At 50.8% G+C, this 138,489-nt stretch overlaps 9 protein-coding genes across 20 annotated transcripts in view; 6 read left to right on the top strand and 3 right to left on the bottom strand.

Annotated features, from left to right (window-relative positions):
• Positions 1–128, top strand: part of LMNA (lamin A/C) — a gene marked incomplete at its 5' end in the record, with an annotated part of 19,194 nt that extends 19,066 nt beyond the window's left edge. For both annotated transcript variants that reach the window (XM_084243062.1, XM_084243065.1), the window contains one exon: positions 1–128. This exon is cut by the window's left edge and continues 156 nt beyond it.
• Positions 129–15,883: 15,755 nt separating this feature from the next.
• SEMA4A (semaphorin 4A) lies at positions 15,884–33,047 on the top strand. Its single transcript, XM_084243644.1, has 14 exons — positions 15,884–16,051; positions 18,330–18,490; positions 19,401–19,463; positions 19,702–19,800; positions 20,024–20,129; positions 20,889–21,005; positions 21,628–21,752; positions 21,922–22,082; positions 23,270–23,420; positions 29,640–29,820; positions 31,228–31,346; positions 31,443–31,600; positions 31,921–32,021; positions 32,416–33,047. Exons 1-14 carry the CDS (start codon positions 15,913–15,915, stop codon positions 33,006–33,008), a joined length of 2,274 nt encoding a protein of 757 aa, XP_084099770.1. The 5' UTR covers positions 15,884–15,912; the 3' UTR covers positions 33,009–33,047.
• Positions 33,048–41,870: 8,823 nt separating this feature from the next.
• SLC25A44 (solute carrier family 25 member 44) lies at positions 41,871–55,091 on the top strand (the record flags this gene model as incomplete). 3 transcript variants are annotated; one of them, XM_084242642.1, is made up of 3 exons in its annotated part: positions 41,871–42,504; positions 51,813–51,940; positions 54,900–55,091. In XM_084242642.1, 3 exons carry the CDS (start codon positions 41,880–41,882, stop codon positions 55,089–55,091), a joined length of 945 nt encoding a protein of 314 aa, XP_084098768.1. The 3 variants fall into 3 exon arrangements, with proteins under 3 accessions (XP_084098768.1, XP_084098767.1, XP_084098766.1); XM_084242641.1 differs by having other exon boundaries at positions 51,789–51,940; XM_084242640.1 differs by lacking the exon at positions 54,900–55,091 and having other exon boundaries at positions 41,880–42,504; positions 51,818–51,837.
• A 2,539-nt stretch (positions 55,092–57,630) lies between these two features.
• LOC311177527 (polyamine-modulated factor 1-like) lies at positions 57,631–81,067 on the top strand (the record flags this gene model as incomplete). Of its 5 annotated transcripts, none has more annotated exons than XM_084243640.1 (5): positions 57,631–57,791; positions 75,817–75,922; positions 77,262–77,359; positions 78,446–78,641; positions 80,527–81,067. In XM_084243640.1, 5 exons carry the CDS (start codon positions 57,631–57,633, stop codon positions 80,578–80,580), a joined length of 615 nt encoding a protein of 204 aa, XP_084099766.1. In that variant the 3' UTR covers positions 80,581–81,067. The 5 variants fall into 5 exon arrangements, with proteins under 5 accessions (XP_084099766.1, XP_084099765.1, XP_084099769.1 ...); XM_084243639.1 differs by having other exon boundaries at positions 77,259–77,359; XM_084243643.1 differs by lacking the exon at positions 77,262–77,359 and having other exon boundaries at positions 78,537–78,641.
• A 1,296-nt stretch (positions 81,068–82,363) lies between these two features.
• Positions 82,364–83,348, top strand: BGLAP (bone gamma-carboxyglutamate protein). Its single transcript, XM_084243494.1, has 4 exons — positions 82,364–82,474; positions 82,695–82,733; positions 82,908–82,977; positions 83,102–83,348. Exons 1-4 carry the CDS (start codon positions 82,411–82,413, stop codon positions 83,229–83,231), a joined length of 303 nt encoding a protein of 100 aa, XP_084099620.1. The 5' UTR covers positions 82,364–82,410; the 3' UTR covers positions 83,232–83,348.
• A 635-nt stretch (positions 83,349–83,983) lies between these two features.
• Positions 83,984–86,624, bottom strand: PAQR6 (progestin and adipoQ receptor family member 6; the record flags this gene model as incomplete). Of its 3 annotated transcripts, none has more annotated exons than XM_084243198.1 (7): positions 83,984–84,396; positions 84,702–84,852; positions 85,023–85,119; positions 85,502–85,628; positions 85,757–85,962; positions 86,088–86,215; positions 86,574–86,624. In XM_084243198.1, the coding sequence occupies 7 exons, from the start codon at positions 86,622–86,624 to the stop codon at positions 84,122–84,124; spliced, it is 1,035 nt and encodes a 344-aa protein (XP_084099324.1). In that variant the 3' UTR covers positions 83,984–84,121. The 3 variants fall into 3 exon arrangements, with proteins under 3 accessions (XP_084099324.1, XP_084099325.1, XP_084099326.1); XM_084243199.1 differs by having other exon boundaries at positions 86,583–86,624; XM_084243200.1 differs by lacking the exons at positions 85,502–85,628; positions 85,757–85,962.
• Positions 86,625–90,156: 3,532 nt separating this feature from the next.
• SMG5 (SMG5 nonsense mediated mRNA decay factor) lies at positions 90,157–119,008 on the bottom strand (the record flags this gene model as incomplete). Of its 3 annotated transcripts, XM_084242814.1 has the most annotated exons (22): positions 90,157–90,240; positions 90,357–90,495; positions 90,837–90,911; positions 91,767–91,857; positions 92,166–92,325; positions 92,668–92,727; positions 95,622–95,780; positions 97,174–97,349; positions 98,066–98,141; positions 99,225–99,400; positions 101,592–102,188; positions 102,341–102,478; positions 103,031–103,239; positions 103,640–103,708; positions 103,814–103,939; positions 108,185–108,263; positions 108,923–109,012; positions 109,921–110,010; positions 112,480–112,636; positions 114,127–114,250; positions 115,072–115,170; positions 118,935–119,008. In XM_084242814.1, the coding sequence occupies 22 exons, from the start codon at positions 119,006–119,008 to the stop codon at positions 90,157–90,159; spliced, it is 3,048 nt and encodes a 1,015-aa protein (XP_084098940.1). The 3 variants fall into 3 exon arrangements, with proteins under 3 accessions (XP_084098940.1, XP_084098942.1, XP_084098941.1); XM_084242816.1 differs by lacking the exon at positions 95,622–95,780; XM_084242815.1 differs by lacking the exon at positions 102,341–102,478.
• A 2,942-nt stretch (positions 119,009–121,950) lies between these two features.
• On the top strand, positions 121,951–126,159 carry TMEM79 (transmembrane protein 79; the record flags this gene model as incomplete). The annotated part of the gene is made up of 3 exons (XM_084242813.1): positions 121,951–122,710; positions 122,940–123,153; positions 125,949–126,159. The coding sequence occupies 3 exons, from the start codon at positions 121,951–121,953 to the stop codon at positions 126,157–126,159; spliced, it is 1,185 nt and encodes a 394-aa protein (XP_084098939.1).
• Positions 126,160–127,399: 1,240 nt separating this feature from the next.
• On the bottom strand, positions 127,400–130,169 carry GLMP (glycosylated lysosomal membrane protein; the record flags this gene model as incomplete). Its single annotated transcript, XM_084242639.1, has 5 exons — positions 127,400–127,579; positions 128,658–128,876; positions 128,996–129,187; positions 129,360–129,617; positions 130,104–130,169. The coding sequence occupies 5 exons, from the start codon at positions 130,167–130,169 to the stop codon at positions 127,400–127,402; spliced, it is 915 nt and encodes a 304-aa protein (XP_084098765.1).
• Positions 130,170–138,489: the final 8,320 nt, after the last annotated feature.

The raw sequence follows: 138,489 nt of genomic DNA, 5'->3' as shown, positions 1-138,489 counted from the left end.
GAGAGCCTACAAGGACCCCACCCAGAGGGGACGGGGAGAAAGGTAGGAAGCTGTGTGGCAGTGGTTTTTCGCAAACACTACAGAGCTCCTGCCTCCCCATTTCGCATCTGCACCTCTTCTCTCCTCCCTGTATCAATACACTAGTTGTTTCTATTCCTGACTGCTGTGGTCTCTTTATCGCCGGACGTCACCTTGTGTTCTGAGAGACACACACACGTACACATGTTTCACAGCCTTACCCCTGTCCCCAGGAGACAATAAGAAGCCCTCACAGCACCTCAGGTACACACCTGGGCACTCAGTGGTGGCTGACGGGAGAGGCTTTGTCGTAAGTGCTGCCCACCCACTTCTGGCCTCGCTCTTCATGAAAGCCTCTGGGAGAGGGGGAGCTCCAGAAGAAGGGTATTTCTTCCCTAACTCCTTCACCCAGCAGCACTTGTCAAGTGCCTTCTCCATGCTGGGACATGGACTCAGCGTGGACACCAAGTCAGGACGTGGACCCAGTCTGGGGGTCGTGATGTCTCAGGACCTGGGGCCAAGACATGGGGAGGAGGTTCATAGAAGCCATTGAGGGCCGCGGGAAGTGAGTAGGGCGACCTTGGATACAAGCAGCTCTAAGGGTCCCTTTGCGCCACACTCTGTTCTGTGTGTAGACAAGGGGTATGAGCGAGACCACACGTTCAGTGTCCTCAGTGAACTTACACTCCATGGGAATCAGGAAGCATGCAAAGCAGTGTGTCAAAGAGTGGGAGCCTCAGAGGGGGAGCAAGCTTAAACTTGGGCCATGGAGCGAAGACCAAGGGGATGGGCTCCACGTAGGGAAGACAGCCCCGTGTACATGCCGCAGCATCTCTGCACTATTATCTTCCCCCTCCTACTGTCTTGAGAGGTAGTTTTGTTTCTGGAAATGGGTTCTCGGAGTCAGCTTGCCAAAGGCCGCATGGCTAGTAGGTGGCAGAGACCTCAAGGAATCTGGCAGCAGACCCCCTGCTCCTCTAACATCCTCTCCCTCTAAACAGAACATGGTAATAGGAAATAAATGCACATTCCCAGGGATGGAGGAATTAAACCTGAAGTCTAAAGTCAATGAAAAAAAATTATCTGGGATTATGGGAAAACGGAAGTGGAAAAGCAACATTAATGAGAGGAGGGCAGGCTCTGAAGTCATGCTGGAATTTTTCCTCAACCCCATGGGTATCAGGTGCCTCTGAGAAATCCATGCCGAAAGGAAGGGGTTCCTAGGGCCTGAGGTGGGCACCTTGCTCGCGCCTCCCCTGAGCGAAGGCATCCGCGTGCGCTTCCCCGGCCGGGCACCTGGGGGCGTCGGAGCGCCACGTGCGGCGTCTGCGCTCCCGGGGGCGCGTCCTGCGCCGGCCTGAGCCGCACGGCTGAACCCTGCCGGGTGGCGTCACCCCTCAACCTAGGACTGGGGAATACCTGGACGAGTAGGCCGGGTCCCTGCCCCTGAGGGGGAATAAGTACGCCGCAGTGGTTGCGAGGTAGCCACGCGGGAGACCTGGTGGCCCGCGCTCCGCACACGTGGGTTCCTCACACGCTGCACCTAACTCTGCGTTCAGCAGACCTTTGACTGACAAAAAGTTGCTGTTGGAATACTCTACTGTAAAAAGAAGAAGGGTATTTGTAAAGAAGAAGGGTAAATGTAAAGGGTAAATGTAAATTTGTAAAGAAGAAGGGTATTTGTAAAGAAGAAGGGTAAATGTAAAGATTGGTGGGGGTTGAGGGGTGGCGGATGGCGGTGGGGGTGGGTGGGGGTGGTGAGATTTCAATTTCCCAGAAGCAGCACAGATGGATTTCTTTCCAGTGGTTTTCCCCCTGAGCGTATACTGGTAATTTGCATAGTTCAGATATCACTGTGGTTTGTTTTCAGTCTTTTCACAGTTAACATGCATAAACATTTCCCAGTGTAAAAGAACAAAAAATGGAAGAACCCCCCCCCAAATAAAAAGTCAAACACTTTTAAAATTCGACATCAGACAACTGACAATTCTGTATTTTAACCCTTAGACAGGTCCCTACAAATGAAGCTTTCCTTTGCTTTGCAAATGGAAAGAAAGGGTTTGTGAAAAGACTGATTCTTCCTTTTATTCATAATGTGAACATGCTCAATATTTGTCTTTGTCTTTCTCACCTGCTTTGCTACACATACTTCCCTCAGGCTCCTTCCATTTGGCTGTAAATGGTAACGTCACACCGTTCCTTATAGCTGAGTAGTGTTCCCTTGAATACAACATACCCCACAGCTTTATCCACTCTTCTATCAGTGGACACTATGAACACTTTTTAAGTTACATGGATCCTTTTTCTGTCTGTTCATATAAGTAATACTTGACCATTACAGAGAGGATAGAAAAAGAGAGGGAAAATAATCATCCCCTGTACTCCACTATTCAGCCATAACCACATTACCATGGGAGATCTTTGAGCTTTTATTTTTTTTCAACTTTCAAGTATACACATACACTGACAATTTTCTGCTGGCAGTTATAAATAATTATCCCGGAATATACATCTGTGTTTTTATTTCTTTACTTTTTATTTATTTATGCATACAAGAACTGTGTTGTAGGTCAGAGGTGCGGAGGGTGAGAGGATTCACCAGAGACGGTGGGGAGCACAACAGGTGGATCTACTGAAATACACTGCTGAGGGGAGCAGTGGGCAAGACAGGAGAGGTCTGCTGTGCCATGTGGGTCAGCTCCCTGGCTGGGGATGGAGCTTAGTCCTCAGTGGTGAAAGCGTTGTCGCACTGAGACTTAACCCCTGCGCCACCAGGGAGGCCCTGGAATATACATCTTTGTACACATCTCTGGGCATGTCCATGAAATAAATTCTAAGAACCCTACTGGTTGACTCAAAGGTATACACGTAATCAGGGCCATTGATAACATTGCCAGAGAAACTGGATTCTTAGTGTCACTTGCAGTAGAGTTCACTTTCCCCAAACTCCTCCAACACCACTGTTTTTATTTATTTTAATCTTTGCCAACTTTTAAACTTTGCCAACTAGGAAAACAATTATAGTTCTTGTGTCAAATTGCATTTCTTTGAAGTTGACTTTTTTTTTTAAGATTTTATTTATTTATTTATACAAGCACTGGGTACAGTCAGAAGTGCGGGAGGGCAGAACAGGCAGACCGAGAAATACACTGCTGAGGGGAGCAGCAGGCCAGACAGGAGAGGTCTGTCGCACCATGTGGGACCCTCGCCCGGTGGCCAGGGATCAAACAGGCCAGAGGCTGCGGGCAGCTTCGCAGCCCAGTGCTCAACCACTGCGCCACCAGGGGAGGCCCTGAAGTTGATTTTTTTTCATTCACGTGTGTTGGTTATCTGCGTTTCTTCTGGTGTGACTATTATGTTTCTATTCCTCTTGGGCTTTTAATTGGCAAGATTATCTCTTTCGTGTTGGTTCTTTTTTTTTTTTTAAGATTTTATTTATTTATTTATGCAAGCACTGGGTACAGTCAGAAGCGCGGGAGGGTGAGAGAATTCACCAGAGCCAGAGCGGGAAGCAGAGCAGGCAGAAGGACCGAAGGACACTGCTGAGGGGAGCAGCGGGCGGCAGGAGAGGTCTGCACGCCATGTGGGACCCTCCTCCGGTGGCCGGGGAGCAGCCGGGGATGGAACCGGCGTTGCAGAGGCTGCGGGCAGCTTCCCAACCCAGCGATCAACTGCTGCGCCACCGGGGAGGCCCACAAACATACTCTTTAATGACTGAATATACACAACACATCATTTAAACAATCCTCTGTGGGGCCTCCCTGGTAGAGCAAGGAGTTTAGCCCCGCACTGTGAAGCAATCCCCAGCCACTGCAGCACAAGTTTGATCCTCCTGCCGGCTGGCCAGGGAGCAGCCCACATGGCGCAGCAGACCTCTCCTGTCTTGCCCGCTGCTCCCCTCAGCAGTGTATTTAGGTCAGTCTGCCTGTTCTGTTCCCCACTCTGTCTCTGGTGAATCCTCTCACCCTCCTGCATCTCTGGCTTGTACCCCAGCTCTTGTGTGCATAAATAAATAAATCTTTAAAAAAAAATAAACAGTCTTCTCTGGACATTTAGATAAACTTTCAGTTTTAAAAATGCAGCAGTGGATGCCTTTTTGTTATAAATATTTCAGGAAATTTGTTAGCTGGTATCCTGATGTGTCTGCTGCTGACCGTTTCACTTCAAATTCATGACCCCCACCCCAGTACCACCTCCCTTGCTGCTGCTGCTGCTGCCCTAGCCCTGCTACCCCAGGTGACTGTTTCATACCCTCTCCTGTCTCTCCAAACTTCCCTCCCTGGATCTTAACTGCTGGCCTGCTTCCTTCTCATTCCCAAGACTGCTAGCCCAGTGGCCACTTCTCACTCCTCTTGTTCCTTTACCAGGTCTGTCACAGGTGTTCACTCTCCTGTTCTTGCTGACTCTTCCTCTTCTCCCTGACCTCTGACCCTGAGGGGTCCCTGCGCTCATTTCTCTTCACTGGGTCTCTAAGGGTCTACACAGGGGCCCTCAGAGACTTCCTCCATGCTCCTGGCCTCACTCCAAAGGTGCAATTTACACCTTCAGTTCATTGCCCTGAGTTCCAGACTGGGAATGCCCACTTGGGAGTCTAATGGCATCTCAGCTAACAGTGACAGTTAACTTTATAACTCAAAGTTAGCAGATATCAACTAATGTCCTGACTTCTCCCCATCTCCCCCAATATGCTCTGCCTGTAATCTTCCCTATCCTTCCTTCCCAGTTCCCCAGCCCTAGTACCCTGGAGTTCTTCCTTGGCTTCTTGTCCACTCATACTCCACAGTCAGGCCATTAGCAAATCCTGTCAGCTCCATCTTTAAAATATATCTGGAGCTGGTCTGATCACTCGTCTGGATTATGGCATTATTTCCTAACGGTCCCCTCCCCTTGCTCCATACATTTCATCCTCCACAAAGCAGCAGAGTAATCCTTTGACAGTTTGGCAACTCCTCTGCCTTCCCAGAACACTCATTGCAAAAGTCAAAGTTCTAACAATGGCGCACAAAGCCAGGCATGACAACCCTCCACCTCATTTCTCACCATTCGACCTCATGTTCACTCCATGAGAGCAGCTGTGGTCACCTCAGTGTTCCCAGAAGAGCACACACTTGCTACAGGACATTTGCACTAGTGGTTCCCGCTGCCTGGGCCTCTTTCCTGTCAAATAGCTTCATGCTGGTTCCCTCATGTTCTTCAAGTCTTTATTTACATGTCACACTACCCGGTAAAACCTTCCTTTACCAAGTTTTATAAAAGAATATCCTCCTCCCTCTCCTGAGCCCTGTCACTGCCAAGCCACTCTCCTACTTTATTTATTTTTAAAATATTTATTTATTTATTTATACAAGAACCAGGGTACAGGCCAGATTCGTGGGAGGGTAAAAGGATTCACTAGAGACAGAGCAGGAAACAGATCAGGCAGACTGACAAAACACACTGCTGAGGGGAGCAGCGGGTGTGACAGGAGAGGTCTGCCACTCCATGTGGGACCCTCGCTTGCCAGCTGGGATCGAACCTGCATTGCAGAGGCTGTGGACAGCTTCACAGCGCTGCGCTCAACTGCCTGCGCCACCAGGGGAGGCCCTGTTGTTATAATTGTTCTGTTTTATTATTAGTTATTAATTTCTTACTGTGCCTAATTTATAAATTAAACTTTCCCTGGGTATGTGAGTACAGGAAAATACAGAGTATTTATAGGGTTTGGGGAGGCCTCCCTGGTGGCACAAGGGATTAAGACAGGACTATGAAGCTATTCACAGCCACTGCAGCACAAGTTCAATCCCCAGCCAGGAAGCTACCCACATGGCACAGCAGACCTCTCCTGACTCAGCTGCCCTCCCCTCAGCAGTGTATTTCAGTTAGTCTGCCTGTTCTGTTCCCCACTCTGTCTCACCCCCCACATCTCTGGCCTGTACTCCAGTTCTTGTATGCATAAGTAAATCTTTATAGGGTTTGGTACTAGCTGTGGTCTTGGAGCATATGCCGTGGGGGTAGGGGGTACTGAACACAAATGAAATATGTTCAGTGGTGTTATGTGCCCACAGCTGGGCTGTGAAGCTGCCCGCAGCCTCAGCAGCGCCGGTTCGATCCCCGGCTGCCGGCATGGGTTCCATGGCTCGCAGACCTCTCCTGCAGCGCCCGCTGCTCCCCTCAGCAGTGTATTTCGTCAGTCTGCCTGTTCTGTTCCCCTCTCTGACTTTGGTGAATTCTCTCACCCTCCGCGCTTCTGACTATACCCAGTGCTTGTATAAATAAATAAATAAATAAATCTTAAAAAAAAACAATTATAACAACATAATGTAGAAAAAGTTACATGAATGTGGTATCACTCCCAAAATATCATATTATATGTAATATTTTTGGACTGTGATGGCTTGTGGGTAACTGAAACTGAGGTAAACAGAACCACTGATGGGGGGTGGGGAAAGTGACTGTATTTGCTCATTTTCTGTCTTCCATAACAGAATACATACACCTGAAGACAGGTACATTTTTCCATTTTACTCACTCTGAGTCCCCAGCACGAGGTGCCTGGAAATGTAGTAGGTACTTTTAAGTATTTGTAAATGCATAGATTCAGAAATGGAATTGCTCAGTATGATTCCTTTTGCAGAACTTGAGACTGAAAAGATTTTCACTTTCACCACCAGCGGGCAGGTTATTGATGTTAATTTTAAGTGAGGCACCTGGAACCCAGGGAGGAAAGATTTATCCCAAGTCACCCAACTTGCTGGTGATGGAGCCTTGGATTCCTGGCACCCAGAAAATGCTGCGGGAATACTGTGGGTGACTCTGGGAGGGCTTTACAGAAGAAGGGGTACTTTTGGTTGGGGGTGGACATGGAAAGAACCATTTTTTTTTTAAAGATTTATTTATTTATTTCATACAAGCACTGGGTACAGTCAGAAGGGCGGAGGGTGAGAGAATTCACCAGAGCCAGAGCGGGGAGCAGAGCAGGCAGAAGGACCGAGGTACACTGCTGAGGGGAGCAGTGGGTGGCAGGAGAGGTCTGCGCGTCATGCGGGACCCTTCTCTGGTGGCCGGGAGCAGCCGGGGATTGAACTGGCGCTGCAGAGGCTGCGGGCAACTTCGCAACCCAGCGTTCAACCATTGCACCACCGGGGAGGCCCGAAAGAACCATTCTTTTCAGCTCAAAACGAAAAGAAATACTGCTCCAGGTCAGGAGTGCTATACGAAATGACACTTGGAAGGGTGGATCCAGGTGGTTGGGGGGCTCCTTCAAGTTTTAAGTGATACCATGGGCACCAGAGAGCCAGGGGGTGTTTAGAGCAGAGGGATGTGATGACAAGTTTTCGGCAGGCTCACTGGCTGCTGTCTTTCAGTACACACGACTTTGTCCCTCTCCGTGTCTGTGAGTTGCTGTTGGCTGGTCCCTTTATAGCTAAGTCATTTCCTTTTCCATGTCCCAACCCTGACAGTCTACCAGGGAGGGGATGAGCCACAACCCTAAGTCTCTCAGCTTCCCCTGCACCTCCAACCCCTAGAGTGACTGTTAGGGGCTTGCCTCCCCTCCCCCTCCGGGCCAGGCCTCTGGCCCTTACAGTCCTTGGGCTGATTCTCTGTACTTAGTACCAGCCAGTGCCAGCTGGCAGCTCTCACCACAGACGGAGGTGGCCCAAATACGGATGGGGTAGAAGGGAGGAGGAAGTGGGCAGGGGCCCAAGGGGAATAGGGGCCAGGATCCGAGGAGGTGGTACTAAGAAGCTGGGTGGTCAACGTGGGAGTCGCATGGTATGAGGAAAAGGTTAGAATGAGGGGTATGGGAGTTTCCTGGAGAACAAGGTGTCAGGCCATTCACTCTGGCCGACCTGGTGCTGGCAAACCTAATCTCCCCACCACCCTCTTTCCTCCACATCCACCCCCTTAAGCTGTCCCTAACTAATTCATCTTGGGCCCTTTAAGAGCTTCCTGGGAACTGGGGCACTGGAGGGGGCTGGCAGGGCCCCCCTCCCCCTGCCATGCCTGCCTCTGCTCAGCTAACTGCTTGCACAGACCCTGCTGGAAGTCTCCTACGCCTGGGTTAGGGGCTCTACTGCTGGGCTAGGGGTAAGGCTTGAAAGTGATGGGGAGGGGGACCCGAGGTCCCTGGGGTGGGATGGGCGGGTGCACTTTCCTAGCACCCGGCCATGGTGTATCTGTGTGCCTGCTTGGGTGGATGCTTAGGGGCTGAAGGCTTAGGGGCCAAGGCTGGATGATCCTGGGACCTCAGACCGGGGGAGGGGCAGCTCCAGGATCTTGAGGGCAGGGCCTAGGGGGGCAGGATGCCTGGATCTCCTCAGGTTCCACTCCCCATCTCATTTTCCTGGGGCCCCTAATTGCTAAACTCCATCAGCCCTTCCTGCAATTAAAGACACAGGACCCTGATATCCCTTGTAGAGGAGGAAACTGAGGTTAGGCCAACCCTAAGAGGAATCTTGTGGCTGTGGCTGGGGAGCCGGAGGTTAGGCTGTAGAGAGGTTTCCTTCCTTCTCCAGCCCAGGCACTGGTCAAAGGGGACCAGGTGTCGAGTTCACCCCAGCACATTTCTGACTAGCTACAACCACCACCTGACACTGAGCCCCAGCCCCTCATCAGGACAACTCAGCTCCTTTCTGGAGGTTTCTGTTTCCACATGTCAAGACCCGGAGAGGCTCCCTGAATCCCAGCTGGGTCACTTGGGGGAGGGTGGAGCCTGAGAGGCCTATAGGCTCCCCTAATTGATGTCCTTGGGTTATTTCAGATGTAGCCCCTTCCAATTCTGTCACAGAGACTGGGTCCAACTCCCCTAAAAGAAAGGAGATGGGCATGAGGACCTAAGGACATCCTTCCCTCCATGCTGCTTTCTTCCTTCCTGTTGCAGGACTAGCTTGGTTTCTTCTAGTCCATCATTTCTTCCCCTCTTGCTATGTGTCCGATCCTGGAGGAGAAGATTCTCAATGAGTAGACCCCTCTGGGTCCTCAAGGTCTAGATGCTGAGGCCAGCAAGGATACAACATCAGGAAGTGTGGGGGAGGTGACAGCAGCTCCTCTCAGAGCCCACTTCTGCTTATGGCCTCCCAGCCCCACCCCAGAGGAAAACGCTCACCCTTCACTCCGCCCCAGAGCTAAAAGGGAGCTAAATTTGGCCTGTGAAACCCTCTGCCCCAGACCAGCGCCTGCATGCTCATTTCCTCTTGTTAAAAATACTAAGTCAAGAGATGAGCCAAACTCAGTCCCAGGTAGACTGGAAAGTCATTATCTGTGTGAATCAGAGAGGGCAAGAGCTCTATCCAAGATCATACAGCAAGTCACAGGCAGCTAGACCTAGAACTAGGCCTCTGGCTCACCATTACGTGGTGCCTGAAGTCAGTGTTGGAGATGTTGGGTTCAGAGAGTGGGGTCCTTGGGTTAACTCTGGGAAGTTACACCAGAGCTCCCCCTTCAGCCATGCATGGTGAGTTTTTCCACGAAACAGAAGCGTTAATTATATCCAAAAGGGCAGGTTCATTATTTTTAAAAAGGGAGAGAGGAATAAAGGACACTTGCATAGAGATAAGCGGGCCAAAAGAGCTGCTCTGAAAGGGACAAGTTTGCTAAAAGAGAGGCCTGCATAGGCACAGGCGGGCAGCCTTGCAGGAGCCCTGCCTCTGCTGCTTTGCAAAGAGAGGTCAAGAAGTAAAGCATCCACAGTCACCTGTGAGCAGGAGAGCTGCTGCCAGCGAGGATGGCAAGAATACCCGCGCAGGTATAGGTGTTGCCGCTGCCCCTCTCCAGTGCAGAGATTGCACTGATAGAGTCTTCTTCTCTTTGGGAGGGGCTCATTTCTTTGTGGAGCTAACTTGTTAACCTAATTATGTCTAAGGTGGGACTAAGTTGATTTCTAAGGACCAGTGATTCTCTACAATGACTTCCTTCTCCACATCTCACCTCTGGCCTGTGCCTTCTCGTTCTTTTGATAGCATCTGATACTTGCTATAGCAGTTGGCACCTAAGGATTTTTCATTTCTGTAGTTGGTTTAACGTCTATGCTAATCACTTCTACCCCCACCTCCAGCTTTGGGCCTTGTGTGGGCCAGGTTTCTGGTCATGTGGTGCCTCCTTTCCAAATTTCTTGCTCTTAACTTCCATCAGCGCCTTTTTCAGTCTTCTCACAAGCTGGGAGAGCCCAACCTTGGAGGGCACATTCCATTTTACTAATGAAGTTCAGGACCCAGCAGAGACAGGAGGGAGTTCTGGTGGTTGCTCAGAACCTTGGCTGGAAGGGAACCCATGACCCAGTTCTCGTGCCCCCATGGAGAACCTGCTTGCCTCTGCTTCTTGCACATGGGAAAGACTCCAGCTCAGGCTTGTCTTATTTATCTTTATCCCTATCTAGACGAGGCCTTTGGGAAGTCCTTTCTAAAGTCAGTCCTCCGTGCCTCTCCTTGACCACAAACCTCCCCCTCCTCCTGGTTCTCAGGAGGTTAGCCAAAGAAGCCAGGCAGCTAGCTGGGCAGGTAGCTCAAGAAGAAAGGGCAGAACCTGAAGCTGGCAGTGGAACTCTCTCCCCAGAAGTCAGGAGGGCTTCTGAGGCTTCTTGACAGAGACCTTGTCTCTTGGTTTATTTGCATAGGTGTTTGGGTGTTCTTTTGCCACCCCTTTGGCAAAGGGGTTTGCCTGGGGTCAAGTTGGCTGCCATGCAGATATAATCCCACCCGCCACACACACACACACACACACACACACACACACACACACACACACGCAGTTCCCAGGGAAGCGTGAACCCAGTGAAACTGACCACAAAGCGAAATTGGCCCCAGCTGACCCCTGAACCTGGCTGGGGGACAGCTGCATGCACTGCAGGGGCTTCCTGACAGTGGGCAGGGCCGCTGAGCAAGTGCTCCAGGGGCTGGTGTGCCTCCTCCCACCTCCCCCACATCTGGAGCCCCACCTCCTCTACACATGTGGATCCGGGCACCGCAGAAGGTGGGGCGCTGGGGGACACGGGTAGGAGGAGGAAGAATATGGGGAGATTCTAGTCCCTCCCACTTAGAGATGCGGTCGCCATGGTGACTGAGGACCAGTGAGGCGGGATGGAGTTGGGGGTGGGGGGCGGGGGTGTGGCAGGGACACGAAGGCACCGGCTGGGAGACCTACGCCAGGCATTCCGGAGGGAGGGAAACGCAGCGGCATCCCCAAGCTCCAGGTGAGGAAGAGAGATTGCTGACAGTTTAGAAGGAGGGGGCGGGCCATTGTCTGGCTCTGGCTCTGCCCTGAGAAGGGGGCAGACCGAGGGGTCGGGCCATTGTGTGTGATACTCAGACAGCCTTTCCGCACTAGGCAGACTGGAGGAGGAAACTGAGGGTAAGGGCTGGGGGTGGGCTGGGGGTGGGCTGGGAGGGTAGCGAGAAGTCTGGCAGACAGCGGGGGTGGTAAGAAGAGGGGGATGTTTGGGGACATCCCGAGTACCTTATGCAGAGTAGTCACTTGATAAATACAAGTTGATTTGACTTGCTTGTGATCCTGGAAGGAGAGCAACGGGAGGGGAGACAGGTGGGGGTGAGGAAGGGGAGCCAGGAAGCTGATGTCTCCAGGAATGTGCTCCTTTGAGGCTGCCGCTGAGGCTGGATGGAGTGGGCTTGGGGGCAACTGGACCTGCTGGGTCTTTCTTTGATGAAGGCAGGAGTCGCTTCTCTCCTGACTCTGGGAGCCCCTCCCTCGGTGAGGTCTCCTTGTTCTGGAAGGGTGCAGAAGAGGGTGCAGAGCCCTTGGGGGAACCATGGGGTAAGGGTAGGAAGCCTTATCTCCAGCTCCCCACCCACTTCCACCCCCATGTTAGTCTCTACCATGTGCCCAAATGAAAGCTTGGCAGGTTGGGACTGCTGTTGGATGTCTGTGGTCCAGAGGCCACAGATCTCTGGGGAAGGAATCTCAGGAAGAGCTGGGCCCTGCCAGGGAGTAAAGGGGGAAAGCTTTAACTCAGTATTGTTGTCAAGGTGGGGCTTCCCCAGGCTGGACTCCAGGGCTTGGGAGAAAGCAGCTGGGGAACCCCGGATGGGGCTCTGAAAGGCCACAGCCTTCACGGCCTGCTGGGTCTGAACACTTGGCCCCTGCCCACCACCCCTCCTGAACTTCAGACCCAGCCAAGACACTTCCCCTCTCGCCTTGTTTCCTCGTTTGTACAGTGGGGGAAGGGCAGCCCGGTGGCTCTGAGATGATTCCTCATCACTGTGGGCAGGACCTGCTACATCACTGTACCTGCTGCATCATCCGCGAGACCCAGAGCAAAGGAAAAATTGGGGCCCCATGTTCAAAACAGCAGCAGCAGGGCGCTAGACTGAGCGTGGGCCCTTCAGAGCCCGGCCCTATGTGGCTGCGCGGGTCCTGTGCCCACGGAGCCTGTAGCCTGGCTGGGGACTCGCCAGCTGCTGGGAGGGAGACGCTGCATGACTTTGGACCTGACTCCAGAGGTGCTGGTGCAAGAGGGAGGGAGCTGGGAGCTGGGGGGCAGGCTGCGTCTCTCCCTATCTGGCTCTTCCATGGAGCTGGACCAGGAGGCCCTTGTGGAGGCAAGGCTGATGTCTGTTCCTGAAGGCCATTCTTTGGGGAGTTACTAATCTCTCTTGAGACAAGAATCACCCCAGAGATGAAATTGTTTAGCCCTGAAGCTTGGCTTGCCAGCCCTTCCCCTCCCCCCACCCCCAGTAGCCTGCATCTGAGAGGCTGAGGGTGGGTTTCTGCACCAGGGCAGGAGAGAGGACTGTGGGAGACTGCAGCTCTTCAGAGGGATTAGCTTTTTGAATGAGGCAGGTCTGAATTTAAGTTGTGTTTTAACTGTCTAACCTTCTGGAGCCTCACTTTCCTTATCTGTGAAATGGAATTACCTATCTGTGAAAATTGCTGGGTAGACCTAAGCCTGATAATGCAAACTATTCATATTGGCTGGAGGGGACAGGGAAGGAGGCCTGGGCCAGGAGGAGAAGCCCTGGGTCTCTGGAGGAGGAGGAACTTGGGAATGGGCTTCAGGCTGGCAGGGTGGGGAAGAAAGGTCCTACCCTACGCCACCCTCAAAACTCCTCCCAGCGACCCAGATAAGCCAATCTCTCCAAGCCCAGAGGCCCAGGGGCAGGGCGGGTGCCCAGATGTCGGCTGGCAGTTGGGGAGACACTGCAGGTGGGGTCCTGGTGGAACTTCTTTACTGTGAGTCTGGAAGACCTTCTCTGGGCCGCTTGACCTGGCCTATGACGTCTCCTAAAAACCTGCAGCTTGCCTCCAGCAGGATCTGGGGGTCTTAGGCAGGTCACAGCTGTCCTGCTGTCCTCTGGAGTGGACCCCTCCAGGAAATGGAGGGAACATGGGAGCAGGAGAGAAGGCTCCATGGGCTGACAAGGAATTTTGATTAAGTAGCCTGGGCTGCACACGTGTCCTGTTGGCTGGTGCTGTGGAAGAAACATGGAGGTTGCACTACAGGAAGGACTTCCTGACCAAGGAATGTACATTTAAGAAGGAGGTGGATTATTTATTGAGGTCAGATTGGCCCTGGGATGTCTGTGCTCTTTAACCAGCCGTCAGCTGTCTGTGCTCTTTAACCAGCAGTCTCAGGCTGGGTGGGCAGGAAACTGCCCATTTTATAGGTCAGGAAGCCCTGGGTACTAGAGGCTTCATTAAGCCTGCATTATGAGGTTCCCTGGAGCCTTCAGGGAGGGTGAGCAGCCACCACTGGGGGTTGGGTACCTCAGAAGTATGTTCCAGAAGTCCAAGCTCAGATGGCAACTGTCCTGGGCCTCCTGTTGCCCTAAGAGTGACAGAGGTTAGATTACAGGAGGGACTTCCTTGGCAAGGCCATGGCGCAGAGCCTAATGCCATTGTTTTGGTTTATAAAGACTATGGCTTAGCTGAAAGTGGGAGGTTTGAAGGTTATACTGATGTCAGTTTGGAGAGATACTGGGTTCAGAGAGCCAGGTGCTTGGGTTACCTCTGAGGAAAGTTTCATCAGAGCTCCCCTTTCAGCAGCACGCAGCGAGTTTTCTCAGGCTCTCCATAAGGTAGAGACATTTAGTTATATCCGAAAGGGACAGACTTATAAAAATGGGAGGGGAAGTTAGGGATGCTTGCACAGACACAAGCGGGCAGAGAGCTGCTTCTGCAAGGGACAGGTTTGCTAGCTGGTCACAGGCAGGCAGCCTTGGGAGAGCTACCTCTGCTGCTTTACAAAGGGAGGTTGGTGAAGTGAAACACCTGCAGAGTCACAGGCAGGCAGGAGAACTGCTGCATCTTGTCAGAGCAGAAATTGCACAGATAGGCTTCTCTTTGGGAGAGGCTCGTCCCTTTGTGGGATTGTTAACTGCTGTTAAGTTAATTATTTTCAGGATTGGCTCCTGAGGATTTTTTTCTATATTGGGTTTGACTAGGTAGATTTGAAAGGACCAGTGATTTTTTCACAATGGCCCTCAATCTTTATAGCCCCGCCTCAGGTCTGCGCCTTTACTTTTCTATAGCTTGTTTAATGACTATGTTAATCATTTTTACCCTCACCTTCAGCTTCTTGTCTTGTGTGAGCCAGTTTCTGGTCTTGTGATACCTCCTTCCCAAATCTTCTACTTCTGGCCTCCATCATTACCAAGCAGGGACTTCCCAGAAGGTAGGAGTGAAGAGGCCCCACTTTGAGACTATGTGAAAAGAGGAGTGTAAAATAAAGTGTCACGTCTCCTCTGGGAAACCTCAAACAAAAGGACAATCACTGCGAGGTCAGTTCCACTAGAAGCGACATGATAGAGGGGCAGGGTAATGGCTGGAATAACCTAGGAACTTTCTGGCCTTTTAAGTCTTCTGGATGGAAGGACTCAAGGGGAGGGAAGTGAGAGAGGTGTGTCTCTTTTTATTCCCCTCCCAATCCACCAGCTTCCGCCCCAGCCAGGGATCTGTCACAACTGGAGAGGTGGAAAATCTGGTTTCCCTGGCCCAGAGCTTCCCTGCTGGCTTTGGCACTATGGGCACCTGGAGGGCCGCACTCCCAGCCCAGCCGGGCTGAGTGAGCCTTCCAACCTCCCGTGCCTTGCTGTCCCTGGTCCTCCCTGTCTTTTGGGATCTGGGCACCCTCTCCTTTCTCTTGGATGGCACCTCCACCCAGGAGTTTGGATACCTGGATTCCGCATGGTGGCTGGCTCAAGGGTATGTGACAGGTATTGGGGGTTGGTAGGTATGGGGATGATTATGCAGAGACAGAGCAGGACCACAGACACCAGGGATTGAGGGGGCAGCCTTAGAGGCCAAGGGACTGCCATCCTCTCCCTGCCCGGGGCCGTGGCCTGGGATGGCTGTCCTCTCATGGCCTCTCTGCAAGAAGAGGTACAGGCAGGCCTGAGCCAGAAGGACTCAGAAACTGGCTGGGCTAGGGAGGGAAGGGGTCAGAGCAGGCCAGCCAGACGTGTGTGGGGTCATCAGAGAGCAGGGATGAGCATGTGGCACCGGTGTCAACAGGAGCTTCAGGTCTGTGGAATCTGTATTTTGAGTACAGGGTTCTACTCCTCAGAAAGTCCCCTGGCCCGGGCCAGAGTGGTTCAAGCTCTGGGCTCTGGAAGGAGGAAAGACAAACAGTGGGTAGGAAGGACTGCCTGAGTTCAAGGTGAGGAAAGGTAGAGTGGAGCTATTGGTAACAAGCTCAGAAAGGCAGGATGGGGAAGAGCTGGGCAGCTCCCCAGATGGGCAAGTGAGGCAACAGGCTGAGGCCTGTGAGGGTGATGGAAGTGAGACTCTGGGCCCTCTGGAGAGGAAACTGCCACCTCCCCTAAAACCCGCGCCTCCCCCACCCCACACTTCTGCTGCCTGGGGCTCTGGGATTGGTCCTGAGGGGGGATGTGGTGAGGACTGCTCACCCAGAGTGCCCTGCTGCCTGTTTCCCCAGAGCCTTCTGGTGACAGCCTCTGGCTGAGCATGGCCCTCCCCACCCTGGGCCTGGACCCTTGGAGCCTCCTGGGGCTTTTCCTCTTCCAGCTGCTTCTGTTGCTGCTGCCGCCTACGAATGCCGGGGGTGGTGGACAGGAACCCATGCCCAGGGTCAAATACTATGCAGGTAAGTGTCTGATGGCCAGTCAGTGGAGCGTGGGGTTGGAGGGGGAGGAGGAAGGAGACGGAGACATGTGCCGAGGGAGGGGGAGAAAGCCAGAGAGCCAGAGACAGAAATTCACACTGATTTAGGAGGATGATGAAACCCACTCGGGGTGAAGATTGAGGAGAGGGAAGAGGGTCAGGGCACTGCTCCTTCTAGTTCTCCAAAGTCGGTGATTTTTCTTTCCCTCTTTAAATGTCACTGTCGTTAAACTGGGCACCTCAATCCCCAAATCCCTAACTGCTTTCACATCCTGAAGACCGAGGCCCATGCCAGAATGTCACCTGTGCACCTGGCGACCCAGGACACACCCCGCCCATGCCAATGACGCAGGTCACCCTAGGCCAACTGTGTCCTGTGCTGTGCACACTAGGAACATGAAGACTTAGGGTGGTCCCATAGGGGTACAGGCTCTGGAACCCTGTAGGCACAGTCTGGCTGGTTTCTTTTTTTTTTTTTTAAGATTTATTTATTTATGCATACAAGAACTGGGGTGCACGGGGTGAGAGGGTCCACCAGAGACAGAGTGGGGAGCAGAACAGGCAGACTGACTGAAATACACTGCGGAGGGGAGCAGCGGGTGAGACAGGAGAGGTCTGCTGCCCCACGTGGGTCACTTCCCTGGCTGGGGATCTAACTCTTGCTGCAGTGACTGCATATAGTTTCATAGTGTAGAGACTTAACCCCTTGCGCCACCAGGGAGTCACAACTGGCTGGTTTCTTACTGAGGTTGTGGAGGCTGTTAGTACTCTCACCTCCAGGGAGAGGATTCAGGGGAGGACAAGAACTCTATTGGAGTTATAAGGTCTCCTGGGCATGGCTGTGTCTTTAGCATCTTTCTGGGGCAATATGATAAAAGAAATGCATGTTGCCAGTTGATGGAGAGGCCACCTTGGTGTCTGATGCTTGTAATACTGATATAGAAAAGACTCGGCTTCTGCCCTCAGGGTGCTCACAGTACCCAGGGAAGTTAGAGGCGCAGTCCATCATGCTAGAGGGTGATCAGTATGGTAATCGAGAGGTTGATACCATTCTGGGGGAGCCTGACCTTCCACCCACACACCATTCACCATCTTCTTCTTCTTCTTCTTCTCCTCCTCCTCCTCCTCCTCCTCCTCCTCCTCCTCCTCCTCCTCCTCCTTCTTCTTCTTCTTCTTTTAAAAAAGATTTATTTATTTATGCATACAAGAGCTGGGGTACAGGCCAGAGTGTGAGGGGTGAGATGATTCAACAGATAGAGTGGGGAGCAGAACAGGCAGATTGACCAAAGCACACTGCTGAGGGGAGCAGTGGGTGAGCCAGGAGAGGTCTGCTGTGCCATGTGGGTAGCTCCCTGGTCAGGGATCAAACTCATGCTGCAGAAGCTGTGGATAGCTTCATAGGTTGCGTCTTAAACCCTTGCCCCACCAGGGAGGCCCCATCCTTTCTTCTTGGTCCTAAGATTCTCTGAGCCTCCAAAGGGTCCAGTTTGCTAGTCAGTCCCTTAACTAATGCAAAAGTGCCACTGTGCTCAGGAGAGAAGGTTCAAGGAGCTCTTTCCTCTTGTGCCAGTGAGACACACACACACACACACACACACACACACACACACACACACACACGAGGGGTAGAGAGGACCTAAGTGAACCCCCCACAACCAGCTCACCTCCCCTGCCTAGCTGATTTCCAGGTATGCCCACAGGGACTTCTGAAAAGAAGTGTTGCCTTTCTGTTCAACCTATCACAGTGATTCTAGTAGTGGAAATTTCCGGCAGTAGAGGGAGGGGGATGAAGTAGGGTGGATGTGTGAAACCTACAATCTTCAGCTCTTCTGACCCATAGTCCTGTCTATGTCTAGCTTTCTTATCTGTGGCTGCTGACACCTTCCTGTTCTGTCTGTCCTTGGTCAGTGAGGTCCAAGGTGTCCTCCCCCATGGGAGCCCCCAAAGTCCCATTGGAACTCCCCCCATTGGACACTTTATTTCCTGTCTCTTTGTCCCTTGGGTGCAGGCCATCCTCCCCCAGTCGCTGGCTGTCATTACCCTGTCTCTGCCTGCCTCGCCTCTACTGTGGGCTCAACACACAGAGTTCCTATGGCCGCCAGAGGGAGGGGCAGAGTGGGGAGCTGCTGATGAAGAGCAGGTCCAGCTGCCAAGGCCTGGAGAGTGCTCTGCCAACCCTTCCCCTCCCCCGTCTTATCTCAGAAATCAGCTGTCTACCCACCAGCCCTCATCACTCACCCCTTCTTACCACCTCCCAACAGGGGATGGACGCAGGGCTCTTAGCTTCTTCCACCAGAAGGGTCTCCGGGATTTTGACACTCTGCTCTTGAGTGGTGATGGAGGCACTCTCTACGTGGGGGCTCGAGAAGCCATTCTGGCCTTGGATATCCAGGATCCAGGGGTGCCAAGGCTGAAGAACATGGTGAGGAGGCCAGGGATGAAGGGCATGGGTGAGAGTGATGAGGGGGCCAGCAGCTGCCTGTGTCTGGGCTGCCTGTGCATGAAGAACAGTGCGACTTCTGTTATTTATATAACCAGCAATAATCAGCAATACTTGTTATATATACAGTCCTCCAGCAGACAAGAAATGTGATAGTGGCTTTGCTTTTCATTGGTAGATCATGAATACTGGTTGAATAATATTAATTGCTAAAACGGTTGATGTGGGAATCACTGACATATGAGAGAAACATTGACTCAAATTATGTCAATAATATGATATCCACCCACAGGCAGAAATCACTGAAGCTTCTGTGCTAAATTCTAGTCACCCTACTAATGGGAACAATGTGAGGGAGAAAGGGAGAGGGAAGTAGGGAACAATGACTTACCATCACCACGGTCTGTGTTTCTCCACCCATGGCTTCCGGACCTCCTGCTGAGATGGCACGCCAGTTAACAAGGCAGATTCTCTGAGGTGTGTCCCAGGAGTTGACATTTTAAACAATTTCCCCAGGAAACGTGTGGTTTGATGGCTCCTGCTCTGCAGGCCATGATTGCATTAGGTGCTTTATAAATGCTACCTATCCGTGTCCTCCAGGAGCCTGGGCAATTGACCAAGGTCACTGAGTCAGTAAGTGGCTGAGCCCAAATTCAGACTCAGATCTGTCTGATTCCATAGACCCGAGTTCTTCCAGGGAATTGTATCCTAAGGCAGGTCAGCATCATCACAGTAAATGGTCATAAATCCATGTTATTAAAGCCCACCAGTATGCTACTCGCCACCATGCCTGCTAGGGATTCACACCAGAGCCAAGAGGGGGTGGCTGTTCAAAGCTAGACCTGGAGACCTGATTTCCTTTCCTGTCCCCCACCCCAACTCTCCACTTCAGATACCCTGGCCAGCCAGTGACAAAAAAAAGACTGAATGTGCCTTTAAGAAGAAGAGCAATGAGGTAAGTGGGGGAGATGGCAAACTCTGGTGCCCCCAGACCATCCCTGGATGACCTCAGGTTGGGCAGGCAGCGGAGGACAATTGTTTGCGTGACTGCTGCCTGTCAAGTTCTGTAAAAATATACGGGGGCTGCCTTAGCAGAGCCCAGTCCTTCTTCCCTCTAGGAAATGATGGGCAGCCTCTGGGGCCTGGAGTTTGGAGCAAGTGTCCTGAAGGCCTGAGTTTTTTGTCTCCCTCAGACACAGTGCTTCAACTTTATTCGTGTCCTGGTCTCCTTCAACGCCACGCATCTCTACGCCTGCGGCACCTTTGCCTTCAGCCCTCTTTGTACCTTCATTGTGAGTTACCTGACACCCAGCTCGCAGGCCCCAACATCTCTCCTCACATCGATTCCCAGTCCACCCTCCATAGCTCTGGGAAATGTCCAGATGCAGGACCTCCATGAGCGTCCTGGCCCCAGACTGGTTTCCTCTATGTCCCTTTCCCTTCCTCCCTCACACCCCTCATGGCCCAGACATGAGATGCTGGCGTTCTGGCCCCCCAGCTTCTTCCCCCCTCTAGGAACTCCAAGATTCCAACCTGCTGCCCATCCTGGAGGACAAGGTCATGGATGGCAAAGGTCAAAGCCCCTTCGACCCTGCCCACAAGCACACAGCTGTCTTGACAGGTGAGTATCAGGTTCCTTGGTGCATCCCATATCTGCTTTCCCAGGTCACTCTGTGAAACATGGGGTCTGACAGTTTCCTGAAAGGCAGGGACAGAGGGAGGGGAAGCCAGGAGCCTCAGAGCACAAGATTAGAGGGACAACCAGGCACTCCAACCATCAACTCCTGCTGAAGTTGCTACAAAGGAGGTGGAGAGATACGGAGGCAGGAGGGTTCAGGAAGGGTCTCTGGCAGAGAAGAGGCCTGAGATCTGGTTGTTTGTTCAACAGATGTGCTCCCTACTTCTCCGGGGAGCAAGGAATCATGCAGGGAACTGTGGGGGTTACAAAGAAGAAATCTGACCCTGTGCCCTCCTGGACACAAACCTTTACAGACTTCTCACCCTGGCTTCCTGGAAGAGGGGGCCTTTTGAGGGTAACCTTGAAAGATGGTAGGAAAGCTATTCAGGAAGAAATGGGTAGGGCCTAAGGTGTGGAAGCAGAAAACACAGGCGCCTTTGGGAACGAGTGATTCTGGTGGCAAGTGGTTCCCCCTGTGTGTGAGGGAGTAGCCAGAGAAAGCCTGCAGAGTGCCAAAATGGCTGTTTATCGTGGGACGACCTAAACAGGGTGATCAGCATGGGGCTGTGAATTGGACTTTGGCACTCCACAGAAACATGTAGAACAAAAAGAGAAGCCAGAGACTGATGTGCACGCTGGCCCAGTCAGAGGGCCTGGGCACCCTCCAACTGATTAGGTCTCCCTCCCTCTCCTCTGACCCAGATGGGATGCTCTATTCTGGCACCATGAGCAACTTCCTGGGCAGTGAACCTATCCTGATGCGAACCCTGGGATCCCAGCCTGTGCTCAAGACCGACAATTTCCTCCGTTGGCTACAGTGTAAGCACCTGAACCCCTCCCAGCACAATTTGGCCTCCCTTCGTGCAGTCCTGGAGACCTGGCATTTGAAGTGCTGTTAATTCACTCAGCTCTCATTTGTTGAGGGTGCACTACATGCAGGGTACAGGGGGTACAGCCAGGAGCAAAGCATCCCGCCTCCTGAGCTTTCATCTCATATAAAGAAGCACCAATGGCCTCCCTGGTGGTGCAGGGTTTAAAGTCTCAGATCTGTTGCCAGCCACTGCAGCTTGAGTTTGATCCCCAGCCAGGGAGCTACCCACATGGCACAGCAGACCTCTTCTGCCGTGCCCGCGGCTCCCCTCAGTAGTGTACTTCAGTCAATCTGCCTGTTCCCCACTCCGTCTCTGGTGAATCCTCTTACTGGCCCACTCGCCCCACCTCTGACCTACACCCCAGTTCTTGTATGCATAAATAAATAGATCTTGGGAAAAAAGAAGCAACAGCACCACCACGAAGTGCCCCTCCCCCAGTGGCTACTCCTGGGACAGCTGTGGCACTCAGAGCAACCAATCTTTGGGCCTCCAGAGCCAACCCAAGGGTTTCAGGGAAATCAGGGTTATCAGGTGCCCAATCCCTAAGCCTCTCTTCCTCACTCCTGCAGCGGATGCCTCTTTCGTGGCAGCCATCCCTTCCACCGAGGTCGTCTACTTCTTTTTCGAGGAGACTGCCAGCGAATTTGAATTCTTTGAGAAGCTCCACACCTCTCGGGTGGCCAGAGTCTGCAAGGTGTGTGGCTCGGGTGGGCGCCGGCACTTGCCTTGTGGAGCCCATGGGGGAGGTGGTAGAGGTGGGGCTTAGAATCTAAGGCCCAATCGGAGCTGGGATAGAAGAGGCAAGGGGCGGGGATTGCGAGGCCAGAGGGCGCCCCCTGACTCAGTCTGGCCGCTCTCCCCAGAATGACGTGGGTGGCGAGAAGGTGCTGCAGAAGAAGTGGACTACTTTCTTGAAGGCCCAGCTGCTCTGCGCCCAGTCTGGACAACTGCCCTTCAACATCATCCGCCATGCCGTCTTACTGCCCTCCGATTCCCAGGTCTACGCAGTCTTCACCTCTCAGTGGTGAGCCGTAGGAACGTGGGGGCTGGACACCAGATGCGGGTCAGCACCTGTGTTTCCGAGTCTCCAAGGGACTAGGAACTGACCTGAGCCGAGCACATACCTCTCAGGAATTCGACCTACGTCCTTCATGTAGAGGGGAAAAATAAAACTCAGAGAGGTCCTTGTAGTTTGTATCTTGCCTAGTTACAAAAAGGAGGCATCTTACAGAAGACAAAAATTGAAGTAGGACCTCCCTGGTGGCACAGGGGTTTAATTCACAGTGCTATCAAGCTATGGCCAGCCACTGCGGCATGAGTTCCATTCTGGGCCAGGGAGGTGACCCACATGGTGGTGTAGACCTCTTGTGTCTCCCCCACTGCTCCCCTCAGCAGTGTATTTCAGTAGATCTGCCTGTTCTGCTCCCCACTCTGTCTCTGGTGAATCCTCTCCCCCGCCATCTCTGGCCTACACCGCAGTTCTTGTATGCATTAATAAATAAAAATAAATCTTTAAAAAAACAAAAATTAAAGTAAAATAAAACTGCCAGGGAAATGGGAATAAAAGGAGAATAACCAAGGGAGGGTCAGCACCTAACAAGTGGTTTATCATTGGATGCTGGTCTCAAATTTAGCTCTGCACTTCCTGATTAATAGAGCAAAGAGCTACCAACAGCATCACATAAAAATAAAGTCATTGCTTGGAAACTGGGAAAGGTTAACTATTTGCCTAAAGTTCCATAGCGTAAGTCTGGCCCCACAATGTCTGGGTACCGGCTCACAAGTGTCAGGTGCCAGGTAGACCTTTTGTTTCCTCAGACCATGACTGAAGGAATAAAAATCATTTTGTTGACCTTGATTGGTTCTCTGAGGACTGGTGCCCAGGCACCCAAAGGAAGAGGGTTTCCTGGTCTTACCAGGAGCTGGTTATACTGCCTCTCCCTTTGGTGTAGCCCAGCCTGAGAAGTACCAGAGCCAGCCACCCCAGAGTCTGAGCCCCAATTTATTCCCATTAAAGATAATTAAATTTCAGATCCTAAGTTGGGCCAGAGTTAGGGCCTATCTTAGTCCTTAGCCCTGGGGTGCTGGGAAAAGGAGAGGCAGCTGGTTGAACCCCCACACTCCTTTCCCCCTAGGGTTTTTCACAGAGGCTGGAGAGGGAACTTTCTGGTATAGCTGAGATCACAATGTCCCCTTCTTGGCTATCTCCAGGGAGAGCGGCGGGACCAGGAGCTCAGCTGTCTGTGCCTTCTCTCTTGAGGACATCAAGCGTGTCTTTGAGGGAAAATACAAGGAACTGAACAAAGAGACTTCACGTTGGACTACTTTTGGGTTTTCCGATATCGATCCCCGGCCAGGCAGCGTGAGTACCACCCCTCGCACTGAGCAAAGCCTAGGCAGACACAGACACACACATAATATACATGTAAAGAACCTATCATGATATGAAAAATGCCCAGTAAATGTTAGTGCTCTTCCCACCCCCTCCAACACACTAGTGTTGTCTGGTCAGATATACACCCGCTCCAGCTATCCATATTCCACAGGTGTCCAGCCGCCATCCTACACACAAATCAAACCCCCAATGCCCCAGCTAATTGCACTTCAAATACCTGGGTGTTGCTACTTCTTAATGTTTTATTTTCAGACAGTATCTTATCAATTCTCATTCTGAAGAGTGAGGATTTCACTGTGTTCCTGACTCCCACCTCCACCCAGAGACATGCTGGAGCTTGGGTTGCAGCAACTAGCAAGAACTGTTGGCATATCTCTTTCAAATTTGTGTTCAGTGACATTACACTGGGAGCTTGAAATCAACCCTGGTGAGAGTATACCATCTGGAAATTGGCCAGTACTACGGTTTTGCCCCTGGACCCCAAAACCCACCTCACAGCCACCTCCCAACACACCACTGCACCCACCCCTAATCTCCCAGCATCATTTCATTGTCATTTTGGTTAGATCAATATTTACATATTCACTGTTATTATAAACAACCGAGCAAGGTAGTAAACCATGATTAATTTTCCTTTTTGCATATTTTTTTCCCTGGGAGTAGTAATTACCATGTTTTTTTTGTTTGTTCGTTTGTGTTGTTTTTTAAGTGTTTATCTTTTTTTTAAATTTTTTTTTTAAAGATTTATTAATTTATGCATACAAGAGGTGAGGTACAGGCCAGAGGTGCAGGGGGTGGGGGTGAGAAGATTCACCAGAGAGAGTGGGGAAACAGGCAGGTCTACTGAAATACACTGCTGAGGGGAGCAGTGGACGAGACAGGAGAGGTCTGCTTCGCCATGTGGGTTAGCTCCCTGGCTGGCTGGGATCGAATTTGTGCTGCACAGGCTATGGATTGCTTCATAGTGCAGTGCTTAACCCCTTGCGCCACCAGGGAGGTTCCTCTAAATGCTTATCTTTAATTCAGCCCCAAACTCATCCTCAATTATATGAGTCTCTTCTCAAGACAGACCCCTTAGTTTTTCTAAGTTTCATCTTCCTAGAGAACCTTCCCTTGGGCCATGGTCTGGAGCACAGTTGTCATTCTGGAATCTCCCTTCCTTGTCATTCTGGGCATTCCCTCTGCCTCTTTCTTGTGACGAGCTTGTTTCCTGCATCCCCTGGCTTCCTCTTTTGTCTTTTACCTCATTTTATTGGCAGATGGAAAGGGATACATGGCTACATTTTCTTTGTGACTTTGAATGTCTGAAAAAGTACTCTTACTTTCACGTTTGATAGTTTGGCTAGGTATATCTTCCATGAAGATAGACTAGAATAATCTTCCATGAAGATTTGGAATAATCTTCCAGTGCCGTTGCTGAGAACTCCAAAGCTATTCTGATCCCTGATTTTCTCATCTTGTTGTACCATTTCTTTATCTCTGGTGGTTAAATTTCATGATGCTGTGGTTTATTTGGGCTCTTACTCACTTATTTGTACTGGGCACACAATTTGTCCCTTCACCATGCAAATTTAATTCTTTCAGTTCTAAGTTTTCCCAAGCTACTTCCTCCTCTGGTTTTTTTTTTTTTAAAGATTTATTTATTTATGCATACAAGAACTGGGGTACAGGCCAGAGGTGTGGGGGTGAGAGGATTCACCAGAGACAGAGTGGGTGCGCCACCAGCGAGACCCCTCTTTGCCTCAACAAATATTTTTTGAAGTCAAGTGCTACTCTTCTATGTACTGGAGATATAGCAGTGAACAAAACAGACAAAAGTTCCTTCCTTATGTAGTTGATATCCTAATGTTAGTATTTTCTCACTTCTTTCTGGATACCCTGTTCTTTTTTTTTTTTTTTAAAGATTTATTTATTTATTTATTTATACAAGCACTGGGTACAGTCAGAAGCGTGGGAGAGTGAGAGAATTCACCACAGCCAGAACAGGGAGCAGAACAGACAGACTGACGAAATACACTGCTGAGGGGAGCAGCGGGCGGCAGAGAGGTCTGCGTGCCATGTGGTACCCTCGCCCGGCGGCCGGGGATCGAACCGGCATGCAGAGGCTGCGGGCAGCTTCGCTACCCAGTGCTCAACCACTGCGCCACTGGGGAGGCCCGATACCCTGTTCTTTTTTTAGTATTTATTTTTATTTATTGATGCATACAAGAACTGGGGTGTAGGCCAGAAGTGTTGGAGGGGTGAGAGGATTCACCAGAGGCAGAGTAGGGAGCAGAACAGGCAGATTGAATGAAATACACTGCTGCGGGGAGCAGTAGGCAAGACAGGAGCAGCCTGCTGCACCATGTGGGTTGCTCCCTGGCTGGGGATCAAACTCATGCTGCAGTGGCTGCCAATAGCTTCGTAGTGCTGAGACTTAACCCCTTGTGCCACCAGGGAGGCCCCTGGATACCCTGTTCTGATCCTCTAACTTCTAAGTCTTTTCCAGTTTTCCAGATGTCTGGTTTTGTTTTATTTTCTCAAAGTGTCTCAACTTTATCTTCTTTCTGGTCCTTCTTTCAGATTTTACATTTCTGCCAAAATATTTAATTTCCTGGATTTTTTTTAAATTTTTGAACATATTTTTTTAAATATTCAATTATAGAGAATTTTAAACATAAATAAATATATAATGGAACTCCATATAGCCACCAGTTAGCTTCAAGTTAGAGCCAATCAAACTTGTTTTAAGGCCTCTCCTGTGGTGCAGCAGTTGAACGCTGGGCTGCAAAGCTCTGCAGCGCCGGTTCAATCCCCGGCCGCCGGGCAAGCGTCCCACATGGTGCGCAGACCTCTCCTTCCGCCCGCTGCTCCCCTCAGCAGTGTACTTTGTAAGTCTGCCTGCTCTGCTCTACCCTCTGGCTCTGGTGAATTCTCTCACCCTCCTGAGCTTCTGACTGTACCCAGTGCTTGAACAAACAAACAAACAAGACAACTTGTTTTATTTGTACCCCACCCACTCTGCCCTTATTATTTTGAAGCAAATTCTGAATAACATATCATTTCATCTATATTAGTTTCCTTTGGTTGTCACATACATTACCACAAACTTGGTGGTTTTAAAATAACAGAAATATGTTCCCTCACAGTTCTGGAGGCCAGGACTTTGAATCAAAGCATCAGCACCAGCAGAGCTGGTTCCTTCTGGAGACTGAGGCAGAATCCATTCCATGACCCTCTCCTACCTTCTGCTGGGCTGTTGGTCATCCTTGGCATTCCTTGGCTTAGAAACACACCATTCCAATCTTTGTCTCTGCCATCGCTTTGCTTTCTCTGTGTGTTTCCTCCACTTCTATAAGAAGTGTCCTTTTTATAGATAGGACAGTTGTCATTGGATTTCGAGCCCTCTGCAATCCAGAATGATCTCATTTCAGATCATTAATGATATCTAAAGAGACTCTTTTTGAAAATAAAGTCACATTCCCAGGTTTTAGATGTACATATCATTTCAGGGGCAGGGGGAAAATAATTCAACTCACTATATCATCCATAAATATTTTAGTATTTTCTCCAAAAGACATGGTTATAAAACAAATTCATAGCCATAGTATCATCATCACACCTAAAAACTGAATAATCTGCATGTAGTCTAATCTGCATTTGGTGTTTCATTCTAATTGTTTCATTAAAAAAACAATGTTTATTTGAATCAAGACCCAGATAAGATCTATCCATTTGGACTGGTTGTTCATTTAAGTCTCTTCTAATTTATGTGTTCCCTTTTCAGCTTCTTTTTTCTTTTGCAATTTATTTGTCATATAAAGTTTTTCTCAGTTTGGTTTACCTCTGTATATTCTGTAAATTGGCTGGACTTAATCAGATTGAAATTTGATTTTGGGCATAAGTCTACTTCATGGAGGTAGTTAGTGTGCTTTTCCTTCAGGACATGCAATATCTCACTTCCCTTTCTGTTTCACAATTACAGTAATAGCACTTATCTCTTCTAAGATAGTAATGATAGTTTGCTGTGAAGCTACCCTTTCTTTGAATCAATTCTGTTTCCTTTTAGGTTTTTGTTGTTTGTGTTGGTCTCTTCACGTTCATGGTTTTATATGCACATATCTGCTGATCCTTGGCTATCTAGTCATATTTAAGAATAGGGAACCATGAAGTTATTTGGAAACTACCTGTGGGTATGACTTGGCAAGTTGGGCTCCACAGTAACTTCACTGAGGAGTGTCTGATGGTGCTGTTTTGTTGGGGACCTTTGATGTCACTGTCTTTGTTTTTTTTTTTTCTTGGATTGTTCATCAGCTTTCCCAGAGTTGACTCTTCTAGTCTTCTGCTTGGAGAGAGGTGGTTTGGCTCCTAATGTCTAGAAGCATAGGGATGAAGATTGTGTGTACGGAGAATATCTTGAAGCTTCTGTGTTTACCTGCACCTGGCCCTCCTGTTGTCATGATAGGGTCCTTCCTCAACTATACCTGCTGCCGTCCATGCAGAGACCCTCTCTTTACCCTCTGTGTATGTTATAGGGCAGCCCTGATACAAAATGGGGTGCCTGACTGTGGGTCCTCACCCACGCGCTTAAAAGGACTTATTAATACTCTGCTGCAGGCACACGCAAAAGGTTAATAAAAGGTTTATTTACAAGGGAAATGAGGAAATGTACAGCTCAGGGAGAAAAATGGGAGACAAAGTTTTAAATGTGTCCTACCCGATCTGCCGATCTGGAATCCCAAATGGCACTCTGAGAGCTGGCCACGAGCCAGGAGCCATGAAGCCAGGAGGCGAGCGACAGAGCAAGAAAGCCCAAGGCCCACGTGTTTGGTTTTTTTATACCAACCCTGGCTGCTTAACTCCACCCTCAGGTCCCAGCCACCTTCCCTTTGGTGGTGACAGGATTTGTCTTTCCCAATGTCCTGATGGCTTTGGCCTGGGGTGGGGGTGGAGTCCACAAAGCCTGTGTGGGATTAGCTCAGGACATCCTTTCCCCCTAACATGTAGAGTAAAACCTCCAGTTTTGGTCATGGTTTCGAGGGTCAGTAACCAGCTCCATGGAGCTGGGAGAAGGTCTATCTGTTTCTTAAATTTTCAAATAATCTCTATCAGGTCCTCTTTTAACTCACTTGCAAAAGTGACTGGGGCAACTAGTTCATGAACTTTAGGAAATCTGCCTTATAAATGAGAGTGTTTTGGGCCCCCTGGGCTAGCTTAAGAAGATTCCTTTTTCTCCTGGTTTACTGTTTGTTCATTTGCTTTCCAAACTCCAGAATGCGGTGCTTTAGCTTCCTCTCCATGTAGATTTATCTTTTTTTTTTTTTAAAAAAATCTCTTTAGGGGAAAGTGAGAGTAAGTGCATACTCATTCTGGCATCAAAATGATACGTGGATGTCACTGCCTCACTTTACAGATGAGGAAATTGAGGTTTATAGCAGTAAAGTAAGTTGTCTGAGGGCATAGCTTGTTGGTGACCGGGGGGAGGAGGGGGCTGGTCTAAGGCAGCTCTTGGGTGTGAAGGATAAGGATCCTGACCGCAGATCAGGATACAGGTGTTCCAGAGCCACAGCATGCTCATATTGGCAGGGCCTTTACACAACAGCCGGTCCAACCCCCTCATTTTATGGGTGCCCAGAATGGAAAAAGGAGACTCTCAGAGTCGTGCCACAAGCTCATGCAAAACCATGATGAGAAACACTCCCTGCTACACCACTCCTTTTGGTGACAGCCTGCATTCAGTCGCTGACTTGGCAAGCATTTGTTGGGCACCAACTGTATGCCAGGTCCTGTGTTATGCGTGGGGCTACAGATAGGAGTAAAGCATGTGTCCTCACCCTGCTTCCTGCTGGCTTCCAGGCCTCCTTGATGCAGGTGGTGATGGCGAGGAAGGTGATAACAGCTCACAAGTGTTGAATACTTGACCAAGCACTGATCTAATGTCTTTCATGTATTAGTGCTTTTCATCCCCTCAGCAATCCTAGGATGAAGTGGTCATATGCCCCCTTCAATGTTCAGGAGCCTCAGGCACATGGAGGCTGGAGTCCAAAGCCAGGCAGCTTTAATTACCCTCCTGAGATGGGGGACTGCCATAAGGGAGGAAGGCAAAGGGTTTAGCAGAAGGGGCTGGGAGGGAGAGAGGAGGCGAGGGGTGAGCTCACTGGAAAGAAAAAGCTGACCTGACCTACCTGCTTTCCCTTTCCCCTTCAGTGCTCCGTGGGCCCCTCCTCTGACAGAGCGTTGACCTTCATGAAGGACCATTTCCTGATGGATGAGCAGGTGGTGGGGATACCCCTGCTGGTGAAGTCTGGTGTGGAGTACACACGACTTGCAGTGGAGACAGCCCAGAGCACTGATGGGCATGGCCATGTGGTCATGTACCTGGGCACCAGTGAGTACAGGGCTCCAGGACATCCTTGGGGCTGGAGCAGGGCCTGTGACTCAGGTTGAGTTCATTCAGTCACCCCTTTGTTTAACAAATGCTTGCTGAGTACCTGTTCTACACCCTGCTATGTTCTGAAAATACAGTGTGGGTACAAAGCATCCCAATCCCTTCCTCTTCCTCGCTCCCAGTCTGGTGGGAGAGAGCAGCACGGAGGTCTTTGGTGGCCTTAGCAAGAGCTGTTTATCCTGTAGAGGGAAGCCTTGTTGGGGGTGACAAGTGAGTAGGTATAGAGAAGCTGGAAGCAGAGAGTGTACCCATGACTCCTTGAGGATGCTTGGCTGTGAAGGGGGAGAGAGGAGGTGGGGGTTCCTGGAGGAGGGTGTGAGGTCCAAGCTGCATTCTTTCTTTAAAGATGAGACCGACTGTAAGGATCCAGTAGAGGGGGATGATGAAGAGATGGGCAGGTGAGGGGATCACTGGCAGGGAAGGTTGCAGAGGGAGCAGGAAAGCAGAGTGTAGGACACAGGTGAGGGATGGGCCTTGAGCAGAAGAGGGGGCACCTCTGCTGAGGTGGGAGGGAGGGTAAGGAAGGGGTAAGGTGGGAGTATACAGACTACTCGAGGGGGCAGGAAGCAGACGGAGTGCCTATGTGAAGGCTTTCTTGCGTTCTCATGAAGCAGGGGGTGCTCAAAGTCATGAGCTAAGACTGAGAGGTAGGAAGGAGGGAGGCTTGAGGGGTTGGATGCCATTCGTCATTGTGGAAAGAGGGGGAGAGGGTCTAGCTAAGATGGATGAACTTGAGCTGTAGCGGAAGGACCCACCAGCTTCCTTCACTTTCAGCACGTTACTGTAGCAGCCATCCATGTATTTGGAAATACAGTAAAGACCAGAACAGACAGAAATGTCAGTCCTTGTGGAGTGCATGGAGCAGACAATAAACATACCGACGGAGTCAGTGACGTAGTACCCTGAGATCAGGAAATGAAGTAGAGCAGCTGGAGAGTGGTCAGGAATGTCAGTTGGGGAGGTTGCTATTTTTAAAAGGGTGGTGGGGACACTCACTGAAGTGCGTTTTGAGTAGACACTTGATGGAGGTGAGGGAGGCTGGTGATGTGATTTCCTGCAGAAGTGCTCTCTGTCCACTGCCTTGTGTCCATAGAGAAAGTGGATTTCTGGACTCACCGTGGACACAGTTTTTCCAGGCAGTTGCAGAAGGTCAGGGATAAAGATTCTGAGCCATTTACAGGGGAGCTTATCTCAGTACAGAGAGGGAACGGTCTGGCTATTCTGTGTCCTGTGCACATTATACTTCAGAAAGAAGTTTCTAGAGCTGGGGAGGCCACTAGAGACAGAGAGGGCCACAAGTGGGGTCTGTGGTTGAGGTGAGACAATTTCCACTCTGTCTCTTCACAGCCACTGGGTCTCTCCACAAGGCTGTGGTGAGTGGGGACAGCGGTGCTCATCTGGTGGAAGAGATCCAGCTGTTTTCTGACCCTGAACCTGTTCGCAACCTGCAGCTGGCTCCCATCCAGGTGGGAATGCCTTCGGGGGGGGGGGGGGCAGCATGGGGCGCCAGGCCCTTACTGGGTGTGGTGGGGGCGTGCTGACACTTTCCCTGTCTGTTCCAGGGTGCAGTGTTTGCAGGCTTCTCAGGAGGCATTTGGAAGGTTCCCCGAGCTAACTGTAGTGTCTATGAGAGCTGTGTGGACTGTATCCTTGCCCGGGACCCCCACTGTGCCTGGGACCCTAAGTCCAGCATCTGCCGCCTCCTACCTACACAGATCCCGTGAGTGCCAGTCCTGGATGATCGCTGAAGCTGGCCCTTGAGGACCTTCTAACCCAGTTTCTGCCCCTGTTCTTCCTCTGTCCAGGGGTTACTGACAGTTGTCCCCAAGATTTCCTCTTCCTGTGGTGGGCTTCTCCAGGGATGGAGTTGTGCCAGGCAGCTTTGAAGCAGCTACGGCCACCTTGGGTTTCTGTGTTCTCCACTCTCTTCTCCCTTGCCCTCCACTGCCCACTTCCTTCCTCAGCACCCTTCCCTCTCTTCCTCCGCTCACCATTTTTTGTCTATTTCAACGGGTGATTTTTCTTTCCTTGCCTTCTCAGAAAGTCCTGGAGGCAGGACATGGAGCGCGGGAACCCAGACTGGGCATGTGCCAATGGCCCCATGGCCAGGAGCCAACCACCTCAGAGACGCCCCCAAATCAGTGAGTGTGAGACTGGGGAAGATGCAAAGCCTCCAGAAGACTTCTATCCGGGGCCGGGGGAGGGGGGCGTTTCTGCCTCAGTTTATCCCCTCACACCTGTCTGACTTGAGACCTGAACACGCTGAGTTGGGATGGATTTGGATGCTGGCTATATGGGGGTGGGAAAGGAATTCTAAGCTGGAACTAAGACTTAAAGAGGTAAAGTTGCTTTTGGTGTTCGAGTCAGGGGGGCTGGAGGTCAGTCAGGGGTCCAGACCTGAGATGAGGAAGCGGTCAGAGTTCTGTTTGGGAGTTGGAAGGAAAGTTGGGTCCAAATGTAAGGTAGACTCTCTCCTGCCTTCCTCTGCACCCCCCTCATGCCCTCCATCTTTTTGTCTTTTTCCTTCACCTACAGTTAAAGAAGTCCTGGCTGCCCCCAACTCCATCCTGGAGCTCCCCTGCCCCCACCCCTCAGCCCTGGCCTCTTACCGCTGGAGTCACGGCACAGCCGCCGTCCCGGGAGCCTCTTCCACTGTCTACAATGGCTCCCTCTTGCTCCTCCTCCGGGATGGGGTGGGGGGCCTCTATCAGTGCTGGGCCACAGAGAATGGCTTCTCATACCCCGTGGTCTCCTACTGGGTGGACAGCGAGGACCAGCCCCTGGCCCTGGATCCTGAACTGGCGGGCATTCCACGGGAGCGTGTGGAGGCCCCTCTGACCAGAGTGGGTGGTGGGGCCGCCCTGGCTGCCCAGCGGTCTTATTGGCCCCACTTCCTTACCGTTACTGTGCTCCTTGCCTTAGTGCTTTCAGGGGTTCTCATTCTCCTCCTCGCCTCCCCCTTGGGAGCCCTTCGAGCCCGGGGCAAGGTCCAGGGCTGTGACACACTGCCCCCTGGGGACAAGGCCCCACTGAGCAAGGAGAAGCACCTCCACCCCTGCAAGGAGCACAGGACCTCTGCCAACGCTGTGGATGCCGACAACAACCGTCTGGGCACCGAGGTGGCTTAAACTCTGGACACAGGCTGAGGCTGTGAGGTAGTGCAGGTGGGAGCAGCACAAAAAAAAAAACACCTTCCCACAAGAAGAGCTCTCCTGCCTCTGTGCCACCAAGACTTCACTCAGTGGGGTCTCCCACTGGACTCAGTGACTCTTCCACTGGATTCTCTCCTACCAAGCACACGGACTCTAACAGGGTTTCCCGGCCCTGGATCTAGGCCATGATAGAAGGACCTGCAGAGGATCCTTGGGTTCTGGTCATTCCAAGACCCTCCAGAAACATCTACTCCAGGAGACCCGACTGTTCCAGAACGCTGTGATAAGAAATACCAGACATCCAAAAAAACATATACCTGCCGCTTCTGGAGACTCCATCCCGAAAGCAACTGCTGCCTTGGAGACCAACATTCCCCTCTCCCAGGGATCTCAAGGGCTCTTCAGGGAGCTGCCCCTCCTGCTCTGGTTATCAGCAGTGGCCCTGACTCCAGGGCAGATGTCCCTGACTTTCCTTCTTGTTTCAGTTGGGGCAGGCTGGCTCCCTTCTGGCCTAGCTGGATGGCAGGCGTGGTCTGAGCCTTGTTCACTTCTTCACCCTGACTGACGTCATGCCCTCTCTCCACTCCCTTTTCCTTTGTTTTGGGATTCAAAAAGCTGCTTGTCACACAGTTTATTTTTTATTAAAAAGACAAAGTTGATGACTTGTTTCTATTTTGGGGGAGCAGAGTGCCCTAGCAGAGGGTTGGTAGGTGTAAGGGGAGGAGGCAATCTGAGGACATCAGCTTGGGGAAGGGCTAGTTTGTGAGATAATTCTCTGGCTTCTGCCCTACAGTTGCACCCTGAGCTCCAGCACCATAGTCCTTTCTTCAGCCCCAGCACTGTTAGGAGCTGTTGGGCCACACATCTCTCTTGTCCAACTTCACCTCCTGTCTGCTGGTCTGTGCCCTGTCCCCAATAGAGGTGTGCTAGGTGTTCTCAGGTGTGCTAGGTCCCTATAAAAAAAAAGGGGGGGGGCCTCCCCGGTGGCGCAGGCAGTTGAGCGCCTCACTGTGAAGCTGTCCGCAGCCTCTGCGGCATGGGTTTGATCCCGGCTGGCCGACGAGAATCCCACATGGCGAAGCAGACCTCTCCTGCCTCACCTGCTGCTCCCCTCACCAGTGTATTCCGTCTGTCTGCCTGTTCTGTTCCCCGCTCTGTCTCTGGTGGATCTTCTCACCCCCTGCACATCTGGCCTGTACCCCGGTTCTTGTATAAAAATAAATAAATCTTGGGCCTCCCCTGGTGGCGCAGCGGTTGAGCGCTGGGCTGCAAAGCTGCCCACAGCCTCTGCGGCACCGGTTCAATCCCCGGCCGCCGGCGAGGGTCCCACATGGCACGCAGACCTCTCCTGCCGCGCCAGCTGCTTCCCTCAGCAGTGTGTTTCGTCAGTCTGCTTGTTCTGTTCCCTGCTCCAGCTCTGGTGAATTCTCTTCACCCTCCTGCGCTTCTCACTGTACCCAGTGCTTATATAAATAAATAAATAAATCTTAAAAAAAAAAAAAAAGCAGCAGCCCTTTCAACCTGTCTCATCTACCCCCACTGGCTTCCTGTTACCATCAAACACCAAGATTGTCTGGCTGCCTCCCCCACCCATGTCTCCCTTACTCTTTTTTTTTTAAATTTATACACTAGCTGGGGTACAGGCCAGAGGCACGGGAGGGTGTGAGGGTTCACCAGAGACAGAGTGGGGAGCAGGACAGGCAGACAGACTAAAAGCACTGCTGAGAGGTCTGCCGCACCATGTGGGAATCTACTTGGCAGGCCAGGAAACAAACCTGCGCTGCAGAGGCTGCGGACAGCTTCACAGTGTTGCGCTCCACCCCCTGCGCTACCAAGGAGGCCCTCTTTTTTTTTTTTTAAGATTTATTTATTTATGCATACTCTTGTGTGGGTATGCAGGGGTGTATGCCAAAGGTGTGTGTGGGGGGGTGTGTATGAGAGGATTCACCAGAGACGGTGGGGAACAGAATAGGTGAATTGACTGAAATACACTGCTGAGGGGAGCAGTGGGTGAGTCAGGAGAGGTCTGCTGTGCCATATGGGTAGCTCCCTGGCCAGGGATTGAACTTGGTTGCTGCAATGGCTGCTGATAGCTTCAAAGTGCTGCATCTTAACCCCTTGTGCCACCAGAGATGCCCTTCCTTACTTTCTTTAATCCTCTGTGGTCTGGCTACTCCACCTCTGTTCAAATGACTCCAAGGTTACCCATAAACCCCCAACTGCTGAACTAGACCCTGACCTCTGTGTAACCTTCACACATGGGCCATCCTATTTTCACGCTTTTGCTGTGGCTTTTTCTTTTTTAAAAAAGATTTATTTATGCATACAAGAGCTGGGGTACAGGCCAGAGATGCAGGGGGCGGGGGATTAGAGGATTCACCAGAGACAGAGTGGGGAACAGAACAGGCAGACTGACCAAAGTACACAGCTGAGGGGAGCAGCGGGCGAGTCAGGAGAGGTCTGCTGCGCCATGTGGGTTGCTCCCTGGCCAGCCAGGGATTGAACTCGTGCTGCAGTGACTGTGGATAGCTTCATAGTGCTGATGCTTAATCCCTTGTGCCACCAGGGAGGCCCCCTGGCTTTCACTGTTAAGAGCACCCTTCCAGATTTCCTCTCTGTGAGTCCCCTAATCTCTGCCCTCCCCCCCTCAACCAGGCATCATCTGCCTGTGGAAAAGGCGCTGAATCAGGAGTGTGTTCCTTGGGCACTGGTCTACAGTTAGTACATCCAGACAGACTCTCCTGTGTGCACCTCAAAATCTGTACCTGGAATAAGGAATGCACAGCAAGCTCTCCTTGCTTTAAGCATTATAGATTCCTCTGGGTCAGTTTGTTATAGAGCAGCCCCGATATTGAACGGGTTCCTGGCTGTGGGTCCTCACCCGTGCGCTTAAAAGGGACTTATTAATACTCTACTACAGACACACACAAAAGGTTAATAAAAGGTTTATTTACAAGAGAAAAGGAAATAAGGAAAATGTACAACTCAGGGAGAAAATAGGGAAATAAAGTCTTTAACGCGTCCTACCCGATCCGACGACCTGGAAACCCAAAGTCACTCTCGGAGCTGGCCGGACCCTGCGAGCTGGTGGAGAGCCAAAATGGGGGACCCCTCCATAGCCCAGGTGTCTGGCTTTATACCAACCTGGCTGCTTAACCCCACCCTCAGGTCCCAGCCACCTTCCCTTTGGTGGTGATGGGATTTGGAGTTCCCGGTGTCTTTGGCTTTGGCCTGGGGTGGGGGTGGAGTGCACAAAGCCTGTATGGAATTAGCTTTAGGACATCCTTTTCCCCCTAACAAGTTGTACAAGTCCAGAGTTGAACTTTCCCCTGTGCTCCAGCCAGTACAAGGACAAGCTGTGGACGCATTTATTCAGGTGACCTGTTTGTCTTTTTGTGTTGAATTGTGAAATACTCTTTTGAAATGAACTGACTCACCACCTCAGGCCTCCCATGCCTTCCTTTAAATCTCTCCTCCTCTTCTTTCACATTTATGTACAGGCAAATAGTTATAGCGCTGGAAGAGACCCTAATTGTCATTTGGTCGACCTCCACTAATGTCCCCTACTCCTGCAGTTTTTTGAGCTCCTAAACTTCAAAATTGATGGTCTAACCTTAGTCTTTCCTGCTGCATATTGGTCTACTGTTTTAGCTTTCTCATCAAGAGATGAGAAAGGTTACCAAAAAATCACAAATTAGATTTGGGTTGAAGGATTCCAACAGACCGAAACACAAGGTGACCCACTTGGAAGAGAATCTTCGAGAACGCGGGGTCACGGCCATGCCCCGGCGAGCAAGGGCACGCACGTGCAGTAGAGCCGAGGGCACCGCTAAGCCAGGGTAGGCGTGGCTTCTGCCCGAATTGAAGATGTCCTCCGGGCCGCCCGCTCCCGCCGCCGGGCGGGGCGGGGCGGGGGAGACCGCGAAGGCCATTGGTGAAACTGTCCCCGGCTCGTCCCCGCCCCCGCAGAGGCAGGAATGACAGCGTCTCTTTCCGGTTCCGGCAGTGCCCGGAGCCGGGTCGAGATGGAGGAAGATGCGACCCGAGGCCCGGAGTCGCCGGGAACAGAGGCTAGCGTGGGGGCTGCAGCCTAGAGATCCGAACTTGGAGTTCGCCCCAGACGCGGCGGAACCGCCCTGATTTGAGAAGGTGAGAAAACACCGCCTTGCGGTGCGCGAGGACTGTGGTCTCTGAGGACCTGGACCTGTCAGAGAGGCAGCGGCTGTCCGCAGCCCGGCTGCGGTGCCGTGGGGGCCTGCCACGCAGTGTTGGGGCTGAAGGATGACTCCTGCGGGGCGTCTCCTCCCGTCGGAGGAGCAGGAGGTTGGCTGACAATGAAAGAAGCGTGGCGAGCGGCGTGGCCGAGCGGCGTGGCACAGAGGCTGCTGTGCTAGGGGCCCGGACTGAAGCTACAAAAAGGGGGTGTCACGTGGAGCAGGTGGAGAGGATTGTCATGTGGTGTCTGTGATACGGGATCACGTGGGTACCTGTAGAAGACCAAAGGAAAGATGAGTGGAAATCTCATCCTACGGGAGGGAAGGGATTATTTCCAAGGAGGAGCTGGGGAGGGGGCGGGGGGGGCGGGCATCGCCAGGGATACTTGCCTAAGGAAGGGCATATTTCATTTCGTGGGTGCGCATGTAAATATATTCACTGTTCATATGGTAGATATCTCCTTGCAGATGCGTAGTAGAAGCAGTAGGAGGAACAGAGGGTGGAAACAAAGAGTTTCTTTCCAGCTGAAAAGTGAGCACCAAACCCTAATCTTGTCAGAAGCTGTAGAAATTGATCTACTTTGATGATGGGGTGGTTGAAAGAGAAGATCTGAGTAAATCTAGTGATTATCACTGGGCTGAGTTCTGGTGACAAGTCAGGATCCACTGGGGGTTCCTAGTCTAGTCATAATGGGCCCAGCATAGCTTTTATCATTGTTACAATGCTCACAGTCTTTAAAGTAGTGTTTTCCAAACCCTGGCACATATACTAATCACTTGGAGATCTTGGTAAAATGTTGGCTGTGATTCAGCAGGTCTGGAGTGCATCCTGTAGTTCTGTATTCTTAAGGCTTCCCCGGGGATGCCCCATGCTGATGCCTGTGCACCACTCTGAACCGCAAGGATTTCAAGCAGTGCTATCCACCAGAGCTCTCTACGGTGATAGAAATGCTTTTCTCTCAACAAAATGCTGTTCACGTAGTAGTTCATATGATTTGTACCTCACTGTTAAATAGCTATGGCAGGCTTTATTAACTCTATTTCAAAGATGAGGAAACTGAATTTCAATTAAGTGACTTGGATCCAATCCTACTAGTAAGTAAAGGGAGTAGATCTCAAACGTGAACATCCTGACTACAAGTATTCTTTCCATTGTATGATCCTGCTTTCTCAGTGACACTACCTTCTCCTAAACCTTAATCTTATCTCCGAACCTACTGAAGAGTCTGATGTGATTTTTCTGGAACAGGGCAAGTGGAAGTGGAGAGGAGGTGTATCTGCCTGGGCCAGTTTGTCCCTTTCCACATCGAGGGTAGTGGGAGCTCCACCCCAATGTCTCACTTGATGACTTTGGGACACCCTGGGTCATCTGGCGGATCTCCATAAGAAGCCTTTCAACCTTTGTACCTGAGCAGTATTAGAAGATGGGAGAAAATTTAGAATTGGAGAAAATTTAGAATTGGAGCCATGCCCACAAATAAGGTTTGGGAAAGAACCATAGAGAAGTTGGGCTGGTTAAGCTGGGAGAAGGTAACTTTAGCTGAAGGAACTTTGCATGCTGGTGTGCAAGGAGAATTTGTGCTGAAATGACAATGTGTCTGTCCAGGCACTCAGCCTGGTTACTCCACAGCACACTGGGAAAGCAGAGGCAGCTCTTGGTCTCTCTGGATCAAAGCTGAGAGAAATCCCTGGGCATCTGCATAGCTAGGAGCTTATGTTTAACCTTTGGGTGACCAGCAGTCATGAGGGCATTAATCCTGCCTCCCACAGGTGGGAGTCACCTGGCTTTGGAACATGGAGTAGAAGGCATGGCAGAGTAGAGCAGATAGCCTGTCTCCACCTTTGACCAACTGCATGACCTTGGGCCTTTTCCCTCTTAACTCTCCATTTACTAATTAAGCAGAAATGTAACAGTACACAGACTAAGTGTAGGGATGACATGGGTCATGGGTAATAGGTATTCAATGAATCACAGTGTCTCTTTGTCTCAGTAGTAGTGTAGACATGACCTTGGAAGTCTGGGTGACAAATGCTCTGGGGCGGGGATGATGATGAAACCTTCACTTAAAGGGCCTCCAAATTGAGACTGGGGAGGAAAGGTGACTTGTGCCCTGTAGCAAGTGGCACCTCAGTGTTCCTAGAACACTGGTACCTAGAATCTCATTCTAGTCTCCATTTTGGCCAACACACTTCTCTCGTCACCTCCAAGCCATTGTTGTCTCCCTTCCACTGTCTGTTTTCCTCCTTCATTCAGACAAGGAAGGCTTGATGACATGTACATCATCTGAGTCTTCCCTCTGCCTACATGTACTCAGTTTGTACTGCAGGTAGCTCATACTTTGATGAAAGTGACACAGTCCAGCTTGGGGAATTCTGAAAAGAGCGCCTTGCATCCCCACTGACTTTGGTGGTAGACCAGAAACTATTAGAGCTACTTGGGACCTTTGGTTGGGGAAGGCAGTTGATTAGATGCTTGATAGGAGATATGCCAAGGCATTGGCATGGGGACTCCTTGTGTAGAAGATGTCAGGCTTCTGGCATTGTCTCTGGACATGGCTACCTCCTTTCCCAGCCCTTAGGGAGTTTTCTCAGCCCCTGACTGGGTGTTCTCTTCCTAGAATTTAAATTCTCACCTTCCCTTCTGACTGAAAATGTCCATTATCTTACATAAGAAACATTATATTGTTACTATATAGTATTTATGATGTCTTCTTACTTGGCAGTTCTTCAGTTGGAAGCTCCTGATTTTGTAATTATCACATTGGTAGGCTTATTAGTGTTGTTTGAAATTTTAGGCAGTAGATACACTAGACATTAGATGACATTATACATTAATTTGGGCCTCCTTGGTGGCCTAGAGGTTAAGTCTCAGCAGTATCATCTCTATGGACTGAGTTCAATCCCAGCCAGGGAGATAACCCACATGGCACAGCAGACCCCTCCTGTCTTACCCGCTGCTCCCCTCAGCAGTGTGTTTCAGTAGATCCTCCTGTTAATTTGTTTTTTAAAAGATTTATTGGGGCCTCCCCGGTGGTGCAGCGGTTGAGCGCTGGCTGCGAAGCTGCCTGCAGCCGCTGCAGCGCTGGTTTGATCCCCGGCTGCTGGCTAGGGTCCCATATGGTGCACAGACCTCTCCTGCCGTGCCCTCTGCTCCCCTCAGCGGTGTACTTTGTCTGTCTGCCTGTTCTGCTCCCCACTCTGGCTCTGGTGAATTCTCTCACCCTCCTGTGCTTCTGACTGTACCCCAGTACTTGTATAAATAAATAAATAAATCTTAAAAAAAAAAAGATTTATTTATTCATTCATACAAGAACTCTGGTACAGGCCAGAGGTATGGGAGGTGAGAGGATTCACTAGAGAGAATAGGGAACAGAACAGGCAGACTGACTGAAATACACTGCTGAGGGGAGCAGCAGGTGAGACAGGAGAGGTCTGTTACCTCCCTGGCCGGCCGGGGATTGAACCAGGGAGGCCCTAGATCTGCCTGTCCTATTCCCCCACTCTGTCTCTGGTGAATGCTCTCACCTCCTGTACCTCTGGCCTATACCCCAGTTCTTCTATGCAAAAATAAATAAAATCTTTGAAAAAACCCAAACAAACATATACATTAATTTGCCTTGGTTTCTTTATCTCTTTATCTTTGTATTTTATATCCATTTCCCAGAGGGCTACTATGTCTCTGGGTGTTTCTTAAAGGCAGTCTTCTCTATCACTTGAATCTCCCTTCATTATCTAGGCCTGGAGTTATGATTTATATTTTGGGGATTGAAAGGGGCTAAGTAAGTTCTCTGATAGTTCTCAAGGCTCTTCAGGGGCACTACTCAGCTCCCGGGGCGTTCTTTGCTTTCTCTGGAGTGAGTTATCTAATAACCAAAGAGGACTCTGACCTTTGACTTATTCTTAATTTTCTAACTCTTTTCATTGGCAGAAGAGGAGGTGGTAGTGGGAGGTGCCCTGGGGTATGAAAGCCCCACTTACCTTCTTCCCTACATTTTCTTCTGTGCCGGCTGGAGAATATACATGTAGTGAGTGTGGGTCAGGGGACCAGAGATAAAGTAAAGTGAAGCCATGATAGATGGTGACAGATGAGGAGGAAAGACCAAAGGTGGTGCCTTCTCTTCTATTCAGGAAAATAAAAATGGAGTGCTTCCCTTCAACCTGTAGGGATGGTTTAAACATAACTTAGTGACATTCCATTAGCCCAGTTAAAAGCCCCATATCCTGCCAACTGCTCAGTTTGTCTGGAGCATCCTGAGCTCTGCTCAGTGAACCAGGGAAGAAGAATGGGCCCTGCCACCAGGGCCCGGCAGAGGCAGCAGAAGACATGAACCTATAAGCTGGGGGTCAGGAGTTGAGGTGGGAATGGAGCCAAGGAATCACTCAGGTGAGGAAGGATTTCTAAGCAGGGGCCTGAGTGTAAGAAGAAGGGGCTGTGTTGTGATGTGTGAAGAGAGATTCAGGCATAGTTGGCAGTACCAGGCTGAGTGAAGTCTAAGCTTTGGGGAGGTGAGGCCCACCAAGAGGAAGCCTGAGAATGGGGTTTCAGAGCCTGGTCAGGAGAAGAAGGTTCCAAGTTCTGACCTCCTTCCTTACATCCCTCTACTCTGCTCAAGCCCCCAGGTCTGCAGGCACGATGGAGGACAAACGCAACATCCAGATCATTGAGTGGGAGCACCTGGACAAGAAGAAGTTCTATGTGTTTGGCGTGGCGATGACAATGATGATCCGCGTCAGCGTCTACCCATTCACCCTCATCCGCACTCGGTTGCAGGTTCAGAAGGGCAAGAGCCTCTACCATGGGACCTTTGATGCCTTCATCAAGATTCTGCGAGCAGACGGGGTAACCGGCCTCTACCGGGGGTTCCTGGTCAACACCTTCACCCTCATCTCTGGCCAATGCTACGTCACCACCTATGAGCTCACCCGGAAGTTTGTAGCTGACTATAGCCAGAGCAACACAGTCAAATCGCTGGTGGCTGGTGGCTCAGCCTCTCTCGTGGCTCAGAGCATCACAGTGCCCATCGATGTGGTCTCCCAGCACCTGATGATGCAGCGAAAGGGTGACAAAATGGGTCGTTTCCAAGTGCGTGGGAACACAGAGGGACGTGGGGTAATTGCCTTTGGCCAAACCAAGGATATCATCAGGCAGATCCTGCAGGCTGATGGGCTTCGAGGCTTCTATAGAGGTTACGTGGCTTCCCTGCTTACGTACATCCCAAACAGTGCTGTCTGGTGGCCCTTCTATCACTTCTACGCAGGTAAACAGGGGCCAGGGGAGTAGGGTGGAGGCTGGGTTTATGAGTGGGGTTGAGATACTATTCTCTCTGTGTTGGATGGCACATTGAATGGGAGCATGGGTCAACCATTCAGCCAAAGTTTGTTTCCAAATTCAAAGATGATTGATACCTGGTTCTTGCCATCGAGGAGCTCATAATAAAGTGAAGGGGGAAGTCACACAAAGTAGATGGCTATAGAGTGCCTCCCCGGTGGCGCAGTGGTTGAGCGCTGGGTTGTGAAGCTGCCCACAGCCTCTGCAGCACCGGTTCAATTCCCGGCTGCTCCCCGGCCACCAGAGGAGGGTCCCACATGGCGCACAGACCTCTCCTGCCGCCCGCTGCTGCCCTCAGCACTATACTTCGGTCCTTCTGCCTGTTCTGCTCCCTGCTCTGATGCTGGTGAATTCTCTCACCATCCCGCGCTTCTGACTATACCCAGTGCTTGTATAAATAAATAAAATAAATCTTTAAAAAAATAAAATAAAATAAAATAGAGGCACTTGTGGTTAGTTTATTTAAAAAAAAAAAAAAGTAGATGGCTATAGAAATAGAGGTTGTACTTGGTGCCGTGAGGGTTTGTGGAATACTGGCAGAGAACTGGAAGATGGGGAAAGAGACAATTCATAGGACTTTTGGGATTTGAAGATAAACTTGATGGAGCTTTTGAGTTGGGTGCCTTTCCTCAGCATTGTTAAATTCAAGATGTGATATAAACTTGGACCTCTACACTCCTATAATGCATTTTGTTATAAGACATTTTACTTTTTAAGTATTTTTTTTTTAATTTTTTTTTTTTTTATAGAGGCATGCTTTATTTAGTTTGTTTGTTTGTTTATACATGCACTGGGTACAGTCAGAAGCGCGGGAGGGTGAGAGAATTCACCAGAGCCAGAGCAGGGAGCAGAACAGGCAGAAGGACCGAAGTACACTGCTGAGGGGAGCAGCGGGCGGCAGGAGAGGTCTGCTCGCCATGTGGGACCCTCCTCCGGTGGTCGGGGAGCAGCCAGGGATTGAACTGGCGCCGCAGAGGCCGCGGGCAGCTTCGCAACCCAGCGCTCAACCACTGCGCCACCTGGGAGGCCCTAAGTATTTCTTAAAAATACTTAAAAACCTTGAGTCAAAAGGTTTTGAGAGCTGCAACAAGTGTACTGCAGATTTCCTTCTGAAAGGGCATATACATCACCAAGGGCAGGAGCTGTGTATTGGCTGCCCTGTGACATCCACAGCCTTGAGCAGTCTACACCTGCATCACCCCTGCTCCTGGCCCTTCACAGTGTGCATTTTGTCCCATCCCATCTGGAACTTTCCTGACCAAATTTTGTAACGACTTCCTAACCTATAATCATTACTTCTCTTGCTTTCCTATTTTTCTCCCCCTCCCCTCACCGGCCTCATTATGTTGTTTCCCAACATAAACATCCAATGTTAAAAAAAAAAAAAAAAAAAACTTTCCTAGGAAATGTAAGCATTTTCTCTGTTTTAGCCCTTTTCTCCTCATTTGATTTCATTTAAATTGTAGTTGTATGATTCTGATATATCCAAAATCTATTTCTGTTACAGACTAGAGCCTGCTCAGAGCTCTGGACAGACAGTCTGACTGCTAGTGCATGTGTTTACATTGGAGATTTTATTCAATTAACCATTCTTTACCCCAGACAAATGTTCCTTCTCATGTCAGTGCCTATGTCATTCTCCAAATCACTGAGACTGAAGTCTTGGAAATTGTGCTTGGCCACCCTCTCTTCCTTGTCCCACATCTTGACCCCCAGAGTGACTTTCCATTACCATTGCTTCCTAGAGACCGTGCCTCTGTTACCTCCTTCTGGAATGCATCAGCCTCAAGCTGTCCCCTCTATGTCTCTTCCTGCTACTCCTGCACACAGCTATAACAAAATCACTTTCTTTTCTTATTTTTTAAAAAATTTTTTTTAAAGATTTATTTATTTATACATACAAGCACTGGGATACAGGCCAGAGGTGCTGGAGGTGGGAGGGTTCACCAGAGACAGAGTGGGGAACAGAACAAGCAGATTGATTGAAATACACTGCTGAAGGCCTCCCCTGGTGGCGCAGGTGGTTGAGCACCGTCCTGTGAAGCTGTCTGCAGCCTCTGCAGTGAAGGTTCAATCCTGGCTGGCCGGCGATGGTCCCACATGGCTTAGCAGACCTCTCCTGTCATGCCTGCTCCTCCCCTCAGCAGCGTATTTCATCAGTCTGCCTGTTCTGTTCCCTGCTCTGTCTCTGGTGAATCCTCTCACCCTCCCGCGCATCTGGCCTGTACCTCGATTCTTGTATAAATAAATAAATCTTTAAAAAAAAAAAAAAAGAAATACACTGCTCAGGGGAGCAGCGGGCGAGTCAGGAGAGGTCAGAGGTCTGCTGCACCATTTGGGTTGCCCCCTGGCCGGGGATCGAAATTGGTGCTGCAGTGGCTGCGGATACTTTCATAGGTTGCGTCTTAATGCCTTGCGCCACCAGGGAGGCCCTCTTGGGTTTCTTTTAAGATTTATTTTAGGGCTTCTCCTGGTGGCGCAGCGGTTGAGCGCTGGGCTGTGAAGCTGCCTGCAGCCTCTGCAGCGCCGGTTTGATCCCCGGCTGCTCCCCGGCCACCTGACGGAGGGTCCCACATGGCGCGCAGACCTCTCCTGCCGCCCGCTGCTCCCCTCAGCAGTGTACTTCGGTCCTTCTGCCTGCTCTGCTCCCCGCTCTGGCTCTGGTGAATTCTCTCACCCACCCGCGCTTCTGACTATACCCAGTGCTTGTATAAATAAATAAATAAAATTTAAAAAATTAAAAAAAAAAAGATTTATTTATTTTTGCATACAAGAGCTGGGGTGTAGGCTAGAGGTGTTGGGGGGTTGGTGAGAGAATTCACCAGAGACAGAGTGGGGAGCAGAGCAGGCAAATCTACTGAAATACACTGCTGACGGGAGCAGCAGGCGAGACAGGAGACGTCTGCTGCGCCATGTGGGTTAGCTCTCTGGCCAGGATCAAACTCTGCGGATAGCTTCATAGTGCTGAGTCTTAACCCCTTGCGCCACCAGGGAGGCCCCTAACGGAATCACTTTCTAACCCTAGTTGTGATATTGAGTGGCTGCCCCTGCTAGCTGAGTAAAGTCCACATGCTTTGGCCTGATGTCATGCTCCCTTCACAGTGAAACCTGCTGCTTCACTGTGAATCACCTGTGCCATTGCCACGGTCCCCCAGCCAGGCGTCACCTCTGCCCCTCAGCTATGTTCCTGGCATCCCTCTGTCCCGGTGCCTTCTGGGTTCATTGAGCCCTGGTGAAATCATGGCTTACCTTAAAGTGCTCCTGTTGCTGCTTCTCCCAGGCTCTCCGTAGAGCCTTTAACTGGAGATCTTTCCCTCCTTTCCACCCAGTGACGAAGCTTACGTCTTTCATAAGGCAGGTAGAACATTTGCCTTGATGTCACTTGTTTGTGCCATATCTCTTCTACTAGTGGGAAGGTTCTTTAAAAAAAAAAATGCAGGGGACTCTTGGTGGCACAAGGGGTTAAGACGCAGCACTATGAAGCTATCAGCAGCTACTACAGCATGAGTTCGATCCCCGGCTGGACAGGGAGCTAGCCACGTGGTGCAGCAGAACTCTCCTGTCTCACCCGCTGCTCACCTCAGCAGTGTATTTCAGTCAGTCTGCTTGTTCTGCTGCCCACCCTGTCTCTGGTGAATCCTCTCACTCCTGAGCACCTCTGGCCTGTACCCCAGCTCTTGTATGCATACATAAATAAATCTTCAAAAAATGCATTTTTCCCCAGCTTTATTGAAATGTTATTGACTGGAGAGTTCTTGGAAGGGTCGAGGGGAGGAGCCTAACATTTATTGAATGCCCATGATGAGCCAGTCTCTGTGCCCAGACCTTGCATCTCCCTCATTATTTTGTTCTCACAACAACCCTATGATTTGTGTGTCCTCATAGGATATTTTCCCTGATGTACCAGTTTAGTTTTGTTCCCTTTTTATATGTTCTCATGAAACCACACAACAGTCTCCTACTAGGCTGCAGCTTCTGTGAGCACAGGGTCCTTGTCTGGTTATGTTCACTATTGTTCCTCCCAACTTGTGACTCAAGGTTTGGTAATTAGCAAGTGCTCAGTGGGTATTTGTTGTTGTTGTTTTTTTTTTTTTAAGATTTATTTATTTATTTATACAAGCACTGGATACAGTCAGAAGCGCGGAAGGGTGAGAGAATTCACGAGAGCCAGAGCGGGGAACGGAACAGGCAGACTGATGAAATACACTGCTGAGGGGAGCAGTGGGCGCGGCAGGAGAGGTCTGTCGCACCATGTGGGACCCTTGCTGGTGACCGGGGATCAAACCAGCGCTGCAGAGGCTGCGGGCAGCTTGGAAGCCCAGCGCTCAACTGCTGCGCCACAGGGGAGGCCCAGTATTTCTTATTTGAACGAGTAGATTGGCTCTTGTTACCCTTTTTTTTTTTTTTTTTTAGAATAAATGATTGTATTTTCCATTTTATTTTATTTATTTCCTTTCAAAGATCCATTCATCTATGCATACAAGAGCCTGGGGTACAGGCCAGAGGTGTGGATGGTGAGAGGATTCACCAGAGACAGAGTGGGGAACAGAACAGGCAGACTGACCGAAATAAACTGCTGAGGGGAGCAGCGGGCAAGTCAGGAGAGGTCTGCTGCACCATGTGGGTAGCTCCCTGTCTGGCCGGGGATCAAACTTGTGCTGCAGAGGCTGCGGACTGCTTCACAGTACATTATTCAACCCCCTGCGCCACCAGGGAGACCCTCTTATTACCCTTTTTGCTTAAAATCTGCTAATGCTGCTGGGGCCTTCTCGTGGCACAGGGGTTAAAGTCTCAGCACTCTCCGGGCCTCCCTGGTGGTGCAAGGGGCTAAGATGCAACCTATGAAGCTATCTGCAGCCACTGCATCATGAGTTCGATCCCCGGGCAGGGAGCTACCCACATGGCACAGCAGACCTCTCCTGACTCGCCCAATGCTCCCCTCAACAGTGTATTTCAGTCAATCTGCCTGTTCTGTTCCCCACTCTGTCTCTGGTGAATCCTCTCACCCCCCACACCTCTGTCCTGTACCCCAGCTCTTGTATGCATAAATAAATAAAACTTTTAAATAAATGAATGAATGAATGAATGAATGAATGAATAAATAAATAAACACAGCTCAATCCCCGGCCAGGGAGGTGACCCCCATGGTGCAGCAGACCTCTCCTGATCTGACTCGCCCACTGCTACCCTCAGCAGTGTATTTTGCTCAGTCTGCCTGTTTTGTTCTCCACTCTGTCTCTGGTGAATCCTCTTACCCTCCGGCACATCTGGCCTATACCCTGGTTCTTGTATGCATGGATAAATAAATCTTTTTTTTTTTAAAAAAAAATCTACTATTGTTGCCATCTAGACACTTAGAGTAAAATCTAATGCTTCCCACGGTCACTGTAGGTGTTCCTGTCTACTTCTCCAGCCCATCTCATGCTGCGCTCTCCTTCACTGCCTGGTCTTCCTCACTGCCTCTCTCTCAGTTCCAGACACATACCAAGTGCTTCTCCTGCGAGACCTTTGCAAATAATGTTCTTTCTGACTGGAATATCCTTTTGTGTGGCTGGGTACTTCTCCAGCTTCTGGCCTTAGCTTACACATTACCTTTGCAAAGACTACCCTTTTGGAAAGAGGGCTCTTTCTATTTTCTTTTTTTAGTCCCTTGTTTCCTTCATAGCACTTGTCATAATTTGAAATTATTATATCTATGACTTCCAGCTCTTTCATTTTAGATTTAAGTTCCATGAAGGTATTTTCCTGTCCATTTCTAAGTTTTTATGGCTAGTGTTTACCTGGCATCTGGTAAGCATTAAGTAAATATTCATTTGTATTACTTGTCCAAAGTCATTTAACCAGGAAGAACTTTTTACCAGGTCAGCCTGGGTTTATCTTCTGCCTTAATAAGCATTTGCTCAATGAATAGAGGAGAAGGAAAGACAAAGGGCTTTGTTCCCCACCCTCTTGCCTTTATTTTTTCGTTCTTCCCCTAAACCCCAGGAATTGGAGTCTGAGTCCTGCTGCCGATGGCAGGTCTGGGGGCAAGTGCAGACAGGCACATGAGGCTGGCAGTGCCAGTCTGGATGTTACCTGCTAGTGATTGCAAAATGCTTTCTGAGAAGAAACAAGACTCCCAATTCACTTTGTTTCTGTTTGTGTGCGGACCCTGGGGAAGAGGGTGATGGAAGCCGAGGGAGAGGTGCTCTGGCCAGGCTCAGGGAAACTGGAGACCTGCACTCTGCCCTGCCAGCGCCCACCTTCTACTTGTCCCCTACTCTTTAGTTTCCTGACCACAAACTGCCAAAATGAGAAGTCTGAAAACAAAATTCTTAAAGATATGGTGGCTGAGGGTCTCCCCGGTGGCGCAGCGGTTGAATGCTGGGTTGCGAAGCTGCCCGCAGCCTCTGTGGCGCCGGTTCGATCCCCGGCTGCTCCCCGGCCACCGGAGGAGGGTCCCGCATGGCGCACAGACCTCTCCTGCCGCCCACTGCTGCCCTCAGCAGTGTACTTCGGTCCTTCTGCCTGCTCTGCTCCCCGCTCTGGCTCTGGTGAATTCTCTCACCCTCCCACGCTTCTGACTGTACCCAGTGCTTGTAGAAATAAATAAATAAATCATAAAAAAAAAAAAAAGATATGGTGGCTGAATTGTAAAGCGAAAACTGAAGGACTCTGCGATGATAACCTGTTTTACATCCAGTCTCACTCACTGTGGCTTCAAGGCCCTCAGCGACTTACATCTTGGACCCTACCTGCTGCGCCTCCCTTCATTGGCTCTGCCCTGTATACTGACCTTGAAGACTCCAGGCATGCTCCTGCCTCAGGGCCTTTGATAGGATTTTTACCTTTGCTTGAAAAGCTCTCTCCACAGATCCATGTGGCTTGCACACACCTCCCTCAGATTTTATCTTCTTTTTTTTTTTAAAGATTTATTTATTTATGCATACAAGAGATAGAGTGGGGAGCAGAACAGGCAGACTGAGTGAAACACACTGCTGAGGGGAGCAGTGGGCAAGACTGAAGAGGTCTGCTGCGCCATGTGGGTTGCTCCCTGGCTGGCTGGGGATTGGACTTGTGCTGTAGAGGCTTTGGATTGCTTCATAGTGCAGTGCTTTAACCCCTTGTGCCACCAGGGAGGCCCCCAGATTTTATTTTCTTGAAGAGGACTTTCACAACTCTTTTTTTTTTTTAAGATTTATTTATTTATGCATACAAGAACTGGGGTATAGACCAAAGGTGTGGGGAGGGCGGGGAGAGGATTCACCAGAGACAGAGTGGGGAGCAGAACAGACAGATCTACTGAAATACACTGTTGAGGGGAGTGGCGGGCAAGACAGGAAAGGTCTGCTGTGGTCATCTCCCTGGCCGGGGATTGAACTCATGCTGCAGTGGTGGGTGATAGCTTCATAGTGCTGAGACTTAACCCCTTGCACACCATGGAGGCCCCACAACTCTTTTACGTAGTCACCTCCACCCTTGCTGTTCTCCTATCTTCCTTTCCTGCTTTATTTTTTTTTTTAAATAATGTACTTTATTTTTTTTTTAAGGTTTATTTTTATTTATTTATTTTATTGATTTATACAAGCACTGGGTACAGTCAGAAGCATGGAAGGGTGAGAGAATTCACCAGAGCCAGAGCAGGGAGCAGAGCAGGCAGAAGGACCGAAGTACACTGCTGAGGGGAGCAGCGGGCGGCAGGAGAGTTCTGCGCACCATGCGGGACCCTCCTCTGGTGGCGGGGGAGCAGTCGGGGATCGAACTGGCGCGAGCAGCTTCGCAACCCAGCGCTCAACCGCTGCGCCACCGGGGAGGCCCTCCTGCTTTATTTTTTTATAGTTTTTTTTTTTAATAGAGGCATGTTTTATTTATTTATTTATTATATTTGTTTGTTTTGTCCACACATGCACTGGGCACAGTCAGAAGCGCGGGAAGGCGAGAGAACCCACCAGAGCCAGAGTGGGGAGCAGAGCAGGCAGAAAGACCGAAGTACACTGCTGAGGGGAGCAGCGGGCGGCAGGAGAGGTCTGCGCGCCATGTGGGATCCCCCTCCGGTGGCCGGGGAGCAGCCGGCGATCGAACTGGCGCCTCAGAGGCCGGGGGCAGCCTCACAACCCAGCACTCAACCGCTGCGCCACCGGGGAGGCCCTCTCCTGCTTTATTTTTTATATCTAGTTACCATATATCACCTCCTGACATAGTCACACATTTTGTTTTTTGTTGTTTTTTTTTTTCAAAGATTTATTTATGCATACAAGAGCTGGGGTGTAAGCCAGAGGTGCGGGGGGTGAAAGACAGAGATAGTGGGGAGCAGAACAGGCAGTTCTACTGAAGTACACTGCTGAAGGGGCAGCAGGCGAGACAGAAAGGGCCTGCTTTGCCATGTGGATTACCTCCCTGGCCGGGATTGAACTTAGGCCATCAAGGTAATAGCACTGAGACGTAACCCCTAGACCACCAGGGAAGCCCTGTAATTTTTTTTTTTTTTTAATATTCACATGGTTCAGAAGTCAGTAGGTAGGAAAAGGGATGCACGGAAGCACCCACCTGCTGGAGTGGCCCAGTTCTTAATATGTCCTTAGACACATTGTGATAATAAGTGCACATGTAAGGAAAGAATTAAGTGTATGTTCTCTAGTTTGTGAGTTGAGAGGAGCAGAACACAGGCATAATAAGATTTTTACATCAGGATTTCTGTCAGATGAAAGCTGTCAGCAAGCTAAGTGATTTTGAAATCCCCTTCTCCAGAGCAATCTTGTCCTGTTCAAAATGGGTGATATGGTGGTGCAAGGGGTTAAGCACAGCACTGTGAAGCTGTCCACAGCCTCTGCAGCATGAGTTCGACTCCCCGCCGGCCAGGGAGCTACCCACATAGCACAGCAGACCTCTCCTGCCTCACCTGCTGCTCCCCTCAGCAGTGTATTTCAGTCAGTCTGCCTGTTCTGTTCTGTCTCTGGTGAATCCTCTCACCCTCCACACCGCTGGCCTGTACCCCAGTTCTTATATGCATAAATAAATAAATCTTTAAAAAAAAAAGTAGGTGATAATGTTGGAGATGATTTCTGGATGGGAGCTTAGATTTGTAATTTTTGTTGGTATAGATGGAAGCAGATGAAAGAGAAAACAGGGGCTGTGGGGCCTAAGGTGGTTAAGGAAGGAGGATTTGTTATCAGGGGGAAGGACAACTGGTAGAAACAACGTGAGGCCAGCCAGGGTGATACCTCATGTCTTGAGACAATGTCTTTCCTTTGATTCCAGAACAGCTCTCCCACCTCTGTCCTAAGGAGTGTCCTCACATTGTCTTTCAAGCCATCTCCGGGCCCTTGGCCGCAGCCACTGCTTCTATCCTCACCAATCCCATGGATGTGATCCGAACCCGAGTGCAGGTAAGAGCAGTTTCCTTCCCCACTTTCCTCTCAGATTAACCATCAGAAGTGTGATCTTTGGCCCCTCCCCCATGTCCCCATCCTTTTTGTGGCCCTGTAGTCCAGTTAACTTTGTCCTGGTCATCCAAGCTCCTTCTTGCAGTTACTGTTGCTGTTTACAGAAACCAGCAGGGCACTTGGGAGCACCTAGGATATTTCTCATCCTCTCTGCTACATTGCAGACCTCTACTTCTTTACTTGCCTGTGTCTCTAAGAATTCTTGCTAGTTCCTTCCAATCTTAATCCTATTAGCAGAGCCTGCCAGTCACCCTTTCCTTACCTGTAGGTTTGTGATTACTAGAAACATCTATTTCATTTAATTTCCCAAGTCTGTCTGGTTTCTCCACTAGGCTGTGGGATCTCTCAGACAATGAGAGTGACTGTCCTTAAATTGTGCTGTGTGGACTCAGCAAAAATACTAACTTGGGTGCTACTGTCCAGAAATTAAAGTCCCTGTCTTCAGTCAACTCAAGGACAGTTACACAGCACCTAGACCCAGGAGGTGGGCTCTGAATGATGATGTATAATATATAAGTGGTAGATTGTACTATCCGTGGGGGGGAGGGGGTCTTTGACATTTGATTTAGGCAGCTTAAGAGGAAAGGTTAGCAACAAGATGTCCAGGCCAGTGGGGTCATTGGGTTGTGATGAGGGCAGGGAAGGAAAATAACTTTTTTTAAAGATTTTATTTATTTTTGCATAGAAGAACTGGGGTATAGGCTAGAGGGGCAGGGGTGAGGGGATTCACCAGACAGAGTGGGGAGCAGAACAGGTTGATTTACTGAAATACACTGCAGAGGGAAGCAGCAGGTGACAGGAGAGGTCTGCTGTGCCATGTGTGGGTTAGCTCCCTGGCCAGGGATCAAACTAAGGCAGAAGCAGTCATAGCGCTGGAAACTTAACCCCTAGGCCACCAGGGAAGCCCAAGGAAAATAACTTTAACGAGTTGGAGGTGAGGTCAGATTCCCTGGTACCAGATGATAGGATGGGGTGGCTCATAAATCGTTATTTTTATCTCTAGAAAAGACCTGCCTCATTCCCTCCCCCCACCTCCATTTAAAAATGAATAAATTGACACCTGATTGGTTTGCAAATAATAAAACTCACAGGTTCTGTCCCTATTGTCTCCTGAGCCTTGTCTGGGTGTTCCAGCAGGAGATCCAAGGGGAAAGACAGGCCACTGTTTTGAGGCCCTCCGAAGCTAGAGGAGACAGAGTGCACGTGAGGAATGGAGGCGTGCTTGGAGAGCCTGGGCGGGGCTGTGGATGAGTGGGAGGGTTGGGGAGCAGAGGTGATGGGATGAGAGCATTGTGAAGGAGTGTGCTGAAGGGCACAGGGAGGCGTGGAGCACCGCAGTGAAGGCCACAGCGGATAGGAGAGGTATGATCAGGGAGTACATCGCCTGCATTGGCTGAGGGTCGGAGGGAACATCTCTAAAGGTGTACTTTGGTGGCAGGGAGTGTGGCAGGACTGTTGAGAGAGAAGAGCGGTGAGCTCTTACCTAGCAAAGCTTCCAGTATGATAAGGAAGAGAGGCCACAGGGTGCATGGGAGACAACAGGGTCAGAGGGGAGGCTCTAACTGGAGTTTCAGAGGGGTTGAGATAATTAGAATCAAAATCACTATTTGAGGGCCTCTCTGGTATTGCAAGGGGTTAAGTCTCATCATAATGAAGCTATCCACAGCCACTGCAGCATGTTTGATCCCCAGCCAGGGAGCTGACCCACATGGCACAGCTGACCTCTCCTGACTCGCCTACTGCTCCCCTCAGCAGTGTATTTTATTCAGTCTGCCTGTTCTGCTCCCCACTCTGTCTCTGGTAAATCCTCTAACCACCCGCCTTGGCCAATACACCTCTGGCTTATTCCCCAGATCTTGGATGCATAAATAAAAAAAAAAAAATCTTTTTTAAAAAAAAATCACAATTTGGGGGAGCTGTAGAAGACCTTAGAGATGGTTTAATCCAGCCTTCCCAAGACTCGTGCTATATGCTTACCTGCTGACAATAACAATAGCTGACATTTATTTATTTATTTAAGGTTTGTTAATTAATTAATTTATTTATTTATTTATTAAGGATTTATTTATTTATTTATACAAACACTGGGTACAGTCAGAAGCGCGGGAAGGTGAGAGAATTCACCAGAGCCAGAGCGGGGAACAGAGCAGGCAGAAGGACCGAAGTACACTGCTGAGGGGAGCAGTGGGAGGCAGGAGAGGTCTGCGCGCCATGTGGGACCCTCTTCCGGTGGCCGGGAGCAGCCGGGGATCGAACCGGCACTGCAGAGGCTAAGGGCAGCTTCGTAACCCAGCGCTCAACCGCTGCGCCACTGGGGAGGCCCTTAAGGTTTATTTTTTTAAATGCATATAAGAAATGGCATATAGGTTAGATAGATTAGAGGTACAGGGGCTGAAGTTTGAGAGGATTCACCAGAGACAGAGTAGGGGGCAGAACAGACAGATCTATTAAATATACTGCTGAGGGGAGCAGTGGACGAGACAGGAGAGGTCTACTGCACCATGTGGGTCACCTCCCTGGCCCTGGATCAAACTTGGGCAACAGTGGCTGCAGATAGCGCTGACTTTAACCCCTGAGCCACCAGGGAGGCCTCTATAGTTAACATTTATTCAATGCTTACTGTCTACTGGACACTCTTCTTATTCAAGAATATTCTTTTTTACTGGTCAGATGGCATTGGTCAATTATCACTGTTTTATATTTGAGGAAACTGAATGCAAAGAATTAAATAGACTGTGGACCAGAATTTAAACCTGGGCAGTGTGCACCAGAGTCCATCTGCAGTCACTGTGGTATACTGTCCCTCTGGCTGTTCCTTCCGACGCCAACCTAAGGCAGAGGGAGATCGCGCAGAGGGGCTCTAAGTGCGGGCCGCAGCCCTCCACTGTGCTGACTTTTCCAGGTTGAAGGCAAGAACTCCATCATCCTGACTTTCAGACAGCTGATGGCAGAAGAGGGTCCTTGGGGCCTCATGAAGGGCCTGTCAGCCAGAATCATCTCAGCGACGCCCTCCACCATTGTCATTGTGGTGGGCTACGAGAGCCTCAAGAAACTCAGCCTTCGACCTGAGCTGGTGGACTCAAGGCACTGGTAACAATGATAGGGAGAAGCCTGCTGCTTCCCAATACTACCTGGGTCAGGGGTGGAGTGGGGAGGAGAGAATCCTCTCCAAGTGCCCCCACCACTGACCTAGCCCTGTCCGGGGCAGGTGGCCTGTCTGGGACCGGGACAGAGACTTTGAACTGCTCTTATGGAAGAGGTTCCATACCTGGATTCCCTGCCTTCATTATTTTTAATTCTTTTGCCAAACTGGGCTCCTTCACTCAGTCCCTGTACTTAGTCCTGCCCTAAGGAAACCCACCCTCACTCCCAGTCCCACTCCACCTGCCCTCTTCACACTTCTGGCTTCTGCCTCCAGCTGTATCCCTCAGATCCTGAAAAGAGCTGTATATAGAGCTTGCTGACTACTGCTAGTTTTTCCTCTGGGGCTCCCAGCCTACTTTCCAAACAGCCCACCCTGCTTCATCTCTTAGGCTTGCTCATTTTTATTTTGGGACTGAAATGCCCATCAGACTACTATGCTTGTCCCTGCCACTGGAGGCAAGGTGCCAGACACTTTTGCATAGGGAATAAGAGAAGCATAAACTTCTGGTTCTCTGGAACACTAGTCTTCCTTTGGAGAGTTACTAGGTTGGGGAGAAATGTGGGTACTTTATTTTGTGGATTTTTTTAACACATGTGAATCAGGCTACTTGTCTTACTCCTGCTAAAATGCCAGTCCTGCAGTCAGAGCCCACCTGTCCCCCGTACATGTGGAAAACTGTAATATAGCTCTTCCCTCAATCCCTCTTCCCCGTCCCTTCCATTTTCCCTTTAGCCCTGGCAACCCCAGGACAATATAAGCTGTTAGTTTCCCCTGGCCCAGGTGATAAGAGTGGTAGGCACAGGCTGGCAGCACACTGGACATGGAGCACAGCCCTGAAAAGTCAGGTCAAGGGTAGTTGGATTGGAAAATGCCAAGAGAATATGTGCAACTCCCCAGGCCACAGCCTAGGCGAGGGCGTGGAGGTTCTCGGCCCAGCCACTTGACATACACAATCACTTGGACTCCTGGAAACATGTTGTTTCACAATAGGAATCCCTGAAATGTGGAACTGTCTGTGTTTTTCTTCTCCCCACTGTGAAGAGCCATCCCAGTCACGGTACCCTCTGGAGGGATGCTGGAAGAATAAAGAGCAGATCGGAAAGTCACCCAAGACCAAGACCACTGCATTTACCAGCCTGATACTGCCGAGATTATCTGTCAAAGCTCTCAGGAGTGAGATGATAAGAGCTCCTTCTTCCCATTCTCATCCTCCCTGCTACTCCCCACCTCCTCCTCCTCCAAGTGTGGGTCACAGGAGAGAGGTGCAGTAAATGGAATGAGAAGGGGCATGTCAAACTCTGCATTTCTACTTGAGACATTTGGCCTAGATGAGCCTTCAAACTTTATTGGTCCCACCCCTGGGAAAGGCCATGGTGCCAATTTGAAAGGTGCTAGCTACCCGACGCCTTGATGTTTCTTAAGGCGACCCCACATTCTGTCACCTGCCAGATCAGAAGCTGAAACACATGTTACTCTACCTTCACCACCCCGCTGCCTGTCTTGGTCCCTTATCTTTGAGGAGTATTTTCCCTTTAATTTATCTTGATTTTTAAATTCTATTTGTCCCTTGCATTTTAAGAGCCCTCCAATTTCTATTCACAAATGATCATCCAAAGATTGGACCCTTGGACCATTCTGAATCTTCCCTGCCCCTCAGTCATCCCTTAACCCTAAGAATCACGATATAATGGAAGCCAGGGGTCCCTCCTTCCTTGTTAAGCTTATCTAATGAGACTTTGGAGAACGATTTCTTCAGCTCCATACTTTCCCTTCCTAGAAGCTTGTCTAGTCCTTCCTCATAGTGGCGAAGAGGGTGAAGTGTCAGACCAGGAGCTAGTCCCCACCTCTCATGTGTTAGGGTTTTCTTCCCTTCCAGACTCCTTTCCTTCTGTTTTATTTTCTTGTACAGTATTAAATAGCCTCTCCCCTACCCCCTATACACAGTTTTAAAGGACGATGTGTAAATAATGAAAGGGACTCCTGACCCTTCCTTCCTATCTAATAGTTTAGGGAGTCGGCTTGGGTTTGATTAAAGTGTCTTGGCAGGGTTGGGGCAGTGGGCTTCCTTCTTCCCAGGACCTCAGATTGGACAGCTGGGAATTTGCGATGTATTGGCTCCAAGCCACAACAGGAAGAAACTTCTGGGAAGCCGGGCAGCCAGGGAAACCTGGAATTGTAGAGGGACAGGGGAATGAAAATGCAGCTGTAGTAAACATTTGATAAAGTGGACTCTTGTGAAAATTAACAGCAAACATTCACTACTGCACTATAAGAAGTCTTTGAAATGTAATTAAAAATTTTTATTGAGCCCTAAGCTTTGGCCTGCGCTCTTTTCGCCGGTGGGAGCGGCAGGTGCGCGCTGCAGAGCCGCCGGCCCGCCCTTTCCCTTCCCGCCGCGGGCTCGGTGACGGGCACTCCGCGGCGGCCAATCGCGGGCTCCGGGGGGCGGGCCGGCCGGGTCTCTCGGATTTGGCGGTTCGACTTCAACATGGCCGAAGCGAGCCGCGTCGACGTAGGTAACGAATGTGAGGGAAAAGGGCCTGAGGCCTCGTCCCAGGAATCTGTGCCCTGCAGCCCCGCCATTTCGAGGGTGAAGCTGCTGGACACCATGGTGGACACTTTTCTCCAGAAGCTGGTCGCCGCGGGGAGGTAAGGTGGAGGAAGCCAGTCCGCGGCAGCTCTGGCAGGGAGGCAACTCTCGCAGGAAGGCAACTCTCGCAGGAGGTGAAGGGGCGAGAAGAGGGGGGCTGTCCCGCGGGGGGCTGATTACGCGAGACCAGCGTGGCGGCCGGACGCACGCAGTCATGTGGGCCTCGGGCTGGCGGGTCATTGGCCGCGCTTAGGACAAGCCCTTCCCGGAAGTCACGTGGTGTTCGCCCGTCCCCGTAACCCGGGGGCGCCAGCAAGCCCAGTTACTGCTGAAACTCCAGGTGGCAGGAAAAACACAGGCTTTGGAATTAGCTCAGGGTTCAAATCCTGACGCAGCAGGGCGTGAGCCAGGCTTAACCGCTCAGTACCAGGGTTCCTCAAAAGAAAATGGCACAATGGCACCCTTTTCAACGGGGCGTTTTGATAATCGAATCAATAGTAGCTCCCCTGGCAAGACTGCCCATATGTTTTTATACAGGTTTCTCTTTTTTCAGTCTCCTTTTCCTAATAAACCTTTGCGTTTGAAAACCTTTTGCATTTGAAAATGTAAAACAAGAAATGAATAAATACGCTTAAGGTGCTTAGAACAGTGCCTGCCACATAGAAAGCATTGTGTTTTAGTTCTTTTTATGGAAATAATACCTTCTTTAACTGGGTAGTGTGATGACTGTTACCGTAGAAGCGCTTTCTGCCTTAATTTTTATTTTATTTTTAAGATTCATTTATGCATACAAGAGCTGGGGTGCAGGCCAGAGGGAGGAGTGTATGTGAGTGTGTGAGAGAGGATTCACCAGAGACAGAGTGGGCAGCAGAACAGGTGGATCCACTGAACGCTGCTGAGGGAAGCAGTGCAGGCGCGACAGGAGAGGTCTGCTGTGCCATGTGGGTCACCTCCCTGGCCTGCGAAATGGTACTGCAGTAGCTGCGGATAGGTTCATAGTGCTGACGCTTAATCCCTTGAACCAGCAGGGAGGCCCCTTAATTTTTTTTTTACATGAACAAATTGTAACAGTATTGGACACTTTAAAGGAACAGTTCTGCCCATGATCCCACCATCCCAGCACATTAATGCTGAAACTCTTAACAGCATTTCCAGGAAGTTGGTGTCTTGACCACAAGCTGATACCGAATATGCCCACAGTTTCCTTCAGTTTGAGGAAAAGGAAAGTGGTTTAATTTGTCGACAAATGAGGAGGGCAGCAGACTCATGTCTGAAAGACAACAGTCCTGCACTTTGGCAGAGTGCGGGGGTATTTATACAAAGGGAAAAAAGGGGGGAAGATGGGCAAGGGTCTGCAAAGGGGAGAGGGAAGGGGTCAGCGTGGAGCCGGGTGGATGCCAGCTTACTTTTTCCTTGGAATGCAAGAAGACTATCAAGCAAGGGGGGGATTGCAAGAAATATGGGAAAGACAAACTTGTTAATGCTAATCTGAGAGACTGGTCATAAAAAAGGCAAACTTGTCAAATAAGGGGGACATTGCAAGAGATGGGGGAAGACAAACTTGTTAATTCTTATCTGAGAGACCAGTCATTTGTAACTGCACCAAACCTCTCCTTCCAGCCCTCTCTCCTCCCCAGTTCTTTGACCTCATCAAGACTCCTGTTTTCTCCTAATCTGCTTTTTTTTTTTAAGATTTTATTTCTTTTTGCATAGAAGAGAGGGGGTGCAGGCCAGAAAAGTCGGGGGTGGGGAAACTGGGGGGGAGGTGAGAGGATTCACCAAAGACAGAGTGGGGAGCAGAACAGGCAGGTCTACTGAGATACACTGTTGAGGGAGCAGCAGGGGAGACAGGAGAGGTCTGCTGTGCCATGTGGGTGAGCTCCCTGGCTGGAGAGCTAACTCAGGCCTTAGCAGTGATAGCCCTGAGACTCAACCCCCAGGCCACCAAGGAGACCCCCCTTCTGGTTTTATTATTCAACCTGTCCTACACAGACACCTTAAGATCCATTTCCTCAGGCTTCCCTGCTGGCGCAAGGGGTTAAGAGGCAACCTGTGAAGCTGTCTGCAGCCACTGCAGTGCGAGTTCTATCCCTGACCAGGTTGCTACCCACATGGCGCAGCAGACCTCTCTTGACTCACCCGCTACTCCCCTCAGCAGTGTATTTCAGTCAGTCTGCCTGTTCTGTTTCCCACTCTGTCTCTGGTGAATCCTCTCACCCCACAACTCTGGCCTGCACCCCAGTTCTTGTATACATAAATAAATAAATCTTTTTTTTTTTTTTAAAGATCCATTTCCTCACCCTGATTCACTCAGCAGACATTTGAGTGTCTACTCTCTCGGGTGCTGGGGATGCTTTAAAGAAGACAAGATGCCTTGGAGCTTACATTTAATGCATAAACAAAATAATCACAGAACTTGGTAAGATAATGAATAAGTGATATGATCGCAACTTGGTGGAAAGGAAAGTACTACATAGCAAGGTTAGGAGAACCCCTTCTGAGGAAGTGATGTTGAGCTGAAATTTGAAGAATGATAAGGAACTGACTTTTTGAAGGAAGAACTAAGAGAAAATGTAGCCAAAGGAAACCACTTGTGCAAGGGCCTTGAAATGGTAAGAATAGCCTAGGAATTGGCAAAGGCCTTCTTGGCTACAACATAGTGATCAGTGGGAGAGTAAAAGCAGAGGAGGATGGACAGGCAGGTGATGACATTCTTACCATTTGACAAGTAATTTTGACATTGATAAAATAATTTATAATTATTTTTAAGGACCAGTCATGATACCATCATTATATGTCTAGGCAAGGTTCTCCTCCTTTGTCTTATTTTTTTTTTCCTACTACTTGTCCTCCTTTCTCCTTCTCTTAGTTTTCACTTTCTATTGCCTATATGTCCATTTATTAGTTTATTCAGTTGCATATATTTATTGACCATCTACAGTGTCCCAGGGGCTGTGCTAGGAGCTGGATATTCAGCAGTGATCAAGACAGAAAGGTCCCTGGCCTCCTGGAGTAGACATTCCAGTGCCATAAAAAAGACAGGGGCCTCCCTGGTGGCACAAGGGGTTAATTAAGCACAGCACTATGAAGCTATCTGCAGTCTCTGCAGCACGAGTTCAATCCCCTGGCTGGCCAGGGAGCTACCCACACGGCGCAGCAGACCTCTCCTGTCTCACCCGCTGCTCCCCTCAGCAGTGTATTTCAGTCAGTCTGCCTGTTCTGCTCCCCACTCTGTCTTTGGTGAATCCTCTCACCTCGCATACCTCTGACCTGTACCCCAGTTCTTGTATGCACAAATAAATAAATCTTAAAAAAAAAAAAAAACCACCAGGGGGCCTCCCTGTATTGCAAAGGGTTAATTGGCAGCCACTGCAGCAGGAGTTTGATCCCCAGCCAGGGAGCTGACCCATCAGCAGTGTATTTCAGTCAGTCCACCTGTTCTGTTCCCCATTCTATCTCTGATAAATCCTCTCACCCCGTGCACCTCTGGCCTATACCCCAGTTCTTATATGCATAAGTAAATAAATCTTTTTTTAAAAAATGATGAGATTAAAAAAACCACTCAGTGTGAAGGAATTGTGAGCAGTGAGGAGAGGGATCTGGGTCAACACAAGTGCAAAACAGTGACATATTAATATGTTTGTAACCTTCTAAAACAATGTTTTATATGTGTATGTTTCAAGTTTCTGTGAATGATAATTACGTTTCACATCTTTTTTCACTCAATACCATTTAAAAAAATCTCACCATGCACTATAACATGGTTCGGAGCTTCTCAGAGTTGCTTGTCATTTCATGGTCTGCATCCAGCACTTACCCGTTCTGCCTCGTGGACAGTTGGGTGTCTCTAACACCCTCTTCCACAAGTTATGCGAGGGTGGATATCCTTGTATGTCCCCTCCTGGACTTGTACTAGAATTTCTCTGACATCTGTATCAAAGAGGGATCAGAGAGGTTTCACACCTTCCTGTGTATTGTTAGATTGCTTTATGGAAAAGTTATTCCTGTCTCCCACATCCCTGGGCATCCACCATTCTAGCATTTGCCCCTCTGACAGGTGTGAAGGGGTATCTCATTATTGTTTTAACTTGCCTGCCCCGATTCCTCATCAGTTTGGAGATTTCCTCATATACTTGTTTTTTTTTTTTTTTTTTTTAAAGATTTATTTATTTAATTGTTTGTTTGTTTATACAAGCATTGGGTACAGTCAGAAGTGCAGAAGGGTGAGAGAATTCACCAGAGCCAGAGGGGAGAGCAGAGCAGGCAGATTTACTGAAACACACTGCTGAGGGGAGCAGCGGGCGGCAGGAGAGGTCTACGCGCCATGTGGGACCCTCGCTGGTGGCTGGGGATTGAACCGGTGCTGCAGAGGCTGCGGGCAGCTTCACAGCCCAGCGCTCAACCACTGCGCCACCAGGGGAGGCCCTCCTCATATACTTGTTAGTCATTTGACCGCAGCTTCTGTGAACTGCTTACTCATTTCCTTTTGTTCTTGTTTTCATGTTTTTTTTTTTAATTTTTAAAAAAGATTTATTTATTTATGCATACAAGAGCTGGGGTACAGGCCAGAGATGCGGGGGGTGAGAGGATTCACCAGAGACAGCGTGGGGAACAGAACAGGCGGACTGACTGAAATACACTGCTGAGGGGAGCAGCGGATGGGACAGGAGAGGTCTGCCTCGCCATGTGAGTTGCTCCCTGGCCGGCTGGGGATCGAACTCGTGCTGCAGAGGCTGCGGATTGCTTCATAGTGCGGTGCTTAACCCCTTACGCCACCAGGGAGGCCCTTAAGTTTTTTTAAATAGGGGTTTTTAGGGCTTCCCTGGTGGTGCAGGGGATTAAAGCACCACACTATGAAGCAATCCACAGCCTCGGCAGCATACATTCGATCCCGGGCCAGCCAGGGAGCAACTCACATGGCGAGGCAGGCCTCTCCTGTCCCATCCACTGCTCCCCTCAGCAGTGTATTTCAGTCAGTCCGCCTGTTCTATTCCCCCCTCTGTCTCTGTCTCTGTCTCTGATGAATCCTCTCACTCCCCCCCCCCCCGCATCTCTGGCCTATACCCCATCTCTTGTATGCATAAATAAATAAATCTTTAAAAAAAATAAATAAGGCCTCCCCTGGTGGCTCAGGCGGTTGAGCGCTGCACTGTGAAGCTGTCCGCAGCCTCTGCAGTGCCGGTTTGATCCCGGCCAGCCGGTGAAGGTCCTACATGGCGCGGCAGACCTCTTCTGTCACGCCAGCTGCTCCCCTCAGCAGTGTATTTCGTCAGTTTGCCTGTTCTGTTCCCTGCTATCTCTGGTGAATCCTATCACCCTCCCGCGCATCTGGCCTGTGCCCCGGTTCTTGTATAAATAAATAAATCTTTAAAAAAAAAAATAGGGGGCCTCCCCGGTGGCGCAGCGGTTGAGCGCTGGGTTGCGAAGCTGCCCACAGCCTCTGCAGCACTGGTTCGATTCCCGGCTGCTCCCCAGCCACCGGAGGAGGGTCCCACATGGCGCACAGACCTCTCCTGCCGCCCGCTGCTCCCCTCAGCAGTGTACTTCGGTCCTTCTGCCTGCTCTGCTCTCCGCTCTGGCTCTGGTGAATTCTCTCCCCCTCCCGCGCTTCTGACTGTACCCAGTGCATGTATAAACAAAATAAACAAATAAAATAAATAAATAAAACATGCCTCTATAAAATAAAAAAAAATAAAATAAAATAAAAAATACGGGTTTTTAATCTTGATTTGCTGGGATTCCAGTATAGTCTAAAGAGCAATCCTTTATCAGTTTTTATAAAGATTTATTTATTTATGCATACAAGAACTGGGGTACAAGCCAGAGATGTGAGGGTGAGAGGATTCACCAGAAACAGAGTGGGGAACAGAACAGGCAGACTGAAATACACTGCTGAGAGAGGAACGGTGGGCGAGTCAGGAGAGGTCTGCTGCGCCATGTGTGTCCCCTCCCTGGCCCGGGATGGAACTCATGCTGCTGTGGCTGCAGATTGCTTCGTAGTGCTGCATCTTAAATCCTTGCGCCACCAGGGAGGCCCCTTTATCAGCTTCAGATGAAAAAGGAAATATCCTTATTAGATGTTAACTCTGTTAATAATGTCCTTTGAGGAGCAGTAATCCAGGAGGAAAAGCATCCACATCCCCTATTAAATATAATTTTTATCTAATTATATTAAAGTTGCCGTTGACTAGTTGACATGTTATATTTTGTATTCATTTAAGATAACTACTAGTTTGACTTTGAGCTTTTATTTTTTGAATTTGGCTTTTTTTTTTTTTTTTTTAAGTCTAAAGCATTTTGTGTGTCCTAGAAAGCTTGTCAGCCCAAAGTCCTGTGGCTGGAGCGTCAGCCGTCTGGCAGGTAAGAGATGTGGTGCAGATGAGAGATGTGAATGGATGTGAGTAGAATGGATTAGAGGGCAACTCGAGGGAAAGGGGAACAGAACTGAGAAACATGTGACTCTTCAGGATGGTGTTTGGCCTGATGGGAAGAAACACTCCCCACTGAGAGTGGAGGGGTGGAGAAACAGGTCCCGGATTGAAATCATGATCTCTGGAGGGGTTCAGTTGGATCCATAAGGCAGCTGACACACTTCTCTTTCTGGCCACCTGAGCCCCCTTCCCTTCCAGCCTGGTAAAACCCCAAGTTTAGTAGTCTACACCCCTGTGCCCTGACATCCAGCCTGCTGAGCAGCTAGAGTCACCCACCGTGGTCTTAGGTGGCAGCTGGGGGCTGGGGGAGCTGCTGATCCTCATGGCCCAGCCAATTCTCTTCCCTTCTCCAGGGCAGCTGTTGAAAATGTTAATCTCTCTCTGGCCCATTTCCTGCTGCCCGACCCCCTCAGGGAATCATCCTAATACCTGGTTTGTAGAGAATATTGAGGCCACCAGGCAGGAGTTTCTCCGTCTATAAATTTGGCTGTATGCTGCAGGCTGCCTCCCCTTCAGTTGCCTTCCCTTTGTATCCTGGCTTTGGCTTCAGGTCTCTACATTCCAGGCTCTAGTTGTCCACGTCCGGTGGTGGTCTCAGCTTAGAGCAATTCACCGCCATTCCTTTAAGACTAGCCCTTTCCAGGTCATTAATATTCCTTGTTGCTAAATCCTGTGGATATTTTTTCATCTTTATCCTGTTTTCTCTCCCCGTAGCATTGGACTCTGAAAACCACTTCTCTGTCTTGAAAATTTCTCCATTGGTTCCCAACACTGTTCTCTGCTCCTCTACCTCACTGGCTGCCTCTTCTTGGGCTTCATCCACTGTCCCTAGCGCCGCTGGTGTAGTGGTATCATGCAAGATTCCCATCCACTGTCCCTTATCTGCGAGCATTACCTGTCCTAACTTCACCTCTGCACGTGAATGTTCACATTTGATACCTTGCTGTTGCCGAAAGCCCTTCAGTGGCTGTCCATTGCTCCTTGTCCAAGCCCCCTTACCAAACCCCCAGTTGTGTCTCCCTCCAACCATACTCGGTCATACTAGTTTCATTTCCTGGACTGTCAAGAGCTTTCCCTGCCATCGGGGCATTTGCATTTGCTACTTGCTCCCCCAGGAATGTTTTTTCTCCGTCTCTTCCCTGACCCTCTCTAAAGCCACAGTTATTTTTATTTTTTTTTAATAGAGGCATGTTTTATTTATTTATTTATTTGTTTGTTTGTTTCTTTGTTTATACATGCACTGGGTACAGTCAGAAGCGCGGGAGGGCGAGAGAATTCACCAGAGCCAGAGCAGGGAGCAGAGCAGGCAGAAGGACCAAAGTACACTGCTGAGGGGAGCAGCGGGCGGCAGGAGAGGTCTGCGCGCCATGTGGAACCCTCCTCCGGTGGCCGGGGAGCAGCCGGGGATCGAACCGGCGCCGCAGAGGTCGCCGGCAGCCTCGCTACCCAGCGTTCAACCGCTGTGCCACCGGGGAGGCCCAGCCACAGTTATTCTTTATCATGACACCTTGTTTTATTCCCTCGTGTCATAATTCTGCCGAGCAGCAGAAGTGGAGCTTCTGTGTGTAATTTTATTGTCTGCTTGCATGTTTGTTTGTCATCTGCCCCATATAAAATGTACAGTTCTCGAGGACAAGGTCTTCTCTGTCTTGTATGACACTCTCCTTGCTGCTTATCACAGTGCCTGGTACATAACAGACACTGAGAATGTAGGTTTGGAATGAATGAGGATTGCCAAGCTACATCACCTGAGCTTTGACCTTCCTCGCCAGCTCTCTACTACAAGCAATCAATGCTTAGTGTCCTACAGAACCATCAAGCTCAGTATGATAGAAATAGGATTTCACTATTTACCCACTTACTAGGCCAGAGATTTTGGAGTCCTTGTTCACCCCTTCTTGCTTCTCACGTCCAGTCAACCACCAAGCCTTTCTCCTCAACCTCCTCCTTTCCTGAACAACTCCTTTGATTTAGCCCCTCACCATCTCCCTGGATTGTTATACCAACCTCCAAGTTGGCCCTCCAGCCTTAGCCTGGCCCTTCCTGCAGTCTGTGGCTCAAATTTGAGCATGTCCTTCTGCTTAAAATGTTTAATTTGCTCAGGGTTGCTTCCAGAGTCAAACATAAGCTCCTTAGCACAGCGTCTGAGGCTGTTCACTCCTCTGCCTCGCCCACTCTAGCCAGGTCAGGGCTGTGGCTGTGGCTTGCACCTGCTTGCAAGTGCAGAGACACCATGCATGCAAGCTCTTTTGCAGCACGAGGCCACCCACTCATTCTACTTGCAGCTTCTCCCTGCTGGGCCATCCTTCCCCTCATTTGACTCAGAAGGAACAGTTAGTTCCACATAGAAAGGACTCATAAATGAGTATGAACACAGACTTTAAAGATGCATTAAAATATTGGGTTATGAAGGATTTTTGCTTGAAAAACAGAAAAAATATGTCATGACTTTTCCAACAACCTAAGACTTGACCCTCCCCTGAAGTCTTAGGTTAAAAGTCCTCAATCCCAAAGACCAGATACTCACACCTGAGTCTCTAAGTAGTAAACATTGATTTATTCACAAAGGGGTATTTTAGACTCTAGAATGATTTCCCCCACAACACAGCATATTTTTTTGATAAATATTACCTTAACTAGGAGGGCACAATATCTCATATAAATAGAGTGACTGGACAATGTCTGGCCTCACTGGGATCTCTGACGGGGCACACAGACTCAAGCCCCCTGGTCAGTCAGGGTGTTTCCCTTTGATCAGATCAGCTGAGGTACAGACTCCCTAGTCCCCGCTCTCAGGTTGCAGAACAGAAACCTGACCCTGCTGGGGCCTGTCATGTGCGACCTCTGCTTCGTCCTGAGAAAGTAAAGGGTTCTTTTCTGTCCTCACAGCCTCCTGCTTCTCAGCCATTCTGTTTAGCTAAAGTAAGCAGATGCGGCTCGCCCCTTTCTGCGCTTTGTCACGAATCAGACCCACCAAGAGAGCCAATGGGTTAGAGGTGTTGGTGGGACCCAGGTGGGTGACCACCGGCACTTATCAGAGGAAGTGGGATCTGCCACAGGATACCCCACTGCAGGGCCCATGTGATATCAGTCAGTCCAGAGGGGCGACGGGAGCAGGAGGAGATGGATAGGCACAGTGCTCGAGTTCTTGGCTGCTAGGGTGGCCAGTGCCTGCCTTGGTCTGGTCTTCCAGCCTGTATGTGCGGTGAGGAGTATGATTTCTGTAAATTACTTGATGCCCGTGTCCAACAGTGGCCAAGGGAAGAGCGCTAGCTGCAAACATGCATGAGCTAGTTTTAAACTAGTGGCAACGACTGTTGGTGTTCATAGGAAATGGTTCTTCACAGGAAAAGGAGTAGTTTATATACAAGCTGCTGACTAAACAGTACCTTGGAAATGTCCCCCCCTCTAAATGTGCGGGTGATACGTGCCACTGCAGTGATTCGTTTCTCTTGTATGGGGATGACTCATCACGCTGTGGTGTGGAACCTCAGCCCCTTGTGCTGATTCTCTCTTCGTGTTTCCAGGCCGCCTTCCTCCTGCCACCCCCGCTGTGTCAGCCGTCTGCTCTGCTCTGCTTCCTCCTGAGGCCCTCCTCATACAAAGCCTGAGGAGCTTTCCAAAGTGCAAATCTGATCGTATCCCACCTGCTAAAGCTGCTTTTGTAGCTACTCCTGTCAGACACAGTCTGGAGTCTGTGTGTCTGGCCCTGACCGATGTCCCCGCCCCACCACCCCACAGGCTGGGTGTCTTAGGGGACAGAGCACCTGGCCCAGAGCCAAGTGGCCCCACCGTGTCCCAGCTGGTGACCCCGGGCAAGCTGCTCTCTACCTGAGATTCTCAGCTGAAAAGTGGGGATGATGATACTAGAACCTGCCTCACAGAATCACTGTGAAGATGAAACATGTCTCCATAGATAGAGCACTTAGAACATCGCCTGGTGCTGAGCATTGTCAGGGAGCCTTTGGAGGTTTCACATCATCACAGACATGCCTGCACTGCAAGCTGTTCACAACTGCTTCGGCCTGCTGCTGCCTGCTGGCCCCTCCCACTTCTTTTCATTTTCAGATGGTGCTTCTTCCAGGGAGTCTTCCCTGAGCACCCTGTGAGGCCCTCCTGGCCAGCCATCCTCTTTTTCCTGGGGATTTATCTGTATAATTAAAAAAACAACAGTACCCCCTTTGAGGATGGGGATCATACTGTCTCATCTTTGAATTTGTACCACTGAGTTCTGCTGGCACAGGGTCAGTGCTCAGTGTTTGTCAGATGAATAAATTAATTTAATCACCCTGATAAGCATTTTTTACTTCATACTAATATCTCTCAAATAAGTTTCTTCTCTTCCTTTTTTTCCCCAAAAAATATATTGTAGTTGCAGATTCTCAATCCTAAATTCCTAGCAATTTCCAAAAAAATCTAAGCAATAAAAGGTTAAATTAGGTACCTTCCTGGTGGCGCAAGGGGTTAAGATGCAACCTATGAAGCAATCTGCAGCCATCATAGCACAAGTTCGATCCCTGGCCAGGGAGCAACCCACATGGGGCAGCAGACCTCTCCTGACTCACCCGCTGCTCCCCTCAACAGTGTATTCAGTCAATCTGCCTGTTCTGTTCCCCACTCTGTCTCTTGTGGATCCTCCCATCCCCCACACCTCTGGCCTGTATCCCAGTTCTTGTGTGCATAAATAAATAAATCCTAAAAAAGCCCAAAAAAAAGTTAAACTAGCCTGAGACCTAATAATTTAAAGGCATGATTAATTTTTTAAGTTTTTTTTTAAAGATTTATTTATTTATGCATACAAGAACTGGGGTATAGGCCAGAGGTGTGGAAGATGAGAGGATTCACCAGAGACTGTGGGGAGCAGAACAGGCAGATTGACCGAAGTACACTGCTGAGGGGAGCAGCAGGCGAGATAGGAGAGGTCTGCTGCACAATGTGGGTAGCTCTCTGGCTGGCCGGGGATCGAATTTGTGCTACAGTGGCTTCAGACAGCTTCACAGTGCTGCGCTTAACCCCTTGCACCACCAGGGAGGCCCAATTTTTAAGATTTTTAAAAATCATCAGTCACTGGCATCTTATTTTCATCAAGAAACATTTCTGGTTTTCCCCTCTTTTTTTGTCAGTCTTGGGTTGCCAGTGTGCATTGGATCAGAGAAATGTTCCTTCCTTCCTTCCCTTTCTTTCCTCTTTCTTCCATTCATCCATTCATGCATACAAGAGCTGGGGCACAGGTCAGAGGTGTGGGGGGTGAGAGGGCCCACCAGAGACAGAGTGGGGAACAGAACCTTTGCTGAGGCAGACTGACACTGAAATACACTGCTGAGGGAAGCAGCGGCAGAGACAAGGAGAGGTCTGCTGCGTCATGTGGGTTGCTCCCTGGCTGGCCGGGAATCGAACTCTGCTTCGGTGACTGCAGACAGCTTCACAGGTTGCGTCTTAACCCTTGCGCCACCAGGGAGGCCACCAGAGAAACCTTTCTTAATGAAACTGGGTAACTATACAGGTGGGTGTGGGAGGTGCAAAGCGCGAATTTCTGTCCCAACATTCCCCAGCTTCTATTTGTCTGCTCTGCCCACCATTATTCTTCTTATTCTTATTTTTTTTTAAATAGAGGCATGTTTTATTTATTTATTTATGTTTGTTTGTTTGTTTATACAAGCACTGGGTACAGTCAGAAGCTTGGGAGGGCGAGAGAATTCACCAGAGCCAGAGCGGGGAGCAGAGCAGGCAGAAGGACCAAAGTACACTGCTGAGGGGATCAGCGGGCTGCAGGAGAGGTCTGCGCGCCATGTGGGACCCTCCTCCGGTGGCCGAGGAGCAGCCGGGGATCAAACCGGCGCCGCAGAGGCCGCGGGCAGCTTCGCAACCCAGCGCTCAACCGCTGCGCCACCAGGGAGGACCGATTCTTCTTATTATTATTAATTTTAAAAGGACAGGTTATTAGGAAAAGGAAAGGAGAAGATGTTTGCACAGACATAAGCAGTCAGAAGGAGCTGCTGCTGCAGCTTCGCAAAGGGAAAAGTTTTGTGAAGAGAAACACCTGCCTAGTCACCCTCGGGCAGAGAGCTGCCTGCCCGCCATTCCTTTAGCAGGACCGAAGCGCTGGACCCCACGCGCCCTCTGGCGGCCTGTGTGTGAATTGTGTTCAGTTGTGCAGGGCAGGCCTTGCTGTGGACGGACGGACTAGCGTCTGCTGGTCTCTGCCCCTGTCCTGGTGACCTGCACAGCTCACTTGCACATGTAGCTGGCAGACCAACAAGCCTTGATTCTCGACTTAAATAAAGTTAAACTTAAGTGACAACTCAATTTACAGTAAATTTTTAGTGCAGTAAATGAAATGCCTTTTCAGTGAGTTCAAAAACAGTGGAGCATCTCAGATATCACATAATAAGTGTTTTGGAGAGAAAAAATAGCTTAAAATCAGCTAATACAGTCATCTCTGTTTAGAGACTCAGTAAATGTGGTTTCTAAAACCTCTTTTCATTGATGATAGATGTAGCCCTTCCGGGGGCTTTTCTCTGTAGTGGGGGCCACTTAGTTCTTTCTGCAGTGGGGTTGGTATCTGCACGTGCATTTGCAGCCAAGATGCACTCATCAAGTGCCTGTCTTCTTCAGGGAAAGAGATTCTCACCTTTGCTGAGCCAAGTTACTGACCTGTTCTTGATCTGACAGGTGTGAGAACTGTTCTGAGAATAGTAATAATAATCATAGTTGATGTGGAGCATTTTGATGTGCCCCACCTGTGCTTCATGCTTTATGTCTGTAACCTCGTTAAATCCTTGTAATAATGCTGTGAAGTGTACCTATTTGGTGTTCCCATTTGACTGAGACTCAAAGAGGTAAAGAAGTTGGCCAAGACCACTCAGTTGTTGGGCCTGTATGGTGACCTAGGGGTTAAGTCTCAGCACTATCACCAATACAGCCAGGGTTTGATCCCCAGCCAAGGAGCTACCCACATGGCACAACAGACCTCTCCTGTCTTACCTGCTGGTCTCCTCAGCAGTGTATATCAGTAGAGCTGCCTGCTCTGCTCCCCACTCTTTCTTTTTTTTTTTTTTTTTAAGATTTATTTATATTTATACAAGAGCTGGGGTATAGGCCAGAGGTGTGGCGGGGAGAGGATTCACCAGAGACAGAGCAGGAACAGAACAAGCAGATCAAGGGCCTCCCGTGGTGGTGCAGCGGTTGAGCGCTGGGCTACGAAGCTGCCTGCAGCCTCTGCAGCGCTGGTTCGATCCCCGACCACCGGTGAGGGTCCCACATGGTGCCACAGACCTCTCCTGCCATGCCCACTGCTCCCCTCAGCAATGTATTTTGTCAGTTTGCCTGTTCTGCTCCCCGCTCTGGCTCTGGTGAATTCTCTCACCCTCCTGTGCTTCTGACTGTACCCAGTGCTTGTATAAATAAATAAATAAATCTTTAAAAAAAAAAAAAAAAAAACCCCAAGCAGATCGACCGAAGTACACTGCTGAGGGGAGCAGTGGGCAAGTCAGGAAAATGCTGCGCCATGTGGGTTGCTCCCTGACCAACCAGGGATTAAACTCGTGCTGCAGAGGCTACAGACAGCTTCACAGTGTGTCTTAACCCCTTGTGCCACCAGGGAGGCCCACCCCAGTCTGTCTTTGGTGAATCCTTTCACCCCCGCACCTCTGACCTATGCCCCAGTTCTTTGAAAAATAAATAAAAGATCATTTCATTGATTGGTGGCAGAGATAGGATTTTAATGCAGGCAAAAGTACAGGCAGTGTGTCCCCAGAACTTAATAGCTGGGTGGCCCCAATGTACTCTTAGAAGGCCAAGGCTATTCCAGAAGGGGCAGAGGGGGGACTTGGCAGAGCGGCCATGTGGGATTCTATTAGCACCTACCCCCAGGGCCTTGGGGCAGGGAAGAAGAGGGCTGAGGGGACAATTCTGCAGCGTATCCTGTTATGGGCACCCTGGAGACCTGCTGACATTGTGATGGCACCACTGTCCACAAGGATATTGCAGCAGGGTGAGAAGATAAAATCAGCAGTTTCGATGGTTGTGAATGTTTCTAGAGTGCATCGCTCTTCCTGCTTGTGAATTTAGGGGAAACCCACAGTGGTATTCAAGCCATTGCCAAGTCTGTGTTGGTTCTCAGGGAAGGAGTCACAGGGGAAGGAACAACAGGAGGGGAAGCGGAAGAAGGGGTGTCAACACCCACAAACTTCTAGTTACGAGACAGGTAAGTCCTGAGGCTTGATGCATCGCCTGATGAACACTGCTGTGTGCTGTGCTGGGAAGTTGTTAGTGTAGTGGGGAGAAATGTCCAGGTGAGGCCAGAGGCGCTGGGATGAAAGAATCCACCTGAGACAGTGGAGAACAGAAAAGGTGGATTTATTGACATACACTACTAAGAGAAGCAGCAGACCAGATGAGAGGTCTGAGCCTTTCTTAAACTCTGTTTTCATGGGCTTTCTAACTTGGGGCACCAGTTTGCACTTGCTATCTGCATGTCTGGTCTTGGCCTTTGACATAGAAACATGTCCTGGCCTTTGCTTCTATAATCCTGGAGCTGGGCTGGCTTTTCCAGATGTGGTAGTTGGTCTGTGGCCTTGTCCCCAAGGCAGCCTTATCCATTCCCTCATCTCTCCGGCCTCCCAAACCAGCCTGCTGGGTCAGGAGTGGGGGGTTAGTTTTTAACCTTATTGAATGGTCCCCTGACAGTTAAGAGAGTAGATCCTTAGAATTGTCATCACAAGAAAAAGACTTTTTATTTGTATCTATATGAATTGATGGATGTTACATAAACTTCCTGTGGCGATCATCTTAGTGTGGTCATATCTGCTGTCTGCCTTACCCTCACCCTGTGCTGTGCAGCAGCCACCCCCGGGCAGGGGGCAGGACTTGCCTCCCATTCTCGTTGACTTGGCCTCGAATCTGCCTGCCTTCCACCTTGTCCTTGAGGCCTGAGCTCCCTGTCTTATGTATTTGTATGCCTGTGTGTGTATATGGGGGGTGGAGGTGGGTTTCCTTCACTTTCAGTGGATTCTCACATGCCGGTGGGACATGGGAAGAATCTCACGGGCAACTCTGGTGGGCAGAACTTGCTGCACCCCGCCCTCTGCCCTCTCTGCTGCCAGTGGCCTGCATGAGGAGAGGGCCTGGCTCAGCCCTCTGCCTGTTGAGTTGGCTGGGAGGAGAAACAGGATCTCCCACATCCAAGCCAAATTCGTTTCAAGCCATAATTACCCAGTTTCGACTCCAGTCCTCCTTGGCCTGGTGTCACGTGTCCTCTTTGTAGCCACAGGCTGCGTGGCTTGTGGGGCAGCAGCAAAACAACCAGATGTCTGGGGCCCTGCTCTCGGGACCGAGGCTGGCCCCCAAGTGTACCGATATCAAACTTGTACCATCTAGTGGTGAGACTGTCCCCCTCACCCACAGGGGGGATGCTCACAGCCGGCTCTGCAGACTGCGCCCTGGCTTGCACTGTTTCTGAAGCTCCCAACATAATGCCACTAAATACGCAAGTGAAGGCGGGCCACAGCGCACCTTCCTACAGTGTTTCTTCAGACAAACACCGTGGAAGTCCCCCAAGAGCCAAGTAAAACATGGTGGAATGGTCAGGAAATCGTATATTTGGAGTAGTTAGTACTTTATTTTTAACATAACTCGTTTATGTTGGTGCGATTGAACACTCAATAATCTCTGTTTAATGACTGTCTCTTGGATTTCCTGAACATTTCACAATTTTCTCCTGCGAGCCACTGTGAAGGGACGCCAGCATACCGCTGCCTCGCTCCCCCTGTTTCAAATCCCTTTGTTGGGGGATAGGAATTGGTTAGGGGGCTGGAGAATTGTGGGAACAGAGGGGCCCGGCCGTGATTCCCTTGGCAGGGCTGGAGGCTGTGCCGTGGGGTACTGTGGAGTCTCCCGTACCTGACTCCCATTCATCAGGGGCCCCCAGCCTGGCCCACAGGGCCCCGCAGTGAAGCATAGATGGGAGCTTTGACGTGTTTGAGGCTCCTTGGTGACACACTTTCTGCAGCTCACTTGAACTTCCAGCCTAAACATGATCCCCATGATACTCTGAGCCCATGGCCCTTTTCTTCAGAGCCCTCCCCACGGACACCCTTCCCCGCTGCTGCCTCTGCCTCTCTGGAAGCTCCAGAAGGGCACATCCCTGAGCAACCCACATAGGGCAGTGACTCAAATATCTGGGGCAGGGGAAGGGCCTAAGGGAGCAGGCAGAAAGATGGACAAGAAAAGGAGGGAGAGGAAATGTAACTTATTTGAGTTTCTTTGTTGGAGAAGCATGGCCGCTGGGAGTGCGCAGACTCTCTTTGGTTCCTCTGGCTGCGAGGATGCATGGATGGCACTCTCGCTGCCCCTGACACAGACTTGATTTTAAACTGATAAGAACAGATAGTGCATTTGATCTTAGCCAAAAGGCCAAGAAGGATAGACCTGATTTTTATTTATTTATTTATTTTTAAAGATTTATTTATTTATTTATTTATTTATACAAGCACTGGGTACAGTCAGAAGCGTGGGAGGGTGAGAGAATTCACCAGAGCCAGAGCGGGGAACAGAACAGGCAGACTGACGAAATACACTGCTCAGGGGAGGAGCGGGCAGCAGGAGAGGTCTCCGCGCCATGTGGGACCGTTGCTGGCGGTCGGGGATCGAACTGGCGCTGCAGAGGCTGCGGGCAGCTTTGCAGCCCGGAGCTCAACTGCTGCGCCACAGGGGAGACCCTAGACCTGATTTTAAATGGCTTGAAACATAAGAGAAATCCATGACCTCACTAGCCCGAAGCCCCAAGGCAGGGTGCCTCCCTGGTGGTACTTTCAGACACCCCTTTTGTCTCCTTCTGTGCTGCCTTCCCAGGGTGCAGACTACCTTCAGACCAGTGTCCTGGCTATAGTATCGTCCTCAGAAATAGTTTCTTCTTATGCAGTTCTTTTTTTTTTTTTTAAAGATTTATTTATTTATTTATACAAGCACTGGGCACAGTCAGAAGCACAGGAGGGTGAGAGAATTCACCAGAGCCAGAGCAGAGAGCAGAACAGGCAGACCAATGAAACACACTGCTGAGGGGAGCAGCGGGTGGCAGGAGAGGTCTGCGCGCCATGCAGGACCCTCCTCCGGTGGCCGGGGAGCAGCCGGGGATCGAACCGGCGCTGCAGAGGTTGCGGGCAGCTTCACAGCCCAGCGCTCAACCTCTGCGCCACTGGGGAGGCCCTTATGCAGCTCTTTTTAAGAGAAAGGGATGCCCCACTGCCACCCCAGCCCCCTGTGACCATGTACCCTGTCCCATAGCCTTGCCAGGGGTCTGAGCGACCAGAGGTTCTCAGTGAGGTGTCCAGAGCCACAACTCCAGGGAGCATGTCCAGCCAGCTGAATTGTAATAAACCCTCCTGGTGGTTAGAAGCTCTGTCAAGTTTAAGAACTGGGGCTGAATGAATTGTGACCCACGCTGAGGGGACGTCCCTGAACTCCAGTGGGGTACCACTGAGAGGGGAATAGAGCCCTGAGCCATCCCCAGTGACTGGAGCTGCCAGTGAGACGTTCTGCGGCCACTGCCTCTAGCCAGGGCAGGAAGTAGACCGAGCTTGGAGATGAGAGGCAGCGGTGCCCAGGCAAGAACCATGCTGGACCCGACTCGCCTTTGCCTTCTCCCTCCCTCCAGCTACCAGAGATTCACTGACTGTTACAAGCGCTTCTACCAGCTGCAGCCTGAGCTGACACAGCGGATCTACGACAAGTTTATAACGCAGCTGCAGACATCCATCCGGGTGAGTGGCGAGACCCAGCAGGCGCCGTTGGCTTGAGTCCCGTCTCCAGGTTGTCAGTCCTGAGGGCAGAGACCTGGCTCTGGGCCCCTCCTTGGCCTCACCCCCAGAATTGTCCTCTGAGCCCAACAGGCTTTGGGCCGTCATCCCTCCCCCGCTGTGCTGTGGGCATCTTAAATGCCCCTTCTCTCCTTGTCCGGTATCATAATTGCAGGTTTATGTGCCGTCTGCTCCACTAGCCCTTGGGAGCTCCAGGGACAGGGTGGGGTCTCGCCTCTTTGTCTCTCCAGCATCTGCTGCAGCCAAGGCACAGGGAGCTGCTTGGCAGAGTGTTGGATAAAGTGAAACAGCTCCCCACAGGGAGTGTAAAAACCGAGAGGATCCCATTCCTAACTCAGGATTTGTGATCTCTCTAGAGTTAAATTTCTGTGCTGTTACATTCCAGAATGGGCCTACTAAGCATCCAAATGTGTGTGGTGTTTGCAAAAGATGCCATGGGTGTGGGCAAGTGCAACGGCCGGAGCATTCAGAGGTGATGGCAGAAGGAGAGACACCTGCAGGCTTTTTAAGTGTTCTGTTTTATCATTTTCTTTCTTTCTTTTTTTTTTTTAAAGATTTATTTATTTATTTATACAAGCACTGGGTACAGTCAGAAACACGGGAGGGTGAGAGAATTCACCAGAGCCAGAGCGGGGAGCAGAGCAGGCAGAAGGACCAAAGTACACTGCTGAGGGGAGCAGCGGGCGGCAGGAGAGGTCTGCGCGCCATGTGGGACCCTCCTCCGGTGGCTGGGGAGCAGCTGGGGATCGAACCAGCGCTGCAGAGGCTGCGGGCAGCTTCTCAACCCAGCGCTCAACCACTGCGCCACCGGGGAGGCCCTGTTTTATCATTTTCTTAATGATAAAAGTCACATGTTATAGAAAAGTTGGAATATTTATATAAAGAAACAGAAGAGAAATTAGCCAAATCTGGGGCCTCCCTGGTGGCACAAGGAATTAAGATGCAACCTATGAAGCTGTTGGCAGCCACTGCAGCACGAGTTCAATGCCCGGCCAGGGAGCTACCCACATGGCGCAGCAGACCTCTCCTGTCTTGCCCGCTGCTCCCCTCAGCAGTGTATTTTGGTCATTCCACCTGTTCTGCTCCCCACTCTGTCTCTGCTGAATCTTCTCACCCCCTGCACCTCTGGCCTGCACCCTGGCTCTTGTATGCATAAAAAAAAATCTTTAAAAGAAAAAAGAAATTAGTCAAATCTTACTAAGTGTTGCTAGCAGTTTACGTGTTTCTACATGGGCTTCTTTGGAATCCTTACAATTGTTATCTCCTCCCTCCTCTTCAGGAGGAAATCTCTGAAATCAAAGTGGAGGGGAATCTGGAAGCCATCTTGAACGCCTTGGATACAATTGTGGAAGAAGGCAAAGATCAAAAGGAGGCGGCCTGGTAAGAGGGGCTCACAGGAAAGAGGCCACCTTTCAAACAAATGCCAAACAGTAGCCCAAGCCAGTGAAAAATGGCCCCAGTAGGGGAGGAGAAGCCCCCCAAGGGAAAGCTTCCTGGGGGAGCTCACTTCAGAACCACCTGGCCTGGGGGAGAAGGGATGGAGGGAATCTTGGGTTGGTTAGGCCGGGTGGGCATGGGTTTTTCTTCACTTGCCCATTCAGCAGGTATCTAGGGAGCATCCAGTATATTCTTGTGAACTATTTTAGATGCCAGAGATTCAGCAGTGAACAAGACACAAGCCCCTCCTCTCCTGGAGCTGACGCTTTAGCAGGTGGCTGGGCTGCCTGCTGTGTCCCGTGCAGAGGAGGGGGCCGGGGTGAGGAGTGGAGAGTAGAGGCGTCCGTCCAAGACCTCGAGCCGCCTGACTCTGCCTCCTACAACCCTCCCCTGTCAGTGCAGGCTCCTAGGCCAGGGGAGAAGATGCCTTTCCTGTGCTTTTGACCTTAATACTTAAGAGGATTAAATTTTATAACTGAAAAATCATTTTTTTTAAAGAACCCAGAGGGGCTTTTACCCCATTCCCCATCAGAACGGACCCATCTCTTCCCTCTGGGCTTTTGGCGCCCTTAACCTCACCTCCCACACCTGCTCCGTATCCGCCCACATGAGCCAGCATGTCTGCCGGGCTGGGCCTGAGACGGTTCATTCTGCCCCCGTCACTCCAGCTCACATTCTGATGGCCGGGTGCGCAGCAGGGTGGGTGGTCACAGGGACAGTAGCAGGGCTAAAAAGTGGCTTCTAGCCCTGGCGTGGCAGTGGTGGGAAGGAGAATGGGTCTAGGGTGGGGAAGGCTGAGGTAAGGCCTGGTGGATGCCTGGGCACTGCAGCAGAGGGACAGCAGGTCCGTGGTCCCATGCAGAGCAGGGGCCAAGCAGCTGGGTCTTGGGAGGCAGATGGGACCACCGTGAGGCCTGGGAAGCCAGCCTACCTTGAGACCCGAGGGGGCATGTGCCCAATAGGCTTGACAGTGGAGCCCTCGCTCCACACGTCCTCCCCTCCCATCCTCTCTGCCCATCGTGGCCCCAGGCGCCCTAGCGGGATCCCAGAGAAAGACATGCGCAGCGCCTTGCTGCCCTACTTCCTGCAGCAGAGGGACACCCTGCAGCGCCGCGTGCAGAAGCAAGAGGTGGAGAACAGGCAGCTGGCAGACGCCATCCTGGCCGGGCGCAAGCAGGTAGAGGAGCTGCAGCTGCGGAGCTGGGCGCAGCAGCAGGCCTGGCAGGTGAGTGCCCTGAGCAGAGAAAGGAGCCCCAGGGAGGGCAGCCACTTGCTCCTCATGTCAGCCAGCCTACCTCTGTAGCTCCCCGTGTGACCACTGCTCAGGCCTGTAAAGTGTCACAAGCTGGAGTGTGCCCTCTATGCAGCCCTGCCTGTCCTGGGAGGGTGACTTTAATGTTTGAAAGTTGCCCCGTGTCTCTTGGGACCAAGTGGGTGACTTGGGCAGAGGGTCATCAGGCAGGTGACAGGGGTGGCAGGTGTGGCTGCAGAGATGAGACAGGTTTTCTTACTGGCTCGCAACATGCTTCCAAAAGAGGCTTTCTAGGGCCTCCACAGTGGCACAACGGGTTAAGCACAGTGCTGTGAAGCTGTCCACAGCCTCTGCAGTGCGGGTTCGATTCCCGGCCAGCCAGGGAGATTCCTACATGGCGCGGCAGACCTCTCCTGTCGCACCCGCTGCTCCCCTCAGCAATGTCTTCCGTCCTTCTGCCAGTTCTGCTCCCCACTCTGTCTCTGGTGAATCTTCTCACCCTCCCACGCCTCTGACCTGTACCCCAGCTATTGTATAAATAAAAAATAAATCTAAAAAAAAAAGGGGGGCCTCCCTGGTGGCGCAGGCGGTTGAGCGCTGCACTGTGAAGCTGTCCACAGCCTCTGCAGCGTGGGTTGGATCCCGGCTGGCTGGCGAGAATCCCACATGGTGCAGAAGACCTCTCCTGTCATGCCCACTGCTCTGCCTCAGCAGTGTATTTCGTCAGTCTGCCTGTTCTGTTCCCTGCTCTATCTCTGGTGAATCCTCTCACCCTCCCACACATCTGGCCTGTACCCCAGTTCGAGTATAAAATAAATAAATCTTAAAAAAAAAAAACAAACAAACAAAAAAAGAGGCTTTCTAGGCGGGCTTGACGGTAACACACTGTCGCTTCATTTAACCTGTCACTGAGCCAGTCACCTTGTCTACTTAGAGACACTTGGCTGCTCCCTTCTTGAGGCAGGCCCTGCTGTGTCTTAGGGCCCCACGCCCATGTGGGATCTTGGTCGCCTCTTCCCAAGACCAGTCAGCTCAGCCACCCTTGCTCAGTAAGGCCTGTCCTGTGCAGGAGGAGGGACCCAGCTCAGTCCCCTGCTCCACCCCGCTGTCTCCCCAGCAGCAGGGGACTGAGCTGCAGACACCATGGCCCTCCTGGCCCCTCAGCCTGGTTCTGTCTGGTGGGGCTGGTTCCACAGCTCTGAGTTGTGTCTTGGTGCTCTTGAGGCCACCCTGCTGGGTCCTTAGGCAAAATGCTGCTCTGCATTGCTACTCCACCTCCTTAAGGCCAGCACCCCCTCCCCAGCAAGGCCATGCTTCTGTACTGGTCCAGTAACGAATGCTCCCAGGGCCGGCCAGCTCTGAATAAGTCATCTATAGTGAGGGGGCTCAGAGCTCCCTGCTCCTACAGCCACACCTTACCCCGCAGATCCGGGGCCCAGCCGCTGCTTGAAGTGGGCCTGCAGGATTGTGTTCGTGAGGCTCTAGTAGGGGAGCTTTAGAGAGCTGTTTTCATCATGGTTCAGTATTGGTAGCCCAGCTGAAAGACTACTTAATTCAAGAAAATTCCTCTGCTCTGATTCCCCTGTTGGGGCCTCAGGTGGGAAAAGGGGAGGGCCATGGGGAACTTGGGGGCCCTAATGAGGACCAGCTCTGCTCTGGGGAGGCTCAGCCTACATGGGTCACGGCACCCAAATTGCCATAACTCCTGCTTAGCAGGGGGAACTTCCCAGCATGCCCCACTGGGCCTGGACATGAGCTCCAGACCCCTTCCCTTTCAACCTCAGGGGACACTTGGCATGGAATCAAGGACAGCTTGATTGGTTTGAATGTCCACATTTGTTCATTCTGCTGATTTCAGGCTCTGCACAGAGAACAGAAGGAGCTGTTGGCTGTGCTGCGGGAGCCCGAGTGAGGCGGCCAGACCTGGGAGCAGAGGGCAGTCAAGGTCAAGGGCCTGTGGCTGGCGTGCTGGCCTGGGATGAGCTGCCTCTGGGAACAGCTGCAGTGGGGCCCTGTCCCTAAGCAGTGCTGGAACTTGCTGGAGGACCAGTCCTGAGGAGTCCCACACCACTGTGCCTTTGGGGCTCCCTCTGGGTTACACATACTGACATTACCTTCAGAATCAACTGTTTTCTTCTCACATGAAGATCCTCACCAGTCACCCCTCTAGGTGACCCGCCCCCTCAAGCATGTGCATGCCCTGCAGGTCTGCGCCTCCCAGGCCCTGCCTTGGGAATCTGGTTTCAGTCTCCACTGATTGCCCCCTTGCTGGCCAACCCCAGGGCCTTTGCCATGTTCTCCCCACATCCGTAAATAAACTTCCTCCCCACACTATAATCTGTGAGGATGCTTCCTCTGCCTGGGCCTCTCCTGGGCCAAGACCCCTCCCATGGTCTGCCTCTGGCTGCTGTGGGTCTTGGAGCTGACCTCCACAGCCTCCCGGCAAGGCGGGGCAGTGGGGCTGCATCTGACCACCATGGGCAGGAGGCCCAGAACCCTGTCACAGAGACCGGGACCCCTGGGTTCCCAGAGGCCAGGATCAGCTGCCAGGGGGTATCGCTCTGTCCCACCAGGCCCACCCTTCTCTTTGCCATTTATGTGAATTGTGAGGAAGCCTCCACAGCGATGCTGGTGCTCCCTCCTAGCAGGTGGGCCTCTGGGATCTCGGCGCCAAGTCCTCACTCTTCGCTGCCAGGGCCAGCAGGGCATCGGGGGTTCAGCCGAAGGCAGTTCAGGTGCTTCCTCTTCACCAGAGGGTAAAGGGGGTGGTACGGGTTGGGGGGCTCACACAAACAGGAGAGAGGCTTGATTGGGTCTGGCTGGGACGGCTCAGGGCATCAGGGTGAGACTGAGGCAAGGCGACTCTAGGGCGCAGGAGGGGTATCGGGCTGGGTGTCCTGCCCCTGGGAGGACAAGTGGCTGAGTTGCTGACACTTGCTGACCCTAAGGAGCCTGCAAGGGCAGGAGCAGAATCAGAGGAGCAGGGGCACCAAGGGACTTGCCATTGCCCTGGAGGGGCACAGGAAGGGGCCCCACCGCCATGCCCACCTGATCTGCCCGGTGTGAAGGGCAGGCCTCACACCCTGCCTGATGTTTCTTTGGCTTTTGTCCTTGGGTGCCCCAACCTGTTCTGTCCTGCCTCACAGGCCTCTGCCATAGAGCTGCCCCACACCAGGCCTGCCTTAGTGTCTGCCTGGGGCACAGCCCCTCCGGGTGAACTGGGGCCTGGCCAGGCAATCCCTCCCTGGGGTTTGGCTTCTGCCCAGTGGGGAGAGTAGAAATCAGAGTCCACACAAGAGTGGGACTCAGCTCCACTCGAATCTATTTTAGACCTCTGGGCCACATCCGCTCTCTGCCCCCCTCTGACCTGTCCCGGCTCATCCATTGCAAACTGAAGCTGGGCTGGGTCTCCAAGGGAGAGCGCGGAGGGCCTGGGGGAGAGGGGAGCCTCCTGGGGCCTATGTCCCAGGCCTGGCAGTCTGATTGCAGCTCACCCTCCTCCCTCATTCCCTGGGACTGCCCAGGCAGCCACAGCCCCAACCACGACATCCTTTGGGGTTTGGCTTACAGAGCTTGAGCGGATGACCCCCAAATAGCCCTGGCAGATTCCCCCATGGTCCACCCATGGTCAGATGCCCCGCCCTCCTCGGGCGCAGCTGTGAGAGTATAAACCGTGCTGGAGCTGGAGAAGGAGCTCAGCGGAGTCCCAAGCAGCAGCCCAGCAGCCACTGACAGACAAACCATGAGGCCCACGGCAGTCCTAGCTCTGCTGGCCCTGGCTGCCCTCTGCCTTGCTGGCCCGGCAGGTGAGTGCCCGGCCCTGCCCTGGCGTCCCTTCTCACAGAGCGACCTGCTGTCCCAGTCCTGCTGCCAGTCTGACCACTGTCCCGCAGGCTCAGTCCTCTTCCCCCGGCCCTGTCCTTGGGAAGGGAAGGGAGGGAGCGGAGGGGAGCTCCCGAGAGGCAGGGAGGGAGAAGCAGGGTTCTAGGGCTGGGCAGGGGTGAGCCGGGCTCCTCTCCTTCACAGAGGCAAAGCCCCGCAGCGCCGAGTCCGGCAAAGGCACAGGTAGGCGGTGGTGTTCCGGGGCTGGGTGCCACATCCCCCAGCGGTGCCACTCCCCAGCCTGCCCTGCCTGCCCCTCGGTCCCCTCCCCCTCGTCAGCTCTCAGGAAGCTGGCCTGCTCTCTGCCTTGTCCTCCCAAACTTGGGACCACCTGACCCCTGCCCCTCTGCCCCACAGCCTTCGTGTCCAAGCAGGAGGGCAGCGAGGTGGTCAAGAGACTGCGGCGCTACGTGGACAATGGGCTGGGGTGAGAGGACGTGCTCAGAGCCCTGCCCGCCCCTCAACTTGCTGGGGGAATCTGGAGCCCCGGGTGTGGCGGGAGGAGAAGTGGGCATTTTGGGTGAAGGCTGATGCCACTGTGTTGGGCTCAGAGCCCCAGCCCCCGCCCCAGATCCCCTGGAGCCCAAGAGAGAGGTCTGCGAGATGGACCCCAACTGTGACGAGCTGGCGGACCACATCGGCTTCCAGGATGCCTATCGGCGCTTCTACGGCACAGCCTAGAGCCTGCAGGCCCCGGGCCCCTGCCAGTGCTTCTCCAGGACCTGACCCCTTTCCGTCCCCGGCCCTGCCCTCCCTGCCCTGCAAGCGTGGGGTCCCTAGCATCCCAGCTGCTCCAGAATAAACCCCAGAAGAGGACTTGGTGGGGCTGTGATTCTTTCTCCATCCACAGGGTGTTGGGAAGATGGAGGTAGTGAGCGGCTTTTATCTTTTTCAGTCCCAGAAAGTGCTTCCCAAAGTCTACTGCTGATTTATTTATTTGCACCTCATTCCAGAAAGCATTAAAGGTGACTTCCTACAGTCTAACGCAGGGTCTCCCTCTAGCCCAGCAGCCCTCCCCCACTTCAACACACCACGCCACCCACGACTGCCCAGAGCCCAGGCCTGGACGCCCTGAGCGCACGGCTGCCACCACGGCAGACATCTCTGAGGGTAGGGAGAGGCTGGCAGAGGGCACTGCCTGGTTTGGGGCTGGGGCCCCAGAGGGCCACCTGGCCTGGTTAACAGCATTCAGGGCCAGCGAGGTTAGTCGTGTTAGTTCTTCCTGGGCTGAGATTTCTCTGAGTAGGAGCACCAGAAATGGGACCCAGAGAGGGCTCCATACCTCCCCGTCCTAGCTTCTCACGGGGGCAGCTCCAGCCTGGACACTCGCACCTCCTCAGACCCTCGGCACTTCCCACCCCCATCACGAGACCTCACTGAACCTCCCCCGCTCTGCCCCATACCCCCCACTCCTGCCCCCTCTCATCTCCTCTGCACTCTTTTCAGGGACTCTGGCTCCAGGCTCAGATGTGTCCCTACCTTCCCCGGGCCCCGGGCCCCGGGCCGGGACTCCTCCCCAGCACCAGGCCCAGGCCTCTGCCTCTGTCCAGGGCAGCCTCTGAGATGGGGCCTCACTGTTGCTTGGCCTTTGTGCCCCCTTCCAGCAGGTCCCCCTGCAGCAGGGAACAGGTTCTGGGGGCCCAAAATAAGAAGGCTGTGAAGGCAGCAATGATGAGCAGGTTCCCGGCCACCGCCAAGCCCAGCGTGGCCACTGTGCCCGCCAGGCCCAGGATGGGTTCCTGTGTGGCCAGCCAGGCTCGGCGAGAGCCCATATCCACCAGCACTGCCTCCAGCTGAAAGTGGGTGCCAAGCACTGCACAGATGTGGAACAGCTGGTGGCTGTGGCCTGTGGGGATGGTGGACCAGTCAGATCAGAGCTGCCTCAACTCACCCTGTGACCCACAGCAAATGACTCCCTCCTCTGGGCCTGCCACCACCCCCCCAAATTGGGAACAAGAAAACCTGGCCCACAGAGCAGTACGTGCGCTAACACACACGTACGAGGGTGTGGGGCTGGGCGATGGACCTAGACCTTGAGGAGCCTCTGACTGATACCCAAGAGCCATGTGACCAGGGCTCTTGCTCTGTGCTGGGAAGCTTCTCCCCTTGCCCCTTCCTGGCCCAGCCGGGTGGGGCCAGGCATCCTCTCACCAATGTAGTCAAAGCGTCCCGGTGCCAGTCGCTCAGGCAGGTGGGATGCAAAGAGAAAGCCAGTGAGCATCGCACAGAAGAGGTGGTAGCCGTGACTGGTGCTCAGCGCCTCCTGCCCACAGTTGTGGGTCCTGTCCCAGCACAGTCCCAGCTGATAAAGGAAACGCAGGGCTGGTGGGGAGGGGCTCAGGGAGAGGACACAATGTACCTGGGATGTGGTAAGGAAGTGGAGGGGTGGGTAGAAGGGGCAGGCCCGGAAGCGGGCACTGAGGAGCCAGGACAAGGAAGCAGGCCCTGGGCAGGGGCCCCAGGTACCCTTACCCGATAGAAGAGCGGGAGGTTGTCGAACAGGAAGGGATAGGCGAAGGCCGCAGTGCGGAGGAACTTACTAAGCCCAGGGCTTTCTAGCTCCGGGAACCTGGGACAGGGGAGGGAAAGGCTGGTCACCATGCTCCTGCTGGGTGGGGTCAGCGGAGGGCAGGGGACTTCAGGGCAAGCTGGCATATCAGTGTGGCTGAGCGGCTAAGATAAAGCCCTTAGACGCACGAGCCCTCTGCAAAGGTCTACTTCTGTAAAATGGGACAAGACACCTGCCTCTTCTCTTAGGTGGCTGTGCGCATAAAGGAGATTAACTCAGGTATGTGTTGAGCACTGAATCAGGTAGAAAAAAAGTTCTCAATAAATGGCCCCTTTGTTACTAATGGCGTTGGAGGGTAGAGAGGTGCAGACACACCAGCTCTGGTCTCTCAGCCACCCCGGGGTGTCCTGTCTTGTCCCTCCACCTCTGGTCAAGAACCCACCGGGAGTAGCAGGAGAGGCTGGTGCACAGGAAGGAGTTGAGTGCAGCGGTGGGCACAAAAAGCTGGTGCAGACGGCTGTGCAGCCAGGAGGCCGGCATGGAGTAGGCGGCATAGGGGAAGGCGCTTCCTGTGGGGAGGTTGGGGGGCGGGAGCTGAGACGGGAAGGGTGGGCTCCAGGGGGAGCCCCCTCTTGCCCCACCCGGCCCTGCCCAAGGGGAAATGCGCCGGTTCCTGGCCCCTGCCAGCTGCGCTCACCCAGGCTGTAGAGGCTGAGCGCGCCGTAGTCCAGGAAGTAGCAGATGTGCCGGGCGCGGGGCGACATGGAGCTGAAGGTGTGCGCGCAGCACGATGCGAAGGGGTAGAGACAGGCCGGCAGCAAGAAGATGAGCAGCGGCCAGTGGTAGGGCTCCGCCCGAAAGCCCGGGCCCCCCGCGAGCGCCAGGAGGCGCCACAGGAAGTACCTGCGGCGGGCATGTGCTCAGGCCTGGCCGGCGGAGCCTCGCCACTCCCGCAGCAGCCTGCCGGCTGGGAAGATTCCTGCCCGCCTGAGAACCCCCTTTGAGCTCATGGCCCTGGCCTCCCTCACCAGGTGGGCAGGAAGTGAGTCCAGATGTTGACCGTCTCGTTGGTCATCTGGAAGGAGCTGAGGATACAGTCCAGGGCGGAGCTGGTAGGGCGGCGGTAGCCAGACATGATACCGTCTTCCCAGAATACCTGGGGTGGTGGTGGGCCGGAGAGAGAGGAGGGGAGTCACTGTGCCCCAGCCTTGCCTCAGTGGCCCCCAAACCAGACCAAACACCATCTGAACCCCCTCTTACTACAGGTTCTAAGAGCCAGAATAAGGGGCACAGGGCACTCTTGGGAAGGACACCGGATGGAGGGGCAGTCAGAGTTCTAGGGAGCAGATCACACGTCTGCTCCATACGGGATCAGAGGGCGTCTCACTGGCGTGGGCAGGAGAGCTTAGCCTACATGAGGGACTTCCCCAGCTGCTGAGCAAGGAACCTCCGCCCCAGTTGGTTAGGTGGACAGTGGGGTGTCTGTGGGCGAGCTGGTGGGATGGAGCCCTCACCCGGGGGACCTGGTGGACTCGAAGGAGTTGGGGCAGCTTGAGACTGAGCATGGTGACCCGGTACCTCTACGCAGACCTAGAGACAAAGTGGAAGATGGGGAATCAGGTACCTGCCGGTCTGCAGGCCTCTTCTCACCCAGGACTGGTCTGCCTCAGCCTGGACTCCCCCCTTGGAAGGCTGCCTCAGTAACCTTGGATCCAGGCTCCTAAGCCTGAATCTCTACCTCTGAATCCCCTCTCATGGGGCTTCCCTAGTGGCGCAAGATGCCGCAGCCTCTGCAGCACGAGTTCAATCCCCCGACCTGCCAGGGAGAAACCCACATGGCGCAGCAGATCTCTCCTGACTTGCCCGCTGCTCCCCTCAGCAGGGTACTTCGGTCAGTCTGCCTGTTCTGCTCCCCACTCTGTCTCTGGTGAATCCTCTCACCCCCCCCGCACCTCTGGCCGGTACAGGTCTGGGGCTCTTGTATGCATAAAATAAAAATAACTTTTTTTTTTTTCTTTTTAAAAAAGAATCCTGACTCATGGAGGTCAGTGCAGAAAGCCCATGCACTCCCTTCACCCCAGGAAGCCCCTTGGCCCATAGTGCCGGGGCTTGAGCACGGAAAACCCACAGGGCTCACGGGGAGTTCCTGGAGGCCACCAGCAGAGCAATGAATAGGCTTTTTTTCTGATGACTATACATGTGCCTCTGGAGCATTGTGGGTCCCTGTCCCTCCTGAGCCCTGTGCCCCTCAGCCCCAGACCTGTGTGCTGACTCCGGGTGGCCTTGGCTCTGCTGGCCCGCCAGTCTCGGGCTGCCTCTCCCAGGCACATTCCTTGGCACAAGTGGAGGGGCTGGGCCTGCTAGGCGGGGAACTGCCCCAGGAATAGAACACTCCCCCACCTTCCCAGGCCAAAACTTTCCAGCAATTCTACAGCCTAGGCCCACCCCTCTTCCTGCCCCCAGGCTGGCCCATCTGTGTTGCACGTTCTCGGCAGGCTGTCGGTTCCCCAAGCCTTTGCTCAGTCAAGTTTGAGGGTCTTTGCTGGGTGCTGGGACCCTGCTGGGACCCTGGCAGACCTAGCCCCAGCCCCTATACCAGGCTGAGCTTGTAAGACAGGTGAGGCTTCCCAGGGTATCCCCTGCCCCCCCAGGAGAAGATGGGAGTGGTCTGACCTGGGTTACTAGGGGAGAAGTGGGAGGTGCGGGGGGAAGATGCCAGGGCCCCACCCCCTCAACAGAGAACTTTCCCTTAATAGTGAGGTACAGGTCTCCGGAAGGGTGTGCTGTAGCCATGGAAATGAGGGGGTGACTCTGGCTCCAGAAGAGTTGTGAAGGACCCAGGTGGGCTTCCTTACCCAGAGCTTGACAGGTGCTCCAAAGCTGGAGGGTCAGCAGGCCTGGGGCTCCAGGAGCAGGCGGAGTCCCAGGTTCCTGCCAGCCAGGCCGATGGCAGGGAGAGGAGAGTGGCGGCAGGCGGGCCAGGCCTGGGCGGGGAGTGGGAGACAAAGGGGAGCTAGGAACAATCCCAGCCTTGTCCAGCCTCCAGGGAGCAGAACGGGGTGGCCCAGCCCATTAGCAGGCAGCTCACTCGGCCTCCTGCACACAGCCGGCCCCTCCAGCCTGACCCAACCCCACTGAGCCCAGACTGGCCAGAACAGGCAGGCCAAGCCAGGATGCCGCCAGGGTGTTTCAGAGCCAACCTCAGAGGAGCCGGATTCTCCCAGGAGACGGTTTTGCCTTGGGCTGGACAGAGAAATCCAAATCCCGCCAGACTGGATTTCAGAAGCCACCTCTCACCGTGCTCACTGCCTCTTAGCGCCTGGTGCTGGGCAGAGTCCAGAACAGATGCCTTTAGTAAATGGCATTTGGTAAATGCCTTTGGTTCAAGCACAGGGATTTACCAGGCATGTTTACTCCCCGGACACTGATGGTGCCAGTCTCTGCAGGACGACAGGAATTTAGGGGTCTGAGACTAGTTTCAAGGCTCACCCTGTCCTCCGTGAGGACGTTTCTCCAGTTCCGAGAACCCAACTGGAGACAGCAAACCCCCAGGCAGCACTGTTGCCTTCGAGTTTCTCCGCCGCTCACCCTTTGGAAGGCACCCTCTCAGCATGCAGGCGGAATAAAGGTAACAACGTCCACCACACAACTCTCTCTGGGGCTTCTTGCCTTCATGAGTCCACGTCAAAGAAACCTTCCCAAATAACTGCCAATGTCCCAACAAAACTGTACAAAAAGGCACCAGGAGAGAGACATGGGCTTTGGCGGGGGGAATCTTTATTAAATCTCTGCCAGGGACTAGGAGTGGGGGTCATGACCCACTCGCCCCAGTTTGTCCCAGACTTGCTGTCTTAGAGGAAGGAGGCAGGGAGCCTGCTCTCCCCTGAGAACAGCTTGGGAAGCTAGGCCAGCTCTGGGGTAGGGGACAGCAGAACTGAGACGCCCCCAACCCGAGCTATACTTCACACTGATGGGAGGGGCCGACTGTCCTGCCCAAAGCCTCCCACACGCGGACCTGCTCTCGTGGCTCCATTCAGTGCCCTGAACTATTCATGATCTCTGCTCCCGCAATTCACGTTGGCACTCCAAAAGCTAGCCCCATGCTCAGCCCTGCCAGGCCTTCAGTCCTGGGGAGGGCAAAAGTGGACAAGTTCATCAGGACAGAGGGCTCCTGTATGGGCAGCTTCAAGGGGCCTCTCCTTTCTGCCACCTACACATACGCAGGTGCCTCCCTAGTGAGCAAGGGGGTGGCACCTTCAAACAGCACCCCCTTTCCTCTTACTGGCATCCCACTTTCCCCGCATAGCAGCCAAGAGCACAAAGCACGGTGATTGTGGGGCCGGTGGGCAAGGAATCCTCACTGGCATCAGGCCAGACTGCCTGCAGCCATGGGTGGGGGCCTGCTCCCTTCCCTGGAAGCCGACAGAGGGGCACAAAAAGCAGAAGGGGCAAGTGGGTGTGCAGCCCCTGCAAGAGCAGGAGGGGATGCAAGCCCGGGCCCTACTATCATGCAGGCAGCTCCAAGCCGCTCCAGGTCCCTCTTCTCTTAGTCCCCAGGACTCCAGAGCTGCCCGACCTCCGCAAAGGGAGATGAGAAGAGGATGGGTGGTCCTGGAGGAAGGGAAGGGTGTGCAGAGAACCACCTGGACACCTGCTATTACCTCACTTTTCCCCCAAGGCTTGTAGGCCCCAAACTCCCGGCCCCACCCACCCTGCACCCTGGGTGAGGAAGGGCCCTTTCTGCTGTCCCTTCCCCTGGTGGTCCAGGAACCATTCCAATGAAACACAGACAACCATGCCTACTACCCGCCCCTGGGGACAGCAGGGGAGCTGAGGTGGGAAGGCTGGCTAGGGGCCCTCAGGCTCTCCTGCTCCAAGCACTTTCCTCACTTTCCTCACATCGTCTTGGCAACAGGGGGACCCCGCCCTCCCAGTCGGCTCCTGGGCCCTCCCTGCAGCCTCTGCACAGCTGGGCTTCCTTCCTGTGTGCGTGCGTGAGTCTGCATGTGGTGGGGTGACTACAGGTGGTGGTCCTGGCTGCCAGGGAGGGCAGGAGAGATCTGGAGTCAGCCCCACTGCAGGGCCTAGGGGTCAGTCTCAACCAATCTCCTTCCACTGCTTGTAGAAGTCCAGAACATTCTTGATGTCCACACTGGCGTGTGCAGCGGCTTGCAAAGCTGCCTGTGGAGGGGGAAAAGAGGACCTGACCTGAATCTATGGGACAAGACACATACGGGCCGAGGAGGGAGTCTAAAACCACACCTTTCCCCATCCCACCTGACCCCCCCCTAACCCACCTGCATAGGGCCTGACAGTGCGCTCGGGTTGTCCAGTTGGAGACCTGTGACGATGGTCACCATGCCACTTGGGTCCTCCTCACCCGCCCCCTGGGCCAGAGTCAGCTGTTTGCAGCTGTCCAGAATCTTATAGAGAGTCCTGGTGGAGAGGAGGAGGGCAGTGGGCAAGAGTCAGCATTAGTCCAGCCTGCACAGTAGTGTCTGCAGGGCACAGGGGAAGCTGAGCAGGGGGACGACACCACAGAGAACCACGCGCAGCCAGAGTCAGCCTGCAGATGTGTTCCTGGGTGGACAAAGATGCACTGAGCGAAGATGGAGCCCAGGCAGCTCAGAGCAAGGGTGACTCCTCCAAGGTGAAACCTGCAAGAGGCCCAGCTGGTCCTGCCACCTGTGAATGCCTGCCTGCCCTGCTCCCCAGGGCGTGCATGGAGCAGCACGGCAGGCACCTGTGTGAGGTGCGAGGGCGAAACTGGACCTTACCAGGCATTTGCATCCTGCCTCTTCAGCTTATGGCGCTCAAAGCTCTTTCCCACCTCTTTCTGGCAGCGAATGTACCTGCAAAGGAGACGACAGAGTGGAGCTGGGGGCAGAGGAGAGGGAGGGCACCTCATATGAAACAGCCCTTTGTGGCACAGGAGGCCTGGTTTTATGGGACGAGGTAGGGGATTTTCTCCCAGCTCATCTACTTGGAGCCATTTTGAAGTGGCTTCCTGGCTGGGGAGCTCAGCTCACTTTTCCTCTTGATAACATCAGTTCTTTGGTTCCTCCCGGGGGAGGACTAGGGGGGGGAGAAGCAACAGATGCTTTTCAAGTCAGGGTTTCTGGAGACAAAGTCCAAACAAGCAGGCTTTGTGTAGCTTCCTGCCTGTCCTGGGGTGGGCCGGCTAGCAGGGTGTGGGGACGCTTTCTCCCTCCTCCCACACCCACTGCCTAGTCCTCTTCCGGCCCCAAAAGCAGGAAGGGCGGGCCTGTGTGGGGCTGAGCACCTACATGCTACATCTAGTTGTGCCTGGATGGCTTCAATGGGAGGGCCCAGGCAGCCCTGCCCTGGTAAACCATCCTGGTAACTGGACTGCCAGCCCCAACCCCAATGCAGGAGGAACTCCTGCCACACAGCCCAGACTGGAGTTGGTGGGTCTGCTCCCCTTGCTTTGGTGACACTGATCTTATGTCTGACCCAGAGGCGCATGGACAGCAGGTCAGTGCTCCCGCACGGGCTCCTGTGATCACCCCCTATTTCAGCACTGAGGATCCTGACTTCTAATTATGTCTTTAGTCTCTCTTTCCAAGCAGTGAGCAAACAGAGCAGGGACTGGTGAGTTTCTTAGCCACAGGGACCAAGGCACACATACGCACTGCTGTCTGGGAGATGAACAGGCTTAGTACAGGTTCAGCCAGGCTTGTACTCACCTATTTCCTTTCTTAAACTCTGCCTCCAGGTATCGGATCCCATCCCGGGCGCCTGGGTGCTCCTTCTTCAGCAAATCCAGGCCATCAATCACTGGTGGGCAAGGAGGAGACAGGTCAGTGTAGAAAGCTGTGACGGGGCTCCAGGGAAAGTGCTCCTTCTGTTCTTTAAAAGAACGATATTCTGCCAGCAGCACACCTGGCAGCTTACCAAGTGCTTTCACTTAGATTTTCTCAACTGTCTTATGAGTCAGGGTGTAACAGATTGTTATGCCTGCTTCACAGATGAAGTAACTGAGGTTCAGAGAGGTGGAGGATTTGACTAAGACCACCATGTGAAAACAGCCCAAATAAGGATCTCTATTAGCAACCCTGTCTCTGCTACCTCCCCAATATGCTCACCTGTCCTTGGGATGATGACAATGAAGCGGCCACTGGTAGCAAGCTGGCGGATGACAGGGAGGTGGTGGCAGAGGGCCTGGGTGTCAGGGACGAGGTATGGAGACATTGCTGACTGGGCCTTGGGCTGCTGCAGGCTCCCCTCCAGTTGAGAGACCTCAAGCTGGTGAGAGAAGGCAGAGTGGGGGAGCCATGTGGGGCCCCTGCTGCTTAGCAGGGGGAGCAGAATGGCACTCAGGTTGGCTCTCACAGGGTTCCTCCTGCTGCCAAAAGGGACAGGGACTCCTACTGATGGCCTTGGAGGACAAATAGACAGAAACCAGGCTTAAGTAAAGAGAAAGAAATTTAAGTGATGGGAGAATGGGGCACAATTCTGAGTGAGAAATGAGCACTACGAGGGCAATCCAGGAGGCCACAGCAGAACAGACAGCGTGCCCTGGCCAGAGAGGTAGGACTCTGCCAGCAGGGCAAGCAAGAGCAGAAGTACTGGGCCCTGATTTCCTACCTGAAGCCGTAGCTGAGCCATGTCTCTCATTAGCCTGTTCCGTCGAGCTTCTTCCTGGGCCTAGGAGGGAAAAATCAAGTGCTAAGCTTGGGCAGAGGAACTGGTGCTATATTCCTTTCTCCTGCCATCAGAGGGCCAAGAGGAATTTGTGGGGTTTGAAATAGATACAAACTCACATAAAGTCCCCTCATCATTCCTGCTAAACGAAGGGGAGGGAACACACAAGATCAAAAAATGTTCCTCTGGGGCCTCCCAGGTGGCGCAGCGGTTGAGCGCTGGGTTGCGAAGCTGCCCGCAGCCTCTGCGGTGCCCGGTTCGATCCCCGGCTGCTCCCCGGCCACCAGAGGAGGGTCCCACATGGCGCGCAGACCTCTCCTGCCGCCCGCTGCTCCCCTCAGCAGTGTACTTTGGTCCTTCTGCCTGCTCTGCTCCCCGCTCTGGCTCTGGTGAATTCTCTCACCCTCCCGTGCTTCTGACCGTACCCAGTGCTTGTATAAACAAAACAAACAAACAAATAATAAATAAATAAAAATGCCTCTATATAAATTAAAAAAAAAAAAATGTTCCTCTGGTGCAATCTGAACAACTTCCACTGCCAGCTCACTGCTGCTCTGCACTCCAGGCAGCCCAGGAGAGGGAGGGAGCAACCATGTACCCACACCACGCAGGAGCACCTGGTTGTGCCTCGGGATGTAAGATGTGCTCCTTGCTCTTCCCAGGCCATTACGCCCAAGGGGAGACCCATCCAAGAACCCCTTCGCCTTCTGTCACTATTGACTTGCCAACTTCTCCCATATCTATAGCTTCAATCCAGATCTGACCGCCTGACAGCCCACCTGCTCTCAGAACCTGTTTCTCTTCCTCTGGGATCTCCAACTTGGTGAAAAAATTGTCTGCCCCAGTCAGAAAGCTCAGCTGGCTCTAACTTTTCCTTCTCTCAGCCCCTTAAGTTAGCTTTCCACTTCTGTCAATCCTTCCTCCTCCCTCTACCTCCACCACACAACTGTAAGTCTAAGCCAACATCTCCCTTCTTGATTATTATAACCATATCCTAACTGGTCTCTGCCTCTAACCTGAACCACTTTCTCTGCCTGCAGCCAAGGCAGTCTTTCAGGACTCACATAATGTCCACTATGGCCCTGATTCAAAAGACTTTGAGAGTTTTCCTTTGTCTTCTGGATGAAGTCCAAATTCCGTAATACAATCTAAAAGATGAGGTTAACAATGGGAACTTGCCCTAAGAGATATGGGGAGCCGCTGAAGGCTCTTTGATGAGCGACATAGCATCATCAGAGTGGTGCTTTAAAATATTCATCTGGGGCCTCCCCGGTGGCGCAGCGGTTGAGCGCTGGGTTGCGAGACTGCCCGCAGCCTCTGCAGCGCTGGTTCCATCCCCAGCCATCGGGTGAGGGTCCCACATGGCGCGCAGACCTCTCCTGCCGCCCGCTGCTCCCCTCAGCAGTGTACCTCGGTCCTTCTGCCTGCTCTGCTCCCCGCTCTGGCTCTGGTGAATTCTCTCACCCTCAAGTGCTTCTGACTGTACCCAGTGCATGTATGAACAAGCAAAACAAACAAACAAATAAGTAAATAAATAAATAAATAAAATATTCATCTGGAATGTATCATCTCATTCTGATCACGAGGCGACAACAAAGGCAAATTGAGAGGCACCCCCACAATATGATTAAAACTGTTCAGAAGCATCAAGGTCACGAAGGGCAGGAAAAGACAGAATGGAGGAGACTAAGGAGACATGACAACCAATATAGCATTGTATGGGATCCTGGAAGAGAAATTAGATATCTGTGGGCAAACTAGAGAAATGTGGATGGATTATACCTAATGGGACTGCTCCAATCCTGATTTTTCAGTTTTGATCATCATACTAGTTTCGCGTGTCTACAGTACCCCTGCAGAGTCCTGCACAACAGAGAACAATTTTGCCCGAATGCCCCAGGGAGAAACTGGTAGAAGGACAGAAGGGAGGCAGAAGACCAGCACCTCAGCGGGCATGTTCCCATAGGCCCTGCCAGCAGGCTATAAGACAACTTCCCCTCTTCACCCTGCAGAAATCAATGCCAGGAATCTTACTTTCAGGCTATAATTGGAATTGTGAAGCCCTATGTTCCAAAGAAAGGATGTGGGTGCCTAGTATCCCCCTCCCCCCCCACTCCACCACTGCAGGTAGGAGCTGTCTGGCTCAGGAGGGGGACTGCTGCGCTAGCTGTGCTCCAGGGTCACCAGTCTAGGTCAGCATTTTCCCCGGAGAAAACCTGGGTCCCTATACCAGGCAGATGCAGGAGTCCCAGAAAAGTAGAAGCAGCAACCCTGGTGACCACCCTCTCCCCAGACCCCGCCCCAACCTACAGATGCCCAGCCTCCACAGCAAGAGCCTGGTCTGTCTGGCCCCACAGCCCTGGTTGCCCGTGGACAGCACCTCTTCTGTTGCTCTGTGCTGTCTTGTCTGTGGAATGAGGATGTAAACACCCCCTCAAGGGCTGCTACAAGGGTTATGTGAGAGGTCACATGCAAATCAGGCTTTTGATAGAAAGCTCTTAATAAATGACAGGTGATGGCAATATAATGACAATACTGCTGCTACTAGGGGACAAACCCCTTGGGGCTAGACTGTGACTCAGGCAGAGAGGGACGCAGCCCCAGAGAGCATCCCGCCTGTGTCCAGCTTGGCGTGTGATGTTCACACCACATGAAAGGGGCTTTCAGGCACCCGCCCCAGGAATCCTGGGAACTTCGGGCTAGAGGAAATGCCTGCAAAAATTCTTTAACATTTTTGGAAACTGTGTAACTTCCCTATGATTATTTTTGAAACTCCCTGTGTTTTCCCCTATGGAACAGTAAGGAAAGCCTTAACACAAAAGGTTTGTTTTTAAGAAGTGGTGTTTCGGTGAGCCCGATGGGAGCAGAGCGGACAGGGAGGGGCAGGCCTGACTCACCATGCGGAACTGAGCCTGGGCCTGCTGCAGCAGGCTCTCCTGCTCAGACTGAGCAATGCTGACGAAGATGCCGACCTCAGGGTTGAACTGCAGGATGCTGCCTTGCAGGCGGGCAACGAAGTGGCCAAAGCTGCGAATGCAGCAGATGCGTACGACCGACTGTGAGGAGACACCGGAGGTGGCTCAGCTGAGTGGGGCCATCGAGCCTTCCCGCCCATCCTGGCCCCCTCCTTCCTATGCCAACCACCCCAAGGGCTGCTTGGAAAGGAGGTATAGGATGGGGAAGAGGAGCTCCAGAGCTAGAGTCTCTAGCTGCCAGAAAGAGGGTAAACAAGTTGGGCAGGGGACTCCCCAAAGGATCAGAGAACCAGGACTCAGGGCTGAGAAAAAAGAACAGGCCCAAGATGAAGGAAGGGGATGTGGGTGCTAATGCCATAGCTCTCCTCTGGGTCAGTAAAATGAGGAACTGGTCAAAAACGGAACCAGGGCCCCCCTGGTGGCGCAACACATTAAGATGCAACCTATGAAGCTATCTGCAGCCACTGCAGTATGAGTTCAATCTCCAGCCAGGGACCTACCCACATGGTGCACCGGACCTTTCCTGACTAGACCGCTGCTCCTCCCAGCAGTGTACTTTGGTCAATCTGCCTGTTCTGCTCCCCACTCTGTCTCTAGTGAATCCTCTCATCTCCCACACCTCTGGCCTGTACCCCAGTTCTTGTATGCCTAGCTAAAATAAATCTTAAAAAACAAAAAACCAAACAAACAAAAAAACAGAACTAGATCAACACCTCCCAACTTTCTTATCCAGAGGCCTCAAATAAAGTCGGGGCCTCCCTGGTGGCACGGAGGGTTGAGCGCCGTGCTGTGAAGCTGTCCGCAGCCTCTGCAGTGCAGGTTTGATTCCTAGCTGGCCGGGGAGCAACCCACATGGCCCAGCAGACCTCTCCTGTCTCGCCTGCTGCTCCCCTCAGCAGTGTCTTTGGTCCGTCTGCCTGTTCTGCTTCTCGCTCTGTCTCTGGTGAATTCTCTCACCCTCCCGCGCCTCAGACTGTACCCCAGTTCTTATATAAATAAATCTTAATAAAAAATAAAAATAAAATAAAAAAGACTAAAGTCAAGCTACTCTGGCTGGAGAAACCAAGGCGTGCATGTTGGGGAGGGGGCAGGGAGGCCTGTCTGCCCTCTGCTGCCCCCAGATGGCCCACAAGACAACACAGATTCAACGGTGAAAGTCTCTGGACTTAATTAAGTGGGCAGCACATGCTCTTCCACCTCTTTCTCATTGTCTGACATTCAGCTCAGCGGCTGGGCCCAGAGTAGAAAAAAAGACTGATGAAGATCTCAAATCCCTAATAATTCACTTACGTTTTCCTCCACAAAATGTTAAGGGGAGGGAGGCTTGTTCTATAACAGCAGACCTGTGAAGGCCTTGTTGCCCAAGGAAGATAACAGCACAAATGCTTACTGACCAAAGGACTCATAAGCTGCAGCCCGGAACCCTGGGTCTGACTAGCACATGGACTCATGGCCTGAGAAAGGACAGCCTCACCTCCTCTAAGGTGCTGAGCAGGGGCCGATCTGTGTCAAAGTTAAAGCGCCTGTGGGCAGCCCGGAGGGGTGGCAGGTTACGAAGTGCCATGTCCTCTGGAAGCAGCAAACCAGAGGGCAGGTCAGGCAGTTCACAACCGTCCAGAAGATCTTGGACCTCAGGACACAGGGCCAGGCCTGGGAAGAAAAAGGACACATGAGACCACCTACACGTGAGCGCACCAGTCAGTGATGCAGCCCTAACCCTCTGGGAATTCCCAGGAGAATGGGACAAGACAGAAAGTGAGAGAGTGGGGAAGGAAGGAGAAAGATATTCAGGGCCAGCTCCCAGCGCTCAGGGAGAGCAGTGCTGAGGGATTAGCGGAGCAGAGCAGGGGAGGAGAATAGGGGCAGCCCAGCATGGGAGGCTGCCTGACAACAGGCTACTACGTCAGGGCAGACATGAGAATAGGGGCTCCGGCGGGAGGGGCAGGGAAGTGAAGAGCTTTTGGTAAGTCCTGGAGGTATAGGGTGTTTCCAGCTTGAAGGTGGATGAGGAATGAGCCTGACTGATGAGCTCTGGAGGTCAAAGTCAATTTTCAATGACCAGGGCGTCAGTGCGACACCAGAGACTGGGCTTGGCTTCCAGGCTCCTTTATCCCTGCTTCCACCCACCCCGTGCCTTCTCCAGGGAACACACACCCTGGCACACCAGGCCACCTGTCCACAGAGGGGCAGTGTTGGGTGGGAAACTGGAGAAACCAAGACCACAATGACGGCTATGTGACAGGAGGCTGGCCACCGAATCCCATTAACCTCCTTACCCCAAGGGTCAGGTTACCAGGAAGGGGGGATGGGTTCAGAGGGCCAATGAGGGAGAGTGGACAGGAGGCCAGTGCCAGGGACTCACTCACCAGACTCTTGGAGTTCGCCAGCAGCTGGCAAAAGATTCAGCAACACAGACAGGCGGTTCCACAGACTTTGAGAGCTCTGGGGGAGAGAAAGGAGGCCTTCAGCTGGGGCAGAATGGGGGGAGGAGGAGTAGCAAGCGAGAAAAATACTAGGCTTGGGGGGCTCTGGTCTCAGTCCTACAAGGATCCGCTGGAGAAAGGAACAAAAAAGGCCCAGGAGCTTGTGGAGGAGTTAGAAAATGCAGAGCTGGTCTCACAAGGAATGAAGAAGAGGGCCCATGGAGGTGGGCCATCTGACTATCAGCCTCACTACACTGAAGGTATGACAGTACAGGAAAGGTATTTTGGATCTTGGTAGCAGGAAATGTTAGCACACTGGCATAGTCGTCTCCCTGTCCAGCGCGTGCCTTTCCTTTCAGCCCTCATGTGCCCACCTCTATCACACCTTCTCCCCTAAGGACCAATGATTGACTACCTCTCACCAGACAGAACACAGCAAACACAAAAAGGGTATGCTTCACCCAGACCCAAGTGCTTCTCTCTAGGGAGTCTAGGCAAGGAGGCAGAGAGAAAAGGGTCTTTCACAGAAGGGCAGATGCAGCTGTAACAAAGTAACACTAATAAAGGCCTCGGAACTAGAGGAACCAAGTTGAGACTCAGAACCTAAGAAGGCTGCTGCTGCTGCCCTGCCCAGCCTCCAGGGCAGTCAGCCCAGACACCTCAAGATCCATGCAGGGCGCTCCTTCAGCTGTTCCCCTGCTTAGAACACCTGCACACCCTGTCTAGTTTCCTAGAACCCATCTCTCCGTCACTACTCAGTGCTTTCTCCCCTCTCAAGACTCTTGTATTTACTTACTGAGTTTAGCCCCGGTCACATACTTTCATCAACATTACCCGTAACGGCAGGGTTTATGCCTCATTGGGTCTCAAAGCAGAATAAGCAGCTCTTTCACTTTCCCAATCCACAAAATTTATATCCCAGCCCAGCCACAGGCTCCTTGAAGGCAAACACCACACTTACTCCTTCTACAAAAAGCATAAGGGCCCTACAGAGGAATAATGACTATAACTGTTCTTAATCAGACTATCTGGGGGCTTTCCAGGCCCCATCTGGCTGACCCTCACCCCCAGCACCACGAAACCTGACAGAGCAGTGACTTACCTGCGCACACACGATGATGAGGTCAGGGTTGGTCCGCAGCCAGTCCAGGAAAACTTTCACTGCGGGAAGCAGCCCTTCAGCCATCAGGACTTGCAGCTTCTCCTGGACACTGCGCTCATTTCGGCAAGAGCGCCCACTGGACTCGCTCCCTTCCGACTCTGAGCCTTCCTCAGAGGCTGGAGTGTTTGAGAGAGAACTGGGATGAGTAGGTATACAGAACAGGTTTCAGCTCTGTGTGTGTGTGTGTGGGGGGGGGGGGGCACACACCAAAATGGTCTGAAGAATTCTGATATGAAAAGTGGAGAATTCATTTTTAGACCCCTGCCTGAATTTTCAAAGCCCACTAACTGGATGCTTTAAAGCCAAGAGCCCTGGGCCTCCCTGGTAGCACAGGGGTTAAAGAGCGCTATCAAGCTATCGCCAGCCACTGCAGCACGAGTTTCATTCCCCAGCCTGCCAGGGAGGTGACCCACATGGCACATCAGACCTCTCCTGCCTCGCCTGCTGCTCCCCTCAGCAGTGTATTTCAGTCAGTCTGCCTGTTCTGTTCCCCTCTTGTCTCTGGTGAATCCTCTCACCCTCCCCCCACCTCTGGCCTACACCCCAGCTCTTGTATGCATAAATAAATCAATCTTAAAAAAAAAAAAAAAAAAAAGCCAAGAGCCTGATGTCATTTAAAAATTTGATTTTTCCAGACTCAAGTTGTGAGGCTGTTTATAGCAAATCAACTCAGCCAATGTTCATGAACAGCCTAGTTGTACCAGCAGCCAGAAGGGAGCTAGCAGTAAGAGAGGGAAGACAGGGACGCACATAAAGGAAGTGCTTCCAACTCCCAGCTCTTCAGCACTGCAGGTTAGTGCTGGTCACTGTATCTTTGTGCATCAACTTCCTCATCTCTTTTATTCATCCAATATTTCCCAAGTTCCACCCATGTACCAGGCACTGTGTTAGGGACTGAGAACACTGCGATAGACAAAATACAGGCTGTCCTGATGAGCTGTCCTGGCCACAAGAGGCTCACAGTCTAGTTGGAGAAACAGACAAGTCAACAAACAACTTCACTTGAAGGAAAGGGTTGGAGGCTATGGTGATACAAGTTACAGGAGCCCTCAGGATGGAAATCTAATCTAGTATTGAAGTCCCACACCAAGTAACTTAGAAGCTAACATCTAGGGAAGAAGAATGAACCAGTGTGGGGCCTCCCTGGTGGCACAGGGATTAAAGACAGTGCTAACAGGCTATTGTCAGCTACTGCAGCATAAGTTTGATCCCTGGCCAGCCACAGAGTTACCCACATGGTGCAGCAGACCTCTCCTGCCTCTCCCGCTGCTCCCCTCAGCTGTGTATTTCAGTAGATACATCTGTTCTGCTCCTCACTCTCTGGCAAATTCTCTCACCCCCTGCACCTCTGCTTTACATCCCAGTTCTTGTATGCATAAATAAATTAAAAAAAAAAAAATAGGGCCTCCCCGGTGGCACAGCGGTTGAGCGCTGAGTTGCGAAGCTGCCAGCGGCCTCTGCGGCGCCGGTTCGATCCCCGGCTGCTCCCCAGCCACCAGAGGAGGGTCCTGCATGGTGCGCAGAACTCTCCTGCCGCCCGCTGCTCCCCTCAGCAGTGTACTTCGGTCCTTCTGCCTGCTCTGGTGAATTCTCTCACCCTCCCGCGCTTCTGACTGTACCCAGTGCTTGTATAAATAAATAAATCAATCAATCTTTAAACAAACAAACAAACAAACAAACAAACAAACAAAAAAAAACAAGCCAGTGACAGCCTGAGGGCAGAGAGGAAAGCATGGTCCAGAACTAAAGAGCAGCAAGGACAGAAGCATAGAGGTTAAAGGAAAACACTGAGACTAAGCTAACTCTTCCACCACAAGACTGCTCTGAGAGTTCAACATGCCAATACCCATGGAACCCAGTTTAATGCTTGCTAGAGGTGGCGCAACAAATGTTGGCTGCCCACGAAGCTCCCTTTGCAAACAACCCCCTCAGATGACAAATCTCACTCTAATCTACCTGCCTCTATGGGTGCTATTTTTTCTAGCTTCTGGGACCCCTAGCAGGACCTGGGAGAGCATCAGGAGAGGAAGCTGCAGCCACTGCTGTCTGCAAGGAGGGAAGCCCTGAACACACAGGGCAAGGTGGTGAGGGTGAAGAGTAACACCACAAAATGGGTTGAGTTGGCACTGAGCGAATGAGGAGAGGGCAGTCTCAGGAAAAAACTCCAGGCCAGCATAGGCAGAAGCAAAAGTAAGGCAGCGAGGGTGGAGTAGGTGCTTGCAGAGAGAGGAAAGTGGCAGCTCTCAGGTGAGTGGCCACAGCATGGAGGGTGTGAGCCAGGCCAGGATGAGGAAGAGGCCCAGATACCTGGCTCTGAGGGTTTGTCCACATCCCCATTGACACAGGGCCTTTGGCCATCCAAGGTGTGCGGGTCGGTGCTGGGCTGGAGGAGCAAGTTGCTGAAGGTGGGGGCCAGTCGAAAACAGCGTTTGGTTTGAAACATCTGGGTGGACATGGCTTGCAGATTGCTGGCAAGGCTGGCCTCATTGGGGGCCAGTGGGCCATTGAGGGCCTCAGGAGCCTCTGATTTGACCCGAGAAGGTTCCAGGGCTGGGGACCGTGTCCCCTCTTCATCTTCCATATCTTCTAGGTCTGAACGGGACTCTTGGCTGTTCATTTCCGAGTCTGTCTCGGCATCAAAGGCCGTCCCCCCACCTTCAAGACTCTTGTCGGAAGCACTGTCCGAGCCCTCGCTGGCCCGGGCTGAGTCATGGCTCGAGTCCGATTCGAAGCCTTCACTCAGGTCACTGTCATCACCAGCTTTGGGTGGGTGACGGCGGCGGCGGAGGCAAGAGAGGCGGGAGAACTTCCGGCTCTTTCTGACCTCACCTGTTTGAGGGGCTGTGGGAGGAGGCTCAGGATCGGGCTCCTCCTTCTCTAAGGGTTCCTTGGACTCCGGTTCATCTGTGGAAAGAGGACAGGTCAGGAGGGGCCTAGAGACAAACTGGGGCAACTGGAACTGGAAGGCGGTACACTTCAACATCACCTCCTCTGCCACACTTGTGCTATCCCCACCCCCTCACCTTTCCACAGTCACAATCCCCCCAGTCTTGCACCTGTGCCATCGCTCTGGAACGCGGGAACAGGGTTCTCACCCTCTTCTAGCTCTGACTGCAGCCGTATGTTGACATGGTTGACAAGATGGGAGAAGAGGGCCAGGGTGAAGGCAATGGCTGCACTGTACTGCTTGGAGCCTAAAGTCAGAAAAGGCTGACATTAGTAGTCCAGGACCCTGGCCATCAATTTCAACCCTATCCCACCTGTTCTCAACCTTACCAAGGATCCAGATACCTCTCAAAGCTTCTCCTAAGGTAAAAAAAGCATTTCTCAGGTCTCTGCACTATTACCTGAAATATGTCAGCCTACCCATGCTCCCTCAGGTAAGCATATCCTCTTGTCCTGTCTCACCTTCCTTGATCAATGCACCTACACACGCAGTCCTGCCACTCCTTGCTCCACGTACATATCTGCTAGAAAAGTCCCAGTACTGCCTATTTGCCCCTAACAGCAAGGTCTGAATTTTGTCTGGATCATGAGCTATGTACCCCCTCAGCAGTATATTTCAGTAGATTTGCCTATTCTGCTCCCCACTCTGTCTCTGGTGAATCCTTTCACACCCAGCAACTCTGGCCTTCACCTTAATTCTTGTATGCATAAATGAAAATAAATCTTAAAAATTAAAAAAAAAGGGTAGTGAGTATCCCAGAAGCCAGACTGGGAGAAAAGAGGGATAGAGGGAGCATTACCTGCTCTCTTCAAACTATGCACACCCATAAGGCAGATGATGATCATCTGAAAGATGAGAAGGTCTGGGAGGAAAGCATATCCACTCTCATACTCCTCCTCATCCTCACTGGCCAGGCTGAGGTTGGGTGAGGAGGGCAGGTAGAAAAGACAGAGGTTGAAATCCTCCAGGACTGACTGGCAAAGTGATGTCAGCTCTGAGTCCACGGAGCTATGGGAGGGGAACAACAGGTTAGTGATGGGAGCTGGGGCAGGTGAACAGTTGGGACGCCTGCAGGGGGGACTCCAGAGGAGCAGCGGGGACTCAGTGCTAGACTGATCTCCAAAGCAGACAAAACAGCATGGAAGTGCAGATACTTCATGTGGAAGGGACATGGGTGGAATTCCCATTCAGCTACTCCTTCAATTTCTATTAAGTGCCCACTTTGTGCCAGAGTGAGCTGCTCAGAAAGATAGGCACAGAACCCTTGGGCAGTCAGGGAAGCCAAGAAAGGACTAACTAGCTACAGAATTTCCAACTGACAGGCAGAGTTCAACAGCTAGTCCCTACCATTCAAATCCCCTCTGTAAAAGAGCCATCCTGGATGCGGTTCTTACACTCTTTTACTCACCTGCTTTTTGGCTGCAGGAGGCTTTGCAGGTACATAAAGTTCACCAGCAACCTCTTAATGTCTTTACATCTGAAATGAGAGGAGCCTGAGGTAAATGGTGAATGGTTCCAGAGTCCCTGGGGTCCAAATGCACCAACTACAGAAAAACCACTCCTCCCCACAAGTCCCACCCACCGTTTCTTGCTAGGAGAGAGTTTCCGAGCCTCACACTTCTTCAGCTGGTGGTACATTTTGGCTGCTTTGTCATACAGCCGCTTGAGGTTTCCATAAGCCCCTTCAAAGGAAACTTCTGACTGGATGCTAGAAGAGATACATAGGTGAACTACTGAGTCTTGGTGGGAAGAGGTGGAAAGGGGAAAATGTCATTCTGCCAGGGCTTTAAGGAACAATGTTTCTAGTAAACACAGACGTCCCCCACTTTCCATGTACACACTCAGGGTAAAAAAAAAGCAGCATGAGAAGGACAGATACTTCAAGCTATCTTTCCTAATAAAATATACAATTTCCTGGGCCTCCCCTAGTGCAGGCAGTTGAGCGCAGCGCTGTGAGGCTGTCCTCAGCCTCTGCAGCGTGGGTTTGATCCCGGCAGCCAGTGAGAATCCCACATGGCATGGCAGACCTCTCCTGAATCTCCCGCTGCTCCCCTCAGCAGCGTATTTCACTCAGTCTGCCTGTTCTGTTCCCCACTCTGTCTCTGGTGAAGTCTCTCACCCTCCCAAGCGTCTGATCTGTATCCTGGTTCTTGAATGTATGAATAAATAAATCTTTAAAAATAAATAAATAAATAAAACTTTTGAAAATATATACAATTTCCAGATTAAGCAGGATAAAGACAATGTCTTCATCTAGAAATGAGACAATTAATCTTACTCTATTGCAGTTATCATCTCTGAAATATGTTTTCCTCCAACTTTTCCTTAAAGCACAGAGCACTTTATAGGCAGCATTTAAGAACTATTTACTATGTGTGAGAATATTTTCACTTTATTTCAGATAATCCTCAGAATAATCCTCATTAAATGCAGATCGGCACTGAGCACCTCATTTTGTCAGGTGCTGTACCTTAACACTGCCCACATTTACCAACGAGCAAGCGGAGCCTGAGAGAACAAGTATGTTGGCTGCCAAGTTCACATGGCAAGTACCTGGCACCACTGTCTCCTGCACAGTCTAAGACCTCAATACTACACTATACTGTTCTGGGTCCTGCTTTTTGGAAACAAGCAGATCAGCTGAATACCAACAAGGAACAGGAAAAACCTATGTCTGGGGTGAATTAAAGATAGTCACAGGATCTTTGATGATACTCTATCCACTGAGAAGTAGGTTCTATATCTCCGCCTCATAAATCCTGGTGGATGGACAATAATACAACTGCTTTGACTAATATTGTAGAAGTGACTCTTGACAATTCCTTGACCCAGGCCTCAAGGAACCACTAGATTCTAAGTCTCTTGGGTCATTATGCACTGGTGAAGCCTTTAGCCACCAAGTAAGAAGTCCATCCACCCGAAGGAAGAGACCACATGGAGAGTCCCTGAGACTACACAGAAAGGGAAAGAGGCCCAGGTGAACCAACCCTCCAGACATGTCAGACCTCCAGATGCGCTGAGTACCAATGACGGACCACAGACTAAATCTTACCCAAATGCTACACACCAAGAGACAGCCTTGTTTTTATATAACAGGATAGGTCCTTAGTGGGCATCTCCCAAACTTGGATGTGCTAGGCTCTCTTTGGAAGTGACTCACCCTAAATCATGTTCATGAATGTGATAAGAGAAGCAGGACATAAAGGGGGGGCATGCTCTGAAAGCCATCTGAGGAATGGAAAAGATGCAATGGAAACCTGACAATCACACTTAAAAATGAATACAGTGGGCCCCTTTGGTGGTGCAAGGGGAAAGACGCAACCCATGAAGCTATCTGCAGCCACTGCCAGCATGAGTTTTATCCCCAGCCAGCAAGGGAGCAACCCACATAGCGCAGCAGACCTCTCCTGCCTCGCCCGATGCTCCCCTCAGCAGTGTACATCAGTCAATCTGCCTGTTCTGTTCCCCACTCTGTCTCTGGTGAATCCTTTCAACCCCCCCCCCCGCCACCTCTGGCCTGTACCAGTTCTTGTATGCATAAATAAATAAATCTTTATTTTATTTTTAAGGATTTATTTTTATTTATACAATAGCTGGGTGTGTTCTACACAGTAAACGGAATCCCTTAATCTTTTCATTCCTCTAGCTATCTAAGTCTGGAGCTAGGCAAGGGAGGAAAAGAAGAGAGCAAACAAAACGGGAATGGGGGACTCCCTGGTGGTGCAGGGGTTAAGACGCAGCCTATGAAGCAATCCGCAACCACTGTACTCGAGTTCGATCCCTGGCCAGGGAGCTACCCACATGACGCAGCAGACCTCTCCTGTCTCATCTGCTGCTCCCCTCAGCAGTGTATTTCAATCTGGGGCACAGGCCAGAGGTGTGGGAGGGTGAGAGGATTCAATAGAGACAGAGTGGGGAGCAGAACAGGCAGACATACTGAAAGCACTGCTGAGGGGAGCAGTGGGCACAACAGAAGTCTGCCGCGCCATGTGGGAATCTCCCTGGCGGGCCGGGAATTGAACCCACGCTGTGGAGGCTGTGGACAGTTTCACAGTGCTGTGCTCAACTCGCTGCGCCACCAGGGAGGCCCAATAAATAAATCTTTAAAAGAATAAAAATAAAAATGAATACAGTAGTACAGGATACCAGTCTGTACTGATCTAGAAGACGAGCAAACACTATGCTGATACAAGGAATAATAGATTTAACTAGGTGAACCAAGGATTATGGCACATGGATTTATAAGGCAGAGAGAAATACTTAACTTCACACTTAAGTATTTGGCCACTTAAAAACTATGAAGACTGAGTGCTCAGTGGCGCAGCGGTTGAGCACTGGGCTGTGAAGCTGCCCGCAGCCTCTGCAGTGCCAGTTTGATCCCCGGCCGCCAGGCGAGGGTCCCACATGGCGCGCAGACCTCTCCTGCTGCACCCACTACTCCCCTCAGTAGTGTATTTCGTCTGCCTGCGAGTTCTGTTCCCTGGTCTGGCTCTGGTGAATTCTCTCACCCCCCACCCCACGCATCTGACTGTACCCAGTGCTTGTATAAATAAATAAATTAAAAAAACAAAACAAAACAAAACAACAACTATGAAGACCACCTTATTACCTTTGCTTTGAACCCCAGTTCACTATATAACCTCTCTCTTTTTTTCCCCCCGGGGAGAGCATGAACAAAGCCCCCCACTGCCCCCCACCACCACAAATTATACAGTCAAGACTCCCATGTTTGGGGCCTCCCCGGTGGCGCAGTGGTTGAGCACTGGGCTGTGAAGCTGCCCGCAGCCTCTGCAGCGCCAGTTTGATCTCCGGCCAACGGTGAGGGTCCCACATGGCACGCAGACCTCTCCTGCCGCACCCGCTGCTCCCCTCAGCAGTGTATTTCGTCAGTCTGTCTGTTCTGCTCCCTGCTCTGGTGAATTCTCTCACCCTCCCACGCTTCTGACTGTACCCAGTCTTGTACAAATAAATAAATCTTAAAAAAAAAAAAAAAAAGACTCCCATGTTTGGGGAAATCACAAGGGTTAGCACTGACGTGCAATGGATAAGCCTCGCTCTCAGAAACCCACCTTCGTGATCATGGTATCTCCCCCGCCAGGTAAGTGTATATATATATGCATATGTAATCTCTTCTAAGAATGATGTGGCTCCTGAGATTTCAGGCCTGATTAGGCGACAACAGTGGGTTTCCCAGTTTTCCTGGCAGTTCACCCTCCCCATTATAATTTAATCGGTCTTTCTGGTTCACCAATCAGTTTCATATGCTTTTGGTTATGATGACCAAGTCAGTGACCCAAGCCTAATCAATTTTGGGTGCCCTGAAAAAATTGTCTTTTATTGAGTTCCGAGTGTCAAATCTAGGGTGGCAGTGACTCACCATGCTAAGCTTGTCCCAGGCATGCTACCATGTCTGTTAACACTGACGTTCTATAACTCTGAGGCCCTTATCAGAGGATACTTTGGTAACATCTTATCAACATCAAATTTCCTCCTCCTTCAGGAAGACAGCAATCCTGTGTTCTACACAGTAAACGGAATCCCTTAATCTTTTCATTCCTCTAGCTATCTAAGTCTGGAGCTAGGCAAGGGAGGAAAAGAAGAGAGCAAACAAAACGGGAATGGGGGACTCCCTGGTGGTGCAGGGGTTAAGACGCAGCCTATGAAGCAATCCGCAACCACTGTACTCGAGTTCGATCCCTGGCCAGGGAGCTACCCACATGACGCAGCAGACCTCTCCTGTCTCGTCTGCTGCTCCCCTCAGCAGTGTATTTCAATCTGCCTATTCTGTTACCTACTCTATCTCAGGTGAATCCTCTCACCGCCCCCTGCCCCAACTCTTGCCTGTAGTCCAGCTCTTATATGCATAAATGAATAAATCTAAAAAAAAAAAAAAAAAAAAAGACAGGAATGGTATGGATATGAAAATAAGGCTGGAAAAAGAACAAATACTTACCAGCGCAGGTAGCAATACATGGCTTCCACATTATAGTACTTGCTGCCCGCAAGGGTGCCCAACTGGTTAAAGGGCATTCCTGGAAAGGAGAAGTCAGGCAGTCAGTGGCCACAATCCTCACCCAAAGCTGCTGAGAACTCATGGGGAGAAGAGTTGGGTCTGCAGGTGACAGTATCTTGGGATTAGCAGCCTAATCTTGTTCCTGCAGAGGGATTATTGACCTTTTCTCACTTCCTACCAGTTTCTTCCCACCTGGCCTGCTAAGGATTTCCACACTGATGGCACACCAGCTGTGATCTTTCAAGGCTGACAGTACTCCATGGAGCCCTCTCCTCTACTGCAGCTCAGTTCCTCTGAGTTCTCCTTTCTACTGCAGCTGAGTTCTCCTTTCTACATGCTGCTCCCTGTCTGTCCCTGTGGTGCAGCCTTAGTCCTTTTCTTACTGTGCCTCCTGCAGGGACAGTGGAAGCAGTTTCTTCTTTCTACAGAGACCCCAGGGAAGTTATCTTCTCTTTTTTTTCTCTTTTGCCTTCAGTTGAAGATTTTCCCATATCTCTTCCCTTCCCACCATCTTCTGACTATGTGTTACAAGGGTAGAATGCAGAATGGAGATAAAGTATGAGAGATGAGTGTATTAAGGACCTGGGAGAAATGAGTATTATCTACCTGTCACCTAACAACATCCTCTTCCCCTTGGAAAATACTGCCGGGTTGGGAGGCCCAAACAAGTCCACTTACCAATCTGGGGAGCTACTGACAGGGCTTGATAGTAAAATCTTTCAGCTAGCAGCTCAGTGTCTACACCAGCTAATTCATTCTGATATCGCGCTGCAGAAGAGAGGAGAAAGAGAAACACATAATTCCAGGTTTCAGAGATAACTCCCCTTGTCTGGGAGTCCACTCTGTGGAGCTGTAATATGAGCCTAGGAGGAAGATACCTGAGCCAGGAGGCAGGCTGCTTGGGTCTCTGGCACAGTTTTATATCTGCATTACTATGGGCAAATTGTTCAACTCTCTTCCTTGCTGGTAGGTTTGAAATGTAAAGAATATTTAGTGTTTATAAAAGAAACAAGTTCTTCTTGATTATCTCTTCCCAATGAGGGGGAGCTGCAGCCTATGTAATTGCTTGGAAAGATCTTTAACATTGAGTTCTGGATTGCAACCACTCTATTCTAGAGAAGACATTACTAGTGACACTTGGTCAGTCAAATGTGAAACACTGGTTCTCTCCGTTCACAATGCCTATGAGGGGTTCAGGAATGGGCTAAGGGAAGGAGATGGGTCTCAGGTCAACAAATGATAATGTATCCAAGAGCCACAAACCAGCAGCCTAATGAGGAAACTTTGTCTAGTAAGACTTGAGCCCAGAGGTCATAAAGCAAGAAAAGAGTTTTTCATTTTGAGAACTATTTGTCAGGCACGTAAATCCTCCCTGAAGTCTAACTTCAATTCCTCTAGGAGTCTATGAAAAGAAAACTTTTACTAAAGAGAAAGACATCAAACAAAAAATTCCCTAACCCTGACTTTCTCAAAGCTCATTTTCCTTCCTCCTATATTTGTGATCCTCTCTGTCTCACAGAAGAGCATAAAAAGGGATCACTCACTGTAAACAGACTAGGAGGAGAAAGTTATCAGAGGCCAAATTCCTCCTGTTTTACAATCATGTAAAGTGTGGTACCAACAACTGAAAGCAGCCTGAGCCCAAAACAGAGAAAATGAAAGGTTCATATTCTTACACAAATCCCCCAGGTACACTAGACATCGGTGGCATGCCATCTGTGCCCAGTCCATCTCCTTCCCCGAGGCCGACACTGGCTTCTTGCATCCTGAGAGAGAGAGAGAAAGAGAGAGAGATAGGAAGAGAGAGTGTGTGTTGTGAGCCTGTCCTCTGCCCCATCTGTGGGGAAATGCCCTTCCTTGGTAGAGAAAGGAAATCAAGAATCCAGGGTTAGTCTTAGAATATTGTCTTACGAGGCAGAGAAGACACCAATTCAGAACATACAGGCTCATGGGGGCACATAGGTAGGCTTCACTCACTAGACTGAAAGGAAATGGAAGAGGAGGGCTAGGGTTCTCAGTCTAGAACTGCTTCTAGGGGGAGGTCATGTGAAAGGACACCATAGGAAGATGTGAGGCTCAAGTGTCAGGACAGCCATGGATGACCTGGGTAGAAGCTCTGGGTGGAAGGTAAAAGCTTGGGTAAAGATGGGAAACTTGTCCAGAAAGAATGGACTGTGAATGAGGCCAAGATAAATACTCCTGGTTTCTGTCAAGTGGCCAAGGTCCATGGAGAAGGCAACTAGTGGAGAGTCTGCATGTGAAGTGGACACAGGGAGTTTGCCTTGCCTGAGGACTGGCTGTGGCCAGAGCCCAATGATACCTAGGCTTTCATCTCTCCCTTTGCACAAGCTGCCTTAAACTTCACTTGAATCTGAGCTCTTTGGGAGACAGTTTTCCCATGTGCCAGGTATTGGCCTAAGAATTTTACAACAGCAACTTAAATTCACAGCAACCCCACGAGGTAGTTATTTCTTATTATTCCCATTTTACAGTTGAAGAAATCAAAGTCACACAATGAGTAATCTTGTGACAGAGCCAACATAGAAAAGGCAGCTGGCTCGAGACCATCCTCTTACCCACGCTATCCTGCACTCATTTTTTGAGGTCAGCAGTTCCAATCTAAAAAGCCTTCCTAATGTTTTCTATAGAGACACTTAGTTAAATTAATAGAGAAAACATTAGAGAGGAGAAAAACTAGAATGGCCTGAGGAACTGACCCTTGGACATAAGAGTTCTTAATCTTTTTTTTTTTAAGATTTATTTTTGCATACAAGAACTGGGGTATAGGCCAGAGGTGTGGGGGGTGAGAGGATTCACCAAAGATAGAATGGGGAGCAGAACAGGTGGATGTACTAAAATACATTGCTGAGGGGAGCAGCGGGCGAGACGGGAAAGGTCTGCTACACCATGTGGGTCACCTCTCTGGCCGGGGATTGAACTCATGCTGCAGTGGCTGCAGATTGCTTCACAGTGATGCATCTCTTGTGTCACCAGGGAGGCCACCTTAATCTTTCTTTAGGCTCCTGGACCCCTTTGGCCTATGAAGTCTATCTCAGATTGCTGGGGTTTTTTTAAGGATTTATTTTTATTTATTTATGCACACAAGAACTGGGTTATAGGCCAGAGGTGGAGGGGGTGGAGGTGAGAGGATTCACCAGAGACAGAGTGGGGGAGCACGACATGTGGATTTACAGAAATACACTACTGAGGGGAGCAGTGGGTGAGACAGGAGAGGTCTGCTGCACAATGTGGGTCACCTCCATGGCCAGAGATTGAACTTACATTGCAGTGGCTGGTGATAGCTTGATAGCATTGAGACGTTAGTCCCGGCGCCAACAGGGAGGCCCCAAATTGCTGTTTATTTTTTTTTTAAAGATTTATTTATTTATGCATACAAGAATGGGGTACTCGCCAGAGGTGCAGGGGGTGAGAGGATTCACCAGAGACAGAGTGGGGAGCAGAACAGACAGACTGACCGAAATACACTGCTGAGGGGAGCAGCAGGCAAGTCAGGAGAGGTCTGCTGTGCCATGTGGGTTGTTCCCTGGCCGGGGTTTGAACTCGTGCTGCAGTGGCTGTGGTCAGCTTCATAGGTTGCTTCTTAACCCCCTGCGCCACCAGAGAGGCCAATTTACTGTTTTTTTAAGCAATTAAAATATAACGCTGTGCCTCTGATACATAAAGTCTATGATCTGATGAGGGCAGGGGCGGAGGGAGGTTGTGCAAGAGGTAGAAGAGTTCTAAGAAGAGTGAAGGAGCTCTGAAGGGTGACTGAACTGAAGAGAAGCCACAACTAGAAAAAGGCAATAAACTCGAGTGGCTAGTAACTCAGGTAGCGGAAAAGGGATTGTCCAACATTTCTGCAAATTTCAATACTTTTATCAAACACTGGAAAATAATTTCTAAAGTTAAATGAAACAGTGCCAGTCAAATTCAATTGGAAGAAAAGAAATGCATAAATACCATCTTCCAGCGCCAGACTTACTCTAGAGATCATTCCATCCCTCCCTTTGATTCCACCTCAGTCTAATCCTAAGTCTTCCCTTCCTTAACATTTTTATCTTAACTCATACACTTATTTGGATAAACCCAAATTTCATAAACCATTTGTAGGTCTTACAAGAATTCTTTCTGCCTGGGTGGGCCACAAAGTACATGAACTCTGAGGGATAAGAAGGCCAGAGGTACAGGCATATGAACTTGCTCCTCAAGTCCACCTTTCAGATTTCACTGACCTATGAGTGGGTCGGTGACATGGGTCCAGTCGATGCAGCATTGCAGTTCAAGCTGGTAGTGAGACTGAATGTAGAGAAGGAGATGCTGGTAGAAGCCAATACCAGCAACCAAATGTGTCCTGTAGGCACATTCCAAAGTGCTCCGGCTGTGGATATGCTGGAGATTGAGGAAGGGAAAGAGTTGGTTCAGCAACAAGCTCAGAACCCCCTGACACAATCCCTGTTTTTTTCATTTTTTTAAAGATTTATTTATTTATTTATGCATACAAGAGCTGGGGTACAGACCAGAGATTGTGGGGGGGAAGAAGGGAGGGATTCACCAGAGACAGAACAGGGAACAGAACAGGCAGACTGACTGAAATACACTGCTGAGGGAAGCAGCGGGCGAGACAGTAGAGGTCTGCCTCGCCATGTGGGTTGCTCCCTGGCCGGCCGGCCGGGGAGTCTGCAGAGGCTGCGGACTGCTTCATAATGCGGTGTTTAACTCCTTGCGCCACCAGGGAGTCCCCTGGTTTTTCATTTTAAAAAAGATTTATTTGTGCATATAAGAGCTGGGGTACAGGTCAGAGATGGGAGGGGGGAGAAGATTCACCAGAGAAAGAGTGGGGAGCAGAACAGGTGGACTGACTGAAATACACTGCCGCGGGGGGGACAGTGAGCAAGACAGGAGAGGTCTGCTGCATCATGTGGGTCAGCTCCCTGGCTGGGGATGGAACTCGTGCTGCAATGGATGCCGATAGCTTCATAACCCCTTGCGCCACCAGGGAGGCCCCTCGGCCCCAATTCTTGTTAATCTCACTGAAGAAATAAACTTATCTTCTTGGTCCCGAAACTTTATCCACAGTCCTCTCACTCACAATTTAATCCCATACATTTAAACACCCTTACCTTAGATTGACTTCTTTGATCTCCCTGCCAGGGATTAGGCTCCTGTCCTCTAATCCTAATTTTATCTGACTCTCTTTCTCCTTTCTACCATCTCTTTTTTCGCTCCCCTATCTCCAACCATGCTCTGGCCCACTTTCTTAACTCTCTCTTCCTTCCCTTAGCTCTTCCCCGCCTCTTTAAAAAAGATTTATTTATTTATTTATACAAGAACCGGGGTACAGGCCAGATGCGTGGGAGGGTGAGAGGATTCACCAGAGACAGAGCGGGGAACAGAACAGGTAGACTGACGAAATACACTGCTGAGGGGAGCTGCGGGCGAGACAGGAGAGGTCTGCTGTACCATGTGGGACCCTCGCAGGCCAGCCAGGATGGAACCAGCGCTACAGAGGCTGTGGACAGCTTCACAGAGCGGTGCTCAACCACCTGCGCCACCAGGGGAGGCCCCCCTCCCCTTTTTTAAAGATTTATTTATTTATGCATAGAAATACTGGGGTATAGGCCAGAGATGCGGGGAATGAGAGGATTCACTGAGACAGAGTGGGAAGGAGAACAGGCGGATCTACTGAAATACACTGCTGAGGGGAGCAGCGGGCAAGTCAGGAGAGGTCTGCTGCACCATGTGGGTCACCTCCTTGGCCAGGGATTGAACTCGTGCTGCAGTGGCTGTGGACAGCTTCTAGTGCTGAGACTTAACCCCTTGCACCACCAGGGAGGCCCAGCTTCCCCTTTTAAGACAAATTTCTTCCCAAGTTCCCTTACCTTTTTGTTAGTCTTGATAAGCTGGATAACTTCATAGTATACCTTTCTCCACAGCAGCTCCTCAGCCTTCCTCCCATAGTCCACTGGGTGCAGGAACATAAGCTTGACGCAGAGTTCACGAAGCCTGGGAGGGTACAGAGAGCACAAGGGAGAATGCCCACTCCCTGAGGGGGATACAAAAACTAAGAGAAAGGAGGCATTTGCCAAATCAACAAAATTCCGAGTTTCCCAAGAGATATCCTGGTTCAGTCAGTATGACCTACAACAGCAGTTGTGGAAGGGAGCAGATTCCCCCCCACACCCCTGCCTCAGAGATAGTAAGAATCTCAATCAATCACTTTCTTTTTTAAAAGAGTGCCACTGATGGTGCACTTTCTTTTTTTGGAAAGATCTTATTTATTTTTGCATAAAAGAACTGGGGTGCAGGCCAGAGGGGCAGGGGAGGGGGCTGTTGAGAGAATTCACCAGAGACAGACTAGGGAGCAGAACAAGTGGATCTACTGAAATACACTGCTGAGGGGAGCAGCTGGCAACAAGGAGAGATCTGCTGTGCCATGTAGGCTAGCTCCCTGGTCAGGGACTGAACTCAGACCATTGCGGTGACAGTGCTGAGACTCAACCTCAAGGCCACCAGGGACACCCTCAATAAGTCACTTTCTTCCCTGCATTCTACCTAATCTTTTTTTCTCCGCCTTATTTGCCCCTCTTCCTCTCCTTTCATTACTATGGCAAACTTTAACTCAAATGCCATCCTTCTGGCATCAGTCTGTTAGATGGGTAAGAGTTGAGGGATCCCCACCTCCTCTCTTAGGAAGGTCAGAGACTTCATAACCCATTCCTGTACTGTGAGGTCAGGCAGTAAGTGAGCACATGTATCTGTATGTCTGGATTTTATAGAGGGGAGGAGAAACTGAGGATTGTGTTTTAGAAATGTCTCCAGCTTACTTGTTCCTCAGGCTAATGTTCTCTGGTTTGAATACTTCTTGATAAGCGGTTTTGTTGCAAAGTATGAGATCAAGTCGATGCACAGCCTCCACCACAGCCCTGCAGGGAAATATAAGCAAATAGTCTTGAGCCAAACATAAGGTCCTAAGATGCTAGGAAGAGGATCCTAAAGGAAAAGCTGAAGAATCAGGGATGGGGATACAAGAAGGCTGCAAGTTGGGCTCTGCACAAAACAAGATAAATACATTCTCCATCCTAACACAGCAACACCCCCACCCGCAGAACACCTAGTAGTGATGGAGACATTTTTGCACCCCCCAAAACACAGGACAGTCTACAATAACTACCCTGTCCAAAACATCAACAGTGGCAAAGCAGAGAAATCCCGTGATCTGGGAAAGGAGATTTTTCCAATGGAAGGGCACAGACTGTGAAGTGAGGCAGAAAATCAAGGGTGTGAACTCTGGCTGTATCTTATTAACTGTAACTTTGGGCAAATTACCTAGCCTCTTTAAGAAGTCACATAAATAAAATGGAGATAATAATAATAATAGCAATCATCTCAGAGAACTATTGTGAGGATTACATGAAATAATTTATATTCAACATTGGCATGCAGAAGGCATTCACTAAAAAATGGTGGAATGAGCTACTATTATGCAAGAGCTTATTATCTCTGACATAAATAAGAAAGGCATTATAACTATAAAACTGTGCTTTAGGTTACTAGGTTATAGGAAAGTAGGGAGCAAGGGAGTTCCTAAGAGGCTAAATTGTAAGGTCTCCTGGATTCTGCTGAAGGAATTGTTTGTTTAATATAGAGGGTGTGCTCTGGAACCAAACTGCCTAGGTTCAAATTTTGGTACTTTCTTCTGACCAGCTATGTGGTCCAGGCAAAATGCCTAACTTCCTTGGAGCTCAGCTCTCCCACCTATAAAATGGGAATAACATTACCACCTACTTTGTGAGGACTAAATTAGCTAATTCATACAGCACTGATAACAGTGCCTCATACATAAAAAGTACTCAGTAAATATTAATCTCCATCCTTCTTCTTATGAGGCTGAGGGAAGAGACTCTAGACACCAAGAAAAAAGATCAAGGAAACAACAATGAATGGCTAAGAAGTTCCAGAAGTAGATGTTACCTCTGGAAGGGCAAAACCTAGAGGATGACAGACTGCAGCAATGAGAGCAGGTGAATCTTACACCGCTGTGAACACAAAAGCAACCAAAAACAGGGAGTGACGAGTTCCGAACAATCCAAGATTGTTTCAGAATACCCAAACGTGTTTCTGAGCTAGGGAAAATGGCCACAACACCCTGTGAAATCTCAGGTGGTACACCATTAAAGGTTGCTCTGTGCAGGGCAAAGTGACTACCAGCACCCAGCCTAGTGGGTGAGATAATAATCAAGGCCTTGTCACAGACAATCCCAGCTCAGCATTTCTCCAAATATTTCTGTGCTGCCTTAGAGATTCTAGCTAGGCCTTTGAAGCCAGCCTGGCCCTTAATGCCAGGAACAGTATCAGGAAATAGGCCTTCAGAGATTTACTCTATGCTAGGACTTTTTTTTTTTTTTTAATTTATTTACTAATGCAAACAAGAACTGGGTTGTAGGCTAGAGTTGCAGGGTGAGAGGATTCACCAGAGACAGAGTGAGAAGCAGATCAGGCGGATTGATGGGAATACACTGGTGAGAGCTAGACAGGAGAGGTCGTCTGCTGTGCCATGTGGGTCAGTTCCCTGGACAGGGTTCAATCTCAGGCCATGGATTGAACTCAGGCTGCAGTGACTGGTGATAGCTTGATATCACTGACACTTTAACCCCTGGGCCACCAGGAGGCCCTCTATGCTAGGACTTTTAACTTCAGTGTCATGGACGGATCATGGATGAATCAGTGTGATGTGTGTGTGTGTGTGTTTATGGTCAGGTTCCAGAATTCTCTACTTAGAGTCTCAATCCAAAAAAATTTAACCACTACTCAAGGAGGTTCTAATTGCAAATTCTTAAATCTGGGAGGACTCAGCACTTCATTCTCCAATTCCTATCAGGTCATAAACTTTTCCACTTTCGAACAAAATGCTAAAAAACTAGTTTTGTGTCTCACTATTATAATCTCAGGGTTGGCACAGTATTAAAAAAAAGAAAAACGTCTAAAAAAAGTTAATGGACCTAATTGATATTTGTATTCCCTCCAACATCGCTTCTCCATTATGGGAGTTCCCCAAATTTACTAAAGCTCAAAGTATGAGTTTTTAAATAGTCCAGTAACACATTTATCTTGGGCAGAGAAATCAGACCTTCCTACCCCAGTTCTTTCCACCAATCACCACTGCTATAGTGAATTATAAAAACAGAGATCACAACCTTAAATTTCCACCCTGCACAAAGCAACCACATACAATTACAGGCAGGACACCCATGTGCACATATATAAGCCTCACATGCAAACACACCAGTCATTCAGATCTGGAGGCAGTGGCTTGAGAAAGAACTAGATTTGAGAGTGAATAGAAGGATGACCAGAGATATTACCAAAAGCTGGGGACAAGTAAGGAATTTAGCAGACACTGCCCACGCTGTCTGACAAGCAGTACTGACACTTGGCAGCAAAATGAAGCGCACACGTGCCACCCCCAGCTAACTCTTCATTCACCCAGAGACTGCTTGGGGCAGACCACAGTGGGAGCCCAGGGGCAGCTGGACTGTATCACTTTTCTATTTTTGGAAGTCTATACTCCCCTCCTCTGCCTTCTGATTTACAATGCCAGAGCAGATAGGATGCCTATCAAGGGAAGAAAGGATGACATGCTTTTGACTATTTCAGTGCTGAGAGGGGACCCAAGGCTCTTAGGGTAGTCTTATGCAAACACCTCTATATATAGAAGCTGAGCTAAATGAAAACCTCAAGCCCCACTCCCAACTAGAAAGCAAAATAAATAAATAAATAAAATCAACTTGACCTCTATGCTTATCCTATTGTGATCCAGTTCCAGATCCCCAGTTCCAGCTGCCCCCCACAAAAAAATCCTCCACCCAGGGAAGGAAGAACTCATACGAGTCTGTTCCCAACAGAAGAAAGGGACAAAGATGAGACTTCAAGGATGTGAGTGGCACTGTGCAAATCAGAAGCCAGGAATAGACTTTGCCTGGCATAAGTATAGGAGCAAGGCAGGATTCTAAGGAGTCCCCAGGTGCCCCGAAATGGGCGCCGTGACCTAAGAACACTCTAGACTCAAAGTCCTTCACGACCCTTCCGGTCCATCACAACTAACCTTCCACCTTCTTCCTTTGTCTTCAGATTCTCCCAAATTAGCTCTAAGGGGAATCCACAGCACATCCGGTCCAATCTCTCCTTTTAAGGCTAAGGAAACTGAGGCCCAAGGTCACACAGCCAGAGTGATTAAAGCAAGGACCTGAACCTGAGACTCCTGATTTCAGCCCAAGGCTCTTTCCTGCCGATCCTCAGGGGTTCTAAGCACCCTTCCCTTTCGGGTTTTTCTCCATCAGTGACCCCCGCCATCGTCACCTTCCTAACCCCTCCAGGTACCAATTCCCATCTGCTTAGCCCAAATCCGCAAAGCTCAGTTCCCGCCCCGAGCTCACTGCGGAGGGAACTCCTCCACGTGTTTCCCTCCAAGCCTCCCACCCACCCAATTCCTCCTTTCAGCTCCATGCCCCGGTTACGCGGCCCCGTCCCCCCGCCCCATTCCAGCCCCCGCTCCCTCCAAAACTGCACTCTTCCCTCCCCGCACCCGAGTTTAGCAATGGGGCCCCGCCCGCCCAGGAAGCCCCGCCCAAAGCCCCCCCACCCCCCCGTCCCTCGGCGGCTGCACTCATCACGCCCCGGCCCCTCTCACCGGTAAAGCCGCTTAGTGTGGAGGACCTTCGCTTCGGGCTCGCTGCTCTCCCCTGTGGGGGGGCCTTGGCTCATGGTGCCCGGGTCCCGGGGCGGCTCCCGGTCACAGGCCCCCGCCGCCCACCACTACCGCCATCACTGCCGTCTCCGGGTGCAGCCGCAGCCACCACAGCCGCCGGCCCTGCTCGGCCGCCATCGCTGTGAGGCGGCTGCCCGCGAGAGCCCCGCCTCCGCCTGCCAAACCTCGCGATAACAACTGCAAAGTTGCGGGCCAGTGGCCTACTGCTGCCAAATCTCGCGAAATTAGTTTTCCCTCCAGGAAGTTGCCAGAACTAACTCTGGGCGGACTTGGCCTCTTTCCGGCTTCTCCAAGCCCTTGAGAAAAACTTTATTAACAAAGCTGCCGGAGAACGGGCATTGGACCCAGCGAGAGGGCTGAAGCTAAGGTTAATGGGACAGATGGACTTGCAGCTAGGAGCATGATTTTGCTTTGTCCTACAGTGATCATTTGGTCCATCTTTCAGCCCTTCACTCCTCCCCGCTCCATTTGGGCCTACCCTCTGTTATATTGGTTAGAGTAATTCCAATTCTCCTTTTCTCACCAATAAGCAAGCAAAAAAAATAAAAATAAAAATAAAATAAAGTTTGCAAAGGGCAGAGCATAACATGAGAATAGGGCCCTCTAAGACATGAGTCTTGCACAAGTGCCTCATGCCTCGGTCCTCCCTTTGGCTCCCCCTCCCAAAGATTTCCACCTGCACATCCATGTCTCACCAGTCGGGCAAACATTTATTGAATATTTGCTGTCTTCCAGATGCCATGCTGGATTGTGAAGACACAGAAGAGCAATGCAAACACTGTTCCTGCCCTCACAAAGTTTAAATGACATTAGAGGTTAGGTCCTATAAGAATGAGAAGCCAGGACCTCCCTGGTGATGCAAGAGGTTAAGCCACAACCTATGAAGCGATCTGCAGCCACTGCAGCACGAGTTTGATCCCCGCCCAGGGAGCTACCCACATGGCACAGCAGACCTCTCCTGTCTTGCCCGCTGCTCCCCTCAGCAGTATATTTCAGTCAATCTGCCTGTTCTGTTCCCACTCTGTCTCTGGTAATCCTCTCACCCCCCACACCTCTGGCCTGTACCCCAATTCTTGTATGCATAAATAAATAAATCTTAAAAAAAAAAATAAGAAGCCACTCCCTCACTTCTGGCCCCTGGTCCTCACATTGCAAAAGCCACTTTGGTGTCCTGTTGTTTTTTTAAACCTTAAATATAAACTAAAAAGCAAGGTTTTTGGAGAGCCTCTGTACACTTTGTAATGGGAACATAAATTCCTCTTCCAGCATTTTACTCCAGGTTACAGTCACCAACTTTTCTGTTCTTGAAACAGTCAAAGTCTTTCTTACTTGGGGGCCTTTTACTTAACTATTTCTCTGCTTGGAACACTCACATTCCTGATTGCTGATCAGGTTTCAGCTTAAATGTCACCCTGTCAAAAGGATTTCCCTACTGAAATTGTCTTACTGATTTAGTTGCTAGTCTCTTTTATTCTCTGTTACCCCAACAGAACAAGTTTTTCAAGGGAAGAGATCTTGCCTATCATTTTGTCCTCTTCTACTTCTGTGCCTAGACTACTGCCTAACCAATAGGTGCTCAGTAAATATTGAATGAATAAGAATAAATGTAGAAATCCCATCTCTTCTGTATCCTTTCCTAGAGTACCCTTTGATGCCCAAACCCAGTCTTCCCTCTCTTCTTTCCTGAACTGGGGGTTCTTACATATCCATGTGTCTAGCACACACCTCTATACCCAGCAGCACCCACACTTTCAGGAAGGATGACGTCCTCTTCTAGTGCCTTTTCTGTCGGCAGATTTGGCAGGGCGGGACCTGCCCCTTTAAACTGGGCCCCACCTGCTCTGGTCAGACAGGTTTGGAGACACAGGTAAAGGGAGGGAGACTAAGAAATACTTGCAGAGCCAGCAGGGAGCTAAGCAGCTTGTTCCGGACTGATGGACTGACCTGACGGTGGGGACCCTTGGACACTTCGCCTCTCCCCAGATGGAAAGTAAGAGGGTGTCATGGGTTCAAATGACAAGGGGAGGAAGCCCCTGAAGTGATAGAGGGAGGGGAATCAGCCCATTCAGAAGAAATGAGATGGAAGAAGACAGGGAGGAGGAAAAGACTGGAGAGGAGACATGGGAAACAGCCATAATTAGATTTAGAAGTCAGAATGGACAGATCCAGGCCCCTTGAAGTTGGGTGAGGTGGGCTGCGATCCAGTTTGGAAACTGATTGATGAAGTACCCAGACTGAAGATGAAAAGACAGAGTGTCCTGCTATTTCCAGCTTCTTGGGACAGATTTGTTGGCAAATCACTGGTATCATCTGCCAGAAAGGTTCAAAGGGGACCTGCAGGGAGCAGGAGAGGTATGAAAGTGAAGGGGCAGCTTTGCTATCCACAAGAAGATCTTTATTTTTTATTTCTATTGTTCAGTTCCCCACTCTGTCTCTGGTGAATCCTCTCACCCCCCGTTCCTCTGGCCTGTACCCCAGTTCTTGTATGCATCAATAAATAAATCTTAAAGAAAAAAAGATTTTTAATGGGAAGGAAGAGCTTGGCAAAGTCCTAGGCACCTCCTCCTTCTCCCATTCCTACATTAGGGAGGCCATGACCCCAGGGGTTTTGGTGGAGGTGGATAGAATACGTGGGTGGGGGCTGGCTGAGGCCATAGCTGACAAGGCCCATGCCCCCTGACTCACCTCCTTCTGTACAGCATTTGATTTCGAAAGGGAGCCTCCATCCCATTTGTTCACTACCTTCCTGCCTCCCTCTGTCTCAACACCTTCCTCTGCCCCAAAAGGGGCTAAAGCCCATAAGGCCAGCTGCCCTGAAGAGTCCTAGTTCTGTCAACCTCTCCTAAGAGCCACAAGTCAGGAGCTCCTAACAGTGCTTTCCTCTGCTCCCTCCAGGGTGACATGACGTTGCAGTAGACCCCAGAACTGAGACCCCAGTATGACAGAACCTGAAACATTGGCTTTGCTGGAAGTGAAGGGGCAAGAGGCTCCTGAGAAGAGCTCACCCCAGGTCTTGGTCCCCAATGGCCGGCAGGCAGAAGAGGAAGGTGGGGTTGAGTCCCCCGGAACTGAAGACTCCAGAGTGGGGTCTTCAACTGGGTCTCCCACTGTTGGAGAGGGGGCTGAGGATGGTCTAGACAGCACAGTAAGCGAGGCTGCCACCTTGCCCTGGGGAGCTGTTCCCCAGCCCAGTGCCCCATTCCTAGATCCCCCGGGCTGGCGGGACATTGAGCCTGAGCCCCTTGATTCAGAGTCACCCACCAAGCTAGAGGAGTTGCCTGAAGATGACGCCAACTTGCTGCCTGAGAAGGTGGCCCGGGCCTTCGTGCCCATTGACTTGCAGTGCATTGAGCGGCAGCCCCCGGAGGACCTCGTCGTGCGCTGTGAGGCTGGGGAGGGTGAACGCCGCCGGACCTTCCTGCCCTCCCGGACCACCCACCCTGAGCCCTCCGAGCGCAAGTGGGCTGAGGCAGTGGTGAGGCCGCCTCACCGTTCCTGTGGGGGCTGTGGGAGCTGCGGGGGGCGAGAGGGGCTGAGGGCCGTGGTCTCCGTGGGAGCTGCCCTCATCTTCTTCCCCTGCCTGCTGTATGGAGCCTATGCCTTCCTGCCCTTCGATGCCCCACGGCTGCCTACCATGAGCTCCCGCCTCATCTACACGCTGCGCTGCGGGGTCTTTGCCACCTTTCCTATCATACTGGGTGAGCCTGGGCCCAGTGAAAGGGAAGGGGCATCTGGGAACTGGGCTTGAGGGCAGGGGTTGCTGGTTTGGGCAGCCAGAATTTCCCATTCTAGGCCTGGATCCCTCAGAGTGTCCCACACTCTGCCACCCTGTTGACCTTCTCCTCCCAGGACCACCTCACCCCTATCCCCCCAATTTCCTGCCTGCTGTTCCTATTCTGATCTAGTGTGTTCTCCAACCCCACCCAGGGCTCCTGGTGTACGGGCTGAGCCTGTTGTGCTTTTCTGCCCTCCGGCCCTTTGGGGAGCCACGGCGGGAGGTGGAGATTCACCGGCGGTACGTGGCTCAGTCGGTCCAGCTCTTCATCCTCTACTTCTTCAACCTGGCCGTGCTTTCTACCTACCTGCCCCAAGATACCCTCAAACTGCTCCCTCTGCTCACTGGCCTCTTCGCCATCTCTCGGTGAGTGGGACTGGAGGTGGAGCATGGGGAGGTGATGGTGCTACAGGGATTCAGGCATCTGAATGTCTGGAGAAACAGTCAAGGAGCTTTCTGGATTCTGTATCAGTCCAAATGTGCTTGGAGAGTTCACCTTCTCTTTTCCACCTTACCTCAGCTCGTGATCAGCTCATGTCTTCCCAAAGGAAGTTGATTTCAGAAACACACATGCTAACCTAGAACTGAAGGAATTTCAGGTATCACTAGCCCATTGCAGCCACTCCTCTGTGGCACTTTGGTCTAATGGCCAAAGGCCTCTAGTTGAACACCCCTTGTGACCAAGTTCTCAATTTCCTTATAAGGCAGTCTTTTATTTTTCAGAGGTTCTATTAGAAGGTTCTTAATAGTTTGCTAAAAACTGCTACCCTGACTCTGACCTCTAGAATTGCCTAAGACAAATTCAGCTATTTGACAACCCCTCCACTCCAACACCTGCTCCCCCAGTCTCTGCTTTGCTAAGGGCCCAGGCTCCTTCACGGTCCTGGCTTCCCTCTGGGCAATAAATTCTCCTGCTTGTCATTAGGGAGGGACCCTGGTTAAGGGCATTGTCCTGGATGCAGAAAGTGAGGCTACATTAGCTTTTGTGCCAGCCTCATTACTCTCCTTTCATTTAGAATGTAAGGTCATCTGAAATCCTTAGAGGTGTTTTCATGTTAACTACTTAACCCAGAAAGCATGTTCTTGTAATTTCTGAAGCCAGATACAGGTTTTACCACTTTTCCCTCAATCCCTTTTGATACAAAATTCTAGGTAGGTATAATGCTAAAACATCCCCCCTATTGAGCTAAGATTTATCTTCATGTCACTTTTTTTTTTTTTTTGGTGGGACCCTCGCCGGTGGCCAGGGATTGAACCGGCACTGCAGAGGCTGCAGGCAGCCTCGCAACCCAGCGCTCAACCGCTGCGCCACCAGGGGAGGCCCTATCTTCATGTCACTTTTGATTGTAATCTAGTGGTTACCTGTCCCACAGGCCTTCTGACCACCATGCAACCCTGTATTTTCTCTCAGATGTTCCCCAGGATAAATAGTTCCTGCCCATGTAACTCAATCTCCCATCTCTCCCGGAATACTGGTCTCAGATAGAAGTTGGCTTAGTCAGTAATAATCATCAGGGAGCTAAGGGAAGACTCAGTGACTGTCTGGTCCATCTTACCCATTTTACAGAGAGGTGATCACAACAGATTGGAGGTGAAAAGCTGCTGAGGATAATCAGCAGCAATGGCAGGTTTAGAATCCAGGGCCCTTCCCTCTCTCATCCAGAGTCCTTTCTTTCCTTCCATAGGAAAGTTACTTAAACATTCTGTGCCAGTTTCATCATCTATAAAATGGCATTGTAAGGATTAAACGAGTTAATTCATGTAGTGTGCTTACAACAGCCTGACATGTTACGGTTTGCTAAGTGTGAGCTCATTACTATGCCCTGCTGCCTAATGGTGCAGTAGAGAGCGGCAGTTCCTCTTCCCTCCTTCTCACAGATGAAAAGGCAGAGGCACACTGGTTTTGTAATAAACAGTCTTTGAGAGAAGGCTGCTGCCCACGCCCACACATAGAGGGGTATTTATTTTGAGTCATTCTTCCAAGAGGGGAAATTTGGGCATAAAATCATTCCTCTGGGCATAAAGCCCTCTTGAGGTTGGTTTCCTTTCTCTCTTCTCTCCTCTTTCCCTTTAAAATGTCGAGACAGAGGGTGATGAACAGGCGTGGGGTCAAATCATAGTTTTACTATTTCTCAGATGAATGACCTTGGACATGTTTTATTTCACCCCTTTGTAATCTTAGTTTCTTCATATGCAAAAGGGGAAATAAATACAATGGGATGTACTGCAGCTGTAAAAGAATGCGGAAGCTGTTTATATACTGATATGCAATAATTTCCTAGAATTATTAAATAGGAAAATAAAAAAACCAACATGCAGACCAGTCTATATATGCTACTACAAAAAGAGGGGAAATATAAATTTATTTGCTGTATATGGCTAAAATATCATTTGATGTACAAGAAACCTCAATACTGGCTGCCTGGGATAGGAATGGAGTAGAGGTAGGGGTGAGGGAGAAAATAGGGTAAGTGGGAATTAGTAATATTTTACTCTAGTCATTGGTACCTTTGGATTCTGAGCCACAAGATGGTATATTGCCTACTCAAAACACTTTAATTAAAATTTGATAAGCAGCAGATCTCTGCCCACTTGTGTCAATGCAGGTGCTTTCTTTTCTTTTTTTTCTATGCAAAAGGGGAATACTTCTGAATATAAAAAATTGATAATAAAAGAGAGGGGAATAACAGACTCACCTCATAGAGATGTAGTTAAGTTTAAATTAAATACAGCTTTCACCTTTTATCTGGAAAGACAGCATTCAGCGTTCCTGTTGGGTATGATTTGATAGATTGTTTTAGGGGTCTGGGAATGCTGGCTCGGTATAAATCAATGGTAATAGCATTCCTAGACCCCTAAAATAACCCACCAAATCATACTCAATACCCTATTTGGGTAAGGGTCGGAGGTGGGGAGGGGGTAGAGCTGTAGTTCTCTAAAGTAATTAGCATCATGCCTAGCATATAGTAAATATGTTACAGCGCAGGGTGAGGACCTCCCCTTTACCTGGGGACCACCCTCTCATAAATACACAGCATTGGCCGGTTTTATAACATTAGTGTTCACATGTCTCCCTATCTATTCTCCCTACCATCAGCCCACTGCCACTTATCTGATGCACTTCCTTCGAGGGTAGCCTGAGCCTTCTCTTGCCCCCACAGGCTGATATACTGGCTCACCTTCGCCGTGGGCCGCTCCTTCCGAGGCTTTGGTTACGGCCTCACCTTCCTGCCCCTGATGGCCATGCTGATGTGGAACCTCTACTACATGTTCGTGGTGGAGCCCGAGCGCATGCTTACTGCAGAGAGCCGCCTGGACTACCCTGACCACGCCCGCGCAGCCTCAGACTACAGGCCCCGCCCCTGGGGCTGAGCAGCTCCGTCCTCTGGCACCCAGCCCTGGTGTCTCTGGGATGAATCCCACTATTGACCTGGCAGGGCAGAAACAGACTGTTATCTTTCTTGCAGGGCAAGAGGTGGACAGCCATGTCCCTTAAGGATGCTGAGGGCGAGGGGCCAGCACAACGAGCAGCATGCTTCCTTCCTGAGTTGCCTCCCACCCTGCCACTAGGGCCTACCACTGCTGGCCGCTGCCTCAGCCTCCTGAGAGGGAACGGGCCAAGCGACAGCCAACATTCCAGGCCATTTTTCTAAGCTGAAGGCCTCAAGGAGACTGGAAATACTGTGTACGCCTAAGGATAAAAGCTGGATCAGATCAAAATAGGACTTGGCTGAAAACGGAGGGTGGGAGGTATGGAGGGGAAGGTTGAAGACCCTTATCACAAGCCCTCACAGGCTGTTTAGCCTCAGCAGAGGCAGTGTAGCTGCTGTCTTCCTTACAACTGACTTAGGCCTCAGTAACTTTCCACCTCTAAACTGCCTAGAAGTCACACCTCTCCTAAGGGAAGGGATGTGGATAAGGGAACTGGTGTCCCAAGAGAGGTTGGAGGGGGTTGTCTGTGTGTGCCCACACATGTGGTTGGGAGTGGCTGGAGGGCATAGTGGTTGTTGTTTACGCTGGGTGAATGTATGTGTACGTGCAACAATAAATGATTGCACAGAGCTCCTTGGCTCTGTGTTTGCCCCCAGTCTCAAGTGTCCCTTGTTTCAGACTTCACCAGAACCTCCCTGTTCCACGTGGCATAGGCCTGGTCCCATGGCAAGGGCATGGGACCTTGCATGCACAGGAACTTGCCTCCATGCCCATCTTAGAGCTCTCATTCCCTGGAACCAGCCCCAAAGTAGCCCAACAACACTCACAGAGAGATGAACCCTGTGGGGGGAAAAAAGTCTATTTCATGCCTTCCAGGCCACCAATCAGTCAGAAAATCTCCTACTAAGGTGAGAGAGATGTGTGTTCCATCCAAAGGAAATGGGGGTGAAGGGGCAGAGAGGCAACACAAGACAGCCTTCCCTCTAGCAGTAACCTTGGCTCCAGTTCCTCCCTGGAGTGAGGAGAAAGTCCCAACTGTGGGTCCCCAGGAAGTTGAGACTGGTTTCTGAGGTTCCGCAGAAAAGCAAGATGGGAGAAGAGACAGCTGTCTGGGAACATTAACCCTCAAACCTACAGAGATTCGAGGCACATCAAGGCAGGTCCAGTAACGTCCTTCCCTCTACAGAGTGACCCTCAGTTTATGGGTTGGTATTCTGAGTACCGCTTGGGGCCCAGCAGCAGAAACAGGCCTCCTGCCAGCAGCATGAGCCCTGGAGCACCCAGGGCTACCGCCATGATGCCTAGGACTAGTGGGGAAAAGGTATCCACCGGAGGGGTGCCCACACCCAGAAGCATCGACCTAGAGCAAGCAGAGTGAGAAAGAGAGGTAAGTAGGCTTAGGAGGGAAGGCCAAGAGGCCCAGCCCTCCTTCTCTTCAACCTCCCAACTCCCCAGGCCAAGCGCTGACTCACCAGCTGAGGTAGTGTTGGTCCCAGTAGCCAGGGCCTGTGGAAGCCCCAAACGTCAGATTGAAGGCACAGAAGATGGACCGGGACCCAAAGAAGGCGCGAACAACAGGTGACTGGGGAAGATGGTATGCCGTGGTGGAGAGAGGGGAAGCTTGACAGGGCATGGCTGATTCTCGGCCCCCCTGCTTCTGGGAGAAAGCTACTGGTCGCCACTGCACAAAGCCTGACAGGAGGGAACTCCATAACAGCTGGTTCAGCTGTGGAGAAAGACAAAAGAGGCAGGATGAAGAGGCTCGACCTGTGCCCAACATTCTATTCCCTCACCCTTTTCAACCTCGGTTACTAGTCATCCTCAGTGCTAGGTCTGGTTCTAGAACTCACAGGTTGTTTGCACCAAGGCCTCAATCTCTCCTCTGTAGAAAGAGGAATTGGACAGGATGGTAGTGAGTCTCTTTTCAGAGACTGTAAACTGGCACTCAGCTCCCACCTGCCAGAGAGCCCTTCACACTGCACCACCTTCCACCTTCCCTTCTGCCTGTCACTGAGGACTAACATTGGGCCAAATTCCTTAGCACATGGTCCAACACTTAAAGGAGTTGAGTGAAATATTGCTACATGGTTGAATAATTCTGAGGTCCTAATGGGGTCTCCCTTAAAACCCCTCGCCACCGCACACACACAGCTGCTGGAAATCAGAACTGAAAGGGGTCTCCCTGGTGGCACAAGGGGTTGGGATGCAGCATTATGAAGCTGTCCGCAGCCTCTGCACCACAAGTTCGATCCCCAGGCAGGGAGATACCCACATGGCGCAGCAGACCTCTCCTGTTTCACCTGCTGCTTCCCTCAGCAGTGTATTTTCAGTCAATCTGCCTGTTCTGTTCCCCATTCTGTCTTTGGTGAATTCTCTCAACCCCCACATCTCTGGCTTGTACTCCATAAATAAATCTTTAAAAAAAAAAAAAATCAGACCTGAAAGACAGCAGGTGCATATTCATCATCGATGGAGTGCTGCTCCTGCATGGAGGGGCAATCAGGGCCCTGGCCCAAGGTGGCTACCTCCAGTGCAAACAGGGAGTGGTTTCCTCGGGGAGAGGCCCCAGTCAGGGCCACCTCAAGTTGGCAGGTATCCGCCGTGTGCAGGAGGCGTGGGGGCTGGTCAGGTCGGCCAGATTTGGAGAAGGCCTGCACCTGGGACAGGGGAGGCACAGGAAGCAGATGGATGTCTGTGCTTGAAGGTCACCTCCCATCATTAATGCCCACCCTCATAAGCCAGCCTTTTGAGTGTTTCTGATGCCCCACACCCTTACCTTGAAGATTAGGCTGCCATTGGCAAAAGCCCCAGTGGGGTCATCTGTGGGATGGCCTTGAAAGGTGGCAGTCAGGGTAACAAGATCCAATGAGTCGGTGATGTTGTTCCAGGAGAACTTACTCAAGGAGTATGGGGGATATGGTTTCCCTGGAGGCTTTGCTGCTGCATCTGTGCTGTCAAACTCAAACAGCTGGGGGCAAGGTGGGTGAGTCTGAGCTTGCTTGAGTGTGCCTTTCTCCTAAATCACCACCCCCAGTCACCGGCCTCCACCCCCAGGCTCTCACACCAGACTCTACTTCACCAACCCCCAGTCCTCAATTCATCCCTGGAATTCAGTGAGCCCTCTCCTCCAACCAACTCACCCTGGTAAAGACAAGGGCAGAAGAAAACTGGATGCTGTCCTCGGGGAATACCATCAGACCGCCAGTGGGCTCAGAAGAGAGCAGGCGACTCCAGTTGACGTGTAGTACACTGTGGGGGGTGTTGGTGGCCACCAGTAGCGCTGCTGGAGGTCCCAGGCTGCTCCACACATAGTGCAGTGTGGAGTTGCTGCCCACTGCCCGGATATGAAGCAGGTTCTCGGGGGGCCCCAGCAAATCAGGGATGACCTCCAGAGATACCTGGAATTGGAGCAGTGGAGGGTCAAGGAAACAGCATAAGGGAGACAGAGCAAAGGAGAAGCTCGGAGGTGGAGGGGATGTGGGAAATGCTGGGGAGGGTGGGACCTTAGGGGATGGCTAGGCAAGAATGTGAGTGGGAGTAAAGGAATCCTGGTGGGAGGAGCAGAGATGGTGTGGAGGAGTGGGTAGAGCAGGCTCTGTTCTGACCCTGTTGGGGAGATCCCGGCACAAGATTTAGAGGAAGAAAAAAATTCCACACTTGCCTGGACCTGGGTCACCGCTGAATCAGGGTCCAGACTTCACGGGAAGCCAGGAAACCCTCACACCCACCCTTACTCTACAGTCACATACAGGACCCTCGGCTGCCTCCACCCGCAGGCTGAAAAACTTTTATGCAGTCACCCTCCACCCTCGCCCCTAGGTTGCTAGAGATCTCCACCACCCTTCAAGGGTAGTTTCCTGAAACCCCTATAGTTCCGGCCTCACCTGGCGGGTCTCCTCCCCCAGCAGGCCAAGTGGAGCCGCACACAGAAGTAGACTGAAAAGGAGCATGGGGCTGGGGGCACAGCGTTCCGAATCCCAGCTGGGTGCCTTACAGCTGCGCATGCGGCCTCAATTCAGATGGCGGAAGACATAAGAATCATGTGACTCATAGATTCAGCTGATGTCTTTAAAGGGTGGGCCGGCACACAAGTTCTTAAAGAGACCGTTTACCTTAAACTAGAGAGAGGTTTGGATGGGAATAGAGTCAGAGGGAATGGGAGTTTATCATCCCCCAACTGGGCTGGCAGGATATGCCAGATTGGCGTGCAGCCATTGTGGTTTTGATTTGTTTATATTTTAATGTTAATTGGCCGTCTTACATCCTCTGGCTATAAGACACTATTCAAATCTTCTGCACAGTTTTTAATTGGGTTGCCTGTTTTTTTGTTAATTTGATTAGTCCCAATTGTTTTTTTTTAAGATTTATTTATTTATGCATACAAGAACTGGGGTGTAGGGCCTCCTTGGTGGTGCAAGGGGTTAAGCACAGCACTATCAAGCTATCCACAGGCACTGCAGCATAAGTTCAATTGCTGGCCAGGGAGCTGCCCACATGGCACAGCAGACCTCTCCTGTCTTGCCCGCTGCTCCCCTCAGCAATGTATTTCAGTAGATCTGCCTGTTCTGTTCCCCACTCTGCCTCTGGTGAGTCCTCTCACCCCCACCCCCCACCCTGCATCTCTGGTCTGTACCCAAGTTCTTGTATGCATAAATAAATCTTAAACGAAAAAAGAACTGGGGTGTAGGTCACAGGTGTGGGGGTGAGAGGATTCACCAAAGACAGTGGGGAGCAGAACAGGCAGATCTATTGAGATACACTGCTGAGGGGAGCAGCGGGCAAGACAGGAGAGATCTGCTGTGCCATGTGGGACCAAACTCAGGCCACAGCAGTGATAGTGCTGACACTTAACTCCTAGGGCACCAGGGTGACCCCAATTTTACTAATTTTTCAAAGAAACAACTTGGTTTCATTTTTTTGTATAGTCTTTTTGATTTCTATTTCCTTTATTTCCACTCTAATTTTTATTATTTCTATCATTTTACTCACTTTTTTTTTTTTAAAGATTTTTTAATTTATTTATACAAGTACTGGGTACAGTCAGAAGCGCTGGAGGGTGAAAGAATTCACCAGAGCCAGAGCAGGGAATAGAACAGGCAGACTGACGAAATACACTGCTGAGGGGAGAAGCGGACGCAGCAGGAAAGGTCTGTGCACCATGTGGGACCCTCGCCAGTGGCCGGGGATCAAACTGGCGCTGCAGAGGCTGCGGGCAGCTTCGCAGCCCAACGCTCACCGCTGCGCCACTGGGGAGGCCACATTTTACTCACTTTTATGTGTTCTTTTTATCTCTTGTTGGCTTGTCCATAGTTGTAAGTGAAGTGATGAAACTCCCTATTATCATGTTGCTGTCTCTTTGATTCCACTAGTAATTGCATTATATATCACTTTTAAAAAGATTTATTTATTAATGCATACAAGAGCTGGGGTACAGGCCAGAGGTGTGGGGAGTGAGAGGATTCACCAGAGACAGAGTGGGGAACAGAACAGGCAGACTGACTGAAATACACTGCTGAGGGGAGCATCGGGTGAGACAGGAGAGGTCTGCTGCGTCATGTGGGTCACCTCCCTGGCAGGGGATCAAACTCATGCTGCAAAGGCTGCCCATAGCTTCACAGTGCTGTACTTAACCCCTTGCACCAACAGGGAGGCCCTGCATTATATATCTTGATGCTCCATCACTTGGTGTATATATGTGTTGTATCTTAATACTATTAGGTTCTTGTTTTGGAAGACAAGAATGCAGTTCTTTTTAAAGTTTATTTAATTATGCATACATAGCTGGGGTGTAGGCCAGAGGTGCAGGGGGCTGAGAGGATTCACCAGAAACAAAGTGGGGAGCAGAACAGGCGGACTGACTGAAATACACTGCTGAGGAGAGCAGCAGGCAAGATAGGAGAGGTCTGCTGTGCCATGTGGGTCAGCTCCCTGGCTGGGAATCGAACTTCTGCTGCAGGGGCTGCAGATTGCTTCATTGTGCTGAGATTTAACCCCGTGAGCCACCAGGGAGGCCTCAAGAATGCAGGTTCCCGTCTTGGAAGAGCTCACAATTTTGTGGATATCTTAGAAAATACACGAGGGGGGCCTCCCTGGTCGCAAAAGGGGTTAAGCACTGCATTATGAAGTAATCCGCAGCCTCTGCAGCACAAGTTCGATTCCTGGCCAGAGAGAAACCCACATGGCGAGGCAGACCTCTCCTGTTTCTCCCGATGCTCCCCTCAGCAGTGTATTACAGTAAGTCTGCCTGTTCTGTTCCCCACTCTGCCTCTGGTGAATCCTCTCACCCCCCGCATCTCTGGCCTGTACCCCAGCTCTTGTATGCATATTTTTTTTTTTTTAAAAAATAAAGAAAATACACGAGGGGCCTCCCTGGTGGTGCAAGGGGTTAAGACGTAACCTACAAGGCTGTCCCCAGCCACTACAGCATGAGTTAGATCCCAGCCAGCCAGGGAGATACCCACATGGCGCACCAGACCTTCTCCTGATTCATCTGCTGTTCCCCTCAGCAGTGTATTTTAGTCAATCTGCCTGTTCTGCTCCCCACTCTGTCTCTGGTGAATCCTCTCACACACACCCCCCCCCCCGCATCTCTGGCCTGTACCCCAGCTCTTGTATGCATAATCTTTTTTTTAAAAGATTTATTTATTTATTTATTTGTTTGTTTGTTTGTTTGTTTATTTATACAAGCACTGGGTACAGTCAGAAGCGGGGGAGGGTGAGATAATTCACCAGAGCCAGAGCGGGGAGCAGAGCAGGCAGAAGGACCTAAGTACACTGCTGAGGGGAGCAGCGGGCGGCAGGAGAGGTCTGCGCGCCATGCGGGACCCTCCTCCAGTGGCCGGGGAGCAGCCGGGGATCGAATGGGCGCTGCAGAGGCCACGGGCAGCCTTGCAACCCAGGGCTCAACTGCTGCGCCACCGGGGAGGCCCTGTATAAATAATCTTTTAAAAAAAATTACACGAGCAATGATTTTGCCCATCAAGTAAATTACCATCCTGCTGAATGAGCACTTTTTGTTATTGTTGGGAGTCTTTTGTTTAATCTTTTTTTAAAAAAAGATTTATTTTATTTATGCATACAAGAACTAGGATGTAGGCTACAGATGTGGTGGTGGTGGGGGTTTGTGTGTGAGAGGATTCACCAGAAACAGAGTGAGGAGCAGAACAGGCAGATCCACTGAAATACACTGCTGAGGGAAGCAGCAGGTGAGACAGATGTCTGCAGTGCAGTATGTGGGTAGCTCCCTGGCCAGGGATTGAACTCAGAATGCAGTGGCTGGTGATAGCTTGATATGGCTGAGACTTTAACCCCCTGTGCCACCCAGGAGGCCCTTTTGTTCAATCTTTTTTTTATATATATCATTTTTCTAGTACTATTCTTTTTTTTTTAAAAGATTTATTTATTTTATTTATGCAAGTACTGGGTACAGTCAGAAGCGCGGGAGGGTGAGAGAATTCACCAGAGCCAGAGCGGGGAGCAGAGCAGGCAGAAGGACTGAAGTACACTGCTGAGGGGAGCAGCGGGCGGCAGGAGAGGTCTGTGTGCCATGTGGGACCCTCCTCCAGTGGCCGGGGAGCAGCCAGGGATTGAACCGGCGCTGCAGAGGCTGCGGGCAGCTTCGCAACCCAGCGCTCAACCACTGCGCCACCAGGGAGGCCCTGTTTAATCTTTTTTTAAAAAAGATTTATCTATCTATGCATACAAGAGCTGGAAGTAGGCCAGAGGTGCAGGGGTGGGGGATGAAAGCATTCACCAGAGACAGAGTGGGGAACAGAACAGGCAGATCCACTGAAATACACTGCTGAGGGGAAGCAGGCGGTGAGACAGGAGAGGTCTGCTGTGCAAGTGGGTTAGCTCCTGGCTGGAGATTGAGCTTGTGTTGCTATGGCTGATGATAGCTTCATAGTACTGAAACTTAACCCCTTCGCCACCAGGCAGGCCCTTCTGCTTAAACTTTTTGACTAATAAATACATGTCCTACAAAATTCATGCTACCAAAATAAATCACACCTGTTTCCCAGCATCCTGTTCCTGCCTGTGACAACCCCCATTAGGAGTTTGTGTCCTCTCAGATATTCTGTACATATTCGTTAAGTGTATGTATGTATAACACACACACAAACATACTCATACAATGACATCTGCACTGTTCTGCAGTTTATTTATATAGATGGTTGTTCTATATTAATGCACTTGCTCATTTTCTACAGTATTCCATTGCAGGGGTATATAGTTCTTGGATATATTTAGCAGAATCTTGTTTCCAATATCTTGCTATGGCAAACAAGGCTGCAAAGAATATCCTTGCACACACAGCATTTCACATATATTTTATTTTTTTTTTAAAGATTTGTTTATTTATTTATACAAGCACTGGGTACAGTCAGAAGCGCGGGAGGGTGAGAGAATTCACCAGAGCCAGAGTGGGGAGCAGAGCAGGCAGAAGGACCGAAGTACACTGCTGAGGGGAGCAGCGGGACCCTCCTCCGGTGGCCTGGGAGCAGCCTGGGATCGAACTGGCGCTGCGGAGGCTGTGGGCAGCTTCCCAACCCAGCGCTCAACCGCTGTGCCACCGGGGAGGCCCTTCACATATATTTTAATAAAATCCCAGGATAAATACCCAAGGGCAGTACTGTCAGGATAAAGTGTACTCTTAAGGTTTATCAATCGACTTACACTTTGTGTTTTGACATTATTTCGCCCACACCCTTGCAACTATTTACTAAATTTAATTTGCATTTCCTTATGAAGTTACTTATCTCCCTATTTAATCACTTCTTTTGCTTCTCTGACACACAATCTTTGCCTATTTTTCTATAGGTCTTTTATTAATTGCCAAATTGTAGTTCTTCAATGGAAAAAAACTTGCATTGTTCCAAACATTCTCTCCTATTGTCATGCAATTTTTAAAAAATGGAGTTACATTTATTATTTTTTCCCAATATATTTTAATTTTTTTAGAAGTGGGGTACAGGCCAGTCATGGTGGATAAGATTCACGAGAGAGTGGGAGCAGAACCGGCAGATGTACCGTAACACACTGCTGAGGGGAGCAGTGGCCGAGACAGGAGAGGTCTGCTACACCATATGGGTTGCTCCCGGCTGGCCGGGGATCGAACTCGCACCACAAAGGCCGCGGACAGCTTCACAGTGCTGCGCTCAACCCTCTGTGCCACTAGGGAGGCCCCTAAAAAAAGATTTTTTGCATAGAGCTGGGGCGCAGAGGACTGGGGGAGGTGTGAGAGGATTCACCAGAGACAGAGTGGGGAGAACAGGCAGATCCACTCAAACACTGCTAAAAGGAGCAGCATCGGGTAACAGGAGGTCTGCTGTGTCATGTGTTTAGCTTCCTGGCCAGGGATTGAACCCAGGTCGTTGTGGTGGGCTTTTGCTTAGACTTAATCCCTAGGCCACCAGAGAGGCCCACAATATATTTTTTAAATCCCAACCTTTTCTTTTTTAAAAGATATATATTTATGCATACAAGAACTGGGGTACAGGTCAGAGGTGTTGGGGGTGAGAGGATTTACCAGACAGAATGGGGAGCATAACAGGCAGATGTACTGAAATACACTTCTGAGTGGGCGAGACAGGAGAGGTCTGCTGCACCATGTGGTCAGCTCCCTGGCTGGGGATCAAACTCATGCTGCAATGGCTGGTGATAGCTTGATAGTGCTATCTTTAACCCCTGCGTCAAGTGAAGACCCTTTTCTAGTGTTCTTACACTTCATTTTCTACTTAAAAATTTTCACCTACCTGTAATTAATTTTGCTGTAAATGTGTGAGGTAGGGAATCCAATTTCAATCCTGCCCCCCCACCCGCCCTTAATGGTTGCTCTACAATAAACTCTTGTTTCCTCACTCATTTTTGAGGGGGGAAAAAAGTACTCTTATCCTCTGAGGTATCAACTCTCACACCTGATAAGGGAAAAATAAAAACAGGAGTTTGGGCTGAGTACAGAGGGTCTGAGTAGTCAGGAATTAAAACCACTCCCACCAGCCAAAATATTTTATAGGGAGAAAAACAGAATTTGTGTAAATCGTTTGATTAATGGAAAAGGCCATAAACAAAGTCAACAAAGAATACTATGTTCATGATGGAAATACCAAGTTTAGTCTTTTAGGGTTCATGAAGGCAATAGAAAAAGTGGCTTGATGGCCTTTAATCACTTTGGACTGGGCCTCCCTGGTGACGCAAGGAGTTGTGCACAGCACTGTGAAGCTATCCAGTCTCTGCAGCACAAGTTCGATCCTCTGCCAGTCAGGGAGCTACCCATATGGCGCAGGAGACCTCGTCTGCTTGCTTACTGCTCCCCTCAGCAGTGTATTTCAGTCAGTCTGCCTGTTCTGTTCCCCACTCTGTCTCTGGTGAACCCTCTCACCCTCCACACCTCTGGCCTGTACCCGTTCTTGTATGCATAAATAAATCTTTGAAAAAAAAATCACTTTGGACTGCACAAAGGAGAGCTTTGAAAGTTAGAGAGGCCCACAATATATTGACCGAATATGTCAGAAGGTTCATTTCCATAGGCCTAGGAGACAATGGAGGTGCTTACAGAAATAGGCACTGAGGACAGAAGGGTAGACTATCATGTACAACTATCTAAGTGATGGGGCCTCCTCGGTGGCGCAGTGGTTGAGCACTGGGTTGCGAAGCTGCCTGCAGCCTCTGCAGCACCAGTTCGATCCCCGGCTGCTCCCCGGCCACCAGGCGAGGGTCCCACATGGCGCGCAGACCTCTCCTGCCGCCCGCTGCTCCCCTCAGCGGTGTACTTCGGTCCTTCTGCCTGCTCTGCTCCCTGCTCTGGCTCGGTGAATTCTCTCACCCTCCTGCGCTTCTGACTGTACCCAGTGCTTGTATAAATAAATAAATAACTCTTAAAAAACAAACAAACCGTTAAAGCTGAAACCAGAATGGACCTGGAGGATGGACATGTGGATGGAAAGAACCCGTAGAGTGTTTAGTTTCCTCAATCCATAATTTCTTGTATCTTACGGCATTGTTTCTGGAAAGTTTTTGAGAATATCATCTCTAAGGTCTTAAAACTGAAGGAATGTTTAACATTGCAAATAATAAGGTAGGGATATCTGCGCAAAGTAGGTAGGTTTATTTCAAGAGCTGTCAGAAGCCAAGGACTTCAGACTGCTAAGCAAGAAGCTAAATACTAGGTATGAACTGAACTATGTCCAGAGGGCTTCTCAACAAGCCCTTTTACTCACATCGCAGTTCAGCCAGCATTGCCAGCTATAAAAGTATGACTTCTAGAATTAGGCACCACACAGGAATTCTATGTCTGCCATTTGTCAGCTTTGTGACCTTTAACAAGTTACTATACACTTTATATATAGTTTTATCCCTGCCCCCTCTTTTTATTTTACACTATAGATCCTCCATCATAAAATGGAAAATATTGTCTGTTTTAAAGGGTTGCTGTGAGGATTAGTTAATATATTCAGGGAACATGTCTATTATACAATTGGTACTATGTATGTGCTATTCTCTATCTAGTATTTAACTTAATATGACTAATTCTTGTGGCAAGGGAGGAGATAAAAGTGAAGCATGTGAGTCATAAGGACAAAGGCCCAGTAGTTAGGAGGAAGGACACTGGAGAAATGAAAGGCTAGCTGTACTAGTTTCCAGCATCCCAGGGCCGATTCTCTTATTTTTTACCTTGATAAAGCACAAAAGGAGATTTCAATCTTTTGTTTTTGCTTGCAGGGAGGGCAGAGGTCCAACTTAATATAGCATAATAAGCCAGCAAGCCAGGCTATAGATTGGGATCAGAACACCACCGGGAGAGGGCAGAGGAAAAGAATTCCAGGTTAAGGTATGAAGGATTCTGAAAGCTACACAAAATACAAAAACATGTTCCATGTTCATTAGGACAAATGCCTGACCCCAAGCACGTATTGGGTGTTGCCGTACTTGCGACACAGATGGGAAACACCCATGCTTTGGACAAGTTTCTCCTGTTCTTTGGGTGCTGAGTGTAAGGTGGTACTTCTAAGTTTGCAGTATCTATGAATGCCAAAGGGGTCCTCCCTACTAGCATCTACTGAGAAAGTCTGAGTAATATCCCCTCAAAAGGGCAGAAAAAAAAAAAGACACCAAATGACCTAATTTCCATCTCCCTTCCTCTTCTCCCCAGTAAAGTGTTTTGACTCTTCCCTCTTTGCCAGAAAGTAAATATAACCCAATGTTGAAACACACACAACTGTCTCCAATGACTTAGATTTAATCATCGGAAGCAAACTAAATGGAAAGCTT

This window comes from Talpa europaea (assembly GCF_964194135.1).
Source record: "Talpa europaea genome assembly, chromosome: 9".
Classification (NCBI taxonomy): Eukaryota; Metazoa; Chordata; class Mammalia; order Eulipotyphla; family Talpidae; genus Talpa; species Talpa europaea.
The sequence above is the reverse complement of the archived record's forward strand: the minus strand, read 5'-3'. Positions and strand labels throughout refer to the sequence as shown.

Bases quoted from the DNA above. Each gene is read 5' to 3' on its own strand.
- SEMA4A (XM_084243644.1), top strand. From the start codon at position 15,913: ATGGCCCTCCCCACCCTGGGCCTGGACCCTTGGAGCCTCCTGGGGCTT. The intron at 20,130-20,888 runs GTGAGTATCAGG...CCTCTGACCCAG, and splicing joins GCACACAGCTGTCTTGACAG to ATGGGATGCTCTATTCTGGC. The intron at 31,347-31,442 runs GTGGGAATGCCT...TGTCTGTTCCAG, and splicing joins TGCAGCTGGCTCCCATCCAG to GGTGCAGTGTTTGCAGGCTT.
- BGLAP (XM_084243494.1), top strand. From the start codon at position 82,411: ATGAGGCCCACGGCAGTCCTAGCTCTGCTGGCCCTGGCTGCCCTCTGC. The intron at 82,475-82,694 runs GTGAGTGCCCGG...TCTCCTTCACAG, and splicing joins CTGCCTTGCTGGCCCGGCAG to AGGCAAAGCCCCGCAGCGCC. The intron at 82,734-82,907 runs GTAGGCGGTGGT...TCTGCCCCACAG, and splicing joins CGAGTCCGGCAAAGGCACAG to CCTTCGTGTCCAAGCAGGAG.